Source organism: Ictalurus furcatus, unplaced genomic scaffold (genome assembly GCF_023375685.1).
Source record: "Ictalurus furcatus strain D&B unplaced genomic scaffold, Billie_1.0 scf1, whole genome shotgun sequence".
Taxonomy (NCBI): Eukaryota; Metazoa; Chordata; class Actinopteri; order Siluriformes; family Ictaluridae; genus Ictalurus; species Ictalurus furcatus.
The window spans coordinates 262,186-406,279 of NW_026521050.1; the positions used below are offsets into that span (position 1 = coordinate 262,186).

The 144,094-nt window shown below is 39.8% G+C and overlaps 10 protein-coding genes, 4 long non-coding RNA genes and 3 pseudogenes across 21 annotated transcripts; 7 read left to right on the plus strand and 10 right to left on the minus strand.

Annotated features, from left to right (window-relative positions):
• The first annotated feature begins 2,387 nt into the window (after positions 1-2,387).
• On the plus strand, positions 2,388-3,423 carry LOC128604689 (uncharacterized). Its single transcript, XR_008385258.1, has 2 exons — positions 2,388-2,513; positions 2,641-3,423. It is a non-coding gene; the product is annotated as an uncharacterized LOC128604689 (long non-coding RNA).
• Positions 3,424-8,606: 5,183 nt separating this feature from the next.
• Positions 8,607-12,564, plus strand: LOC128604691 (piwi-like protein 1). Of its 2 annotated transcripts, XM_053619802.1 has the most exons (5): positions 8,607-9,478; positions 9,670-9,772; positions 10,709-10,862; positions 10,946-11,071; positions 11,173-12,564. In XM_053619802.1, the coding sequence occupies exons 1-4, from the start codon at positions 9,404-9,406 to the stop codon at positions 11,061-11,063; spliced, it is 450 nt and encodes a 149-aa protein (XP_053475777.1). In that variant the 5' UTR covers positions 8,607-9,403; the 3' UTR covers positions 11,064-11,071; positions 11,173-12,564. The 2 variants fall into 2 exon arrangements, with proteins under 2 accessions (XP_053475777.1, XP_053475776.1); XM_053619801.1 differs by having other exon boundaries at positions 10,946-12,564.
• Positions 12,565-16,761: 4,197 nt separating this feature from the next.
• On the minus strand, positions 16,762-18,366 carry LOC128604690 (general transcription factor II-I repeat domain-containing protein 2A-like; annotated as a pseudogene).
• An 18,359-nt stretch (positions 18,367-36,725) lies between these two features.
• Positions 36,726-40,627, minus strand: LOC128604670 (histone H3). Its single transcript, XM_053619783.1, has one exon. The coding sequence runs from the start codon at positions 40,452-40,454 to the stop codon at positions 40,044-40,046; it is 411 nt and encodes a 136-aa protein (XP_053475758.1). The 5' UTR covers positions 40,455-40,627; the 3' UTR covers positions 36,726-40,043.
• Positions 40,628-40,968: 341 nt separating this feature from the next.
• Positions 40,969-41,565, minus strand: LOC128604671 (histone H2A-like). Its single transcript, XM_053619784.1, has one exon. The coding sequence runs from the start codon at positions 41,500-41,502 to the stop codon at positions 41,116-41,118; it is 387 nt and encodes a 128-aa protein (XP_053475759.1). The 5' UTR covers positions 41,503-41,565; the 3' UTR covers positions 40,969-41,115.
• A 226-nt stretch (positions 41,566-41,791) lies between these two features.
• On the minus strand, positions 41,792-44,980 carry LOC128604669 (histone H1-like; annotated as a pseudogene).
• A 94-nt stretch (positions 44,981-45,074) lies between these two features.
• On the minus strand, positions 45,075-46,115 carry LOC128604672 (histone H2B-like). Its single transcript, XM_053619785.1, has one exon. It carries the CDS (start codon positions 46,113-46,115, stop codon positions 45,741-45,743), a length of 375 nt encoding a protein of 124 aa, XP_053475760.1. The 3' UTR covers positions 45,075-45,740.
• Positions 46,116-46,681: 566 nt separating this feature from the next.
• On the minus strand, positions 46,682-48,308 carry LOC128604673 (histone H4). Its single transcript, XM_053619786.1, has one exon. It carries the CDS (start codon positions 47,001-47,003, stop codon positions 46,692-46,694), a length of 312 nt encoding a protein of 103 aa, XP_053475761.1. The 5' UTR covers positions 47,004-48,308; the 3' UTR covers positions 46,682-46,691.
• A 13,729-nt stretch (positions 48,309-62,037) lies between these two features.
• On the plus strand, positions 62,038-74,075 carry LOC128604677 (uncharacterized). 7 transcript variants are annotated; one of them, XM_053619789.1, is made up of 4 exons: positions 62,038-62,201; positions 62,369-62,488; positions 62,645-62,731; positions 62,961-65,921. In XM_053619789.1, exons 1-4 carry the CDS (start codon positions 62,178-62,180, stop codon positions 63,228-63,230), a joined length of 501 nt encoding a protein of 166 aa, XP_053475764.1. In that variant the 5' UTR covers positions 62,038-62,177; the 3' UTR covers positions 63,231-65,921. The 7 variants fall into 7 exon arrangements, 1 of the variants encoding a protein (XP_053475764.1); XR_008385249.1 differs by adding exons at positions 68,091-68,178; positions 73,857-74,075 and having other exon boundaries at positions 62,091-62,201; positions 62,369-64,263; XR_008385251.1 differs by having other exon boundaries at positions 62,091-62,201; positions 62,369-63,717; positions 63,820-63,938; positions 64,137-65,921.
• LOC128604678 (uncharacterized) lies at positions 65,935-68,185 on the minus strand. The gene is made up of 3 exons (XR_008385252.1): positions 68,079-68,185; positions 67,623-67,702; positions 65,935-67,398 (listed from the first exon to the last, which is right to left on the minus strand). It is a non-coding gene; the product is annotated as an uncharacterized LOC128604678 (long non-coding RNA).
• LOC128604676 (histone H4) lies at positions 69,715-70,304 on the plus strand. The gene has a single exon (XM_053619788.1). The coding sequence runs from the start codon at positions 69,904-69,906 to the stop codon at positions 70,213-70,215; it is 312 nt and encodes a 103-aa protein (XP_053475763.1). The 5' UTR covers positions 69,715-69,903; the 3' UTR covers positions 70,216-70,304.
• On the plus strand, positions 70,681-71,321 carry LOC128604674 (histone H2B). The gene has a single exon (XM_053619787.1). It carries the CDS (start codon positions 70,850-70,852, stop codon positions 71,222-71,224), a length of 375 nt encoding a protein of 124 aa, XP_053475762.1. The 5' UTR covers positions 70,681-70,849; the 3' UTR covers positions 71,225-71,321.
• Positions 74,076-74,849: 774 nt separating the features above from the next.
• Positions 74,850-81,951, minus strand: LOC128604679 (uncharacterized). Its single transcript, XR_008385253.1, has 3 exons — positions 79,835-81,951; positions 79,198-79,326; positions 74,850-75,451 (listed from the first exon to the last, which is right to left on the minus strand). It is a non-coding gene; the product is annotated as an uncharacterized LOC128604679 (long non-coding RNA).
• A 39,108-nt stretch (positions 81,952-121,059) lies between these two features.
• On the minus strand, positions 121,060-126,327 carry LOC128604665 (succinate receptor 1-like; annotated as a pseudogene).
• Positions 125,895-128,148, plus strand: LOC128604682 (kelch-like protein 10). The gene has a single exon (XM_053619791.1). It carries the CDS (start codon positions 126,326-126,328, stop codon positions 128,114-128,116), a length of 1,791 nt encoding a protein of 596 aa, XP_053475766.1. The 5' UTR covers positions 125,895-126,325; the 3' UTR covers positions 128,117-128,148.
• Positions 128,149-133,584: 5,436 nt separating this feature from the next.
• Positions 133,585-136,172, minus strand: LOC128604683 (kinetochore-associated protein 1-like). Its single transcript, XM_053619792.1, has 2 exons — positions 135,609-136,172; positions 133,585-135,141 (listed from the first exon to the last, which is right to left on the minus strand). Exons 1-2 carry the CDS (start codon positions 135,666-135,668, stop codon positions 134,872-134,874), a joined length of 330 nt encoding a protein of 109 aa, XP_053475767.1. The 5' UTR covers positions 135,669-136,172; the 3' UTR covers positions 133,585-134,871.
• A 10-nt stretch (positions 136,173-136,182) lies between these two features.
• Positions 136,183-140,842, plus strand: LOC128604684 (uncharacterized). Its single transcript, XR_008385256.1, has 2 exons — positions 136,183-137,021; positions 140,721-140,842. It is a non-coding gene; the product is annotated as an uncharacterized LOC128604684 (long non-coding RNA).
• The last annotated feature ends 3,252 nt before the right edge of the window (positions 140,843-144,094 follow it).

Consider the following 144,094-nt stretch of genomic DNA (forward strand, 5'->3'; position numbering starts at 1 on the left):
ATTATTATAAAGTATTTATTCAAACAAAAACCCTTCTGTTTTCATTTCAATAATAATAATAATATAATAATAATAATAATAAATAATATGCTGATGTGGTGTCCTGTCCTCTGATTTGTGTGTGTGAGAGGAAACACACTCACATTTCTGTTACATGGTAAGAGTAAGTGTATTATGGCTGTGTGTGTGTTGAGGTCAGTGTTCTGATATTTCATCATTTCTCTTCCAGGCTGTGTGTGTGTGATCTGACAGAGGAAAGCTGTAGAGTTCTGTCCTCAGTTCTCAGATCAAACTCCTCCAGACTGAGAGAACTGAACCTGAGTGACAATAACCTGCAGGATTCAGGAGTGAAGCTGCTCTCTGCTGGACTGGAGAATCCACACTGTACACTGGAGAAACTGAGTACACACACACACACACACACACACACACACACACACACACACACACACACACTGTACACTGGAGATACTGAGGTACACACACACACACACACACACACACACACACTCACACACACACTGTACACTGGAGACACTGAGGTACACACACACACACACACACACACACACACACACACACACACACACTGTACACTGGAGATACTGAGGTACACACACACACACACACACACACACACTGTACACTGGAGATACTGAGGTACACACACACACACACACACACACACACACACACACACACACACACTGTACACTGGAGATACTGAGGTACACCACACACACACACACACACACACACACTCACACACACTGTACACTGGAGATACTGAGGTACACACACACACACACACACACACACTGTACACTGGAGATACTGAGGTACACACACACACACACACACACACTGTACACTGGAGATACTGAGGTACACACACACACACACACACACACACACACACACACTGTACACTGGAGATACTGAGGTACACACACACACACACACACACACTCACACACACACACACACACTGTACACTGGAGATACTGAGGTACACACACACACACACACACACACACACCACACACACACACACACTGTACACTGGAGATACTGAGGTACACACACACACACACACACTGTACACTGGAGATACTGTGGTACACACACACACACACACACACACACCACACTGTACACTGGAGATACTGAGGTACACACACACACACACACACACACACACACACACACACTGTACACTGGAGATACTGAGGTACACACACACACACACACACACACTGTACACTGGAGATACTGAGGTACACACACACACACACACACACACACACACACACACACTGTACACTGGAGATACTGAGGTACACACACACACACACACTCACACACACACACACACACACACTGTACACTGGAGATACTGAGGTACACACACACACACACACACACACACACACGCACACACACGCACACACACTGTACACTGGAGATACTGTGGTACACACACACGCACACACACACTCTCACACACACACACACACACACACACACACACACTGTACACTGGAGATACTGAGGTACACACACACACACACACACACACACACACACTGTACACTGGAGATACTGTGGTACACACACACGCACACACACACTCTCACACACACACACACACACACACACACACACACTGTACACTGGAGATACTGAGGTACACACACACACACACACACACACTCACACTCACACTGTACACTGGAGATACTGAGGTACACACACACACACACACACTGTACACTGGAGATACTGAGGTACACACACACACACACACACACACACTGTACACTGGAGATACTGAGGTACACACACACACACACACACACACACTGTACACTGGAGATACTGAGGTACACACACACACACACACACACACACTGTACACTGGAGATACTGAGGTACACACACACACACACACCACACACACACACTGTACACTGGAGATACTGAGGCACACACACACACACACACACACACACACACTGTACACTGGAGATACTGAGGTACACACACACACACACACACACACACACACTGTACACTGGAGATACTGAGGTACACACACACACACACACACACACACACACACACACTGTACACTGGAGATACTGAGGTACACACACACACACACACACACACACACAGTTTCCCTCTGTGGTGATTGTAATTGTAGTGATGTGATATTGTCATTGTTGTGTGTGTGAGATGAGAGTAAATGTTGTGTATATAAAGATTTTGTGTAGTTGATGTTTTCAGAGCTAAAACTGAGTGTGTTAAGTGTGAGAAGGTTTTCTTTCTTGCAGGATGTGGAACTGCAGGATTACAGATGAAGGTTGTGCTGCTCTGGCTTCTGCTCTGAGGTCAAACTCCTCATCACACCTGAGAGAACTGGATCTGAAGGGTAATAAACCAGGAGAATCAGGAGTGAAGCTGCTCTCTGATCTACTGAAGGATCCACACTGTAACCTGGAGACACTACAGTGAGTTACTGACTTACTGTCTCTTTACTCTACTGTATCATGCTGAATAATGTGTGTGTGTGTGTGTGTGTGTGTGTGTTTATGCTGATGTTGTGTGTTTACACTGATGTTCTTCTCTGTCTTACAGCATTAACTATAATAAACTCACCAGGACTGGCGTATGACGGGAGTCTCACCTCAAACCTCTTCTCCAGGATAAAGCAGTCTTGGTGAAGAGTTAGAACCCGTCCCACATTTCCAGCAGTTTGGGAGCTGAATCATTAAACTTAAAGGGGCAGAGCAGAAACAAAGTCAAGAACAGGCAGAAGGTCGTACACAGGAGAAATCAACACACGTAACCAAATATCTGCTGTACAAAGCAACGGCACCGATCTGCCCCGGGGATGGAGACTGACGAGGCTTAAGTACACGTCCGGAAATGTACAGCCAACTCATCCCAAAGCACGAGGCGGGAGCAGGCGTGTACGAGATGTGATCGTCCAATGGCAAGCCGGAACATGACGCACTGCAGTGGGCTGGGCTTAAAAGAGGAGGAGACAAGACACCCATCCCTCCCCGACATAGACACACGAATGGAACACAGTACAAACAGAAATACAACTGAGGACGTAACAATGGCCAAGTATCAAATAAAATGTAAACTTGCATTGATGAAGTTAATGTTGTTAGTAAATGTTTATAAATTACCATGGTAACACAGAGCTCCAAGGTATAAAAATATGGAGTTTGTCATCAATCAAACAGTAACCAGTTTTAAAACCTAAAAAAGTTTACGTAGCAAAATTTAGCAAAGCGCTTTACAGTAAATTAAAATGTAAAATTAAACTAATGAAATGTTGTGCAGCACATGCTTATGTTAATGTTTGTTACATTATATGATCATATAAATAAATAAATACTCCCAAAGTCACCAGAATTGAAAGCTTTTTGCTGTTAAACATTTAGAGATTGAGGTTGTGGTGACTCAGTATTTCACTCAGTATATCTGGGTAAGACACAGTGAACGACTCACTGCTGGCATTCATGAAGAAGTCATAAACTCCACTGGAATAATAAATAGGATCTAATAAAACCATGAGTGGAAATTATTGGTGTAAGTTTGTTAGGATAGACTTCCTCCAACCTGGAACTATATCCTCCAGTCCACGCGGTGGCGGTAAACGCGCCTAACAGCTGCGTCTCCGACCAGTAGAAATCACAGAAGAAGAAAAAGCTGCAGCGGGTATCTCCTGAGCAGTTGAGTTATTACACCGAACTAATCATCTCCAGATTAAATTATTTCTGACAGTTTTACAGTTAGGTTTGAACCAGTTTAAACATAAAAGCTGGTTATTTTGTCTGTGTTTGAGGAATTAAAACTCCGTTCTGTTTTTAAATCCGAGGTAAGTTAAACGGAAGCTGTGTGGCCGAATCCCAAATTGATGTCATTTCCGGTTTAAGTGCACTATATTAGGGATGAAATAATGACGGTCTACACCCTATGTAGTGCACTATTTAACTCATGAGGAGAGATTTGTAATTCTGTTTTAGCGGCACTATTTAAGTATAGCCTTACTTTATCCTAAAATCCATTGTTTGCTCCCTGCTTATAGCAACTAAAATAAACAACAGTGAGTGTAAAAGTGGCTAAGTCATTTAGCAGCTAAAATAACTTTATATTTCTGTAATGTTTTTAATGTATAAACTGCTAAACTGAGGTAAAGTTGGGTTTATATTGGACATTCACTGCACATTCGAGCTTCTCTCTTCTATTTCTCAAGAAATAAACACAAAAAGGACAAAATGTGTGTGTGTGTGTAGCTGGCGAAGTCACTTTGTAAAGAAATACTACGCGCATGCGCACGTAAGCATTCACGTCAACATGTCCGCCATATTGATGAGGGAAAGACCGCGGAAAGTAAACGGAAGAGCTGTGGTTTTTCTGGATAATAATTTACATGATTTACCGGAGATGATAACGGCATCGTTTTCAAAAACTTGCCCTTTGAAACCCGTTTTTCCAAAGTTTCCAGGCCCCGAAACGCCGTCGTCATGGAAACGAATCCAAACCGCATCAAAAGTTTTCGGTTTTTATTTGAAAACGTTGTGGTGTAAACGGCCCCTTAACAACTACAGCAAAATGCTGCTTTTATTGCTGAAGTCTTTCTGTAAACAAATAGAAATGAAATAGAATTTTTATGATTCACACTATATAACACTCCATTCTTCTTCTCAAACACAACTCTATTTTGAAAATATTCAAGATTTTTTTGTTAAAAAAATCTATTTCATGATGCAGCTTATTATTAGAGCTGCAACTAACGATTATTTTCACAATCGATTAATTGGTCGATTATTTTTTCGATTAATCTGATGGGGGCGGGGCAAACTTTCAGTGCCTTTTTTTGTTTATTTAAAATAAAATCCACAAACTGAGTGTTACAAATATAAATTCAGAATAAAACTTTACACAATTGTTTGTCCAAAACAGAAAGGAACCCAATACACACACACATACACACACACACACACACACACACACACACACACACACATATATATATATATATATATATATATATATATATATATATATATATATATAATTTTAGGACTGTAGTTTAATTCAGTGCTTTTTGTGAATCCATAAAAAAATGCATAAATACTTATATATAATATAAATGTAAACTAACTAAATAAGATAAATATACATAAACATTTATAAATAGAGTTAGATAGATAGCATTATTTTTTGTGGATGCACAAAAAGCACAGAATTAAACTCCAGTCCTAAATGAATAATAAAAACTCACTTTCACTGCACCTTGTGGTTTCTGTTCCTCGGTGTCTTTAGACATTATTTTACTTTTGATCATAATGTTTGAATTAGACATTACAGATCTTACTCGCGCTACACTCTGTATCAGCGCGTCTACACCGCGCGTGACCAGCAACGCGGCCTCGTTACTAACACTTTGGGCACAGGCCACGCTAATGAAACATCATCCATTTCAAGTCAAGTTGCTATTGTTAAACTTTTCACTAAAACCTGTATGGAAACGTTGCTGTTCAGTTGTTCTATAAGCGCAATTTCAACCAAATACAGTGGAGTGTAAAAGTTTGTACCCCCTTTTGGTTTCTTTTGGACAGAAGGGTGTTAAATGTCCTAAACACTACAAAATTTGACTGTAAGTAGAAGTTAATTTTATTATCAGACTCGGATATCCATGATAATATTTTTAATACTGCTCATTAGTGTTAAATGACTTGATGATTTTGTGGTCAGTAAACCGTTTTTGTGTTGATTTTGATGTATGTTTTGGATCACTGTCCTGCTGGAAGATCCAACCACGGCCCATTTTAATCTTTCTGGCAGAGGCAGTCAGGTTTTTATTTAATATCTGTTGATATTTGGTAGAGTCCATGATGCCATGTATCCTAGCAAAATGTCCCGGTCCTCTGGCAGAAAAACAGCCCCAAAACATTAAAGATCCACCACCATATTTAACTGTGGGCATGAGGTACTTTTCCATACGGCTACCTCTCTGTGTGCTTCAAAACCTCCTCTGGTGTTTATTACCAAAAAGCTCTATTTTGGTTTCATCTGACCATAGAACCCGATCCCATTTGAAGTTCCAGTAGTGTCTGACAAACTGAAGACACCTGAGTGCGTTTTTGGATGAGAGTAGAGGCTTTTTTCTTGAAACCCTTCCAAACAACTTGTGGTGATGTAGGTGACTTCAGATTGTAGTTTTGGAGACTTTCTGACCCCAAGACACAACTAACTCCTGCAGTTCTCCAGCTGTGATCCTTGGAGATGTTTTGTCCACTCGAACCGTCCTCTTCAGTGTGTTGAGATGATATGGACACATGTCCAATTCCAGGTTGATTCATAACATTTCCAGTTGACTGGAACTTCTTAATTATTGCCCTGATGATGAAAATGAGCATTTTCAATGCTTGTGCTATTTTCTTATAGACACCTCCCATTTTGTGAAGCTCAATAACCTTTTGCTGCACATCACAGCTACAGTGGTGCTTGAAAGTTTGTGAACCCTTTAGAGTTTTGTATATTTCTACATAAATATACACAAGATTTTCAGATCAAGTCCTAAAACTACACAAAGAGAACCCATTTAAACAAATGTGACACAAATTATACTTGGTCATTTATTTATTGCAGAAAATAATCCAATATTACATATCTGGGAGTGGCAAAAGTATGTGAATCTTTTGCCTTCAGTATCTGGTCTGACCCCCTTGTGCAGCAATAACTGCAACTAAACATTTCCAGTAACTGTTGATTAGTCCTGCACATGGGCTTGGACATCAGTTTTGGCCATTCCAAACCAATAACTTTATTGTTCTTTAACCATTCTTTGTTTTGGGCCATTGTCTTATTGCATGCCCCACTTTCTCTTGATTCAGTTCAGTTCCTGGGTTCATTCTTGCCCTGCGGTTGGGGAAGTCACCACTACACTAATTATAATCTTTCAGATAGCTTGGAGATTTAGTACGTGTAGAGAAGAGCCGCACGCCGCGGATGTGGAATCACTACGTGAGTCCCCCATCACACAAAGCCTCCCTGTATGCAGAGTTCATCATTTCCTTACATATTAGGGATGTCACAATACCAAAAATCTAGTCGTTGGTACCGATACCACCAAAAGTACACGATGCTCAATACCACGATGTGCTTTTTATTTAAAAAAAAAAAGAGATTTAAAAAAAATTATAAAATTAAAAACTCCTGGAGGACATCCTCCTCTGGCTGATACTGGCAGAGAGAGAGAGAGGGATATTTTAGTTCAAACACTCTGACCATGACTAATAAGTGCTAAGGTGCACTCCTAAACGCACACACACCCCTTATACTCTGAATGCAAGCATTAGTTTAAATTCACTGATATGGTGGCAGGATTAAAAGATTTATTGAAAGCATGAACATGTGAATAATTATTAGTGACATGAGGCTACATGTTGCTGACAGGACACGGGCTGAATGGCGATGCATGGTGGTCCATTAGGAGGTAGTTTATAACATTGCAATGCGTTAGCGTTTAACAAATAACTGGATATCGCTAACATTACATGGAGCATAGTGTCCGTAGTGTATGAATGGGTGTGTGAGTGTGTATGTGATTGTGCCCTGCGATGGACTGTCCAGGGTGTACCCCGCCTTGTGCCCGATGCTCCCTGGGATAGGCTCCAGGATGGATGGATATATATATATATATATATATATATATATATATATATATATATATATATATATATATATAAAATAGCTTAATTAAATATAAATTAAATGAGAAATTAAATAATGTTTAATTACTATGGGTTGCATTTAATATCAATTTGACATTAAGCATAGTTTGCTATTTCACTGAAAGCTATTAGCCTTTTTCCTAATAAGGATCACTTTTGTGTTAGTCTACTTTTAATTAGGACTCTTTATTGTTTTTAAGATATCTAAAAATAAATATTTTATGTTTGTTTATTTATCAATTAACCAACAGTATCATTGCTATTATTTTAATTCAGTTAACAGTGACCATGAGCAGAGAGCTTACATTTAACTGTTTATGACAAACTTCCTGATTAAAGTTTAAATAAAAAAGATTGGTATCTGGATCAGTATCATCTGTAAAAATCCTGACCGACGCATCCCTAATGAACACCATTAAACTAAAGCGCTCTGCATCTGACGGGTAAATGAACTCACCCAATCACATCCTATATGAGATTATTCAGATATCTACACAATACACACAGAGCGGTTCAAGAACTGACTCCAGCCCAGAACCATGACAGTGGAAATGTCTAATAGTGTAGCTTTAAATATATTTAAGAGGAGCAGACTTCAAACACTGAACATTGGGTTTATTGTATTTGTTTACAATGTAAACAGGTTAACGGTTGTTTTGTGCATACAGTCTGTAAAATGAACTGAAAATATTAGATTTAGTTTATCAGAAGGTAAATTAATGTGTCATGGCTCACACTATGTTCCTAAATTCTGTCATAATTGACCAGCTCAAGTTTTCTCATGCCTACTTGTGTGTTGTATTGTGGCATGAGAGAACTTAATAAATGTGAAAGTGCAATAAAATATGTTATCACTAAAATCAATGAATAATCGTGATAATCGAGATCTCAGTATTAATCAAAATAATCGGGATTATCATTTTGGCCATAATCGTGCATCCCTACATGGCACTGATCCAGGACCTGATAGCAGCAAAAAAACGGTGGATCAGCTATCAGAGATAACAGAAATCAAATCATATAACTGATGCATGTAAAAGAGACGTGACTGTTCTTTCACTAGGATTGAATTCATTATATTCGTACTTTATGTATGGGTTTCTGTATGAAAGTTTAATGGTAAACGAGTGCTTCAGTTAAAATAATGAGCGTTGTAGATCTTAAAGAAAACAATATCGGATGGGTATCGGCTGATACTCAAGCTTTCCATTAAGGAAAATAAAAGCTAGGATCATGACACTTCTAGTAAATAAGTCAAATGAAACTGTTTTTATTTATTTATTTAATTTTTAAATTGAATGTTTAAGGATATTGCTGTTTGATTTTCTTTGTTAAAGTCGTTTCACCTTTTGTGATGTGACACACGCAGTGCAACTGCTTCTATGTGATTTTTGTCACAGTATATCCTTTTATGGGTCTAAGCATACGGCATAAGATAATTTCAGATTAACAGCCTCAGTCTACAGATTACCATTACTTCTTGTTCTGAAGCACTCACTTTAAATCATGTGTGTAAGGTGGTTGTGATCCTCTCAACCAACCGTAAGGATAAATATGATTGCGTGAAGAAGTACCTGTGTGTGGACTGTCCCACTCCAAGCCAGTGTGTGGTGGCTCACACCCTCAGCAGACCTCAGACCCTCATGACCATAGCCCCAAAGATCTCCTTGCAGATGAACTGCAAGATGGAAGGAGAGCCGTGGAGCGTCGAGATCCCGGTACGGTTCTGTTCTTCAAGCACTGGGAGTTTTTCAAGTAACTCAAATATATCCGGCATTGGGATTTCAACTACAACCAAAATCATCACTTAAAAGCATATCTGATCTTGTAACTGATCAACAGTGGCACCTCCTAACCCTGATGTTATTCTATTGAAACATTATTTTAGTGACTTCTCCTGCTCTTTCAGTTGAAGCACCTGATGATGTTGGTATCAACTGCTACCACGACAGTGCCGCAGGAAAGAGATCCATCGGTGCACTGGTGGCCAGCCTCAACCCGGGCATGTCCAGGTACTTAAAGCATGACTTGTGTGGACTCTGTACACAGCTTTAAGAAGGGTTGTGTTTAATGAACTAGATTTTAGATTTGAACTTTTCCCCCAGTCTTCAGAAGAGAGGGCATTACCCTTTGTGGTTTATCGTAACTTTAGGAGAGAGGAAAAGTACAATATCGTTCCTTTAATGAATAAAATGTTTAATTGTCAAATTGCTGAGGTATAAGGAATAAAAAGCATCAGGAAGACCTGTTTAGCTTAGTGGTGCGTCACATTACACCATCCTGTCGTTGTCTATCTTTCTGCATATAACAGCATGCTCATGGTTTCTTTATTTGTTGATATTTTTTAATCCCTCGTATATCTGCATATTGTTACTACTACAAACGATCAGTAAAGATTATGAATCCAACAAGAGTTTTTCAGCTCAGTGGTGGGAAATTTCAGAGACTTTTAACACTACTTCCTGCATCTCAGGATTCTTTACTCAGGCCTGAGCTGGTTCTCTTAATCTCACACACTGTTCTCTGTATTTCTAATTTCCTTCCAGTTGAAGGACAGAATCACAATTTTTTAGTCTTGAATCCTCTGAACGTTGTTTTCCTCGCTGCTACCCCCACCTTCATCTTCCTCATAAAGGGTCTGGGCCATGCTCTGTATGCTATGTGCTCTGTATGCTATGTGCCACTGCTCTGTAACCATGAGAGCACCGTCCTTCTCTCAGGTGGTTTTCAAAGTGTGCAGGGTATGAAATGCACTCTGGGAGGAACATCATGCTCATAAATGACCTCGTTACACTGCAGTCTCTTTGATTCCGACTTTACACTCAGGATGAAATACTCACACTGCAGTCTGACGGAACGTGGGAGAAAAAGCAAGCAATTTTAGAATTGTCGCTTCAGTTAAGAAGTGCATTAAGACATGGCTTTTTGTTTTGATTTCTTTTCCTCAGCTGTGCTGAAGGTCTACTTCAAATACAACGAATGTTTGCCGTCACGCATGGTGGTGTATCGAGATGGCGTGGGCGACGGCGTGCTGCTGAGCGTAGTCGACTACGAAGTGCCTCAGTTCACGCAGTCCACCAAGGCCATGGGTGAAGATTCCGCGTGAGACTCGACACATCTCGATAAAACAGATTTGACGCACGCTTTTTGGGTTTTCTCTCAGCCATCAGTGTTTCTGTGTACAGGCCCAAACTGACCGTGTTGGTGGTGAAGAAACGCATCTCTTCCAGATTCTTCGCTCTCCTCGACGCCAGACTGAGCAACCCTCCTCCCGGAACGGTCATCGACGCCGAAGTCACGTGACCCGAGTGGTGTGTTCAGGCATAGTTCATTGATCTTTTTCTCTTTCTCTAGCGGTCTTTTTGATCGCAGCTTCAGGTCGCGTTCGAACGCTGATGGCTTGATTTTTCAGGTACGACTTCTTCATCGTGAGTCACAAAGTGCGCTTCGGCAGTGTGGCCCCCACTCACTACAACGTGGTGCACGACAGCAGTGTCCTCAAACCAGACCACATGCAGAGACTCACCTACAAACTCTGCCACATGTATTACAACTGGCAGGTAAAAGCCACACACACACACACACGTTCATACGGGAGGAGGGTTGCTAAGTCAACGATTTTCATTATCAATTATTATCAACTATTATGGATTAGTTGTTGCAGCTCTATTTGCAACACATTATACTAAGAATTGTGTGGTATTTGAAGATGTTTGTTCAAGGTAATGCAGTTAATACCCATTGCAGTTCTTTATACTTCGTGGTTATTACTCAGATTATAAATGTATTTGAGTGAGGACATTTATCACCTGTGTGCTTTTTCTGCATTGTTATTAGCATATGTACTGTATGATTTAGTAAAATAATCATTAGCCATTACGTTGTTATTCTGATTACTCTGGGTGTGTGTGTGAGTGAGTTCATGCTCTTGGGTGTGTGTGCTGTGTGCTGCACTTCCTCTTTTTGGTCAGGCCCTACGCCTTGCTGTAGTTAACTTTTAAGAGACACTGTCTATAAGGAAGAGAGCGTGACTCTGCTCTTTCCCTTATTCTCAATAAAGTCTCATTCTCCATATTTTATTGCCCTTGTGTTTTATTTCTATCAAAAATCTTCTCCAACACTGATAACGATCGGTCTGATGAGACCTGAGCCAGGAGAAGACCGTTCCCTTAATGCCAACAACATTTTCTAATCTATCTAGCGCAGAGGTGCCCAAACTTTTTCCTGTGAAGGGCCAAGTTTGTCCCGCAGGCCCTAGTTTGGGGACCTCTGATCTAGCGTGTAGCGGAGCGTTGATTCGGTCGCCTGATTGAGTACTATCGGATCAGACGGTGATCCAAATCTAACTGATGTCTGTGCGAGGTTATTGATGAAGCTCGGAGCAGTAGCTGATGTGAAAGTACGTTTTATGCGGTGGCGAGGTGGAAATATGATCCATACGTATTATGAACGAGATAAGAATGATCGGAGACAACTTCAGACTGTGGAAGTGTTACAATATTTTCTATATTTAATCCGTACGTATGAGGTCAAGAGTGTGACCACCATTATGAGTAGGTCCGATTACGTTCTGATTGACCTCTACTGAATCTAAGATGGACACAACCGCTGTTCTCAGAGGGTCTTCTGGGTTATCAAAATGAATATTAAAATCACAGACGATTAATGCTTTATCTACAGACACAACCAGGTTTGAGATAAAGTTTGCAAATTCACTAAGAAATTCAGTATATGGCCCTGGGGGTCTGTAAATAATAATTAGAGGAATTGACTTATTTTTTGTGGCTACATAAGTTATGCTGGTATAAAGAATTTCAAAAGAATTAAATTTATGACTAGGTTTTTGTGTGACACCTAGATTTTGACTATGGATGAGACCAACACCTCCTCCTCTACCAGTTGAACGAGGCTGATGTACATAACTGTATCCAGGACTGGCTTCATTTAATGCTATGTACTCGTTTGGTTTAATCCAAGTTTCCGTTAAACACATTAAATTACATTCCTGATCAGTAATGATTTCATTAACAATAAGAGCCTTAGACGCAAGAGATCTAATGTTTAATAGTCCTAGCTTCAGATTAAAGGTGCTGGATGTGCATTCAGTATGATCTAATTTAAGGTTAATTAGGTTACTAAAACAAACATTCTGAAATTGTCTATGTATTTGTATAGCTCGGGGAACAGACACAGTCTCTATAGAATGTACTACAGGTGTTGGACTATTAATTGAACATTGCTTATGATGAACGTTGTTATTGTAGAAGATGTGCTTACGGTAGACAGTCACTTGGTGTGTAGCGCCTTGGAGATGTTGTCAGACAGCAGTTCCGCTCCGAGGCTGCTGGGGTGCAGGCCATCAGGACGAAACAACCTAGGACGCTCCCAGAACAGATTCCAGTTATTAACAAACAGCAGATTCTGTTCATTACACTGTGAGGGAAATTATTCATTTTTACTTTGAAATAGTTTTATTCTTGTTCTGTTTCATTCTCATGTGAGGATAACGACTCAGAAGGCCATGTGATGTTACTGAGATCAGAATGTTTATCTGCTTACAGAGACACAAACATGTTCTTCTGTTCAAGGTTCGTCTAAACATCATCTAAGATCCTAAAACAAAACCTGTTTGAACTGCCTCAAACTGCTTCTTATCGGTACACAGAATGATGTCATGCTCTGAGTTTCATATATATAGTAGTGGTTTAGTACAAGGACTTCAGAGCGCTCTCATTATTCTATCCTGCTTTATTCTATCCTGTATTAACCATCTGAGAGAGGGGTTGTCGCTGCGGGGGTCCCGGCTCAGGAGTATGGGGTCGCTCGCAGGTCTTTAGTTTATTTATCGAAAACATTGGATTTGGTGGCACAAGGATTGCCAGCACGTTTGCGTGCCATGGCTCGAGCTGCTCTCTTAGTGCAGATCACTGGGAAAATTGCTCTCACACATTGATCTTTCACTCATCACACCAGGTCACTTCTATTTTGAATTAGATCCACATGCAACACGACAGCTCATCAAAGAACAGGATATGAAGTTATTCTATGTGTCACCCAAAATTTAAATATTAAACCTATTAGTGTGTCTAATACACCAGCTGTAGTGTTGTATTGCGTAATTAATTCTGTGGAGCCAGTCACTGAGAACACTCACGATTGCCTAGCTGAAATTCATATTTCCTCGAGCCAAAGTTTGAACTTTTTAGACGTTCCATCTGGAAGATTTTGTGAGCACCCTGCTCTGCCCAATTGGCCGAATTAAAAGCTATCACTACAGAGTGCGAACTGGTTACGGGTAGAATTGCTAATATATATACTGACTCTGATTATGCCCATGGATTGTGTCATCTGTTTGGAGCTGTTTGAATGCAATGAGGTTTTAGTAAAAGTGCTGGAACGCCACTTTAACATACCGAGCAAATAGTTTAATTGAATTCTGATTGTACCTACTGCACTTCTCACTGTATGAATTTCAGATGCACATGGTTTTAACCAGTGCGCGAGGGGGAAGTTATGGGAAAAGATAAAACAGCAAGAGGACTGGTCTCTGGACTTACAGGCAATTATGGATAATTATTATTATTTTTTTAAACTTGCAGGCAATGGTGAATAATAATCTGAGTGTGAAATTTATGCTCAAAACAGTGTCAGAAAGGGAAAATCAGTATCGATAGGGCTCATATCAATGCCAGCCGTTTAAGCACTTGGTGATAGACAGGTTTAGCAGATGGAGGGAGGCAATGCCATCAGCAGACTAAACTGCTGGAACAATGATTCAATTTTTAACCAGAGAGGTAATTCCTAGAGACGGCATACCATCTCAGATTAGCTCTGACAACGGCTCAGCGTTCGTTTAAAAAACAGTGTTACAGTAACTGTGATTAAATTAAAATTTTGATGTGTTTATCACCCTCAGTCACAGGGAATAGTGGAAAAGGTAAGTGGTACCTTTAAGGCTAAGCTTAACGCAATTTGTGCTGACTCTCAACTCTTTTCGGTAGATGCTCTACCTCCTGCACTAATGACCTATCGCATGCAGACTAACAGAAATATGCATCTAACACCGCATGAAATGCCTACGGGCCGACCCATGTCTGTGTCATACCTGAGAGGTCCTTATGAAGAACTGCCGCTGAAGTAATTACAGATGGAACTAAGAGCATATATGCGATAACTAACTGCTATGTATGAAGCTATCTATTCACAGGACCAGAGCTGGGGACTGAGAGAGGAGACAGAAGTTCCTTGTCCTGTGACTCCTGGAGAACAGGTGTACCTAGGGGTGTTCCAGCCCAGAAGGGAAGGGCCATACAAAGTGAGCACCTAGATTAAGACCTAGGAGAAAGGAGGATCAGCTGATCGAAGGGGACGATCCAGTGGTTGACATTGCAGAAGAAAGAACAAGACAAGACATGAGAGAGGGTCTAAATGAAGATAAGGGAGAATGGCAGTCTCAGGCGATGGCAAAGAAGAAGGTCTGTCAGGGGTCGTACCAACAGAGCAGGAGGAAAGAAGGGCTCCTGCTGCTGAGAGCGGTTCTGACGAGCCTGATACACCTGCTGAAGGAGAAAGAGGCCCAAGCAGACGTTCCTTACAAGACAACTTTTCCATAATTGACTTTTCAGCCCTTGACTGGTCTCCAAAACAGTACTGAACTAGAACTGAATGAGACAATCAGTGAGCCAGATTGGATCTCTGATCGGCTGCAACAGGAGGGAACAGATTCCAGTTCCTCAAGTGAGGACGAAGAAGCAGCTTGATGAGCCATGCCATGGGTGTAAGTACTAGCTTGACCTCTCCCCATGGGTCGTATCCGCGATACGCAAAGTATCTGGGTCGAAGACAAACATTGTTAACACATCCCCTGAGAAAGGATGTGATGGAGTTTTTATTTTTTGCTTTTTCCATTTTTCTATTTTTAAATTTTTACATTTTCTATTACAATATAATCAAGTGTGATTAAGAGACAGGGTGATCACTGTCATGATTAATCAAACTGAGAAAATTGTTTTGTATTCATGTTTATTAGTCTATACTTGTATCAGCTATATGTGCTTAATCAACTGTGTACTCTACATCACGATGACAACCACAGGCAAGTGCTGAACCAAACGCATCCTCACGCTTACAAACAATGTCTTGATTTTTGTTGTTAGGGAAAGAGACAGAATCTTTTACTCCTTTCTAGCCAATGGGAGAGGAGATGTTTGTTTCTGGTCTCCAGAGAGAGTGGTTTCAGGATTTGGTCATTGGTAGAAGGCTGACGTGGTCATACATTGATCACTAGTTAGTGTAAATGAAGGGACTGGATTGTGAGATTACTCTCTCTAGCTAGATGGGGCTTAGTAAGCCCCAGAGGGGGAGAATATATGGAAAATATCTGAAGTGCAAACAATATGTGTAACTGACATCTGGATATGTTAATGAAGTGAATTCAATATGTAACCAACATTTAGAATTATTACTTGAGCATTATCGTATAATCAATATTGGTTAAAAAACATAATCTATATGTATAATCAACAGTTAGAAGCATAATCTAAATCCATAGAACAATGTTTGATCAGGTTATATTCTGAGTGGATTTGAGTTGAATGAACTCTGTGTTTCAGTGTACAACAATTGTTCTTCTGTATTAGCTGTCTCCTGTCTCCACAGCAATAAAAATTGGCAGTAGCTATTCGCATACGTGAGTAAATAACTTTGAGGCAGATACAAATTAGGGAGTTAGGAGAGGGCCTCGGGAAAGGAGGCAGATATCAGCGGGGACAACCGATAGAGACAGACAGATGCTCATTGAGGCCTAAGAAGGGAGTCAAGGTCAAGACACACAAGCCTGTGTGAAACCTTTTTTGTAAAAGAAACCTTGTCCTCATGAAACCTTTCCAAGAAAAACAACTAACTGCATGTTCCACAAATTTAAGATAATACATAGACATGAATATTTAATTGTGGCAAAAGAAGATTGGTCTATTTCAACGAGGAAAAGCAAAACCCCACCTACAGAGACTATGCTGTGGAGATAGGTATATAAAGACGTTTGTGTATGCATAATTCAGACACTCTGCAGACTGTCACACTTTATTGATTTTCAATAAAGTTTATTTACTTTTTGACATCTACTAAACTCTCTGTCTCTGAAGTTTTTGACCTAGGCTAAAAGGTTGATTTTATTCACGACACTCGCAGGCCACGATGGGTTCTAAAATTTGACAGAGGGGCCGGGCCAGGAACAGACGGCTGGAGTGTTTGGGTGAACTAATATAAATGACATGTAAAAGCCATTACATGAAAGGATTTGGCCTTTAACAGGTAGCAAAGCATGAATATGCAAGGCTCATTGTACCAATTGTTTTCCAAATGCATTAATTTGATAACACAGTAGAGAAACTCACGTCCAGTTTCAGTGGGAACAGTGTTGTTGATCTCCCTTTTTTGCCAGTGCATCAAACTCTGGAGTTAGTTTTGTTGTGGCAATTCTCAGGATAGATCCGAGGTGTTGGTCAGTTAACCTGGATCTGTGAGGGGCTTTGTCGATGTTCATGACGCTGAATGTCTGCTCACATACGTAGGTCGAGCCAAACCATGTCAGCATCTTCTGTGCCGTCCTCCGGAGGTTTGGAAACGTCTCTTCATTAAGTGAAGCATAAAAGTCATTCAGTTTAAGAGAGTTGAACTTCTCCTTTAAGACGGAGTCAGACTGAAGATCGATCAGTTCCAATTGCAGCTCCTGTGGTGCTGTTTCAGGGTCTTGTGATGGCGGACAGGACACCAGCTGAACCGACAGCAGAATTCTCTGTGCAGGTCGCCCAGTGATTTGCTGTATTTCTTCACGTTTCGGGACGCCTCTTTCTGCATGGCTAGTGTGGGGGAATGAGAGAGAGATTTGTTTGAAATTTGACTGGAGAATAAAGTCAGCTTGGATTTGAAGGCTCTAACATTTGTGTACATGTCGTGCACAAACTGATCTTTCCCCTGTAGCTTGACGTTCAGCTCGTTCATGTGTGAAAATATGTCCACAGCAAACGCAAAGTCACAAAGCCAGTTGTTGTCGCTTAGCTCAGAAAATTCGTCGGATTTCCCCATTAACTCCAAAAATGCGATAATTTCCTCTTTGAGCTCCCACATTCGTTGAAACACTTTGCCCAAACTTAACCAGCGGACCCGAGAGTGGTAGAGGAGTCCTGGTGATCCGCATCAGTTTCCTCCAGGAACGTAAGAAACTGACGATGCTGAAGTCCCCTTGCTCGTATAAGTTAACAAGTTTTACGACTGGATTCACGACATGATTAAGCTGCAATATAGACTTACACAGAGATTCCTGATGAATGATGCAGTGAAGGAAAATAATATCCTGCTCAGGGTTTTCCTCCTTCACTTTGTGCTGGATTCTTTTCAACAGCCCAATGTTTTTTCCAGTTAAATTTGGCGATCCATCCGTGGTGACATTGGCAAGTTTACTCCAAGCTATCTTCATTCTCTCGATGACAGCAGACACCTGGTTATACAAGTCCTCTCCCCGCCTTTTTCCTTTCAGGGACTCCATGGTCAAAAACTCCTCCGTTATCTCAAAACTGTCGTTAATCCCTCGGATAAAATTAGGAGCTGAGCAGTGTCTTTTATGCTGTTACTTTCATCCAGTGCTAGTGAATATAACTTAAAGGAATCCGCCTTTTTGTTTAATTCGCTGGCGATATCTTCGTCAATTAGTTCCACACGGCGAGTCACAGTCCTGTGTGATGAACTGATTTTTTCAAAATTGCCTTTGCTCTCCAGACACAGGAGACCTGCTGTCTCTACCGTGCATTCTTTCAAAAACTCGCCTTCGGAGAAAGGCTTGCTAGCCTTTGCTAATTTGAACGCCAGCAAAACACTTGCCTTGGTACTTGACTCTTGAATCGCAGTTTGTCTGTGAAAATTTTTTGCTGAGTCTGTGAATTAGCCGTCAACCTCTGAGCCGTAGCCGCCCGTTCTTGCGTTGACTGCTTGCTAGCGTAGTTGGCATGCTTCGTGGCAAAGTGACGGCTGATGTTGTATTCTTTGAAAACCGCAACAGTTTCTTGGCATATCAGGCATACAACCGTTGATAGGACTTCAGTGGAAAAATATTTTGTTGTCCACTCCTTATTAAACACTCGGCACTCACTGTCCAGTTTTCTTTTCTTTGGTCCACTCATTTTTACAGGAGGGCTCAAAGGGCAAAGCGAAAAAGTGAAGTAGAGAGTAATACACCACACTGAGGTTTAATAATATAATTTGGACAAGTTCGGATTAAAGCCGGATTAAAAAGCCCAACGGGCCGTATATGACCCTCAGGCCGTAGTTTGCCCATGCCTGTCTAAACATACATGCATCGACAGCCCTGTGTCAATAACACGATTTCCTACCACAAAAACGTGAGCGACTGCAAGCAAATAAGCAACCTACTTATACTGCAAGCAAATATGACTCATTTGATCTACAGCTACTGTGCAGCGAGAAAGTTTAACGTTTACAGTTTTCTGTATTTCTCCATACATTTGACCTGAAACCTGGTCAGATCTTCATCCAAGTCCCTAAACTAGGTAAAAGAGAACCCGGTTAACAACAGATGAAAAAAAAAAACAGTAGTTTTTACAGTTATTTATTAAGCAAAAATGATCCAGCGTTAAATATCTTTGTAGGAAAAGGTATGTGAAGTCTAGGAGTACGAGTTCATTTAAATTGGGCTGATTGAAGTCAGGCGTTTCAATCAAGGGAATGGCAATTAGGCCCGCCCATGTTTCAAGAACATTAACCTGGGTCTTCACCATCAAAGTCTGGTCTTCACCACACAGGTTTATGGAAGTGTGCCCTGCCTCGATCAAAGGACATTCCTGAGGACCTCAGCAAAAGAGAGTTGTCAATGCTCACCGGCTTGGAAAGGGTTACAGAGCCATTTCTAAAGAGTTTGGCTTCCACCAATCCACTGTGAGGAAATTCAGCACCACTGTTACTCTCCCAAGGACTGGGCGTCCAGCAAAAAAGATCACTCCAAGGGTGTGGTGAATAATATCACAGTAAGTCATAAAGAACCCCAGGGTAACATCTGAGAACCTACAGGCCACTACTTTCCATAAAAGAACACTGCTGCCTGTCTGAAGTTTGCCCAGATCCATGTGGAAATGCCAGGAGCCTATTGGAAGAATGTTCTGTGGACAGATGAGTCCAGAATAGAACTTCTTGCTTTAATTGAAAATCATTGTTTGATGCTGAAAATAGCATCCCAACATAAGAACTTCATCCCAACATAAGAACTTCATCCCAACCGTGAAGCATGGGGGTGGCAGCATTATGGTTTGGGGCTGCTTTGGGTCCGAACCAGCTTGCCATTATTGACGGACCTATGAATCCTAGATTGTACCAGGAGAATGTCAGGGTATCTGTCTGTGAACTCAAGCTTAACTGTAAGTGAGCCTTGCAGCAGAGACAACGACCTTAAGCACACAAGTACGTCTACAGAGAAATGGTTAAAGCAGAAGAAATTGAACATTTTGGAATGGCCAAGTCAGACCTTAACCCAATAGAAATGTTGTGGAAGGACCTAAAAAGAGCAGTTCATGCAAAGAAGCCTGCCAGCATCATTGAGTTGAAGCAGGAGGAGTGAGCCAAAATTCCTCAGACCCATTGTGCAGGATTGATTGAGTCATCGGAAATGTTTGCTTCAAGTTATTGCTGCTCGAAGGTCTCACACCGGTTACTGAAATCAAAAGTTTACATACTTTTTTCAGCAAAGGTGTTTAATGTTGGATAATTGTGCTCAGTGAATAAATGTGAAAACTATAATGCATTTGTTTAATTGGGTTCTCTTTATCTAGTTTTAGGGCTTGGATGGAAGTTCTGTTCACATTTCAGGTCAAATGAATTTAATTTTATACTTGTTTGTATTCTTTTTTGATTTTTGGCTATAAAATCGTTATATTTTTATCTTTCATATATTTTCTGGATTGTTCTGGTAAAGTCTTTAAATTGCTGCTCCTGAAATCAAAACTGGTGTTTCGAGATGTTTTTGTATCTGTTATGGCCTCCAATACCATAGTTAAAAAATAATAATTTAAAAAGTCACTTCTGGGGAAAAATGATACAATTTTAATGCTTCAACATGCACTAGACTTGGGTTCGTCCAATTAAATGCTCTCTAGAATGTGTAGGAATGTGTGGGTCTTGAGGCGGGTCTTGCTCAACAGTAGCAGCTCATTAGCATCAATGTTCTTCAGAGCTGGGCGTATCCCAAACACTGTTAGCTGTTGTGTAACACTTCAACATGTCACCACTCTTATTTCCTGTTTCAAAAAGAAATACGTCGTCATACAGAATCAAATCACAGCTCTCAAAGTTGTTTTGTGGGGACTGTAAAGTAAAAAAATGAGCGCATTGTTCATCTTCCTTTAAAAGGTGCAATAGTTTTATTTATTTATTTATTTTTCACTTGTACAAATAACCTGGGAGATATGTAGAACATGATAAAAATAATGGATTAAGTTGTGGCCTTAGCAAAAGTGCATCAAGTCACTTAGAAAACCTGTTTAAAAAAACGGACTTCTGGTCTGGAAAGCTTGTTTGTGTTTGGATGTGCCTCCTGTCAATCATTTTAGAGACACTCTATGGGCAACCATAGATCCTGGGCTGGAGCTTTGTGAACATGAGCGGGAAACATTCAAATGTCAAAGTTACTGTTCCATCAGCTCTGCATGACGTGACATCAATTAAATGTGCTAGAGCTCTGCTTCTCTGCACTTCTCCTTACAGTTTGGTCATTATGATGTAGTTCAACGCTACAAAAGGTTTGAGCAAACAGTAATGCCCTTCCTCAAACTGGGTTGCCTTGCAGAATGTTGTCAAGTTGCCTGGTAACTTGTAGATTAAATATCCGTGCAGTTAAAAGGACGTTAAACGGTTTTGTCCCTGTGAGCCTTTACTCTTTCAATTTTGACTCCAGCATGAGCCAGTCTAGTGTTTCTGACAACAGCTGAGTACCAGTAACAAGTAACAATAGTCTTCACAACACTGACACTGCAAATCTGCAGTTTGACCAAGCATGTGGCCTGAACGGCTGCGAGTTCAAATCCTGTTTGTTTCCCGAAGATCCATAATCACTAATATCCCTCCAGCTATGTGCTAGATGTTCATCACCTGTCAGTTACTTTGAAACAAAAAGGTTCTGCTGAATATATGGTTTGTACAGTATGTAAGATGTACCTTGATTCTTTTTTTTATTTTAAAGTGCACCTATTATGTTGAAAAGTTTCAAAAATCAAAGCGAACGACAAACGGAGTTATTAACCCACAAAAGAAGGAACCAATTCTCAAGAGCTGAAACGAGTCGTTAGTAATTCCAGACTTACTTCCTGTACTAACCTTCATAGGTTTGTAATAAAAATCCCTGGATCTGGTCTTCATCGGCTGTTCGGGAACAGACTGAGCTGAAACTCATTATGGTAGTGGGCGTTTCCTTTTCGACACGCTGACAGCAGTAGACCAATCACAACAGACTGGGACACCTGACCAATCAGAGCAGCGTATGCTCTCTGAAAGGAGGAGTTTAGAGTGAATCTTTTAGAATGGATCATTTAATGAGTCGTTTTTGATGCTGGGTTGAAAAAAGGTAATGTTGCAATTTAAATTATGAGCACATTAAACCCTCACCCTATTTTATTTTTATTTTTTTTACCTTGAATGCATATAAATCTATTGTACGAGACCTTTAAAACAAAATTAGGCACGTTTCAAAGCCATAATGGGTGCGCTTTAATTTTCTATAAGATCAACTCATACAGTAATGATGACTTGAAGGGAATTGCAGGTTTATATTCACAGGCTCATAAAAAGTATGATGTATTGTTCTTTAATTATTGTACGGCTGCAACTAACGATTATTTTGATAATTGATTAATCGGACGATTATTTTTTTCTGATTAATCTGACTTTTTTTAAAAAAAACTAAACTTTTTTTTCAATTAGATTTTGTTCATTATAATAAAATAAACCCCCAATACCCTCAGGGTATTTGTGCGTGGATTTTTTTTAAAAAATGCAAAAGGCACATACAGTTTTACTAATATAATCTTTAATTTTTACATTTAAACCTTTCAAACGTTGGTCATTTGTCTACAGTTTGTCCAGTTTTAAGCAGCAAAACTTTAAATAATACCCAAAATATAAATAATCAAAAACAAAGGTAAAAATTTAGTTTTAGTGCATGGGGGATTTCTCCTCCGAACAAATTCACTCATGGAGAGCTGTTTCTTTCTGAAATAAATAAATAAATAAAAAACAGCAATTGAGTATGCAAGAAGCAATTTATATGTAAATTAATATTTTCATTGTTTATAATGTTAATTGCTGATGACAACCATGATTAATATAAGAAATCTAAATAATATATAATTAATACAATTTTTGTTAAATTTCTTTTACACAGACATGCTGTACTTCAGATGTGACAATATAAACCAAAAATATCTCAAATATATAATTCATTCTGTTAATGTATATATTATAGTAGAGCCGCAGTAGATGACATTTGAAAAACAGATCAAAGGTAACTGTAGCAGACACACAGAGAAACGCAGCAAGCTAACAGGCTTGTTTAAAAGGACAGGAACAATTATACACTAACGCATAAGCATTCGATGAAAACCACTACAGTGACTAAAAAATCTTTTACTGCTGCTGTTATGACCTGCCTTTAGATTTACTGCTTGACTTTGTTCACACCGTGTTTAATTTAACCTGTTTCTGTGGTAGCGCTATTTTAATCCATCAATATGCTGCCCAACCTGATGCTCGAGACAAAATACATCTAGTGTGACTGTCCTGAAGTTAGTAAACAAAGCTTTTTACACAATAGCATGGAATTAAACTAGACTATACCATTTCACATATTCATATAATGTGGATATACTCAGGTTTTTGCTTACCGTGCTGATGTTCCACCTTTGTCCATGACACCAACGTGTTTTCATTTCATGTGCTCGTGCGTCACTGTGGTACTCCCGTGTCACACAAACTCCACTTTGAAGAACATGCACGTTACCATCTTCTTTGCTGCATTTAATGTAAAATGCTCCCATGCCTTAGATGACTTGGGACGCACACTTTTTTTTACCGCTGGGTTATCTCTTTTGCACCTGAGTTTTCATGAAAGCGACGTCATACGTAAACGCCACCCGTGACGTCAGCAGACCAACTAATCGATAATGGCATTCATAGTTGTTGCAGCCGTAAATTATTGTAATCGTAATCACTCAGTACATCGTCTATTTGCACGTATAGCATGACAAATAATTAACCTTGAAGCGTTCGTCCATCCATCCATCTTCTATACTGCTTATCCTCTTCAGGGTCACGGGGAACCTGGAGCCTATCCCAGGGAGCATGGGGCACAAGGCGGGGTACACCCTGGACAGGGTGCCAATCCATTACAGGGCACAATCACACACACACTCACACACTCATTCATACACTACGGATGCTTTAGACACGCAATCAGCCTACCATGCATGTGTTTGGACTGGGGGAGGAAACCGGAGTACCCGGAGGAAACCCCCGCAGCACGGGGAGAACATGCAAACTCTGCACACACAGGGCCACGGTGGGAATCGTACCCCTGACCCTGGAGGTGTCAGGCGAACGTGCTAACCACTAAGCCAAGGTGCAATCAAAAAATTTTTTTGAAGCGTTCGAAAATTTTTTTAAATAAAAACACCCAAAACTGTATACGGTACCATAATGAAGACGAACTGTATGTCGATACGTGAAATTCTGGAGGGACGTCGGACGGCATGGCGCGGGGAATGTAATGACGTGTGCTGTTAATCAAACTATGTTCTATAGCAGGGGTGCACAATACGTCGATCGTGATCTACCGGTCGATCGCAAAGGTAGTGTGGGTAGATCGCATGACGTTAAAAAAAATCACTTCAGCCTATCATCCGTCCTCGCTATAAAATTTGTCACTTGATTGACATACAGGGCAGCCAGTCATCGCCGCACACGCACATACAACGGCGCTAAGTGCTGCAAAACTCTAGCAAGCTTGCGAGTTAGCCTCCAATTTATTTCTTTTGAACTTGAGAAAGGGTTTAAAAATGAGTAAAGAAGCTGGACCAAGTAAGAAGCCTAAAACTTACCATTTCCATATGGAGTGGGAGGAGGACTTTTTTTCACTGTGTCATTTTGGAAGTGCGTTTGCCTCATCTGCCAGTCTACCATCGCTATACCTAAGAAAGGGAATGTGGAGCGCCATTTTCGGACCCTTCATAAAAACTACCACACCGACTCTCCTCCAAAAAGCGAGCTGAGAAGGAGAAAGGTGAAAGAACTAAAATCCCAGTGGTCCGGACAGCAGTCATTTTCCTCACAGCTAACTACAAAAGCGAAGGCAGCCACCGAAGCGTCATCCCGGGTGAGTCACCTCATCGTTAAGAACAAGAAGTCCTTCCGAGATGGAGAGATGGTGAAAGAGGCGTTTGTTGAAGCAGCTGACTCGCTGTTCCGAGACTTTAAAAACAAATCAGAAATACTGTTTCCGATCAAAGCTCTCCAGCTATCAAGAACCACAATGACGCGGCGCAGTGAAGTCATGGCCGAGGATTTGACCCAGCAACTTTGGAAGGACATCGCAGATTGCGAGTGTTTCTCACTGCAGTTGGACGAGTCTACAGACGTGAGTGACACAGCCCAGATGTGCATTTTATTCGGATGGTGTTTACCGATATGACTGCGAAAGAGGAGCTGTTAACTGTACTGCCCATGAGAGAACATACACGAGGAGAAGACATATTTCAGTCTTGCAAAAACTTTATCGAGAAAACCCAGCTCCCATTGTGCAAATTGGTGTCCATCACCACAGACGGAGCTCCCGCCATGGTTGGTCGCTTGAATGGATTTATTGCCAAGTGCAGGGAGGACGATGATTTTCCGGACTTCCTCAGTTACCACTGCATAATACACCAACAAGCGTTATGCTCAGAAATGCTAAACATGAAGAGATAATGGATGTGGCAACGAAGATCGCCTGTTCTATTCGCGCCAGATCTCTTCAAAGACGGCTATTCCGCGCGCATCTGGAGAAGGCTGACTGCGACCACTCTGACTTGTTATTACACACTGACGTGAGGTGGCTTAGTCGAGGTAAATTCCTGCAACGATTTCGAGAGCTCTGTCCGGAGATAAAGGAGTTTTTCCGTGTAGCTAAACATGCAGAGTACAACCAACTAAATGACGATCAGTGGCTGCTAGATTTGGCATTTTTAACCGATCTGACCAACATGTTGAATGACCTTAATCTAGAGCTGCAAGGAAAAGAAAATACCGTGATCAATATGATCAGCTCAATTAATGCATCCAAACGAAAAATGCAACATCTCTCCTCAAAGCTGCAGGGCCATAATTTGGCAAACTTGCAGAACCTCGTGTCAGAGCTGGAGATGCAAGGGAAGTCATGTGTGCAGCTTGACAGTGCATGCTACATAGAGCAGATTGACATTTGTCTGTCAGAGTTTCACAAACGCTTTCAAGACTTTGCTTTAATCGAGCCAATCGCTACATTCATGTGCGATCCATTTCGGGAAGATGCTGAAGTTGTTTCACTCGCATCAAAAATTGCAGCACTGTTTCACCTGAACTCTTCTGGAGTGGAGGATGAGATTTTGACACCACAAGCCGACATTGAGCTGAAGTCCAGATCTCATGGACAGTTCTGGAACTTACTCACAGAGGAAAAGTACCCCAACATGAAGAAATGTGCCACCTCCTTGACTGCATTATTCGGCTCCACTTATTTATGTGAGTCATCTTTTCCACACGTGAAGATCATTAAGTCCGAATACCGTTCCACCATGACTGATGATCATTTGGAAGTTTGCTTGAGGCTGGCTATCAGCAACTACTGTCTGGACCATGCATCCCTGACTGATTCCATTCAGTGCAAGTCGTCAGAGTAAGGTAGGCTAATGACAAAAATGTACACAGTTGTATTGTGCAATACGGGGTTCATGCAGTTATTCAAGGTACACCAGCATACATTGTACACATAAAGAATTGTCAGTGTATTTATAAATAAATATATGTCTTGCATTTTTATAGTAGGTAGATCAAATTGACTTAGTCATTAGATAAGTAGCTCGCCTGCTGAAAAAGTGTGTGCACCCCTGTTCTAGTGTGTGGATTTTAGAAAGGTAATATCATCTCAAATGGAACACTAGCGCTTTTTACTAACCGGAAAGTATAAGCCGCTTCTTAGTCGACGGCGCATGATGTCATACGGACATAACGCGACGCCGCTAGCTTTAGCCTAATACCCAGAGTCACCGACACTGACTTTCTTCAGCTTACTGTTTATCAACGTTACCTTTTATTCCCAACATGACCTCAGTCTCCATCAGACAGAGCCGAAATCGTCACGAGACTGAGGAAGAAAGTCCTCTAAGGCAGAGGGGCATTTTATATTAAACACCGCGGAGATCAAACAGTGCTGCACGAGCACAAACTTATGTTTATATCCAGAATACTCCACTGTGTGTAAGGGGCAGGGGAAACTGGTGCGAGCTGCTTAAAAGGTTTAGATTAAATTAAGTTTATTGTCATTATATGTTGTATCAGCGCGCTTACAGTGTAACTTCTGTCATTTATTATAATGGAAGTGACGTGTTAGTAACGAGGCCGCGTTGCTCCATACAGTAAGATCTGTAATGTTTAATTAAAACATTATGAATAAAAGTAAACACAAGTAAAATAATGTCTAAAGGCAGTGAGGAACAGAAACCACAAGGTGCAGTGAAAGTGAGCTTTTATTATTCATTTAGGACTGTGGTTTAATTCAGTGCTTTTTGTGCATCCATAAAAAATAATTCATAAATACTTATATTATTTGTTTATTATGTTTTATTTATTTTATTAAATATTTAAATGTATGTATGTGTAATTATATATATATATATATATATATATATATATATATATATATATATATATATATATATATGTATAATTTAATTTCTTTATTATTTTGTTTATATTATATATATTTTATTTATTTTATTAAATATTTAAATTCCTTATAAATATATATATATATATATATATATATATATATATATATATATATATATATATATATATATAATATAATATAATATTATTTTATTTACTTACTTTAGTTTATATTATATATGTTATTTATTTTATTAAATATTTAAGTTTATTATATATATTATTTATTTATTTATTTATTGTAGTTTATATTATGTATGTTTTATTTATAATACATATTTATAATGAAATTCTTTTCAGTCTTATATAATTGGACTAACAGTTTAGTTTTAGTCTGAAGTTTATATTTGTAACACTCAGTTTGTGGATATTATTTTAAATAAACTACAAAAGGGGTACTGAAAGTTTGGCTCCGCATCCGATTAATCCGAAAAAATAACTACTAATTGATTATGAAAATAATCGTTAGTTGCAGCTCTACTTTATATGTTTATACAATTCAGATACTAGCCATACAAAGATGACCTTGCTCTGGGTGCCAATGTTTATCTGTTAGTAAGTCCTGTCATAGAAATAAACTTATCACTGGGACCGTTCCCAACAACACTGCGGGTCCGGGGGTAGACCTTTAAGCTGGAAAGATTATTGTGTGGAAGACCTAATGATGAATTACGCCAATCACATCGTTGCAGCAGAAAGAGTGCATGACGCACACACTTTCACCCAAATTTGGTATTTAGCTGATTGTGGTGACGGGACTAAGTGCCTAAGGCGACGTGATTTCTTTAGATCCCACATGAGCCCATGAAGTTCTCTAGTAGACTATTGCTGCAGATTGGACGACAATTAGTAGTTAAAAGCCCGTATGCCAGGATATTGGCCGCCTCTGTAAACCGTTCTGTATCGCCTTTCATCAGAAGAATCATTACCAACAGTGCTACCCACACAACGTCACACGTCCCCTTGTCACGCAGACACATAATGATTATTCTATCATTGAACACATGCGGTCTGCGATATGCAACCCTCCATATTCTAGCGAGACGGGGTTTGATTGGCTGACCTCAGACAGACAGTTAATATCCATGAGCCCATCCCCCGAGTACTATCAATAGGTGCAATGATTCTTCTTGTCTTGCTCATTTTGCTTTGTATTGTTTCTCTCATTCGGAGCGGTCTCTCACGCTCGTTGAAATCACTAATGACTAGGGATGCTCCGAATGTTTGACAACCGAAATCATTCGGCCGAAAATAGCAAAAAAAAAAATTTTTGGTGTTCGGCCGAATAAGTGAAAATGCCGAATAAATTTGACCAAATAATGACATGTTTGATGACGCGACCAAATAGCCTAGCAACCAGAGTGAGACGCTCGAATGTCACGACCTCGATAAGGGGGCGCGTACATGCACGAACTACGTGCTCTTCGGATGTTTACTTTTTTGTTTCTTTTCCATAGTATTCTGTCACGTCGCGAGACAGAAGGGAGTAGAGTACGGAAGCAGGTAAAGACGTATTTATTTAAGGGCAGGCAGACAAATCCAAATCGTAATCCAAAAAACGTAGTCAAGACAGGCAAAGGGAATCAAAGTCACGGTCACAGAAACAGGGTCACAACAAGAAACATGAACTAGTACTATGGACTGGGAGTGGAAAAACCAGCAGGGACTAATTGAACTAATCTATAGTTTAAACTAACTAAATCTATCAAGGAACATAACATTAACAACATATCCAACTATACTATATCTACTGTAATACTCGGCGAGGTGTACAGGGACGCGAGCGGTATATATCCCCAATATCATCAACCCTAGAGAACCCAATAGAACTTTTTTGTTGTAGGCTACAGAGTGTTCCATTCTTTCAGCAGTCAGTTATAGGACTAACATAGGCTATTTTTATTTTACTCATTTATTTATTTAAAGTTATATTGTGCCTTGTTGGTAGCCTATGCCTGCTGGAATGAAAAAAATGTTTAGTGTTAAATAAATATTTTGAAATTGTAGTTTTTGTAATTGATTTTTTTTCTTTGAAAAGCAAGACAAAATAGTAAGAAGCAACTTTTGACTATTTAATTTATGCAATGGTGAAAAAAATGGCAAAATAAATGGAAAAAACGTGTTCGGTTTGGCCTTCGGCCAAGTTTTTCATCATATTCGGTTTTGGCTTCGGCCAAGAATTTTCATTTCGGTGCATCCCTACTAATGACCAAACGCTGATGTTGACAAAGACTGATTACGATCCCTATGATGAACAACCTGACTTGTATCTTAAACCTGACTGGGAATCAGATTCTGCCAGTGACACTAACTATGATGACCCATTGACCTCCATTTCACACCTATTGTAAATTTTCCTTTGACCAGGACGATTCTCATTTCACCCTGAAATGAGCTTGCTTGACGACAGGATACTTTATATCAGCAAAAACAGCCTTAGCGCCTTCATTATGTCTGTTTCATGATGAATTCAGTTGAACCGTGAAAGGATTCTGAAGTTCTGATGTATTTACAGCATTGTAATTTCTCTGTTAATTTTAGTTCATAGTATATTTAGTATCATATTTTATAATGATAAAAGGGGGAATGTGAGGGAAATTATTCATTTCTACTTTGTAATAAGTTTGTTCTTGTTCTGTTTCATTCTCATGTGAGGATAACGACTCAGAAGGCCATGTGATGTCACTGAGATCAGTACAGAATGTTTCTGCTTACAGAGACACAAACATGTTCTTCTGTTCTAGGCTCGTCTAAACATCTTCTAAGATCCTGAAACAAAGCCTGTTTGAACTGCCTCAAACCGCTTCTTATCGGTACACAGAATGATGTCATGCTCTGAGTTTCATATATATAGTAGTGGTTTAGTACAAGCGCTTCAGAGCGCTCTCATTAAGAGCGCTCTATTTTATTCTGCTTTATTCTATCCTGTATTAACCATCTTTCTGTAATAAACCTTTTTACCTTCAGAGGACGAGTCTGCGAATGTTGTCTAATTTCCACGACAGGTCAGAGGTCACATCAAGTACTCGGTGCAAACCTGTTAAATCTGTTAAGCGTTTATTTTAGAAACAAGCTTTTATACACATAATCAGAAGCTGTGTAACTATGAAACAGTGTGACTTCCTGTTACACAACCATCACAGATGTGTGTGTGTGTGTGTGTGTGTGTGTGTGTGTGTGTGTGTATAAATCTCAGTGTGTCTCATCGGTGAGGAGGTCGGACCTCTTTCTCCTGGCTCCTCCCTCTGATCCGTCCTCCTCTGGGCTTCTGGGTCTGGGACTCGAACACACACACATTCCGAGTTTTAAATGAAAGTTTTTAAGTTTAAATGAAATCACAACGCATTCGTATTGTCTGCATTTTACACTCACTCAGGAACGTCAGCACAATTCCACATCATTTCACAAAATACACTGACAAATCTAAAGAAATTACTTTTATTTTATTTATTTTTTTAAATACACTCCGACTTCTTCCCCCTTACATCTTGTCCAAAGTCGAATGCCTCTCAGTTGACATTTTATGCAATATATGCACTTGTCACAGGTGTAATCAGTGTTTTTACTATAAATAATTCAGTGCAACAATGCTGTGATCAGTTTTTGGGTCAAAAAAACCCAAAAAGCACCGAATTAAACTATAGTCCTAAATTAATAATATATATTCTGGTGTGTGTGTGTGTGTGTGTTGGGTTCTTTTCTGTTTTGTACAAACAGTTGTGTAATGTTTTACTGTGAAGTTTAGATTTGTTACACTCAGTCTGTGGACTTTATTTTAAATAAACAAAAACAAATGGTACTGAAAGTTCGCTCCACCCCATCCGATTAATCAAAAAATTATTGGCCAACTAATCGATTATGAAAATAATCGTTAGTTGCATCCCTAATAATAATAATAATAATAATAATAATAATAATACTGTTAAACAGTTCAGAAGCTCCGTGTATTGTCCTTGATACGTGAAAACTAGACAATGCACAGTAATAACACTGATGAGCTTATTATTATTATTATTATTATTATTCTACGAGAAATAAGCTCATAGCAACACTGATGAAATACACATACAGTACAAAAAACCACACACACAAATAGAGAATGTGTTTAGCATTTTTTACATCTGCACATAATTTAGTCTGCACATAGTTTAGCAGCTGTTTTAGAATTAAAAATGTCATGTATAAGTCTTTATTGGTCACATATTCAATAGAGCACAGTGAAATTGTTTTCTTCACATACCCCAACATGTCAGGAAGCTGGGGTCAGAGCACAGGGTCATGATATGGTAACCTGACCTTCTGATCAGTAAACCAGAGCCTTAACAACTAAGCCACCTCTGCCCCAGTGGTAAGAGAAACATGAATTTTCATAGCATCTAATACTTCTTACCCCACTATTTGCTAAGTACTACAAAGATAGACTTCTAAACACCGCCCTTAAAAGCTTAATAACAGAATACTGCAATTTTTGGGAAATTGCCGTTCCCGAGTTTGGCCACACGAGGGCAGTCATGTTCCATCCAGCACAACACACGACGCCGCCTAAAACAGAAGGTAGGTTGTAGGTATTTTACTATTACTACTACTACTTCTAATAATGACCTAAATCGAAGTAATTAAATACGTAATGAAAATTGTTGTCTATATAGCTGACCTCATTTTCCTACACAGTGAGTTAAAGGCGCACAACTATCAGAATCCCAGTTCATAATTGTGTTTGATTGGCCAAGTAGAATAAAGTGTGCGATGAATCCAACTCTTTTTGAGCTTATTGGACATTACACAATGCTGTAACTATTTCATTGGCACTACTTAATTGCTCATAGTTTATTTGACGAATGCAACTGCTGCGACATATTTTGCCAATCTTAAACTCAGCTGTCATTCTGGAGGTGCAGTTTTGGTTGATGCATGACATTTAGGTTCAAACACAGTGCGTACTTTGACTGTAACACAGATAGTGAAAATGGAAATGGGAAAAGAGAAGGCCAGTGATTAGACAGTGCGTATGGGAAAAGAGAAGGCCAGTGATTAGACAGTGCGAAGGCTGACTTTGTTTTCCTACTTGTGTGTGATGTGTGTTATGTTAGTTTCTCTTGCACAACTGTCGAAGTGCATATGCTTTCCTTGTGAATGACACTTTTTAAGAATGAGATGAGGGTTTGAGACAATGTAGCTAATTTCGACCTTCGAGAGTCCATTATATCGTGCATTTGCGAGAGCTGATAAAGCAAGGCCTGAGCGCTGCTCTCCCACGGATGTTCAGGCTTTTGGGTAATTCTAGCAGTCTGCTAAATGCAGAGATGAGTAAATCTCAACAGGGTTGTAGCGCGGTTTCTCTGGGTTGTATAATCTGAGCAATGCAAAATGGGGCTTTAGCAGCACAAAGTTATTCGTATTAAGATTGTAGCAACAGGAAGTAACTGAAAATGGTATTCTAGTAGCATGTAGAAATTCGAACTAAGGTTCTAGAAGCACATAAAAATTCTAAATACTGTTGTAGTAGCATGTAGTCATTCAAAACAGTGTTCCAGCAGCACAAAGTCATTCAAAAGAATGTTCTAGCAGCATGGAATACAACACACACACACACACACACACACACACACACAAGGCAATATCAGAGCTGGGATAAAGGGCATTAGGGTGACTGTGCTCGTTAGGGTCAGGGAGGAATCGGACCGAGCTAAAGAGGAGGATGGGCTGGCTGGTGCTAACTAGGCGCGCCTGTTTGGCCCGGGACTACAAGAGTGGAGCACCGCGTACGAGGAGCGCCAGCCCGAGTGGCGAAGCCCGGACGCTGGCAAAGACAGAGGGAGTCTTCTGACCTACACCTATAATCACATTTTCTTGTTGGACATGCTTTCTCCCCTACAACTAACAATGTCTTACTCTTGTCTTTGCTGCTCTGTTCAGCTCTTCCTACTTTCCTACTGACTGTTTCCCACCCACCTAGTCAACTTTTATTCAACATTTGTTCTTTTCATCTAGACTTTAAAGGTATTTACTCTTCACCATCTATTCATATGCTTTCAGTTTGAATGAAAGTGAGCACATGTGATTTCTAGCATGCTAGCCGTGTTAATGAATGATAGCTACCATGCAAAGTTTGCTCCTGTCGAAGAATAGCTTGTTTCTCTATGAATGTGACTGTTGTGTAAACTTCTCCTTTGAAACTGCTTTATCCTCTTTACTCTGAAGCTAAAATTTTGTCTATATGATTAATGTGTGGGATTTTAGTTTGTTCTTATGAAATGGGGGTTTGACTCCTGCACTTATGTTGCTTTTTTCTAAAGCCGACAAACATTTGCAGTATCTGCCACAAGCTCTCCCATTTTCTCCAAACTACTGAATTTGTGATGCAACAAACTTTTTTTGGACAAACAGTTTTGAGCCTTTGCTTTTATTTCTTTTAACTATATGCTTTGAGAACTAATAATTTTCCCCCAATATCTGATTTTAACTATTGTGCTGGTAGTTCATTAAGGCTTGAACCTTATGAAAACTTCATTAAGACTGATTTGCTAGCCTAAGCTCAATCGGTTTTGTCCGATCTAATCCACAAACTGAGCAGGAGTCACACCCGACTCCACCTGTTTAATCGGTCGATCTTGACTTTCAGTAGACTCGGGTGTGGTTTCTGCTTGGTCAGAATGAAAACCTGCACCTGAGTTCTGAGTCCTGAGTTCCTGAATACTAGATGTTCATACTAAATTACTATAGTGTTTCACTTATCCCAGTATTTTTAGATAGTTTATTAGGGGACAGTGCATTTTCCAAGATGTTTTTTCCCCAGCAAGTTCTTTAGTGTCATGTTTTGCATTCCAATTCACATCTCTAGCTCAGTTCTCTCCTCCTGATATCTTTTGCAGTCTAACAGAATGTGTTTTACCGTCTCTTGTGTATTGCAGTGTGTGCAGAGTCCAGTGGGGTGTTTTCCTATTCTGTGTAATGTTAGATTTAAGCCAGCATGAACTATTCTAAGACACATAATTATCATCTCCTCCTTTGGGTTCCTGCCTGTATATCAACTGTTTCATGCTTTATCGATCTTTTTGCCAGTACATCCGCAGTTTCATTTTCTTCCACCCCTACATGTGCAAGAACCCAAAAGAAGGAAACATTCAGCTCCCTACCATGGAGTATGAGAAGCAGATAAAATATTTGTTAACCAATGTCTTGTCTACATGATGTTTTCCCAGACTGTATATTTGATAGTGCAGATAGACTGTCAGAAGCTATAGCGACATCTTAGTTCTGATTATTTTTTTCCGACCGCTGCAGTGACAATAGGACTCCTGATAGATCTACGGTGTACACTGATAAATGATCGGTCGCTCTTTTTTTGACTGCTACTTCACGAGGAATGAACAAAGCCACACCGGTGTGGCCAGTCTTGAGCCATCTGTATATACAAGTCATTTATCCTGATAATGGTCCATATATTTTTGAAGTATTATCCACTGTGGTGCTATTTTAGATTCCTCTTTTAATATTTGTTGTAATCTTGTATCTACAGATGGTTGTATGAATTTCCAGGGTGGTACAGTTCACCTCAATGGGGCTTTCTTGTAGCTGGCTGAGGCCTGCATTTTGTGCCTTTACATTTCTTACCCATCCCAAACTCTTAAAGAAGTTAGTCCTATAAAACTCTGAGCATTCTTGGGGTACACCCTGCTATGCCCTCATAGATTTATCCAATATAAATCACAGCATCTCTCCTGTCTCGACCTGTAACGCAGTCACTGGTGATGATTTAAATGCTCTAGTACAGATCCAGAGTTCTTGCGCCTGTTCCACGTCAAGCTTTTTAAGATTTTTAAGATACATTAGGCGACCGTAATCAAAGACAACTCTTGTAAGAGCCTGACAGATATTTATGAGCGATGCCCTACTTGCTCCCCGGTCTCAGAACATTATTCATCTTTTTACATTTGTTCTTAATTTTATCAATATGCTGACACCAGGTAAACTTCTCATCAAAAAGCTCTCCTAAAAATCTCACAGCCTTGACCTGTTCAAGATCTTGCCTGTACAGTTTCAGTGGTGCTGTTTTATGACGTTTAGAAAAACATATACCTTGTGATTTTGAAATTGATAGTTTAAAACCCTATTCATTTGCCCACTGTTCTACTTTCCCTATTGCGTGTTGCATTTTCTTTCTTACATATTCTATATCCCGACCCCTAACCTCGTCAGCTGCATAAAGCGACTTACCTATATTTTCTCCGACCTGATCAAATGTCTTTAATCATAATATTAAACAGTATTGGGCTACATAAACTGCCTTGTGGGGTAAAATTTTCCGCTGCATATCTATTTGAGTACTCTGCACCTACTCTAACTTCTATTGGCCTTCTGTTCAGGAAGTCTAATACCCAATTATATATATCTTTCCGTTTATTCCTAATTCGTCAAGTTTAATAAGAAGTCCATCCTTCCCAAGGGTATCGTACATCTTTTCGACATTGAAAAATACAGAGATGACACTTTCTTTGTTAGTTTGAGCTTTCCTAACTTCTGGCTCTAGTCATAAAATGGATTCTACCATTCTCCCCCTCCCTTTACGAAATCCTGACTGATACGGTGAGAGAAGAACTTTACTTTCTATATAGTGATCTAATCTATCTGTTATCATCCTCTCTGTAGTTTTCCCTGTGACGTTAACACTGTGGGTCTGTAACTTGACGGATCTGACTGTATTTGCCGGGTTTGAGTATTGGAACCGTTTCTGTGTTAGTGGGATTTTTCCTGTATTCCATACCATATTGAACAGTCTTAATAATACATCAAGCGTGATGTCTCTCATGTGGCCTAACATGCTATAGCATGTACTGTATTTCCCTGATGTCGTTTGCCGTGCGTTTGATATAACTCTTTTGAACTCGAATAGAGTAAATGGCAAGTCCTTCTTTCTACTATTCCTGGATTTTGGGCAAGTGTCTGATCTCTACACTGCTTGGCTGTGGAGGATAGGTTTTCAGTACTGTGGAGCTTCACAAAAGTTTTTACCAAAAGTTCTGTTTTTTTCTGCATTGCTGATTGCATTTTTATTGTTGCTATTTAACACTGGTATTTACACACTGTTTCTTATTCCACTCATTTTCCTAATTGTTCTCCATATGTCTGATAGCTGGGTTTCTCTTCCAATTTTACTGCAGAATTGTCTCCAATATACACGTTTGGCTGATCTGATTGTTTTCTTACCTACTGCTTGCGCCATTTTATAGTTAATCAAAGTTTCCAGTGTACGGTGAGCTTCGAGTTTCCTAAAAGCTTTATTTCTCTTTTTAATTGCTACAGTACAGCTCTCATCCCACCGTGGCACGCTCTTTCTTCGTTTACTTCCTATCTTTTTTGGCATTGTTTCTTCATCTGGTCGTATAATGGCCGTGGTCACTTTTCCGTTCGTTTCTTCGACATCTGTTATATCCTTATTCGCTAATCCCACACGTTTCATTTCGCTCTACGTTTGGAACATCTGCTGGTCGGCTTTCTCTAACTTCCACCTTGGCGTTCTCGCTACCTACTGTCGAATGGTCTAAACCCTCCCGTGTATTCATTCCTGCAATTTCAGTTGACGTTATTGTCAGATCGATAGCGCTTTCTGCATTATGTGAACTACAATACCACGTGTCCTTCCCGTCATTAACACATACCAAATTTTTATCGTGTATAAATTCCTCGATCACTGATTCATTTATATCTGTATTCTTACTCCCCTGTATTGTGCTGTGTGTGTGTGTGTGTGTGTTAAAATCCCCACACCGTACTAATTTCCCTCACGTCAACACACATACTGCATTTGGTGTATCGGTGCTCTGTCTATTACGGGGATTGTAAAAGTTGAATATCGTTATACTGTCTTTTCCTGTCCGTATTTTGACTACCACAGATTCGTGTTCTTTCCCTTTATTGATTAGATTATATCTCACATCATTTCTTACAAAAGTTGCTACCCCTCCACCACCTTTACCCTTTTCCCAATCATTTCTGATTGTACACAGCAAATTTTAAAGTGTTATTTTTACACTCACAGTGTTAAAATTAACACTTATCAAGAGTTTATATAGGTCCACACTAAATAGAGTTCAATTTACACTTTCAGTATTGTTTTTTTTTCTACACTCTCATAGTGTTGAACAAGCACTGTAAGTGTTCACTGTTAGCACAATTGGTGTAGTTTTTTTTACTCCTCACAGGCTCCATTTACACTAAGAAAGTGTTGAATCTACAGTAAATGTGTCAATAGCTCAACCTGATGGAGTTATTTTCAACACTAGTGTAATTAAATGTGATCTACACCCTGTCTGCCTAAAAATGCAGACCTTTAAAATGTGTGTACTCGTCAATAAAAGAACAGCTAACACATCAGTTGCTGTATAAGGTTGAACTTTTATTTTCAACACAGTATCTTAGATGTAACAAACCAGCATGAATTGAGGTGCAATATATTCACCTCATAGTGAATATATTCATCTGACCCATTTGGACTCTGTAGATCAAAAGGCATGTAGAACTTCAAACTCCGGGCTTTTACAAGTTCACCCAAGTCACATACTGTCGGCTACAGCCACGCTGCGCACATAATAACTTAAACTTTAACGAAGGATAGAAACTGTGCGTGACTCTCGTGGCTTTGCATGCAGACTTTGACAACAGAAACACTAACATTTAACCTAGTTCAAAAGCTTCGCACAAAATTCCTTTACTCTGGGAGACTCACTGGTAAGACCAACATCAATGTTGTAGATCGTAGTCTGCAGGAAGGTAAAGATGTTGACAAGGGCTTCCTCATATGACAGGTTGAACACATAGTGGACTTTGAAGAGTTCATCTATAGCACTCAAGGAGCTGGTTCCTGTGCAAGGGATGAGGTGCTTATCCACTACCACGTAGAATTTGTCAATCCTGCCCTTGATCCTTCCTAATGCCAGTAGAGACGGCTGGAGGCCCTCCCTGGCACTGAGATGGCCTTCAATACTGGTGGATGACTAGAAAAAAAACCCAGCAACGATAAAAACTAGATTAAAAATACAAAATACACCAATTACGATGTGCAATGACGAAATCCCTGAAATGTGGTCCTTGACACATTGACATTGTGATGAAAAATGTGCTATAATCATAACTAGGAAACACAACAAACCTTAATTCAATATGTGCAAAATAACTCCAGTTCGTATCATTCTTTATGTATTACTGCAACAGGACAACTTGATCAAAGGAATATTTCAACCAAAAAAGAAAGTTCTTATGTGACTTTCTTTCTTCATCCGAACACAAAGAATTTTCAAAGGAAATTCGAGTTCTGTAAGTCAATAGAATGCACGTGAATGGATGCCATCTTTTTGAGAGTCCAAAATGTACATTTAGACAGTGTCACAGTAATAAAAGAACAGTTATTCAAAGAGCTCACAAGCTGTACACTCACTACTTTACACTGTAGCAAAGTGTCATTTCTTCAGTGTTGTCACATGAAAAGATATAATCAAATATTTCCAAAAATGCAAGGGGTGTACTCACTTTTGTGAGATACTGTATATATATATATAATGTGTGTGTATGAGAGAGAGAAATATAGAGGTATGTTTCTACTAAAACCGTCTTCTAACTCGTTTTAAACAAACACATTAAATAATATTTAATACAGTGCACATACATACATATATATATATATATAGACACAGAGAGAGAGAGAGAATATCCACAAATAGGGAAGAAGATTTCAAAGATAAGGTCATGTCTACAATTATTAAATTACAAAAACAATTATCATGGACGGGACAAAAGGGATGATGGATGAAATGTATGTATGATGTAATAGCTCTTGCCCAGAAATCCGCTTCTAGAAAGTTGCCGTTCCCGAGTTTGGACACACGGGGGCAGTCAAGCTCCATCCAGCACAACGCCGCCCGAAACAAAAGGTAGGTTTGGGCTATTTTACAGACACAGTTCATTACTGTGCATTGTATTGTTCGGACATAACCACAATTAACGGCTCATCTATAAAAACAAACATTATGTAATACTCATAGGACTATATTTATCATGAAAATGCAAAATAAATAACCAACCTTTTTCTAATGTTGATAGATATAGAAAGCCGTGTACTTCATTTACACACACACATACATAATTATTACTGTTCCTTCTCCCTCTGTACCACGTTCTAATACTTAAACTGCCCAAGAAAGAAAATTTGCTGTTTTCTGAGACGATGAAGTGGCTCTTAAAAGAGCCTTTGTGTCTATTAGACGGATTTGTAGTTTAAGCGCGTTCTCCGCGAATACGGCGAGCCAGCTGAATATCCTTGGGCATGATGGTCACTCTCTTGGCGTGGATAGCGCACAGGTTGGTGTCCTCGAACAGACCGACCAGGTATGCCTCGCTCGCCTCCTGCAGGGCCATAACAGCCGAACTCTGGAAACGCAAGTCGGTCTTGAAATCCTGAGCGATTTCTCTCACCAGGCGCTGGAAGGGAAGCTTGCGGATGAGCAGCTCAGTAGACTTCTGATAACGGCGGATCTCCCTCAGAGCCACGGTGCCAGGCCTGTAACGGTGAGGCTTCTTCACGCCGCCGGTAGCCGGCGCGCTCTTGCGGGCAGCCTTAGTGGCGAGCTGCTTCCTTGGCGCTTTGCCACCGGTGGACTTACGGGCGGTCTGCTTGGTTCTTGCCATAGAGTCGAGCTCTGTACTTCACGGATAGAAAAACAGAATAAACGGCGCGCTCGAACGCGGCCTTTTTAAGCCATAACGCCGCCCTGCGCTGATTGGGCGTCTCGAACGCGCTCGTCTGCTATTCGATAGAACGTTTTACGTCACCTGTTGACTATTGGACCGTCTTCTCTGCCACCGTTCGAAACACAAGACGCCCGCCACAATTCTATTCTATTGGCGCTCTCTCTAACACAAATGCCTTGTTCATTAGGAACACACACAACGCCGTCACAAACCATTTTCACTCCTGACTTCATTTAACCAGCACGCTAACTGCTATTGTTCTTATAGTCATTACTTAAATATGGTATCAAATCATGACTAGAAAATTATCAAGTCCTTTTTTATTTATAAATATGCTGTCTTAGAAGTGCACTTTCACCCCTTGGATTTCATTTAAGCAACAGGCTAACTACCACTATTATTATTATTATTACTACTATTACTTAACGTTAATCACATAATTATTAGCAATGTATAACGCTTGTGTTTTCATTTCAAACGTGCTGACTTTCTAGTGCACACTTTCAGTAGAAAAACGGGTGTAAAATTGCACTTTTGAAGCAGAGATGGTGGCTCTTAAAAGAGCCTTTGGGTGCTGACAAAGCAGCAGTGGACGAGTTTACTTGATCTTAACGGCCTTCTCGGTCTTTTTAGGCAGAAGCACAGCCTGAATGTTTGGCAGCACACCACCCTGAGCGATGGTCACTCCGCCGAGCAGTTTGTTCAGCTCCTCGTCGTTACGCACGGCGAGCTGCAAGTGGCGGGGAATGATACGGGTCTTCTTATTGTCACGGGCGGCGTTACCGGCCAACTCCAGGATCTCAGCGGTCAGATACTCCAACACTGCGGCCAGGTAGACCGGAGCGCCGGCACCGACGCGCTCGGCATAGTTGCCTTTACGCAGAAGCCTGTGCACACGTCCCACGGGGAACTGAAGTCCAGCCCTGGATGAACGAGTCTTGGCCTTAGCTCTAGCCTTTCCGCCGGTTTTTCCTCTGCCACTCATCTTGATACTCAGATCTGTTCTAACAACAACTCCGAAATAAACGTTACACCCCGAGCTCTCCGTGATATAGACAAAACGGCCACTCTCTTATTCGCTAAGAACGCAGTGGCACATTAGCCAATCCCAAACAGGCCGTCGAATTCCAGCGTCACCCCTCCCACCCCTGTTTGTGCGTGTGAGAGAGAGAGAGCGCGCGAATGAAAAGAGACAGAAGGGAATATTCATACAAAAGCACGAAGTAACAACTACATACTGAATTTATTTATTCTTATCATTAACTTTGATTTATTATGCATCAATATGTTATCCTACATATTCTGTGATGGTTTTGGAGATCAGGATTGACGTTTAGGAATCACGATCAGGATTCTATTCTACTGTACTAAAATCAGCATCAGCGTGTGGTTATGTATACATATGTAGCAGATATGTGTATCCATACTATTGTATGTTTCTAACGTGTACTGCTTTGATTCCATAAAGCTTGACTGAAAATGAATTGTCGCTCTTTAAAGGAAAATATGGGTGGCTCTTAAAAGAGCCGTTTAAGGAACAAAAGCATGAAAGAAACAAACGTCTTTACTTCTTTTTGGGCGCTGCCTTCTTCGCCTTTGTCGCTTTAGGTTTTGTGGTCTTGGGCTTGACAGCTTTCGCTTTCTTGGGGCTCTTGGCTGCCTTTTTAGGGGTCGCGGGCTTTTTCGCCTTCTTCGGGCTCTTGGTGGCTTTCTTTGCGGCGGCTGTGGGCTTCTTCGCCTTCTTAGGAGACTTCTTGGCCGCGGCTTTCTTGGCTGCTACCTTCTTGGGCTTCTTAGTAGCGGCGGGCTTTTTCGCTTTGGGCGCGGCTTTCTTCACGGGCTTCTTGGCTTCGGTCTGCTTCTTGTTCAGCTTGAAAGAGCCAGACGCGCCGGTCCCTTTGGTCTGCACCAGAGTGCCTTTAGTCACGAGACCCTTAACGGCGATCTTGACGCGGGAGTTGTTCTTCTCCACATCATATCCGCCGGCAGCCAGCGCTTTCTTCAGAGCGGGCGAGAGACACGCCGCTCCTCTCCTTAGACGAGGAAACGGCTTTGACGATCAGCTCGCCGATGCTAGGGCCGGCTTTTTTTGCTCTCGAAGCTGCTTTCTTCTTGGGCGCTTTGGCCGGCGCGGCGGCGGGAGCGGGTGCGACTTCTGCCATCTCTCTTGGAACTACGTAGAATACACGAGTCGTACGCTGTACGTTAGTGTGTAACAGGATCCTCCCTTCCCGCGGCCGGGGGGCTGGTCTTAAAAACAGATATGAGAGCGTTGTAGACTCAACTCGGGCGCCGCTGAATGAATGCACGGACGCGGCGCGCGCTCAGATGTGTTTTCTCATGGCATTTCTCGGTGAAAATCCCACTCGCAAGACGAGATTCAACACGTTGAAGCACACGCTGAGCGAGGACGGGCTTTCTCGTTTCTCCCGTGGCCCGGCCTGGCCGGCTAGAGAGCAACAGTCTCGCGCAGCGCACATGAAAAGGCGCGGCGCGCGTTGTACTCAAGCCGGCGGGCTGCGCATTTGGTGCGATGTGGTGTGTAAAAACGGGCGAAAAGCAGGCACGGCCGTCGTATGCGTTCTGGGCCGAGTTAAAGAGGAGCCTTGTGAACGAGCCTGATGTCTTTGCAGCTGTCGAGTGGTGTGTGTAGTATCGGAAGCAGAGCGCGTTGGGGGCCGTGTAAAGCACAGCGCACGTGACTATAGGCTCCGCTATAGCCTTGTGTGTGTGTGTGTTGTATTCCATGCTGCTAGAACATTCTTTTCAATATCTATGTGCTACTAGAACATTCTTTTGAATGTCTTTGTGCTAATTAATTGATGCTGATCTTCATTTCTAATTTAACATTTTTTTTATTTATTTTTGAGCTACAAAAAATGTAAATTGAAATTAAATGTAGAGAATAAGAATTAGAATTTTATTTAATGTACATGCATACTTCAAGGCCAGCATGCATTGCGACAGTCAACAAACAGGTAATAATGGAGAGATCCAGGCACTGGCACACAGACAAGAGGAAATTTAAAAAGATTTGGCAAGTTGACTTTTTATTTACTGAAATCAATTCAAAGGCAGTGTGTCTAGTTTGCAAGCAGTCAGTTGCTGTTTTGAAAGAGTACAAAATCCGTCATTATGAAACAAAACGTTCTTCAGCTTTCTCAAAGGACAGCGGCGAGGCATGAAAACAGAAGGCTAACGAGCTGCTTGCTAAACTTCGATCTGAGCAGAGCGCGCTGCTACGTCCTTCATCAGCTCAAGAAAGTGCCACACGGGCCAGCTATCAGATTTCCTGTATTTTACATCAAGAACAGCTATGTGCCCAATCCATCGGGCTTGTGGATGTGATGCGTGACGTCGTCAAAATTGTGAATGATATACGCTCCAAGGCGCTCTCTCACCTGCAGTTCAAGGTACTGTTGGATGAGATGGATGTGCAATATGGTGATGTGTTGTACCACCAGGAGGTTAGATGGCTGAGCAGAGGAAAAGTTCTCAGGAGATTTTTTGATCTGCGTGATGAGATCAGAGCTTTTCAGGAAAGCAAGATTGGTAGTATTCAAGTGCCCATGGATAAGAAATGGTTTTCTGACCTGGCTTTCCTGGTGGACGTCACAGAGCTGCTCAATGTTTTAAATGTTCAGCTCCAGGGAAAAGACCAGATTATCACCCAGCATTTTTATCACGTCAGAGCCTTCAAACAAAAACTACTGCTGCTCAGAAGACATCTCTCAGCAGCTAACATTCACAATTATAATATTCACCATAGTTTTATGTGCAGTTATTGTTATTATTAATACTTATATTTAGTTAACATTTATATCCAGTGGTGTCAGCTTTGGGTTTTTTTGTTAATCAAGCTGATAAATTTTGTGTCAAAGTTCTCTTAAATTATCATGATTTAATTTCCTTGTTTTGTCAGTTATTTATTCTATTTTCCTCCCTCTCTCTTCTTTCACTCCCCATCTCACACTGTTCCTCTCTCTCATCTCCACATCCAGGAAATGTAGCCCATTTTCCCTGTTTTAGAGAGGCAGGCATGATGAAAGAGAAGGTACCTGAGTATGATGCTGTTCTCAGCAACCTTTTCCAGGAGTTTGACAGTCGCTTTGAGGACTTCAGACACAATGCTTCTGACTTTGAGTGGTTTGTTCAACCCTTCACCATCAGTGTGGACACAGTCGGTGATGATCTACAGATGGAACCAATTGAGCTTCAGTGTGATTCAGAACTCAAACACAAGTTCAGGTCCCTTCCCTTGACAGATTTCTACAAACGTGTCCCCACAAACAGGTACAGATGTGCAAACAGGCACAAGTGATGCTGTCTCTGTTTGGCAGTACCTACCACTGTGAACAGACTTTCAGTCTGATGAACTTAAACAAGTGTAAACTGAGATGCAAACTAACTGACTCTCACCACCATAATATCCTGACTTTGACAGTAAGTCCACTGCATCCCAATTTGGAAAAACGTTTGAAAAATAAGGACCAGCTTCATGTGTCTCATTAGAGGTCACTGATATTGCAGGCATGTGGCTGTATTGCTAATACCTTGAATAGTTGTATTAGGTATTGAACATGTATTATAAATGGGATTGGTTCTATGTTTTAATTATACTATAAGTTTCATTGAACTATAGAACTCTGAAAATAAAACTGCATTAGTGAAGCAGATACAGACTAACATTTTCTATTAATTTATTTGTAAATATTATGAAATGATAAATGAGAACCATGGCAACTTTAATTTTAATATAATACAGTTTGGTATAATGCAACATTTACTTTTGGCCCACAGCCCTCAATCAAGTTTGATTTTTGGCCCTTCACAGGAAAAAGTTTGGGCACCCCTGATTTAGAATGATTATGTGCTACTAGAAAACCATTTTCAACTACTTCCTGTTGGTACAATCATACGAATAACTTTGTGCTGCTAAAGTCCCATTTTGCATTGCTCAGATTATACAACCCCCGAAACCGTGCTACAACCCTGTTTAGATTTACTCATCTCTGCATTTAACAGACTGCTAGAATTACCCAAAAGCCTGAACATCCGCGGGAGTGCAGCGCTTCAGAAGTCCCCCTCCCCCTCTCTCACACACACACACACACACACACACACAGCGAGAGAGAAAACGAAAGAGAGGAAATTACTCTTTGTATGAAAAGTGGGTGGCTCTTAAAAGAACCGTTGGGTTGATGAAGACGGCGGTAACGCGCTTTACTTGGAGCTGGTGTACTTGGTGACGGCTTTTGTACCCTCGGACACGGCGTGCTTGGCCAGCTCGCCGGGAAGCAACAGGCGCACGGCGGTCTGGATCTCCCTGGAGGTGATGGTGGAGCGCTTGTTGTAGTGAGCCAGACGAGAAGACTCACCTGCAATGCGCTCAAAAATATCATTCACGAAGGAGTTCATGATGCCCATGGCCTTGGATGAGATGCCGGTGTCAGGGTGCACCTGCTTCAGGACCTTGTACACGTAGATGGCGTAGCTCTCCTTCCGGGACTTTCTGCGCTTCTTGCCTCCTTTGCCGGCCGTCTTGGTCACGGCTTTCTTTGATCCCTTCTTGGGCGCGGTCTTGGCTGGATCGGGCATGCTTCTGCTTCTCGAATAAACGAACAGAAAATGACTAGCGCCCGCCTCGCGCCCGCTCTATTTACAGACCCACATGCTAATGACGCCCAGACAAGACACCTTTTTTTGATTGGCCAAAATTCGATACCTCCCCCTGCATGGCGCCTCCTACTGCACTCTGCTTCCTCCCTCCTCCTCGTCCTCCGCTACGCTTTGTTTCCCTTCCCGCCCTTGTACTTTCAGGACAACGTGCACTATGAAAAAACAATTGGCTTGAGAAAAAATCGTTTTATATTATATATGCATGTATGCGTGTGTATGAGAGAGAGAAAGAAATATAGAAGTTTCTACTAAAATCATCTTCCAAATCGTTTTAATCAAGCAGTTCATAATATTTAATACTGTGCATATATATAGTTTATTACAAAAAATACAAATAGACCTACCACTTATGCTACTACGGTACAGCGTTTGATGCCTTATGCTTCATGAAAGAAAAAGCCTTTTTTTTTTTTCCACACGAAACAGCTCTTTTTCTAGACATGTGGGTGGCTCTTAAAAGAGCCGTTGTGTTCGCGTCGTTCGGTGTTAGAGCGTTTAACCGCCGAAGCCGTACAGGGTGCGTCCCTGGCGTTTCAGGGCGTACACCACATCCATGGCGGTCACGGTCTTTCTCTTGGCATGCTCGGTGTAAGTGACGGCGTCGCGGATCACGTTCTCCAGAAACACCTTTAGCACACCGCGAGTCTCTTCATAAATCAGACCAGAAATACGCTTTACACCGCCACGGCGAGCCAGACGGCGAATAGCCGGCTTGGTAATTCCCTGAATGTTATCGCGAAGCACCTTGCGGTGACGCTTAGCGCCTCCTTTGCCGAGTCCTTTACCACCCTTGCCTCTGCCAGACATGATGCTGCTCTCGAAGTCAAGTCACTCAATGAAAGTTCTCGCGCAGCGCCCACCTATTTATCCACACTCGACAGGACCTAGTTGAGAACAGGCGAGGAGGCGGGCCTTACACCAACGGTCACACAATAGCTCTCTTTTTCGAAAACAATCACTAGGCACTGCTTTTCACCTGCTAACGTCTTCTTCTTCCCCATTCTCTCTCTCTCTCTCTCTAAAAACACACACAGATACAAAACATTATTAGTATTTTCAGTACTAATGTTTTGGTTCAAATTAGTAGTAGCAGTAGTAGTAGTAGTAGTAGTACAACACAATAGTCAGGAACTTTGGGTAAAACATGCATAGTAAAGCATACAGCCAAAACACTCATCAGCGTAAGGAGGTTAGAAAAAGCTGTCTGTGTTTGTACAACATTGACATTACTGTTTCAAACACAAGACGTTCCTTTTGAGCACGTCCTTGGACTCAAGGCCCGTATATACTACAGTCCTACGTCCACTGCAACTACAGGTCGCACATAGCAGCACAAGCCTTTATTAGTAGGCCCAGCATTCAGCGGATCAGCACCAATGTCTGTGTTCACTTTGAAGCCAGTCCACATTCTACCACACAAGTACTTCACTAACTTACAAGCACCACAGAAAGGAATGCAAACACAACTCTCAGGCCTTGCTTTATCAGCTCTCGCAAATGCACGATATAATGGACTCTCGAAGGTCGAAATTAGCTACATTGTCTCAAACCCTCATCTCATTCTTAACAAGTGTCACTCACAAGGAAAGCATATGCACTTCGACAGTTGTGCAAGAGAAACTAACATAACAAACATCACACACAAGTAGGAATACAAAGTCAGCCTTCACACTGTCTAATCACTGGCCTTCTCTTTTCCCATACGCACTGTGTTTGAACCTAAATGTCATGCATCAACCAAAACTGCACCTCCAGAATGACAGCTGAGTTTAAGATTGGCAAAATATGTCGCAGCAGTTGCATTCGTCAAATAAACTATGAGCAATTAAGTAGTGCCAATGAGATAGTTACAGCAATGTGTAATGTCCAATAAGCTCAAAAAGAGTCGGACACTTTATTCTACTTGGCCAATCAAACACAATTATGAACTGGGATTCTGATAGTTGTGCGCCTTTAACTCACTGTGAAGGAAAATGAGGTCAGCTATATAGACAACACCTTTCATTACGTATTTAATTACTTCGATTGAGGTCATTACTAGAATCAGTAGTAGTAGTACAATACCTACAACCTACCTTCTGTTTTAGGCGGCGTTGTGTGTTGTGCCGGATGGGACATGACTGCCCTCGAGTGGCCAAACTCGGGAACGGCAATTTCCCAAAAATTGCAGTATTCTGTTATTAAGCTTTTATTGGCGGTGTTCAGAAGTCTATATTTGTAGTAGTTAGAAAACAGTGGGGTAAGAAGTAGTAGATGCTATGAAAACACACACACACACACTCTCACTCACTCACTCTCACTCTCTCTCTCTCTCTCTATCACATCTCTCACCCCATACCCCTCTCACTCCCATACACTGGGGCAGTGGTGGCTTAGCGGTTAATGCTCTTGCTTACTGATCAGTAGGTTGGGGGTTCAATCCCCAGCACTGTCAAGCTGCCCATTGAGCAAGGTCCTTATCCCTCTCTGCTCCTGGGGTGCCATATCATGACCCTGCACTCTGACCCCAGCCTCCTGACATGTGGGAGTATGTGAAGAAAACAATCTCACTGTACTCTACTGTATATGTGACCAATAAAGACTCATTATATAGACTTATACATGACTTTTTTTATTCTAAAAAAGCTGCTAAACTAATAATTGTGTGCAGATGTAAAAAAAAAATAAAAAATGCTAAACACATTCTCTATTTGTGTGTGTGGTTTTTTTTGTACTGTATGTGTATTTCATCAGTGTTGCTATGAGCTTATTTCTCGTAGTAGCAATCTTCTTATAGCCTAGGCCATCTTTATGTAGAGCAACAATTCTTTTTTCAGATCCTCAGAGAGTTCTTTGCCATGAGGTGCCATGTTGAACTTCCAGTGACCAGTATGAGGGAGTGTGAGAGCGATGACACCAAATTTAACACACCTGCTCCCCATTCACACCTGAGACCTTGTAACACTAACAAGTCACATGACACCAGGGAGGGAAAATGGCTAATTGGGCCCAATTTGGACATTTTCACTTAGGGGTGTAATCACTTTTGTTGCCAGTGGTTTAGACATTAATGGCTGTGTGTCGAGTTATTTTGAGGGGACAGCAAATTTACACTGTTACACAAGCTGTACACTCACTACTTTACATTGTAGCAAAGTGTCATTTCTTTAGTGTTGTCACATGAAAAGATATAATCAAATATTTACAAAAATGTGAGGGGTGTACTCACTTTTGTGAGATACTGTCGAAGCGGAAAATAAGAGAAAGAAAGTGAAAAAAACCTCAGTCTTCCACGCACGCTCTCACCAACACGCTTCACTCGCTCCACTGTACTCACGCATGCACGCACACACACACACACACACACACACACACACAGAGAGAGAGAGAGAGAGAGAGAGAGAGAGAGAGAGAGAGAGAGAGAAATGATGGGAACTGTATTTAGTTTTACATATTAAGTTAAATCCAAAGTTAATAATGTTTAATAAATCTGTCACCACCCTGAAGTTGATTATTTTCATACCAGAGTGTGCAGAAGAATTTCTTATTTTATTAAAGAATGACACATCATACTTTTTCTCAGTTTATAGTCATGTTTAATGTTACAGAACACCTGTGAGACAAGTTAGTTCCTGTTATCCCTTACATTATAGCAGCTATAGACAGTCATTCATGCACCACCCTCTATTTTTTCTCTCCCCCAAAGTTAATAAGAAAAATGCAGCCCTCCATTCTAAAGAATTTCCCATGAAAGGAAAATAAAATGAAATAAAAACCTTCCTAATTAAACCCTTCTGTGCTTCATACTGTGTCACTATTCATCCATCCATCAATCTTCAACCGCTTACTCCTTTTCAGGGTCACGGGGAACCTGGAGCCTATCCCAGGGAGCATCGGGCACAAGGTGGGGTACACCCTGGACAGGGTGCCAGGCCATCGCAGGGCACTGTATCACTATTCCTTCTAAGAAATAGACGGATTCCCCATTGTCTGGAGGGAAGATGAGAAAATTTATTATGTAGTTAAGTTACTATGTAGTTACTGTATAGCACACACACACACACACACACACACAGAGAGAGAGACAGACATACTGCAGTATTCTAATATCCATCCATGTCCTTGTATAAGTTTTAATTATAGGACTAACGTGTTACAGTGAGAGCATTCATTTAAACCTGCAATTTGGCATGTAGCCAGAACTACTTTCAGTAAGTAGTCATTTATTCCTTGTCAATTTATGTCAGAATTACACAATTTATACAATTAAAAATGTCCTTGCCAATCAGATAAAGATCTGCAGTAATATATTTTACGTAGATTTTCTGTAATAAGTTTGTTTAAATGTTGCTGAGTTATACTTCAGTAAAATAAAGTGTACAATACTAAATGAGCAATACTACAGTAAACTTATGAGTGACTATTTAAGCATTAATTAATGTCATTTAAAATATTTCACAATATATTTATTAAGTCTTAACGTGCTTTATAATTATGTATATTACATAAAGAACAGTTTTACTGGAATGTTGTAATGCCTTATTAGAGTTGTAAATATATACAATTATTTGTTACCAAATTGCAAAGCCTTGTATTCAGCAAGCTTTTTAAAATGTTAATAAAATTCTATAAATAAACTCTTACTCATTTAGGCTGATATTTTTATATACATTATTTTTTTTATATTTCACCTGGGGTTGTTGTTGACCAAGGAGCTGCTAATGTGAATCTCAGCACCATTTATCTGTTCTGAACAGCAGTCGCCTCTGTTAGTGACGATTACACTGCTAATATCATACACCGCCAACAATCCACCCTCCACCATGGGTTATACTGAGGATTTGTAGCAGTACATGAGTTGAAATTCATGTTAGATGCTTTGTTGTCATCAATAGCAAAGTAAGCAGGATAATTGTTAGTGTAAAGAAGATTGTATTGCTATTCCTCCTAAGGCCACATCGACTGGAGGGGAGAAGAGAACATATTTATTCATTCATTTATCTTACACAAAATTTTATTTTCATTAATAGTTTGTTTACATACACACAGACACACACACACATGCACACGCACGCACACACACACACACACACACACACACACACACACACACACACACACAGTCGGGGCCAAAAGTCTGAGAGCATTAGTGGAAAATGTTTCTATTTTACTTTTTTTTTTTTTTTTTAAATTTTAGAATTTTCATTCGAAATTGTATTATTTATTTTTTTTTTAATTTTTTTATTTGTATAGCGCTTTTTACAATAGACATTGTCTCAAAGCAGCTTTACAGAAATATCAACATGGTATACAGATATTAAAGGTGCGAATTTATCCCAACTGAGCAAGCCACTGAGTGGCGACGGTGGCAAGGAAAAACTCCCTAAGATGTTTTAAGAGGAAGAAACCTTGAGAGGAACCCGACTCAGAAGGGAACCCATCCTCATCTGGGTAACAACAGATAGTGTGAAAAAGTTCATTATGGATTTATATGAAGTCTGTATGGCCTTAGGAGCAGCCGTAGTCCCAGCAGTCTGGAATTAGAGAAGATTTGAGCTCCATCCAGAGGCAGAAAGGATCTGGATCTCTAGTATCTCCATAAATTCATGTGGGGCTCGGCGAAAGGAGAGAGGGAGAAAAAAGATTATTATGACTGCGAAGTAGTAGAACAGAATCTAGTCAGGGTAGGCTTGAGTAAACAAATACGTTTTAAGCCTAGACTTAAACACTGAGACTGTGTCTGAGTCCCGAACACTAATAGGAAGACTGTTCCATAACTGTGGGGCTCTATAAGAGAAAGCTCTTCCCCCTGCTGTAGCCTTCACTATTCGAGGTACCGTCAAATAGCCTGCATCTTTTGATCTAAATCATCTTTTGATTTTGTATTATTGACTACAACTTCAGTAAAAAAAAAAAAGTAGAATCTTTAAAATATTTACAAGAGATTCAGAGTTTCTTAATGTTTACAGTTGCAGAATTTTAAAAATTAAATATCCAAAATATTAAACATTTACTTTCTTTGTTTTAAATATTAAAAAATTCTAAAACCTATTTATTTCAAAATGTAAAAGAGAAAAAAAATCCAGATTTTCAGTGTGGTCTCAGACATTTGTGTGTGTGTGTGTGTGTGTGTGTGTGTGTGTGTGTGTGTATTTCTGTATTCTACTATACTGTATTCTTACCTTGCTGATGGGTCAGAATCGACTGCAATGAGAAAATGCATATCCCTGCGCAAAAAATATATACATTATAGGAACATTTGATAGGTTGTGTTTTTAATCTATAAAAGGTATTGTCTTTTTAAATTATGACAATTTACAAGTGATATTAAATCAATCATAGTGTACTGTAAAACGAGATTTTTTAAAATACTTGAAATCAGAGTTTCAAGTAACAGAAAAAGCATGGGCCTCTGTGAATTCTCCATTTTCTGCTTAACTAGAAAGATACCAACTTTAGACAATTTACAAGAGCACTCAAGGATTAAAAAGAAAATAGCCAATTGAGGAAGCAATGTACCATTCACCACTTAATAATCAGACTTTAACTGTGCACATCAAATTATATGAAGTGCATCATATAACAAATATATCATTCATTGTGCCAAAATAAAGGCACAGTTTAGAGAGATTTCTTACCTTCTTCGACATAGATCAGAAAGCCATCTCTTTGACCCTTTAAACTCTGAGCTGTCCACTTGGTGTATCACTAAATGATTATTTATTTTATTTAAAAGGCAAATGTTCTTCAAATGCAAATAAGTTTGACTCAAACTACAGTCCTCAGCAAAGTTTAAAAAAACATGAAGCAAAAACCTTCCATTTACATTTTATACATACATAAATATATACATATATAATATAGGTATAGGTTTTATCCAGCGAGATAATTGATTTATGAATCAATCAATGTCTGATTCATAAAAACTGTTGTACAAATGTGTGACGCAAAAGCAAAAATGTCAGGCTAAAACTGATGTGATGGATCATCCAGCATTCCCTTTAGTCATCTGATGATGCATTTATTATAGATTCTCCTTCAAACATTGTTTAATTGACTTTCAGAGTTAAGAGGTTTTCATTTTTGGCAGTGAGACACAGAATCATTAATGTGATCAAACATTAATAACTTCTCCATTTGAACTGTTAAAATGTGCAGATTCATTGTATTTTAATATGAAACTGTTCTCAAAAAATAATATTAGACACCAGGATAATATTAATTAATAATAGCACCTAATATTCATTAGCATTGAATTTATTAAAACACTGTGCTATTCTATCACACACCTTTGAATCATGTTAATTTAAATACTATAGTTATAGTAGCTGTCAGTGCCAACATCCCCACAAGATTTCATAATGTAATGGGTTTACATTAATACTACATGAATTGATCATGCTCACTTTATATAATTCAATCTTGTAATTAGAAACTTGTGTAAATTAAGTTTAGCATAAGCAGTGAAATCATGTTTTGATGAGAAATTTAATATTTCTTTGTAAACTATAAATCATATTTTTTCTCAAATCTAGTCTACCGCATGTTCCATGTTTTGTTGAAACATTGTAATTGTAAAGCGACATTGGTTATGAGTAAGGAGCTATATAAATTACACATATTATTATTATTATTAATAATAATAATAATAATAATAATAATAATAATAATAATAATAATAATAATAATGTATTTATTTATTTATTATATATTTTAACTGTTGAAGCATATGTAATTAAATGGTGATTTCAATGGTGGTAACACTGTATACAGTGCCTTGAATCCAGTTTCAGGTGTTTTGGAGATCTTAATGATCTGTTTTAGGAAGAATAGTATTTTGAATACATTTTGCATTAGGCTACTCAAAGCAGCTGGAGTGCTGATCTTATTTGCTTCTGCAGGATGTGTTTGAAAAAGAACTTAACTAATTCATGTGGCAGCTGCGCAATGCATAAAATCATGCAGATACAGGTAAGTATTTCAGTAAGCTTCAGTTAATATTCACACCAAACATCAGAATCTCAGTGATCTCAGTGATGATGGTATGAATGTTGGTGCCAGACGAGCTGGTTTGAGAATTTTAGAGGCTGATCTGGGATTTTCACAGACAGCAATCTCTTGAGTTTACACAGAATGGTGGAGAAAAACAAACACCTTGTTGATGAGAGAGGACAGAGGAGAATGGACAGACTGGTTCGAGCTGACAGAAAGGCTATGGTAATGATAATTCTTTACAAGTGTGGGGAGCAGAAAACCCTCTTGCAACATACAATACGTCTAACCAAATGAGGTGGATAAGCTACAACCATATTAGGTTCCACTCCTGTCTGTGAGCCAAGAACAGGAACCTGAGGCTAGAGTGGGCGTGGACTCACTGGAACTGGACAGGTGAAGCATGGAAAAACATTGCCTGATTTGATGAATCTTGATTTCTGTTGTGACATGTAGATGATAGGGTCAGACATTGGCATCAGCAGCATGAACCTGCCTTGTGTCAACAGTCCAGACTGCTGCTGGTGGTATAACGGTGTGTAGAATGTTTTCTTTCTATTATGTGATCCTATGTGAACCTTTGCTTTCAGCATATGGTGTGAACCCCTTGGTCAGAAATAACCGAAACTAAACATTGTCCCTGTTTTTACTGTTGATCAGTCCTGCACATCGGCTTGTACGAATTTTAGCTCGTTTCTCAGTACAGAACAGCTTCAACTCTGGAATGCTGGTGATTTTCCTGACATGAACTGCTTGTTTGCGGTCCTTCCACAACATTTCTATTGGATTAAGGTCAGGACATTGACTTGGCAAATTCTGAAACATGAATTTTATTCTCTTTTAACCATACTTTGGTGGACCCTTATGTGCTTTTTGTGCTTAGGGTTGTTGGCCTGCTGCATGACCCACTTTCTCTTGAGATTCAGTTCACAGACAGATGTCCTGAAACTTTCCTTTAGAATTCACTGTTATAATTCAGAATTCATTGTTCCATCAATTATTGAAAGGTTCTTATAAGTAAGGTTCTTATGCTGGAATGTAGTGTTTGCTTTCTCCAAACATAACACTTCTTATTTAAACCAAAAGGTTATATTTTTTCACACAAAACATTTTTCCAAAAGACTTTTCCACATAATCATTAGCAAACTGCAGATGGGCTGTAATGTTCTTTTTGGAGAGCAGTGGCTTTCTCCTTGTAACACTGTAATTCACTCCATTGTTGTTCAGTGTTCTCCTGATGGTGAACTCTTGAACATTAACATTAGCCAATGTGAGAGAGGCCTTTGTTTGCTTAGAAGTTACCCTGGGTTCCTCAGGGACTTTTACATGTCTCACTTTTGAAATGATTTTGGTTGGTCAAATGTTTACCCCACCCCCACTCCCATCCATTTAATAGTTATAGTTGAAATGAAGCTATCTGGCAGCCCGACATTCAGGTCTCGCCCTCGGCACTTACTACTTACTTACTTACTGTAGAACAGCGGTGCTATAGAGGCGCAGACCACATGCCAATTCTCTCTCTCTCTCTCTCTCTCTCTCTCTCTCTCTCTCTCAACGTTCCCTAGTTTATAACTTATAACCTTGGTACCCAAAGGTTCCCCCTTTTTAATGTAATTTAGTTCCTTTTAATTTTGTGCCAGATCAACAAAAAATCCTCCAGTATGTTTATCCCTGAAAAGAAAATGAAACAGAACACACACACGATGCTTGTATAATAGAAAACAGTTGACCTGTATTAAATGACTCAATGTTTTTAAGTCTGTTTTTACATCTGTTACGCTTCCGCCGGTGGATGGCGCTGCGGCGTCGAAGCGCAAAGACTGCTGCAGAGCGCGCGTGCACGAGACTCTGACATATGGACACGCGCGGCTCGTTTGTTTTGATTTACTTCCTGTCCAGGTATTGGCTTAGGTTCGAGAGTGTGTCTTTATTTCTCCAGGTGTCTATGCTTTAGTTTAATTATGTTGGTTATTTAAACCCCTCGTGTGGCTGCGCACTTCGCGCAGTATTATAGTTTGTAACGTTAGTAGTGGTTAAGGAGTATAGCGTTAGCGCTGTGTTAGAATGCGTGTAGCATGCTAGCGGTCTCAGTTCCATGTTCTGTTTTCGAGTAATGCCTAGACTGTAGTTCCATGGTTGATCCAGCTAGTCCTGTTCAGCATAGACCGCGTTTCTTGTGTTCTGTTAGTTTGTTTATCAATAAAGACGGCGCTCCTGCGCTTACTTCCTGCTAACTGTCCTGTGTCGTTACATCATCACATTCCTGTCCAGTGAAGTGATTATTTGACAATAATAATAATCATCATCATCATCATTACTATTATTATTATTGCAACATAGTACATGCGGTCATACACATTAGGGTTAGTGTGCTACATGGGATACACAGTGTTCATTACAAAAGCCATTAAGGTACTTTTTGAGTTCTAAATGAAAAGTTCAATTCATATCTTGCAGGAACTTTATTTATCTAATTCTAAAGCATCATTGTTATATTTTTTTCTGTCACAGTGTGATGGCAATATTTTGATGGGTGTGGAAGGCCTCACGGACATTTTGTATTAGTAGTGTAAAACATATGCATTGGCTTACATATTGGTAGACATGCAAATTTAAAAAATATACATGTAGGAAACACTTAAGAGACATCTATATGTAACAAGAAAATGAAGGAATGGGATAGGCTGACTTAAACATCTAGTTATCTAGTTGGTGGCTGTGGCTCAGGTGGTAGAGCAGGTTGTCTAATTGTAGGGTTGGTGGTTCGATTCTTGGCCCACATGACTCGAAGTGTCCTTGGGCAAGACACTGAACCCCAAGTTGCTCCTGATGTCAGGTTAGCACCTTGCATGGTAGCTCTGCTACCATTGGTGTGAGAATGGGTGAATAGTTACATCAATATTTGTGTAGGAAAGTTCCTCATATTCAGAGTTGGGCTAGGCAGGTGCTCAAGTTGCTATGATTTAATAAAGCAGCATGTCAGTTACATTTATGTTTTTAAATAAGAAGTCATTCACAGTGCATATACACTATAAAGAAAACACAGTCACCCACTATTTATTTAATAGCGCATTGTGCTATTCTGTGTGTCGCATTTTTATTAAATTAAAGAGACCAGAGTGGGGCGCACGGTGGCTTAGTGCTAAGCACGTTCGCCTCCCACCTCCAGGGTTGGGGGTTTGATTCCCACCACAACCCTGTGTGTGTGTAGTTTGCGTGTTCTCCCTGTGCTGCTCCCTCTGTCCAAGGACATGCATGGTAGGCTGATTGGTATGTCCAAAGTGTCTGTAGTGTGTGAATGGGTGTGTGAATGTGTATGTGAGTGTGCTTTGCGATGGACTGGTACCCTGTCCAGGGTGTACCCTGTCCTGTGTCCTATGATCTCTGGGATAGGCTCAAGGTTCTCTGTGACCCTGTATGATAGGAGATATAGAAAATGGAAGGGTGGGTGGATGGAAACCAGAGCGAAATTTCATTATCCTGAGTATCCAGTTACACAAATGGATATGTTGGAATGGTGAGTTTAGATTTGGCTAAATAAATCATACAATCTAGAAACAAACAAGTGGGATATAATCAGTGGTTGATTTTAGACACAATCATTCCTGATATTATTAATAATACTGCTGTTGGTTTGAGTTGAGCACTGACAATCAAAATAAAAGAAGAAGAATCCAGTATTTAGTGGTTTGTTGTTTTTTTAAAAGTGGAGTGATAAGAAGAAATCCTCAGAGACTGCTACAGTGTCCTCTCAGGAATCCATGGCTAATCATAGGCTGAAGTGTTTCAGAGACATTCTGGACACTCTGTGTAATCAGAATTTCTTTATTGAGTCTTAGTTACAGATTATTGAATATGTTGCATGTTAAATAAGATTCTGATACTAACAATGGGAAATGTTGATTTAAGAGAATGGAATGCTCTGAACCTTGATGAGCCATAATAATAATAAAAAAAGTTCACATATTAAACAAATTAGAAAATCCCATAATTGTCACAAATAAATAAATAAATTTAAAGCCCATTAATATTTGGTAATGTGCTGTACTGAGAATCATCATTCAAATTCTCAAGCAGGTAAGTGTTTAAGGGAAGGAACAAAGTTTAAAGTGAACACATTTATGCCAGTGAGTAAAACCTCATTCTTACATGATCTCAGCACTTTCTGTGTTTTAAACATGCTTCCAACCATACAAAAATTCATCATGACTGATGACTGATTGGCTTGGAGGTGACAAGGATTCTGAGTATTGTTCAATAAAGCTGATGATATATCTGCAGTGAAAACTGTAAAGGTGTACAGATGAATGAGCAGTTGTTACAACCAGGATAATCTGAGTGTTTTGTTTTCTACTATATTAACCTAAATTCTCACTATCCCAGAAAAGCTACTGAATATACTTTATCTACTCAATAATATTTGTGAGAGAAACTTAACTAGCATTATTCTACCAGTAAATCTAGCTATTGTTTTAAACTCAAACCGAGGTATAACTATGCTAAACCCAGAAATCAAGAGGCATGTTTAATACATCAATCACATAGTACATATAACAGGGTCTGTACAGATGCTTCATAATGAAATTCCAGGACTTTCAAGCACTTTTCAAATACTGTGTATGCTTTTGTTTTCATGGACTATACAAGAGATGTCATTCAAACATATTCTTTATTTCTTCTTTTTAAATTCCAAAAAATATTATTATTAATAATAATAATAATAAAAACTGCCAATTTTAATATAGCTCCTTTTCCCAGCCGTGATGGACTAAATTTGTATTTCCCAGGCACTGATTCATCTTCACTATAATGTTAAAATACTCCAATTGAGTGACAGGAGCACTGTGTCCACACGTTTCTAGATGATGTCATGCGCTAATTAGCATATTCATTACATCATTACATCGTACTTTCATTCTGCCTAAAGTCAGCCCTTTACAGCCAAATTCCCAATAAAGCTGTTTTCATTTACGTATTTTTTCTGTTTCTGTTGTCAGACAACAGGATGAATATGAAATAGTGACTGAACCACGGCCCAATAAGAGACTACATGTTCACCAGCAGTCACTTTCAAACCTTTTCCAAGCTGCTGATCTACACTGCTAAAATTCTGATTTTATAACCATGACGTCATCTGACTAAACCACCACACACATAAGTTAAAGACAACGGGTGCACTGTGATTTCGTGCTATATTTCCATGTAAAATAATCTCTCAGAGAGAAAGTTAGAAGTGAATGAATGTGCTGCTCCTCTCTGCCCCTCACTGAACAGAGTAGCTGCAGAGAGAGGCGTGTCTCCGGGGGGAAAGCAGGACCTCACACTCACCGGGCAGTACTGGCCATTCTCTTCTACGGAAAGTAGCTAAGGTTTGTCTAAAAAGTCGCTAGATATGACGCTAGGTGCTTTTTTGAAAACGTTGGAGGAGGGTCTGCAGCGGGGAGTCCTATTTTGAGTGAAAGGATTGTATTCATGTTCTATAGAAAATAAACCCTTTAAAGTTATTTAGTGATTTCGTATTTATTGACTTTTTATCATTCAAGCACGTTTTAAGCCTTCATCTCTGTAATCTTCTTCCCTATTTGTGGATATTGTTGTATATAAAATATACATGAAATAAACACGAGGGAGACCTAGTATGAGTAATATGTAATCTTATTGAGAATTCACCGGTCTGGTGCACTGTATGAACGGATGTTTACCCAAGACACAACACACAGCAAACCATACATGTATTTGATTAGTGCGGCAGGCCTCAGAGCGTAGGTGGACGGCCAACTAAGAGACACACACACACACACACAGGCCTATGCCACCACGCACACACACACAGAAGGAAAACAGAACATTATAAGAATAATAAAAGGAGTATTAAGATATTATAAGGATAATATAATGATATTATGACATAGGGAGTACAGTAAACCACTTGCAAGCAGTATAACCATATATATATATATATATATATATATATATATATATATATATATATATATATATATATATATAACAGAAATGTAGAGCAAATATGAAAAGAAATTATAAACCAGAAATACAGAAGAATGTGAAAGAAACTTACTCATAATATACTTGGAGGTGGGGAAGAGTCTTGTCTCACGAGAAAAAGTCAGGAGTAATACAGACGAAGGCCTTAATTTTTAAGAGAGAACCAAGAGGGGCCATTTATAAGGGTAGTTGAGTCACGTTGCACACGCGAGATAACTGTGAGACCAAGGTCTCTCCGAAATGTTGTGTCTCGTACCTCTTTCAAACCTAATGGTGTTTGGAAAAGGCTCTTTTCAAAACATACTGGTAATTTTGATGAGCCCTTTCTAAAACAGAATGGTAATTTTGATAAGCTCTTTCTAAAACACATTCGTGTCTGGGTCATCCTGACCCTAAGAAAACTGTATAAATAGAAGAGCTTCAGCTCTGGTTTTTTAGATAACTTCTGAGAATTCTCATCGGTGTGGATCTCGTGTGGTGGAACGGAACCAATAAATCTGGAACCTTGCTTCTTCTCCCTCACGGCTGTTGTCTTATTTTTCTATCTCCAACTGGGTTTGCAGATGTGAGTATTTGCTTCTGTGGTGAATTTTTAAGTGTCTTCAGGTAATAGGCTAAATTTGAGCCAGCAATATTCTCGAGTGAAATAGATGAGGCCACCTAGGGAACACATGAAGTTACGTAGGAGCAGTGATGAGAATGAAATGACTAATGAGATTAGAAAGACATTAATAATGTTACTATTAGCAGTAAATTTGTGTACTTTATTATGATAACTATACTGCTATGTACATGATATAATGTTAATGTGTTAATATGTTTTAAATGTGTTTGTGTGCTGTCCTTATACCGTGTCCAGGTCAGTCTCCCCGGCGCGCGCACAGACATATATAGTCAAATCGGAGCAGCGAGCCATAAGATCTGTTATGACGTCACGTTCAGAGTTCTATAAGTTTCCTGATGGTATGCTTGACGGTTGTTCCCTTTATGACGCCGCGAATGTCGAGGTTTTTAAACGTTGTGGTATCAGAGCTGGCCTCTGTATTCATTTGAGCAGGGTAGTATTTAATCATTGGTCTATCTAACCTTTTCATGTGGTTAGTTTCTTTGTTTGTTCATCTGTCGTGTTTAAGAATGGACACTGAAATAATATATCCAGATATCTGTACAGCTGCTGTGTGACAATGTAAACTTAAAAAAACCCAACATTTCCATGTCTAGAGAAGAGGGTGCGTTCTTTAAAAATTAAATCATAATGATGATGCTGTTAAACAGTTCAGAAGCTCCGTGTATTGTCCTTGATACGTGAAAACTAGACAATGCACAGTAATAACGCTGATGAGCTGCGTCAGTGTAAAATAGCCCAAACCTGCCTTCTGTTTCAGGCGGCGTTGTGTTGGATGGAGCTTGACTGCCCTCGTGTGTCCAAACTCGGGAACGGCAGTTTCCCAGAAGGGGTATTCTGTTCCAAGTTTGTGGTAGTTAGCCAAGAAATATTACATGATTACTATTACTCTCTCTCCCCTTTTTTAAACCCGTTCACGATAATTATTGTATACATTACCTTTATTTTTGTAATCTTCTTCCCTATTTGTGGATATTCTCGAGTGAAATAGATGAGGCCACGTAGGGAACACATGAAGTTACCTAGGAGCAGAGTCTAAAATATCTTTTTGAGGGACCTCAAACTATTATCATTTGCTATACTATTGATCATTACGTTAAGTACATCTTATTCGTAAAAAGTACTTAATGAAGATAATATACTTTATATTTTTTATGTAACCATTCAAGTATTTGTTGAAATGCTTTTGTTACTGATAAATACATGTACATTTAAATTGATTTTGTTCTGTCTGTGATTTTGTACATCTGGATGTTCAACTGGTCTCAGATCAAGCATCCTCCTCTGTACTGACTCCACTATCCCCAGCTTCATCCCATTCATCAGATTCCACAATTGTCCTGGAGTCCACAAGAAAGAGGAGGAACCCAACAGGGTTAATGGACCAGAATGAAGCAAGACAGGTAAGCTTTGAATAAATGCATTTAAAATCCTCAATTACGTAATTGTTTATTATTGATACTTATCTGTAGAAGCGTTTTGTAAATGTATTCTCGGCATAAAGGAAAGGCATTAAAAATCCTCTTAAATTTCCATGAGCATGTCATAACAATGTAAGATGTTTTGGCAGAAAGTTGATTGTGTTCTGAGGGCCAATCCAAAGGGTGAGGAAATCTTCAAGGAGTATGAAAAGACCAAAACACTAACAGATGGTGAACGTCCTGGTTGCAGACATGTTAGAGCTACATGGGTAAGAATTGGAGGTCACTTCCCTCCCTTTGTCATCACAACAGATTCATGTGGCGCAGCTAAAGAATGCTATTCTGTGTTGCTATAAAAGGGGAATTTATCCTTTAACTTCTTGCAAAACATACACGCTTGCAAAGTAAATTGATTTATTTGAAAGGATGATTCCATCGTCAAGACGAATTATGCACTGGGAATTGTGACACTTTTTCCATACCTCCAAGATCCTTTCTCCAAACATGGATATGTAAGTTCTGTCTGAAAACCCAAACCAGTGTGTTTTTATATTTTCTTCCCTTTTATAGTTTTAAAGTTAAAATGATCTTGTTTTAGATGAGTGTTTATAGGTTGCTCAGCTTTGTATTTTCCACTTGTTTTTGTAGTGTTATATAGTCATTGTGTGAACTTACTGTGTTGAGTAATTCATTCTTGAAGCCAAGCACGAGATGCCTCTCTTTGGGTCTTTTCTTAAACAGGAACACTACTATGATCCTGAGGGTAATAGTGGCTTCATTGCATGGAGGATCAAGACAGTTCAACGTAACACCTGTGCTGGCTCCCGGTGTCATTCCAAGACTGTTCTTCAGGATGGTCCAAAAACCAGACGAGAATCTCTGTTATTCTGTCAACAGCAATTTGGTGAGGAGTGCAGGGAGGCGATATCTACGATACGATATTCCACTGATGAATCTGTGGTCAAAGAGAAGATGAGCGACTTTCCAGTATCGGCAGAAGGTGGTCGGTGAGGATGCACCATCTTCAGTCCTGGATTTGTTCCCTCGTTTCCTTGATGTACCTGGATTGGTAAGAAAATCTTTAGCTTTGGAAATAGTTTTGAAAAGGAAATTTTCTCTGTAGTTATTAAATGAGTTCACTGGTACAGTAGAGAAAGGAGTTGTTCAATGATCACCGTAACACCAACAGGCCGGTCCAAACTGAGAAATTCAACGTTCTAATCTTTTATATCCCAAATGTATGCATAAATAACACAGCAGATCTTAATTTTTAGTATTTGACCTTTTATCCATTTATGTCCGTTATGTTTAAACCTGTATAAACCTTGTTTATAGATCGACCAGGATTTCTCCATGATGTTTGGTGACGAAGTGTCTCAGAAGTTCCTGGCAAAGTGGTCAATATTCTTCAAGCCAAAAATCATTGCAGACTGCAAGACTCTTAAGAATATGGGCGAGCTGCTGTCAGGAACTGAACCTGAATCTGAGGACTACAATGGTCAGTATAAACTGTTTTGTATTTTAAAAATGTTCCAGTCTTTAAAAAAATAATTAAAGAGAGATCATTTAATTATTTTGTGATGTCTTTACGATGGGACAGCGATATGTCCTCAATCCTTTTGCAGCTGCATCTGCTCCCTCTAACCTCAAGAGGCCAGAAAAAAAATATCCAAGATCAGTTCAGCTCAAGCAACCAGCCATCTTGTGAGATATCTTAAGGTATGCAAAAGTTAATATTTAAACATCAGATCTTAATTTTAGGAACTCTTGAGGTGTAGATTATTTTGGGATTCTGAGACCTGCATCTCATTTTGCTTACTCCACCTGCAAACAAGATGTGACGGTGCTAGTGATAATGTAAAAAAAACATGCAGTTTTATTTTCATATTTATTTTATGTCCCTTTGCTGACCTTCAGGAAGGAGCCAGTGTGACTACCTTCATTGAGAGTGCTGACACAAGACAACCATTCCTCCTCTGCATCAGTGAGCGAAAGAAGGATATCCCAAAGTTCTACGTTATTATCGACCAAAAGGCGATCCCATGTAAGGCACACACATCAGTGGCAGCTTTTGATGAACTGTTCAAAGTTCACTATGTCTTCAGTTTCTCATATGATGAAGCTCTTTGTAATTTCTACACATTTATCCAAACCACTATCTATAACATCGATGTCGGAAGAGCAAAGGAGAGCCCGCGTGTTAAAGATCTTCGAGCATGATTGCTGCAGTGAGATTAACAGCCTTGAAGATGTTCACATGTTTTGTATGTAAAGCACACCTCAGAACTTGTTTGGTTCTTCGTCAACATTTAAAATTTCAACATGGTTTATATCTTAGCAAAAAGTTACATTTAAAATGTGGAGAGCCAGGTCGCCCGTTATCATTTTGTACTTATAGTGGCTTCCGAAAACACCTCAGCAAGGTACATAGTCACACTATGGATCAAGAGATTGATACTAATCAGGATCTTTCCACTCAGGGACAATATGAGGCGGAATGTTCAAATGATCGCCCAAATTCTGTTGCCACTTTACATACTTCACAAAGTTCTGTTGTTACAAGTCAGCTATCTTCAGTGTGTGGATCAATTGTTGCTCATTTGCAAGCATCAGGTCTTTCTGAAAGTGCTGTCCAAACAATTGTTTGTTCAATGGAAGAAGTTGTTAATGATGTTAAAATCCAAGCATGAGATGCAGTTCTTAAAACTGATACTCCTGAAAGTACAAGTTCAGACACTTGTAGAAGAACTGAACACTGTTTTGATCAATTAAGTAATCCTTTTTCAGCATTAAACACTGAGTCAAGGAGACATAAATATTATGATGAGAAATGGGAAATAGTTGAACCTAAAGAATGTGTTCTTGGGGTGAGAATGGATTTGCGCAGAGATAGAACTACAGGCAGGTTCCCGTAACGGACAAGTGCATGTATGTACCCATTCTGGGTACACTGAAATCCATATTCAAAAACGGTCAAGTTAGAGAGAGCTTTTTACAGGACAAACAGAGTGGAATTGGAGTTAACAAAGACATTAATGATGGGTCGTATTTCCAAAACCATGCACTGTTCTCGCAGCAAAAGCACGCTTTACAGATTCTACTCTATTACAACGATTTTGAAACTGCTAACCCTCTAGGTTCCAAGAGGGGGATCCACAAACTTGGTTGTATCTATTTTACTCTAAAAAAAAAAAAATCTTCCACCCAAGTGTAACTCTGTACTAATTAATATACATCTTGCAGCTCTATTCTACACGGAAGATCTTAAGACATATGGTTTTGATGTGATACCAAAGCCCCTTATTGATGACCTGAAAATCTTAGAAACCGAAGGCATACAGCTTCCTTGTTTTGAACAACCTTTGTTTGGCTCAGTAATTCAAGTAACAGGAGATAATTTGGCTTTAAATGGCTTACTGGCATTTGTGGAATATTTCAGTGCAACTAATTTCCATAGGTTCTGTTTAATTAGTAAGGAAGAAGTTCAATCTATATTTACTGAAGATCATTCTGGGTTAATTTTCCATTCCAAAGAGGTTCATACTGAACATTGTAAGGCACTAAATGAAAATCCTGAACTGCGGTCAATATATGGTGTCAAAAAGTCATGTGTGCATAATTCATTACAGTATTTCCATTGTACTGATAACTATGCTGTTGTCATCATTCATGATCTGCTAGAGGGTGTGGTACAGTATGAACTTAAACTGTTTTTGAGTACCTTGTTAAACAGGACTATGTCTCTTTGAACACATTGTCAAATAGGATACAGAGCTTTAATTATGGTTACACAGACTGTAAAAACAAACCAAGTGGGTTAAAAATGGATGATAAGGGCAAACACCTGGGTTTGAATGCCATACAGTTATGGTGTCTTCTGCACAACACTCCACTGATATTTGGTGGTCATTGAAAGGAATAACAATCACTGGAACTTTCTCCTGCTTTCGATACAGATTGTCAATATAGTGTTCTCCTACACCATAACTGATGGGATGATATGTTACTTAAAACATCTGATCTGTGATCACCATACTCTATTCAAAGAATTGTTTCCTGACAAGAGGTCGATTCCCAAGCACCACTTGATGATGCACTATCTGAGATGCATAAAAAAATTGGCCCTCTTATCCATATGTGGTGAATGCGATTTGAAGCTAAGCACCATATTTTCAAAAGATGTGGCAAAAATTTCAAGAATCTCATTAAATCATTAGTAAAGCAACATCGTCAATTGATATTTAACTGTGAAAATGATTGTTTTAGAAGGTTTTAATTGTTTTTAATTTGGCCCTACATCAAAAACCATCTGTAACTTGCAAGGTGGGGAAGAACTCAGTCAGACATTATATTTAGAAGCCTGTTTGAGTGTTACAAGTACAAAGTGGGTCAGACATTATGGTACTGAGTATCAGGTTGGTTTGTTCATATGCACTGGATGTACCTATGATCTCCCTGTGTTCAAAAAGGTCTGTGAGATAATAATATATGAAGAGTGTTTTTACATTACAGGAAATTATGAAAGCACTATGTTCTATGATGACCACTTCAATGCATACTCTATGGAAGATAACCAAATGGATGAGTTTTCTGTCATCTCTGTGAACGAACTGACACATTTTTGACCAGCCATTTGACCAGCAGTGCTCTAATGAGATTAATCAAAGAGAGTACATAGTGCCCAATTGTTATATTTAGAAAGACTTGACATGAGGGGTCAGTAATGTTAACGCCCTTGAAAAAATAAAACCATTATAAAGCAATCAACTTGTTTTTTTTTTCCCTTTATTTGCCTTTTAGATTTGTAATCATTTAAATGTAATTTTAATTGTGCAGTAGCATATTAACACTTTATAGTGTTAGAGGCAACTCATTTAATAGTATGCAATTACCACTATGAGATTTAATGAATTACTCCTATGAGAATTAATTTCTAACACTACCCACTGGTGTTGAGAAACTAACACTTGAGTAGTGTTCAGTTGCAACTATACAAAGAGTTGATGTGAACTCTATTAAAGTGTTAAAATCCCAATGTGGAGTGTGGACCCCTCCGGACACTTTAAAAGTGTTTACATTAAATCCAATAGAGTTGATTTCTTTCTGTGGATTTTGCTGTGTATGTAAATTAATGCGTTCCGTAGGTGGCCTCATCTATTTCACTCGAGAAGATCCAGAACTAGGGAAGAAGATTACAGTGTTAATATTATATTAGAAAAGAATGTGTGTACTTTATGATGTTGATGAATATACTGCTATGTACATGATAAAATGTGAATGTATTATTATTGTTTAAACTATGTTGGCGTGCGCACACACACAGACAGACAGACAAATATAGTGAAATCAGAGCAGCCAGCCAAAGATCCGTTATGACATCACGGTCAGAGTTCTAGAACTAACCTGATGGTATGTTTGACGGTTGTTCTCTTTATGACGCCGGGAATCTCGAGGTTTTTAAACGCTGTGGTGTCTGAGCAGGCCTATATTCATTTGAACGGAGTTATATTTAAATCTTTGGTCTATCTAACCTTTTCCTTTTGTTTGTTTATCTAACATGTTTAAGAATGGACATTGAACTAATGTCTCCAGATACATGTACAGCTGTTTTGTGACAATGTAAATTTGTACATGGAAAGGTTTTTTTTTTATGTCAAGTGATGAAGGTATGTTCTTTAAAAACGAGATGATGACGATGATGATGATAATAATATAATAATAATAATAATAATAATAATAATAATAAGCTACTGTTAAATAGTTCAGAAGCTCCGTGTATCGTCCTTGATATGTGAAAATGATACAATTTATAGTAATAACGCTAATGAGCTGTGTCTGTGTACACTAGCCCAAACCTACCTTCTGTTTCAGGCGGCGTTGTGTGTTGCGCTGGATGGAGCTTGACTGCCCTCGTGTGTCCAACCTCGGGAACGGCAATTTCCCAGAAGCGGTTTTCTGGGTAAGAACTTTGACACAATATTACTCTCTCTCTCGCTCTCGCTCTCTCTTCCTTTTAATCCGGTCCCGTTCATGATAATTGTTGTAATTTAACAATGGTATACATTACCTTTATCTTTGTACCGTTCTTGTACCGTGTGGATATTCCCGAGCGAAATAGATGAGGCCACGTAGGGAACACATGCAGTTGCACAGGCGCAGTGATGAGAATGAACATGAATGTTGGTGCTCATGAGCAAATCTGGCAGTTTCATGATGAACCCGCTACACTTGAATTTGAGATACTGACCGTAAACAAAAATAGACTTCTAAACACTGCCCTTAAAAGCTTAATAACAGAATACTGCAATTTTTGGGAAATTGCCGTTCCCAAGTTTGGCCACACGAGGGCAGTCATGTTCCATCCAGCACAACACACGACGCCGCCTAAAACAGAAGGTAGGTTGTACTACTACTTCTAATAATGACCTCAATCGAAGTAATTAAATAGACAACGAAAGGTGTTGTCTATATAGCTGACCTCATTTTTCTACACTGTGAGTTAAAGGCACACAACTATCAGAATCCCAGTTCATAATTGTGTTTGATTGGCCAAGGAGATTAAAGTGTGCGGGGAATCCGACTCTTTTTGAGCATATTGGACATTACACATTGCTGTAATTATCTCATTGGCATTAATTCATTGATCATAGTTTATTTGACGAATGCAACTGCTGCGACATATTTTGCCAATCTTAAACTCAGCTGTCATTCTGGAGGAGCAGTTTTGGTTGATGCATGACATTTAGGTTCAAACACAGTGCATACATTGACTGTAACACAGATAGCGAAAATGAAAATGGGAAAAGAGAAGGCCAGTGATTAGATAGTGCGAAGGCTGACTTTGTTTTCCTACTTGTGTGTGATGTGTGTTATGTTAGTTTCTCTTGCACAACTGTCAAAGTGCATATGCTTTCTTTGTGAATGACACTTTTTAAGAATGAGATGAGGGTTTGAGACAATGTAGCTAATTTCGACCTTCGAGAGTCCATTACATCATGCATTTGCGAGAGCTGATAAAGCAAGGCCTGAGAGTTGTGTTTGCATTCCTTTCTGTGGTGCTTGTAAGTTAGTGAAGTACTTGTGTGGTAGAATGTGGGCTGCTTCAAAGTGAACACAGACATTGGTGCTGATCCGCTGAATGCTGGGCCTACTAATAAAGGCTTGTGCTGCTATGTGCAACCTGTAGTTGCAGTGGACGTAGGACTGTAGTATATACGGGCCTTGAGTCCAAGGACGTGCTCAAAAGGAACGTCTTGTGTTTGAAACAGTAATGTCAATGTTGTACAAACACAGGCAGCTTTTTCTAACCTCCTTACTCTGATGAGTGTTTTGGCTGTATGCTTTACTATGTATGTTTTACCCAAAGTTCCTGACTATTGTGTTGTACTACTACTACTACTACTACTACTGCTACTAATGGAACCAAAACATTAGTACCGATAATACTAATAATGTTTTGTATCTGTGTGTGTTTTTAGAGAGAGAGAGAGAGAATGGGGAAGAAGACGTTATCAGGTGAAAAGCAGTGCCTAGTGTTTGTTTTCGAAAAAGAGAACTACTGTGTGACCGTTGGCGTTAGGCCCGCCTCCTCGCCTGTTCTCAACTAGGTCCTGTCGAGTGTGGATAAATAGGTGGGCGCTGCGCGAGAAATTCTATTGAGCAGCTTGACTACGAGAGCAGCATCATGTCTGGCAGAGGCAAGGGTGGTAAAGGACTCGGCAAAGGAGGCGCTAAGCGTCACCGCAAGGTGCTTCGCGATAACATCCAGGGGATCACCAAGCCGGCTATTCGCCGTCTGGCTCGCCGTGGTGGTGTAAAGCGTATTTCTGGTCTGATCTATGAAGAGACTCGCGGTGTGCTGAAGGTGTTTTTGGAGAACGTGATCCGCGACGCCGTTACCTACACCGAGCATGCCAAGAGAAAGACCGTGACCGCTATGGATGTGGTGTACGCCCTGAAACGCCAGGGACGCACCCTGTACGGGTTCGGCGGTTAAACGCTCTAACAACGAACGACGCGAACACAACGGCTCTTTTAAGAGCCACCCACATGTCTAGAAAAAGAGCTGTTCCGTGTGGAAAAAAATCAAAAGCCTTTTTCTTTTGGGAAAGATGAAAAAGGCATCAAACGCTGTACACAAGTAGCATAAGAACTTATATATGTATTAATTAGTAAGTAATTATTAATAATTATTATGCAATCTATTTGTATTTTTTGTAATAAACTATAAATATATATATGTATGTGCACAGTATTAAGTAGTATTATAACGTGTTTGTTTAAAGCGAGTTAGAAGATGGTTTTAGTAGAAACTTATATATTTCTCGCTCTCCTACACACACACACACACACATATATATATATATATATATATATAAAACAAAAAATTTCAAGCCAATTGTTTTTTTCATTGTGCATGTTGTCCTGAAAGTACAACGGCGGGAAGGGAAACAAAGCGTAGCGGAGGGGGAGGCGGAGAAGTAGGAGGTGCCATGCAGGAGGAGGTATCGAATTTTGGCCAATCAAAAAAAGGTGTCTTGTCTGGGCGTCATTAGCATGTGGGTCTGTAAATAGAGCGGGCGCGAGGCGGGCGCTAGTTATTCTCTGTTCTTTACTCGAGAAGCAGCATCATGCCTGATCCAGCCAAGGCAGCGCCCAAGAAGGGATCAAAGAAAGCCGTGACCAAGACGGCCGGCAAAGGAGGCAAGAAGCGCAGAAAGTCCAGGAAGGAGAGCTACGCCATTTACGTGTACAAGGTCCTGAAGCAGGTGCACCCTGACACCGGAATCTCATCCAAGGCCATGGGCATCATGAACTCCTTCGTGAATGATATTTTTGAGCGCATCGCCGGTGAGTCTTCTCGTCTGGCTCATTACAACAAGCGCTCCACCATCACCTCCAGGGAGATCCAGACCGCCGTGCGCCTGTTGCTTCCCGGCGAGCTGGCCAAGCACGCCGTGTCCGAGGGCACAAAGGCCGTCACCAAGTATACCAGCTCCAAGTAAAGCGCGTTACCGCCGTCTTCATCAACCCAACGGCTCTTTTAAGAGCCACCCACTTCTCATACAAAGAGCGATCTCCTCACTTTTGCTTTTCCTCTCACGCTGTGTGTGTGTGTGTGTGTGTGTGTGAGAGAGAGAGAGTGATAGAGGGGGCGAGGGGGACTTCTGAAGCGCTGCACTCCTGTGGATGTTCAGGATTTTGGGTAATTATAGCAGCCTGCTAAATGCAGAGATGAGTATATTTAAACGGTTGTAGCACGGTTTTGGGGGGGGGGTTGTATAATCTGAGCAATGCAAAATGGGGCTTTAGCAGCACAAGTTAAGTTAAGTATTAAGATTGTAGCAAGAGGAAATAACTGAAAATGGTTTTCTAGTAGCACATCATTATTAATTAGAGGTGCCCAAACTTTTTCCTAGGAAGGGCCAAAAATCAAACTTGATTGAGGGCTGTGGGCCGAAAGTTGCTGTGTGACAATGTAAACTTAAAAAAAAAAAACCCAACATTTCCATGTCTAGAGAAGAGGGTATGTTCTTTAAAAATTAAATCATAATGATGATGCTGTTAAACAGTTCAGAAGCTCCGTGTATTGTCCTTGATACGTGAAAACTAGACAATGCACAGTAATAACGCTGATGAGCTGTGTCAGTCAGTCACTGCGTTTACATGGACAACAATAATCCACTATTAACCCGATTAAGACAATATTCCAATTAAGAAACTACCATGTAGACAGCAATTTTTAATTACCTTAATCTGATTAAGGTCATACTAGAAGTAAGCACTAATCGAATTAAGACAGGTGGAGTACTCCTGTTTTAGTCGCATTATCAACGTGTATTACAGACATGTAATCACCTTAATCACACTATTAACGTGGTGAGTTTTCACCGCATTTTGCGACAGGACATGATCACACACGGCAGTTATACGTTTTATGGCGAACAAGAGAGTTTGGCTGCGTCCCAAACTGCATACTTTCCTACTATAGGCCTGTAGTGGGGATAAATACATGTATCTCGGCTACTATATAGAAGGTAAGTACGCAGTTTGGGACTGTTGTGGATAAAAAATGTCATAAAATAAACATAAGGGAGACCTAGCATCCAGCAAAGGGGAGAAGAAGAAAAGACGGGCACCTAGACACATAGAAGCGGGATTAGGCGGACATTGACAAATTGGAATTACACTTTAAAGATCTTTAAGAGCAGTAGTAGTCAAAAAAGTCAAAAAGAGGTATACGAGCTGAGCTGAGGAGTGCTAATACACACACACACACACACGCTCGTACAGTCAAGGGCGGGCAAGTAGACACAACATACACACACACTCTCTCTTTCTCATACACACACATGAATAACTTTAATAATATCTTATAGTAATAGAGAAACTCTATAAAAAACAGAATAGTAGGATATGCAGGACAGTAGAACTGTAATGATATTAAGAAGTTGGAAGTACAGTAAACCGCTTTTCAAGTAGTATAAATATATATAAAATAAGAAATATAGTGCAAATATGAAAATAAATTATGAACTAGAAATACAGGAAAATGTAAACTTACTCATGACTCAAATGGTGAAGGTTCTTGTCTCACAAGGAAGGCCTTAATTTTAAGAAAGAACCATGAGGAGCCATTTATAAGGGTGGCTGAGTCAACCTGCCCCCCCGCGAGATAACAATAAGACCAAGGTCACTCTAGATAGTTTAGTCTTGTCCACATTCTATTTTACGGGTTATTCAAATTCTCTGGTTTCGATTCTCTGGGTAATTCAAAACTCTGGTTTCTGATTCTCTGAGTAACTAAAAACTCTGGGTTTTTATTTTCTGGGTTATTAGAAATGCCTGGGTTCTGATTTTATGTGTAAATTAAAACCCCTGGTTTCAGTTCTATGTGTAAGTGAAATAGCCCTTTTCTGGAACATAAGAGTAAGGTAAATGAGCTCTTTTTTAACCCTATTGGTAGTGAGATCATAGTCTTCTTGAAACATATGGGTTATTTAGTGTGTAAATACAGTATAAATACTGGAGCTTAAGCTCAGGGTATTGGGATCACTTCTGAGAATTCTCATCGGTGTGGATCTCGTGTGGTGGAATGGAACAATAAAGCTGGACCCTTGCTTCTTCTCACTCACGGCTGGTGTATTTTTTTCTATCTCCAACTGGGCTCAGAGGTAGATGTGAGTATTGGCTTCTATGTTGAATTTTAAGTGTTTTTGGGTAATAGGCTAAATTTGAGCCAACAGGACGCAGCCCACAGCTTCAAGCAGTTGCCTATTAGCATGTATAGCATGGCAAATAATTAACCGCACTTAAAGCATTTGTAAAAAAAATAAATAAAATAAAAACACCCAAAACTGTATACGGTACCATAACGAAGACGAACTGTATGTTGATATGTGAAATTCTGGAGGGACGTCGGACGGCGTGGTATGGTGACGTAATGACACGGGCTGTTAATCTAATTATGTTCTAAAACATGTAAAATGGGAACATGACAGGAGTATTCTAAAAGCAACTCATGTAAACACCTTAATCACGTTATTATCTTACTCAGAGTAAGGTCAATAATTAGATTACTGCTGTCCATGTAAACGTAATCAGTGTAAAATAGCCCAAACCCACCTTCTGTTTCAGGCGGCATTGTGCTGGATGGAGCTTGACTGCCCTCGTGTGTCCAAACTCGGGAACGGCAGTTTCCCAGAAGGGGTATTCTGTTCCAAGTTCGTGGTAGTTAGCCAAGAAATATTACATGATTACTATTACTCTCTCCCCCCCCCCCCCCACTTTTTTTTTTTAAACCTGTTTGTGATAATTATTGTATACATTACCTTTATCTTTGTAATGTTCCTCCCTATTTGTCACCTATTCTCGAGTAAAATAGATGAGGCCACGTAGGGAACACATGAAGCAGTGATGAGAATGAAATTTCTACTATTAGAAATACATTAATATTTTCATATTACAAATCAATTTGTGTACTTTAACATTATATAATATACATAGCAGTATATTTATCAATTCAATTTTTATTTATTTGTATAGCACTTTTACAATAGACATTGTCTCAAAGCAGCTTTACAGAAATATCAAATTATTTATCATCATCATCATCATCATCATCATGTGTGAATATGCTTTAAATGTGTTGGTGTGCTGTCTGTATACCGTGTCTCTTTCCGTCTGTCTGGCCGGCACGCGCACATATATAGTGAAATCGGAGCAGCGTTCAGAGTTCTAGACCTGTCCTAGTGGTATGCGTGACCATTTTCCCCGTTTATGACGCCGCGAATGTCGAGTTATTAAACGTTGTGGTATCTGAGCAGGCCTCTGTATTCATTTGAACGGAGTTGTATTAAATCATTGCTGTATCTAACCTTTGCATTTTGGTAAATAAATAAATGACTTTTATCCAAAGCGCTTTACACTGTGTCTCATTCACCCATTCACACACACACCAATGGTAGCAGAGCTGCCATGCAAGGCTCTAACTTGCCATCGGGAGCAACTTGGGGTCCAGTGTCTTGCCCAAGGACACTTCGGCATGTGGAGTCATGTGGGCTGGGAATCGAACCGCCAACCCTATGATTAGTGGACAACCCACTCAACCACCAGAGCCACGGCCACCATTTTGTTTGTTCATGTAGCATGTTTTAATAATGGACATTGTCACAAAGCAGCTGGACAGATATATGGATATATTATTTCAATGTAAATTTACAAACAACATTTCCATGTCAAGAATCGAGGGTATGTTCTTTAAAAAGTTAATAATAATAATAATAATAATAATAATAATAATAATACTGCTGGTAAACAGTTCAGAAGCTCTGTGTATTGTTTTTGATATGTCAAAACTAGACAACGCAGGCCAAGAGAGTGACCATCAAGCCCAAGGATATTCAGCTGGCCCGGCGTATTCGCGGAGAGCGCGTGTAAACCACAACTCCGTCTAATATACACAAAGGCTCTTTTAAGAGCCACTTCATCGTCTCAGAAAACAGCAAATTTTCTTTCTTGGGCTGTTTGAATATTTAGAACGTGGTACAGAGAGAAGGGGACACGTGTCTAGGAGTGGCACCTTGAGGGTGTTTGTGCATGTATTTGCCAATGGGAAGGGTGAATTGGAAAAAACACAATGCATGGTAGCGGTGCTATTCCAGCAGGTGGAAGTGATGTCAGGCCAGTAGCAAACATCAGTACATTCTCGAGTGACACTTCAGTTTGGTGTTCTACAAGGACAAACAAAAATAATTATGGAATTTCAAACATAGCTAGAAAAAAATACCCCAAAATGTCTATCATTTACTTTGTTCGGCGGAACACAAATTGAGAAATTTAGAAGAATAACCTGCTTGCTCTTTTTCATACAACAGTAATGGATAATTGATCAATGGATCTACTAGCTTTCAAGCTTCAAAAAGGGCACAAAATATTGTAACTGTATTCCATTACAACCTGTACATTTACATGGACAGCAATAATCTCATTATTGACCTTATTCTGAATAAACAAACATAGATCGATTAACGGCACACGTTATAACGTCTCCACGCCACACCGTCCCCTCCAGAGTTTCCCATATCAACATACAGTTCGTCTTCGTTATGGGACCGTAAACGGATTTGGGTGTTTCATTTTTAATTTTACTAAAAGCTTCAAGTGCAGTTAATTATATCATGCTATACGTGCTAATAGACTGCTTGAAGCTGTGGGATGCGTCTGAAACAATACTATATTATAGTAGGTAATACATGGTTTAGGACGCAGCCGTGCTCTCATGTTTGCCGTCAAAAGGTTGACCACTGCCGTGTGTGTGTGTGTCCTGTCGCAACATGTGGCAAAAACTCCCACAGGACGTTAATACTGTGATTAAAGTGTGTACATGTCTATCAGTACGTTTACATGGTGTCATATATCAAGAAGGTACTCTGGACTTCAGTTCCCATCAGCCACTGCACTGTACTACATCAATGTCACATACCACCTGCACCTGAATCACGTTTCTGTTAACGAGCACGCTTATAATATAGCCACTGTTTGCACTGCTTCCTTGTCTTACGTTTGTCTTACATTACCGTTGTCCATGTTACGGTGATTAGGTTCTGTTAGTTTATGTTTAGTCATTGCCACAGTGTTTTGCATTAGTCATAGTATCTTTTGTGTTTTGTTGGTTTATTAAATAAAACGTTTAAAATCTGCGATTGCTTCCGTACCCATCTTTGAGACGTGACACATGGACAACGATAATCCGATATTAACCCGATTGAGACGATACTCTGATTAAGAATGTAGCATGTAAACAGAGATTACTGATGACCTTAATCTGATTAAAGTCATACTTGAAGTAAACACAAATAGAAATAAGACACGGAGTATTCCTGTTTTAGTCGCATTATCGACGTGCGTTACAGACAGTTACACACCTCACTCACACTATTAATGTCGTGTGGGAGTTTTCACCGGATTTTGCGACAGGACACGATCATACATGGCCATGCACAACCGTTTCACTGCAAACAAGAGAGCACAGCTGCGTCCCAAACCGCGTACTTACCTACTGTGAATACTTATGTACATGTGCTTTTTTTGTTTTTTATTTTTAATAAATTTGTAAAAGATTTCCAACAAACTTCTTTTACGTTGTCATTATGGGGTATTGTTTGTAGAATTTTGAGGAAAATAATGAATTTAATCCATTTTGGAATAAGGCTGTAACAAAATGTGGAAAAAGCGAAGCGCTGTGAATACTTTCCGGATGCACTGTACACCCACTATAAATTACTTTGGGACCAGCTGGTTAAAAGTAAGAAGAGGGAGGCGAGTTTTATGGTCTAGCATCGTCTGTGTCGACAATGAAGGCCATTATGTTTATCGGATCACCAAAAAACTAAATCTTTCTTCCCCTACAGTTTTTGGGAGGACTAAACCTCAAAACATACTTGTGAATGAAAATAGAAAACATGCAGGGTAAATCCATGAAAACTGCAGCCAAACTGTGACACGAGGGTAAAATTCCAGAAGAAGGATATGGGTCAAATGCATGTAACAAGGACACAAAAATGTCTTCTAAAAAATAGGACAACGTGACAAGTCAGTAAATGACAAGAAGTTTGAAAATAATCAACAATTTGGAACGATCTTGAGATCTGTTAATTTGAATATTTCAATGACTCTTTAGTCTATTTCTGATCCTATCAAAAAGAAGGATTCAGAAGTCGAGATTTTCTTGGAAACAGAATTGTAAGAAATTACAGACTGCCTCTCAGCAGATTCCACCCCGAAGTTTGTTAGGATAAGCTTGTTCCCCAAAAAGGCAGAATTACCAAAGGGACAATTTATCTGGGTCTCAGCAATATGTGTATAATATCTCCTAAAGTGACATTCACACAGTTATAGCATGGGAGCAGCAGTGGGACATCAAGAACCATCCCTGAACAAAAGGCTACATGACTGTAATTAGCATTCAGAAAGACATTTGTCTCGATAATCCCATCATCATTTGGGGTCACACCTGTAACAACATCCATACTGTGAGAACGGAAAGTGATCGAATCAAATGCTATCCTTAATTTACATTTAGAATGAAACTTCATTTACATTACATACAGAAAACCTGGTTTGAAACAGTATAAATGTCTGTGTTGATATTATTCGGGGTTCACTTTGACTCCGACGAACCCAACCCAGATAGCAAGATTTGTCTGGCCCACTTGTGGGCCACATACTTGCTTTAGTTCTGGCCCAGTATATGCCTGGGTCAAAAACTGGCCCACACACTCAATACTCTTAACAAAATAAGATTGATCATCATAATCCCATGTTGTTGTTTATTTAGTCCTGTCCTGAATAAGCTATTTCACATAACAGATGTTTACATATAGTCCACAAGATAATAGCTGAATTTATAACAATTACCCCATTCAAAAGTTTACATACGCTTGATTCTTAATGCTGTGTCGTTACCTGGATGATCCACGACTGTGTTTATGTTTTGTGATTGTTCTTCATGAGTTTCTTGTTGAGATGTTGAGATCCATCTTTTCACACTGAGGACAACTGAGAGACTCGTACACAACTATTACATAAGGTGCAAACATTCACTGATGCTCAAGAAGGGAACATTAGTGCCAGGGGGTGTAAACTTTTGAACAGGTGTAAATTGTTATTTGGTCTTCTGGGAGATATGTAAGTATCTTATTTAGCTTCTGAAGGGCAGTACAAAATAAAAAAAGGTCTTTAAACAAACTAATAATTTACACAGATCATCCTGTTCAAAAGTTTACACCCCCCTGGCTCTTAATGTATCGTGTTACCTTCTTGAGCATCAGTGAACGTTTGCACCTTTTGTAATAGCCGTGTATGAGTCCCTCAGTTCTCCTCAGTGTGAAAAGATGGATCTCAACATCATATAGCCGCTGTTGGAAAAGCCTCAAATATGCAGAATATGCTGCAAAAATAAATAATGTGCAGGACCTGGAGGATTTTTCTGAAGAACAGTGGGCAGTTTAACTGCTCAGGACAAACAAGAGACTCATGAACAACTATCACAAAATATAAAAACAGCCGTGGATCATCCAGGTAACGACACACAGTATTAAGAATCAAGGGTATGTAAACTTTTGAATGGGGTAATTTTTAAAAACTCCGCTATTGTCTTGTGGACTATATGTAAACATCTGTTATGTGAAATAGTTTATTCAGGACAGGACAAAATAAACAACATGGGATTTTTATGATCTTATTTTGTTAAGAGTATTAAGATTTTGTAAATTCTGCAAGGGGCATGTAAACTTTCTACCGCAACTGTATACCCACCCGGCTACCAACACACACACACACACAAATTCAACCACTTAAAAACAGCAAGGACTTTTATAAACAATTAAAAATAGACTATAATATGAACATTTTAACAAATTAACAAATAGCGCAAAAAAAACCCAAAAAAACACCACAGTTAAAGCACTCTACATACCTTCCTTTTGCAAAAGTCTTCTCTTGCGCCCACACTCTCGATCTGATGCCAGCTGGAGCCACCTCTTCATGGTCCCCTCGACCTCCATCTCTGCAGCTTTAGCCGTGAAGAGGTTTCTATGAACCGCAGCTTTGGAATAAAGCAATACGTATCGTAAGGTCATTATGAATCTTAAGCATTAATTACACTTATACCATGGTCAGTGTGAATACTGGATTCTGATTGGCTGGAAGGTGTGCATTATAACTGTTTATTGCACAGGTAGTTCCAGCCAGTTTGATCACTGTTATAATTTCTAAATATAAATCTTATCACACTACTGTATCTCTGTGTCCAATTTATTTCAGACAAAATTCCAGATCTAACGACCTAACTTATGGAAATTAACGGTTATTTTAAACTTCTAATCAAAGTTTGCGCTTCTAAACCAATGACAGCTTTACCGTTATTAATTGTGGAAAGACCATGGTATAGGCGGGGTAATCCATGGCTAGGTGTGCATTAAACGATTTGAACGAGTGGTTCTTTTCCTCCACATCATGCATTAAAATCGTTTAATGCACATCTAGCCGTGGATTACCCCTTACATATCATCTGAGAGAGACAGCTAATTCTGTATGTAAACAGATATACTTACCAATCACGACCTCTCCGAGTTGGAGAGCGGACAGTGAAGTCTTTCCATTGACTCCCCTCCAATTGAGGTTTTTTCCAGGGAGTTAGCAATCACCCTCTTCAATATGCGCCAGGTGTAGTCGAGCACATCCGCCCCGTCAATACACGCTAACCAGTTTACCTGAAACCGATTGAAAAAACAAAAATAATATACAATAATATAAAAATAAATAATTAATAAACGTGTATTGCCTCGTCAACTGTGTCAGTGCTTCTCACTACTTTTGCAGTTACCCTGCCCTGTGTGCTTTCCATGTTTTCCTCTTCTACCAAAGATTAGGTCATAACTGTTCCCTCATATCAAAGTGGTGTTGAACATTGTGCTTTGAGTACGAGTGTGTCCTTTTCAGAAAAAAAGAAATGCTCTCAGTCGCTGTGTAATTGTGCAAGCAATTCTTAACAAAAAAGAAAAAAAAATTCTCACCAGTTTTTGCTTGTAATCTGGGCTCTGTTGCATCCTTTGCTCCAGACTACGCAGTTGAGGAAGATCTTGCAGGGGCAGTAAATCTTCATTAATATCTAAAGGCTGCATCTGGACCTCCTGTAGTTGAAGCAATCTCAGTGGTTTGTTGGTCCAGCACCATCTCTAATTTAGTCAACACCTCCCTCAGCATGGCTATGATAAAGAAGTTAACAATATTTACAAATGATACACACTACAAAACTATACAACTCCATCCTTAGTCTTATTCCTAACCTACACAATTCCAGTAAGATGGCTGAGTGGAAATCACGGCTGGCCCTACCTGGTTCTGATGATTACCGGAGGCTCCTCGTAAAGTCTGACAGCCTGGCAGCACTACAAGAGAACACTGTGTTAAGGGAAGTGAGGAAACATGTTCTACAAAATTAATACCTACAAAAGAAAGTCAATCAGAAAGCAGAAGAATACACTCACATGGCATATCGTCCATCGGCTGCCAGTTCTGCAGCATCTCTGGGAACGAGCCGTGTGCTGCTGCTGGTGGTGGTGCTGCTGGTAAAGTGGTGGTGGGAACAGGGGGGAAAGTGGTGTTTGGGGTGACTGTAGGGAAATTAACAGTGGGGGCAGGTGGAAGAATTTGTTTGGGTCCACAGCATGCTGCAAACTGTGTGGGCTTTCTGACAGAACATATTAAATTAGCATTAGCGCCATGTTCCAGAAAGTTCTAACCAAACATTCAGGAAAAAAAGACAATCGGAACAAAAAGTTTAAAAAAAAAGTAGTAAAAGAGGAAAGGAAGGAATAAACGAGGAGTTTGTGTCTTGTAGAGCAATAAAAACTTCATAAAAAATATGTCGAGCTGTGAGAATCAGCATTTGTCACGATGATGCCAAACGTTCTGCATCTCCCGACTCTGCTGTTATCCCGAAGAAACACTGAGAGATCAAGGTTTTGTTTGTTTACATCAGATGTACTGGAGCTGTGAATAAATAGACTAACAGATATCTTAAAGTAGCTAGATAACGTGTAGTCATTGAACAGGGGTGAATAGCTATTGAATTGCAGTACATAATTCAATAAAGTTTGAGAATGGAAGAGCTGATCGTTAAATACATCCAAGCACGGCTCACAGGGAATGTATGACGGGATAGAGAATGTTGCTGATAAGACGTATGAGTGGGCTATCTCCCGGTTTGAAAATTATCCCAAAATGCCTAGAAATAAAAAAAGGAAAAGTTGCAAATGCGCTTCAAGCGGTTTTTGCCTCGTATAAAGTGACTAAGTGAAGGCTAGATGAAGTGGAGGCTTCATTCTAGACTCAGTCACAGCTTAATTTCTACTAAAATGTACCAGGCTAGTGAAAAGATCTGGAAAGAGGAAAAGATCAGAATGCAGAAGGAGATTGCACATCTTAAAACTAACAATAGCATGCTTAGATCATCCGTTGAAACACTGTCCCGTGAGTTGGATGAAGCACAGGCTGCTTGTCAATTTCTGATAAATAGTACAGTTGAGAAAAACACCAGTGAGAGATCTGTGGGTGCCATGCTTTGTAACAGAGTTTCAGGTTTTCAGGAAGTCGGTGATGGGGGTTGGGAGAGAGATTCTCTCTCCCATTTAGCAGTAGTCAACACTCTGACTGCACAGTTAGATTTCCCATGGCACCAGTTCACTCCACTACTACCATGCATAATAGTGAAGAAGGGGAGGGACCAATGACACACGATGGTCAGAGGATTTAATCCAAACAAACTAGAAGCTGTGATTAAGAATATTGGAAAATTTGACCCCATCAAACAGAATCCTTTAGAGTTTTGGAAAAACCTGGATCAATATTCAGACGTGTAGAAGTTTACAGATGGTGACGCATGCGTGGTGCTGACTCTGTGTCTGCCCGATACTCTGTCCGGAGCCTTACATGAGAAAGTGAAGGTCAGAACTGCAAATACATTGGAAAGGAAACAGGGATTGCTTGAAGTTTTAGGAATGATGTCAGTTGACTGGGATAAAATAGGTGAGATGACCATGAGGAAAGGGGAGCACCCAGTGGCTTTTTCAGAACGGTTATTGGAGGCGTTTAAAACGTTCAGTGGTAATCCTGATATTACTCAGGATGATGTCAGCTTCAAATCTGTCCTACTTAGCATGTGTGACCCACTCACTCATTCTGCTGTGGCAATGCATGTGACACATCTCTCCAAGTATAGTGACATTATTGCAAAAATGACACAGTTTTACAACATTAATGCTATTTCAAAGAAATCTCATCCCGTGTCAGCAAAAGGTATTATAAAGCCCTATCCGAATGGAGGTCGCAAGGTTTAACGGATAAACGAGGGCCATGCTACTGGAGACAAAAAGGAGAGCCCACCTCCTCCTAACCCTGATAACCCCCCAGTGTGCTATTCATGTGGCAACGAGGGACACATTTCTAGGGAATGGAAAGTTTTTTTCTAGGAGAACAGCTCCTAACATTGAACTTAACCAGTTACAGGCTGCGGTTAACAGACTGAGCACGGAGAATGAACTGTGTGCTCACATGGAGAAACAGAGCTTTAAAGCCATGTCTTCTTCAGCATAGGGATCACAGGCCTCCATTTCACATGTAGCACCCTGTCACGAGATAATCACGGTAGACCAATCGTAAATGTCGCTGTTGGAGGCCAATGCGATGATTGGTTAGTTGATTTCTCTTTCTCTTGCATCCCAATTTCTCTTGCATCCCAGACAGAAAATATGCCGTTCCAAACTGGCAAAGATGATTTCAAAGACAAAGCCTGGCGCAGTAGAAGTGGTGATGGTCGCGGTATATTAGGTTCAGACATTATGACTAAGCGTGGCTATATCATTGACTATGGCAACAATTGCATTTGGCGTAATCCTCAGAGTAAAGATTAGCTTGTGGAGATTTCTGCTGTACATGTGATCAAAAAGGCAGAGGATTATGACTTACATACCTTGTTATCGCTGGAAGATTCTGAATGATCAGAACAATTGGATCAGATCAGAGGTGTTTTTGTTCATTCAAAGCAGGATTGTGGCTGTGCTGATACTAGTGTGATGGAAGTGAAGGTTCACGGAGGTGACCCACCCTCTCTCAGACAGTACAATTATCCAGATGCTGCAAAGCCTTACGTACAGTGTACTGTGGATTCTCTGTTGGAACAGAGTATTAACAGGCCTTGCGTTTTCAAATAAAGCTTTGAGAGATTTCACAAATCACTACATAGACTTGTTAACATTTCTATGTCACAGTAGTTCGATATAGTTAAATCACACATATGTATTCACATTAATTTATGCCATATTTACATTTACATCAATTTACCACATATTTACACCTCACATCTCTTCAAAAACTCAATAAAGTCCATGGGTGTTTATTTTTTGTTCTTCTGTTGTTTTTCTTTCGTCTTTGTAATTCACTCACAATCCGTTTAAAGACCCTCTCAGCGGGGATATGACACTGATTAATAATCAATTTACACCTTGTTTTCCAGATTTTATAGCCAACGGTGCATATAACAAACCAGTAAAAGTATTTTACTTTTTTTTGGTTAAAAAAAAAAAACATTGTCCTTATAAAAACCTTTCTAAAAAGCAACTAACTGCGCATGCTCCACAAATCTAAGATATCATATAGACATGAATAATTAATTGTGCAAAGAAGACTGGTCTGTTTTTAATGAGAAAAGGTAAAATCCCACCTAAGATGAGTTCACTGTGAAGAAAGGTATAAAAGGGGCTTGTGTGTGTTTGTATATTTTAGAGTTTCTGCAGAGTGAATCACTTTATTGTTTCAATAAAGTTTGATAATTTTTTGGCATCTACAAACCCTCTGTCTCTGAAGTTTTATTTTAACTTAGGCTGGAAAGATTGTTTCCATGACATTTTGAGGGCTGAAAAGTGCTTCTTTTAGCCAGAGACCCCTGTAATTGTAAGGATATATAACACAACCCCCCTACAGGCCATGAGACAATAGTCATTCTAGTTAAAGGAGATGAAACAGACCAGCCTTATAGCATACACACATCACCTATTGATAATGTGAAAAGATCTCGGGAGAGGTTTCAGACAGCACTAGACTGCTCAGTGAGGCGATATAACAGCTGCACTGCTGCCACCTAGTGGATACTAATGTCCACCAACTCATTTAAAATGTCAATAAGCTATCATTTGTACGTTTATAATTACATAAACTGTTCACATACTACTGAACATAAGTATTAGTACTTAGTGTGTATGTAGTCTACTATAACTGCACCATACATTTCTGTCTAAAAAAACATTCAGAGTACACTCCACTTTGCCCACTTGTTAGTGGATTTTAGGATTATGTTCTTAAAACAGCTTTGCCTTTCATTAATAAAAATAATAATAATAATAATAATAATAATAATAATAATAATAAAATAAATAAATAAATAGGCTTGTTTTTAAGCATGACACTTCCAAATTCACTCTGGTTAAATAATTACTTTAAATAGAAAACGTATTTTCCCTGTACTTTAGAGACACTGTACTGTTCGTGAAGAACAAACACGATCTCATGATGGAAATCATCAACTTTTGCGTTGAGATTATACGGGGCTGGGGGGGGGGGGGGGGGTCCTATATAAGGATTTTTTTTTTAATCGCATGTATTTTATAAAAATAAAAAAAAAAACGTTTTGTGTGTGTAATTTAATTATATACAGCCAAAGCCTCTGAGAAAATACGTCCCAAACACGTATGTGGTGCCGACAGAGAAGTTATATGATTTAACATGGGAAATCCGACATGACTTGACAAACGGCATCATTCCTGCAAAAATAACCTACATGAAACATGACATAGGCAAATGACTTTAACGTCCATGTCACATGAATTTTTAAGATTTTTATTTAATAATGCAGGTAGGCTGCACGATTATGGCCAAAATGATAATCACGATTATTTTGATCAATATTGAGATCTCGATTATTGATCACGATTATTCATTGATTTTAGGGACAACATATTTTTATTGCACTTTCACATTTAAATAAACAGACCGCTGCTTTCACCTCCATGTTGTGCTACATTCCTGCTAACGTACAAATCTTTAACAGTGTTTACAGGAGGAGAGACGCAAGACAATTTCTTTTAGGAGCACTTGTTTCTTTTTATTTATTAATTTTTTTAGAGATGGTAACATTAATGTGCCACAATATAAGTAAATATAAGTAGGCATGAGAAAACTTGAGCTGGTCAATTATGACAGACTTTAGGAACATCGTGTGAGCCATGACACATTAATTTACCTTCTGATAAACTAAATCTAATATTTTCAGTTCATTTTACAGACTGTATGCACAAAACAACCGTTAACCTGTTTACCTTTTAAACAAATACAATAAACCTCAATGTTCAGTGTTTGAAGTCTGCTCCTCTTAAATATATTTAAAGTTGCACTATTAGACATTTCCACTGTCATGGTTCTGGTCTGGAGTCAGTTCTCGAACCGCTCTGTGTGTATTGTGTAGATATCTGAATAATCTCATATAGGATGTGATTGGGTGAGTTCATTTACCCGTCAGATGCAAAGCGCTTTAGGTTAATGGTGTTCATTACTGATGCTCCGATCAGGATTTTTACAGATGATACTGGTCCAGATACCAATCTTTTCTTGTTTAAGCTTTAAATCAGGAGGTCATAAACAGTTAAATGTTATCTCTCTGCTCATGGTCACTGTTAACTGAATTAAAATAATAGCAATGAGAAATACTGTTGGTTAATTGATAAATAAACAGCATAAAATATTTATTTTTAAATATCTTAAACAATAAAGAGTCCTAATTAAAAGTAGACTAACACAAGCATGATCCATATTAGGAAAAAGGCTAACAGCTTTCTAAGGAGATAGCGAACCAAGATTAATGTCAAACAGGATAGCTCAACACACACACACACTTTTATTTCACATTATTTAAAAGGAATTTAAGTGTTATTTACCATAATTATGAACACAAGTTGTTGAGTTGACAATCATTTTAAAATTCCGTTGCTCCATTTAGATTTTCTCCAGTAGAATACAGCCTTTTAAACCAGGAAAAATTACTAATTTTAAGTCGTATAACATTCGTAATAACTAAAAAACGGTGTAATTACCAGTCTTTCCTCCCCACAAGGGAGTTTTAGGAAACCATCAGCTTTTAAACGTCTGTAGGTTACTGTATTTGTCTGTGTTTGAGAGCCATCTGGAGGACAGATGCCATTTTGAATTGAAACTCATGCCATCTTCTAATTGTCAAAGAGGAAAATGTAGCGCCGATGTTCATCTCACTACCCAAATTGAACTAGTATTCTTCCACTGAAAATAGTACCATGTCTTATGTTGAAAATTTTTTTATTGAACTTTTATTTGACTTTTGTTTTTTAAATATCAGTCCATATAATATGAAATAATATAATTTACATTTTAAAATAAACGTGTGCGCGGGTTGATACAGCGCGAGGGAGGTTTTTTCAAACTGCGCTTTCCTCAGGAGTATACAGTCACAGTAAGGATGTTTAAGCAAAATTTGATATTTATTTTTATAGTTCTGTTTAGAATTGTGTTCTTGTTTTTAAACTAATGCTAGTTAAATAGTTTGTAATAAGTAACGAGCAAATGCCAGCTGGTTTTAGTCAGATAATTAGCCTTATCTAAATTATAATAATCGAATTGTTCAACAAGTTTTATACATGAAAAAAAGAATTAAAAGTGCTTTGAGTTTGGAAATATTTATTTATTTATTTAGCCCCCCACCATGCTTAGCATGACGGTTCCACATAACGTTTTTTTTTGTCTTAAGACACACAAAATTTGTATTCAATCTTCTTAATGTATTCCCAAGACGAGCTTAACTCTTCTTTATGCAAAAAAAAAAAACTATTTAATCGACACTTCTTCATTTAAAAACAATGTTTTTGTTAACAAGAAAAAGCGCTAACCGTCACTGCACGAGGCAGTCAGCGCTGTGTGGTGCGTGCTTATGTTTGACCTTCACAAATTGGGACAAGTTTGCATTCATTGTTGTTATTTTAGTGTATATATATTCATAGATAAACTTTTGTGTTCACTTATAGTTTTGTGGAAAAAAAAATTAACTGGACCATGTCCGGACGTCGGTCCAGATCCAGATCCCGTGCGCAAGGACCGCCTCCGCAAGAACCACCTGCGCAGGACCCGATCAAGCAACTCCTCAATAACGCCACTGTTTTGTTAGGGTAACGTCTGAACTTATTCACTCTTATTCTCTGTCTCTCTCGCATTCATTGCGCACCTGTTTGACTGACTGTGTTTAACGTGCAGCGCAGCACAAACAGTAAGACAACTAACTCAAGCACGCTTAGCTGCGCTGAATGCTCCAGCAGATCCAGCAGCTGGCCAAGATTAGAGTGGAGGGAGCCAAAGTGACTCTTGAGCAGAATGTACTACACTGAAATACTTCAAGCTGCTTTCACACCTTACCAGCCCCTGCCCCGGTCAGAGTAACTCTTCTGCACTGTAGCTTTGTAAACAGATGTTGTTTTAGTTTGAGATGGCGTCGTAACCCTCAGGTTCGAGTTTACAGCAGAAGAAGCGTTACAGGAACTTGTCATTAATCTCTCACTAGCTGCGTTTACATAGACAACAATAATCCACTCTTGATCCGATTAAGACCATACTCTAATTAAGAAACTACCATGTAAACAGCAATTTTTTACCTTAATCTAATTAAGGTCATAATCGAAGTAAGCAATAATCTAATTAAGACAGGTGGAGTACTCCTGTTTTAGTCGCATTATGGACGTGTAGTAGTGACATGTAAACACCTTAATCACACTATGAACGCCGTGTGAGAGTTTTCACCGCATTTTGCGACAGGACACGATCACACACGGCAGTTTTATGGCGAACAAGAGAGCTCGGCTGTGTCCCAAATCGCATACTTTCCTACTATAGGCCTGTAGTGGGGAAAAATACATGTATCTCGGCTACTATATAGACAGTAACTACGCGATTTGGGACGCAGCCCATGGCTTCAAGCAGTCGTCTATTAGCACGTATAGCATGACAAATAATTAACTGCACTTGAATCGTTCATAAAAAAATTTAATAAAAACATGCAAAACTGTATACGGTTCCATAACGAAGACGAACTGTATGTTGATACGTGAAATTCTGGAGGGACGTCGTGGCGCAGTGACGTAATGACGCGGGCTGTTAATCTAATTATGTTCTAAAACATGTAAAACAGGAACATGAAAGGAATATTCTAAAAGCGACGCATGTAAACACCTTAATCACATTATTATCTTACTCAGAGTAAGGTCAATAATTAAATTACTGCTGTCCATGTAAACGTAGTCACTGTGACCCGAAAGCTGCTTGTTGGATGTTTAATGTAAGATTAGAAAGTTCAGCTGGTTTATCTCCTCTCAGGTGTGTGTAAAAGAGAACCTGGCTGTGTCCTTGCAGTGTGTGATTTCTATTTCGTCTGTGTCTTTTCAGAACGAGGTGGAAGACGTCACCAAAAGCTTTGTGATGAGCTGAATTTTTTTTTTGTTAAATAAAAAGTTTCCTTAAACAACCAACACCTGCCTGACTGTACGAGTTATTTACATGAACCAGCCGCAGAAAATTATGCAAATTAATAAACAGTGTGTGATTTCTATTTCGTCTGTGTGTTTTCAGATGAAGGACGTGGAAGACGTCACCAAGTTGTGTGATGAGCTTGTGATGTTTGTTTGTGTTTCTTGATATTGCTGTACTGAATGAATTAAAAGACTTTTACTCTGTAACACTGACTTCTTGACTGACTGTGCCGACGATGCCAAACACGCCACGCTGAACTCCTGAGCCTGAACAAACACACACACACTCCCCTCAGTATATACACTTCTGGTACACACTATTTTGGATTAACTACGTGTTGTTGGAGATTAAGTGTTTAATGTTTACAGCCTAAATTGTTGCCATGGAGACAATACCTGAAAGGGCAGAGCTTGCCGGTCAGCAGGAAGTTCCAGAGAGTTACATGGCACTTTGGAAGTGTTTCCAAAGTCCACAAACACCACCTGTACACACACACACACACGTGTACATTCAATGTGCAGTTTTCCTGTAACCACTCCATGCTCCATCACGGAGGCGCTTTAGTAGGTGTACGTGTGTGTGTGTGTGTGTGTACAGATGTTACCTCCACATTACTCCCCATGACATGCAGTATTTTGGGTCTGTAGTAGTTCCCAGGTTTGGTGTGAGTTTCAGAGAAAGGGGCGAGACAGAAGATTTGGATAAAGTGAGACAGGAAGTGGGCGGAGCACCCGTGTATTAACGGCCACTGTCAGCCACCTCTGTTTCTCCAGACTTGCCTCGTGAGCCTGGAAACCCCAGAAATGCCCCACTTTGATGACCTACACACACACACACACACAAATCCTGGTAGTGCACACACACACACACACACACACACAGAGACAGACACACACACATTAAAATCCTGTTAGTGCGCACACACACACACACACAAACACACAGACACAGGAGCCACTGCTTTTTTTTTTTATTTGTGCACTGAAAGTGAAAGAGGCGGAACAGACACCTCGGTGATATTGACGATAAAGACAGGGTTAGACGGAAGATTCTCCAACTCAATGGAGCTGCTCAGAACCCCGACAGGGCTCACTGACTGATTCTGAATATCCACATTCACCCTGAGAGAGAGACACACACACAGTGAGTGAGAGAGACACAGAGAGAGAGACCTGTAACAGAACAGCACTATTGTACAGAACATCATCTAAACATCACACTGTCTAGGGGATGTGGTCACATGACTACTCTCACTTAAAATGTAACTATGACTCATCTGATGATGCTCGCTGCAGTGTGTGTGTGTGTGTGTGTGTGTGTGTGTGTGTACTGTGTATATCTGAGGTGTGAGATACACTACCCCCTGCCCAAGTCTTCACCTCTCCAGCGGGTTAAACGTTGAGATGGAGAGGAAGTCTCTGCTGCGCGAGGAGGAGAGACAGAGAGACCTCTGGGAGAACGCCAGAACCTCTCATTGACGAGCGGTAGAACTCTACATAGGCCCTGATACACACAGACCCACAATACATGTTTATAGAAAATCACAATTAAACACACACACACACACACACACACACACACACACCTGGAGCTGTCAAAGGAGATGGATTTGATTTAACCACAGTGTCTGAAGAGAGACTGGAGCCGTTTATAGTAGAGGAATGCAAATGGAGGGAGATTACACACCTGAGAGAGAGAGAGGGAGGGAGAGAGAGAAATATTATTATTAATAATATTTATATTATTATTATATTATATAATATATATATTATATATTATTATTATATTATTATTAATATATAATAATAATAATCCCCTAGTTAAATGGAAGCTGACTGAATACCACTACGGTGGTCCTGGGGTCGTCTCCATAGAGCTCCTTGGAGGCGAGCTCCTCGTCCACAGTTCCTTGGAGGAAGTAGCTCGGATAAAACGCGCCTGCAATCGCCACCTGAACAACGGAAACATCACTGATACTTAATAATAATTATTATTTATTTTCTGCAGGAGTAAGTTACAGTTCTTGGACTTTGTCGCCATGGTGACAATTTTAAACTCTGCATTTGCAATTTTACTTTGGATGCTTGTGATTCTAAGGCTGTGAATTATGACTAATATTTATATTTACTGTATATCAGGGGTGCCCACACTTTTTTGACTTGCGAGCTACTTTTAACATGACCAGTCAAAGAGATCTACCTACACTAAAAATGCTAAACATATTTATTTATATATACACTGCGTATACTTACACTGTGTCATCGACCTATTTCGGTCCCAGAGAGTCATTGCAAATGACCCTAAAAGAAAAAAGTATATATATATATATATATATATATATATATATATATATATATATATATATATGTGTACACACACACACACAATATATGTTCATGTACCTTGCATAACTGCATGTACCCTTATGGCGCGCTACAGTTCAGTACATTTTTGGTCATTACCTTACTCTGATGACGTGCACTGAATAGAATCAGCCAGGGTTGCATAGTCCGGACAGTGTCTGCTGGTAGCCAGCCTCAAGCAGGCCGCCAAATGATGATCAGTCATTGTGGAACGGTATTTGGACTTAATGATCTTCATGTGGGAAAAGGCTGACTCACATAAATAAGTAGAGCCAAATAATGCAGTCAAGGAGGTGGCACATTTCCTCAAGTTTGGGTACTTTTCCCCTGTGAGGAAGTTCCAAAACTGTCCATGAGCCCTGGACTTCAGCTGAATGTCAGTCTGTAGTTTCAAAATCTCATCCTCCACATCAAACGAGTTCAGGTGAAACAGCGTTGCAATTTTCGATGCGAGTGAATCATTGTCCCTAAACGGGTAGCACATGAATGTGGCGAATGGCTCCAGTAAAACAAAGTCTTGAAAGCGTCTGTCAAACTCTGCCCGACAGCTGTCAATCTGCTCCGTGTAGCGTGCAATGTTAAACTGTGCACAAGCCGCAATTCCGCTGTGTCTCTAGCTCTGACGCGAGGTTTTGGAAGTTCCCAAAAACATGGCGCTGCAGCTTTGAGAACAGAAGTTGCACTTTCCGTTTAAAGGCATTAACTGCCTTTAATTTTTGTCTTTTCCTTGCAGTTCCAAATTAAGTTGGTCAGATCGGTTAAAAATGCTCAGTTAAAAAAAGTCCAGCAGCCACTGATGATCATTGACTTGGGTGTATTCTGCATGTTTAACAGCAAAAGGAAACTCGCTTATCTCCGGACAGAGCTCTCGAAATCTCTGCAGGAATTTACCCCTACTAAGCCATCTCACGTCAGTGTGTAGCAGGAGCTGATTGGTCGCAGTCTGCCTTCTCCAGATGCACACGGAACAGCTGTCTTTGAAGTGATCTAGCACATATAGAACAGGCGACCTTTGTTGCCACATCCATGATCTCTTTCATGTTTAGCATTCTTGCACATAAGGCTTGTTGGTGTATTATGCAGTGGTAGTTAAGGAAGTCAGGGAAAGCATCGTCTTCCCTGCACTTGGCAATGAATCCATTTGCGCTGCTCAACCATTGACTGATATCAATTTGCACACTGGAGCTGGGTTTTGTCAATGAAGTCTTTAAAAGACTGAAAAATGTCCTCTCCCCGCGATTTCGCTCGCTAGCCTTTAGCACTGGCGCGCTTGATCGCACACGCGTGGTGAGAGAAAAGACGAGATCTCAGACTGGCTGCCCTGTACATCAACTAACATCTTTTTTTTTAATGGCGATCTACCCGCACTTCCTTTGCGATCGACCAGTCGATCGCGATCGACATATTGGGCACCCCTGCTGTATATATTTTGACCTGAAGAAAAAGCCTCTTTATACACATATGCTGTTAAACTACACCTGTTCTACTCGTGTGTGTGTGTGTGTGTGTGTGTGTGTGTTACCTGCACTATGAATTTGTGTGTGCACGAGCTGGTGTAGTCAGAGGGAGAGGAAGTTTCGCTGATGTGCATGTTGAATTGTGACACTCAATTCTTCAGATCCTCAAACAACTCAGCCACCTGTTCATCAACTTGCATACTAGATCCTGTACCTACATGTTTGTTTAAACAGATTTGTCCAGGAGTAATTGAACCACTTTTAAATATAATCAATTCTTCCCTAAGCACTGGCTATGTACCTAAATCACTTAAATTAGCAGTTATTAAACCCTTGATTAAAAAACCTGATCTTGACCCGTCTCAATTGTCCAGCTATAGACCAATATCAAATCTCCCCTTCATCTCTAAGATTTTAGAAAAGGTTGTAGCAAAGCAGTTATGCTCGTACTTAGATAGGAATAACATTCATGAAATGTATCAGTCAGGATTTAGACCTCATCAAAGCACACAGACAGCGTTAGTTAAAGTGGTAAATGACCTTCTACTGACCTCTGATCAGGGTTGTGTCTCTCTGCTTGTGTTACTCGACCTTAGTGCAGCTTTTGATACTATAGATCACACTATTACCTTGATAGATTAGAAAATGTTGTTGGCATTAAGGGAACAGTCCTCTCCTGGCTCAGGTCTTATCTGACCGATCGTTATCAGTTCGTAGATGTAAATGGTGATTTCTCCATGCAGTTACTTTTGGAGTTCCACAGGGTTCTGTTTGAGGCCCACTGCTCTTTACTTTATATATGCTACCCCTAGGTCAAATTATTCGTAAACATGGAATTAGCTTCCACTGTTATGCTGATGATACACAGTTGTATGTTTCAGCGAAGCCAGAGGACAGACAGAAGCTTAGTAAAGTTGAGGATTGTGTAAAGGACATTAGACGTTGGATGTTAACTAATTTCCTTCTACTTAATTCTGATAAAACAGAAATACTTTTATTAGGCCCACGTGTAGCTAGAAGTAATCTTTCTGATCACATGGTTACTCTGGATGGTCTTTCTGTTTCATCATGTACAGCAGTTAATTATTGACTCCAGCCTATCATTTGATGCTCATGTAGATAATATTACTAGGATATCTTTCTTTCATCTCAGAAATATTTCTAAGATAAGAAACATATTGTCACTACATGATGCGGAAATACTAGTTCATGCATTCGTCACCTCTAGACTAGATTACTGTAATGCCTTACTGTCTGGATGTTCCAGTAGGAATATCAATAAGCTCCAGTTAGTCCAGAATGCAGCTGCTAGAGTCCTAACTAGAACTAGAAGATACGACCATATCACACCGATATTATCAATACTGCATTGGCTCCCAGTAAAATCTCGCATTAACTATAAAATACTATTATTAACCTATAAAGCACTAAACGGTCTCGCACCACAATATCTAAGCGATCTTTTGGTTTTATATGATCCGCCACGCCTACTTAGATCAAAAGATGCAGGCTATTTGACGGTACCTCGAATAGTGAAGGCTACAGCAGGGGGAAGAGCTTTCTCTTATAGAGCCCCACAGTTATGGAACAGTCTTCCTATTAGTGTTCGGGACTCAGACACAGTCTCAGTGTTTAAGTCCAGGCTTAAAACGTATTTATTACTCAAGCCTACCCTGACTAGATTCTGTTCTACTACTTTGCAGTCATAATAATCTTTTTTCTCCCTCTCTCCTTTCGCCAAGCCCCACACGATTTTATGGAGATACTAGAGATCCAGATCCTTTCTGCCTCTGGATGGAGCTCAAATCTTCTCTAATTCCAGACTGCTGGGACTACGGCTGCTCCTAACGCCATACAGACTTCATATAAATCCATAATGAACTTTTTCACACTATCTGTTGTTACCCAGATGAGGATGGGTTCCCTTCTGAGTCGGGTTCCTCTCAAGGTTTCTTCCTCTTAAAACATCTTGGGGAGTTTTTCCTTGCCACCGTCGCCACTCAGTGGCTTGCTCAGTTGGGATAAATTCACACCTTTAATATCTGTATACCGTGTTGATATTTCTGTAAAGCTGCTTTGAGACAATGTCTATTGTAAAAAGCGCTATACAAATAAAATTGAATTGAATTGAATTGGGCTCCCAGTAAGCATTTCATGAGGAGTCAAGTGCGTCATACAATTGGTCTGTGAACGCATCTTCATCAATGCCAGTGGTAAGGCTTGGACCCAGTTTAGGCGAGAGCTCTCGCATATTTTTGCCAGTTTACTTAGTAGGGTACCGTTCACACGTTCCACCATGCCCTGGGATTGAAGATGATATACGCAACCTAGCTTATGATCTATGCCCAAGGCAGATGCAATATTATTGATGACATTATTCACAAAGTGGGTGCCGTTGTCAGAACTCAGAAAATCAGGGATACCGAATCAGGGAATGACCTTGCGACATAAAAATTTAGCCGCGGACCCCGTGTCCTCCTCGGAAGTCGCAGTCGCCTCCACCCACCTGCTGAAGCGGTCTACTATCACTAGAATGTAGCGCTTCCCATTTGTCCTGTTGTCTGCTCCCATGTGTACATAATCCATCATTATATGCCGGAAATGTCCCGTCGGCGGGGGAATAAAATGGGGGGATGGGGGAATATGTCCTAAGGGGGCGGTAAGGTTCTTTCGCACATTGTAGTTGATGCACACATCACATGTGTTCAACGCATGGTCCACCATACTGGCCAGGTAAGGGGACCACCATTCCTGACGGATTTTCTGGATAATTTCGGCCCTATTGGCGTGATCCAAGCCATGGGCTTCTTTGATCAAGAGTGGGAGGTAGCTGACTGGGGCTATACACAACCCTTCTACACTGCGCCACAACCCAGTACCCGCCTCTTTTTGCGCCCCTCGTTTTATCCATGCCAATATTTCGTCCACTCCTGCGGAGTTTGGCATCCTCACTATATGGGCCCCATTGTCTTCCTGTGGATGCCGCAGCTGGCTCTCCCTGGACTGAGTTGGGGCCATCATCCGCGTAGGCCCTGCAGCAGCTTTCGCAAAAAATTATATTATTATTGTCATTTTGGGACCTTTTAACTAACCAACACATTCATAATTTATGGAATATAAATGAAAGGTCCAAATGGACTGACTCACTCATTTCTCAACAATGGCCTGAAAATGCACACTTTTCCCCCACCTCCAGTCTTCCCTGGATCACACAATCTGGGAATATGTTTTTATATATTTACTAGAAATTCTTATTTACACAATAGGCAGTCTGGCAAAGGTCTAAAATGTTTTTGAATGCTCCCCAATTTTTAAAACATTCATACAGCCATTATTGATACCAAAGTAATTATAATACTCACAGTCACACCCGACTCACAGAAAGTCTGTACCAGATTCAAAACATTCAATGACAAAGCAGAAGAGCGCTGAAGAGCACACGCACACCGTATTCTCTTTTTCACACACACTCCCTGCGCAGATAAGGCCCAATAGGGAAACACATACCTTCCTTTTTATCTACAATGCCTGCAAGCTCACATACACAAATTATATTCACACACTATTACACATATTTATTTTATTACATACACACAATTGTGGTTTCAGAGTATAAAGCACCTTCACACCAGCTCTGTATGTATGAAGCTTACAGTCATATAAATTAAATGCAAATTTCTCCAAAACTAATTTTCAAAGCTTATCAAACACACATGTCTCCTTATCTATGGAGCTCATGTTCAGAGCACTAATGAATACATTTTTCCCTGTCTCCAAAACTAAGTTTCAGAGCTTATCGCACATGCATGCACGCTCTCACACCACACTCATATTATAAGCATATACATTTGTTATTACACATTCATACACCGGGCACGCTGGGTCCGTTCCCTAAGTTGCGTGACCCGGACCAGGGCCCAGGATTTATACTCCTCTCTATCCAGACCTGGAGTCAATCCAGCGGTATTAGGGGTCCCCCACCAATGCAGCCGCCACCTCTAGTGGCCGGTATCTGGGGTTTGAGGCCTCACATCCACCTGCTTCCTATCCAGCCCTGGAATCTTTCACCAGCGGTATTGCAGGACTTTTGCTCACACAACACAAATACCATTCCATTAAACAACCTTACATAGTTACAATCAGTTTACACTTCTCTTACCTTTTCTCACTCACTCAAGGTTCTTTTGGAGACCAACTTAGTCCTTCTTCCCACCCCGGGGCTTCCCACTTGTGGCAAAAGATCACTAAAACAGAACTTTGAAATAACAGGTGTCTGCAATACCTTTTTTCCCCTATACGGCCTATCTGTTGCTTAGAGAGTGAAGTCCCACGGGAGAGATTACAGACATATAGATCTTAACACGGTCCCTTGGTGGTCGCCAAATGCTGGCCCAAATTTAGCCTATCACCCAAAGACACTTAAAATTCAACATAGAAGCAAATACTCACATCTGTGAACCCAGTTGGAGATAGAAAAAAAGACACCAGCCGTGAGTGAGAAGAAGCAAGGGTCCAGATTTTATTTCCACCTCACGAGATCCACACCAATGAGAATTCTCAGAAGTGATCTGACACCTGGAGCTCAAGCTCCAGTATTTATACTGTATTTACACAGTAGATAACCAATATATTTTAGAAAGACTATGATATCAGTACCAATAGGGTTAAAAACGAGCTCATCTACATTACCATGATGTTTAAAAAGAGGCTTATCAAATTTACCATGATGTTTTGAAAGAGGACTTTCTTACTACCATTAGGATTGAAAGTGGGATAGAGAGAAAACAATTTAGAGAGACCTTGGTCTCATGTTGTTATCTCATAATGTTATATGTGTGCGTTGGGGCCTTTGGGTGTGTTATGTCTGCACGCCTGCCCTTGACAGTACGAGAGTGTGTGTGTTTCTCAGCCGGCACTCCTCAGCTCTTATATTTCTCTGTGACTAATAAACCATAGTGTGTTACTCTTAAAGATCTTAAAGTGTGAATCCAATTCGTCAATATCCGCCTAATACCGCTTCTGTGTGTCTAGGTGCCCGTCGTCATTTTTCCTTCTCTCCTTTACTGGAGGGGCTGGATTTGGATCTGAACACTCACTATCAGCTTGCGCATCTCACTGCTGACATCATGGTGCTACTTAACGTTCTTCGCAGCACCCCCTCTGGAAATGGAAATGCGGGGTCCCCCCCCCTCTCAGATACAGAATCCACCCCGCGAATGTGTGTATTGACACCTCTACACAAACAGACCCTCTGCCTGACCCTCCCTCCAGCTTTCAGTCTGAGGATGATATTGCCTTCTCTGATCTGGGCTCTGACCATTCTTCCCTCTTCTCACCTGTCAGTCCGTGGTACTCTCAGTATTCTCCTTATTTCACCCTTGCTGGCTATCCCATGTCCCCAGGACGCCACCCATTTTCTTCCCCCTACCGCTCTCCTCAGGATTACACACCCACCAGTCCTGTGAATTTTCAATAAAATTACATGTTACTCATACTAGGTCTCCCTCGTGTTTATTTCATGTCATTTTTAGCCACACAGTGCCAATACTTTTGAGTGCCGGAGGAGTAGGGCGGCAATACTTTCGAGAGCCGGACGCATAGGGCGCCAATACTTTCGAGAGCCGGACGCTAAGGGCGCCAATACTTTTGAGAGCCAGACTCTAAGTGCGCCAATACTTCCGAGCGCCGGACGCGTAGGGCACCAATACTATCGAGCGTCGGACCCGTAGGGCGCCAATACTTTCAAGTGCCGGACACGTAGGGCGCCAATTCTTCTGAGAGCCGGACGCTAAGGGCGCCAATACTCTTGAGAGCCGGACGCGTAGGGGGCCAATACTTTTGAGAGCCGGAGGTGTCGGGCACCAGAACTAATGGAACCGGCAGTGTAGTGCAGCTATACTTTTTAGAGCCGTCTGTGTGGGGCGAAAATACTTTTGAGAGCCGGACTTGTACAGAGGCAATTCTTTTAGAGCTTGCCGTGTAGGGCGCCAATTCTTTCGCAACTCAATGCAACTCAATGGGAAATTTTCCGAATTTGAGCCTCCGTACCAGGAATGCCGACATTCCGATCACTTCTGTAATACATAGCACACCTCACCTCAATAAGCCGATCGATTTGACACCTCAACTGTCGATCTCCGACAAACGGTGCGGGACTAGTTACGCGCCAAAAAAAGTGGAAGAAGAAGAATAATTATAATAATTATAATCATAATAAGTTTGCCGAATAACAATAGTAGTGCTTTTGTCACTAAATTGCTAAAATCACTAAAATGCTAAAGTCACTAAAATGTCTCTAAATTGCGAAGCTTTTGAATTTTCACTGCTCGGTGTGGGCTTGGCCATCTCACAAATTTTGATGTTTCATCAGGAAAAGGAAGTTGTGTTAACTCATACATAGAATGTCCAATTTGTTCCAAACAAGAACCGATACTTCCGTACCAGGTTGGTACCAACATTCTTAAAACGTGACGGTATTAGTTTTTCTGCACTAGCGTTGGAACAGAGTTTAATGGAGGTACTGAGGTTGCAATTCTTCTGGACCTGATGGGGCAACAAATACACGCAAATGTTTTAGTCGGCCCACAAGTGTTGAAGAAGAAGAACAACGCCTACAAGTACACAGGAAAAACTACAGAAGATTAGCTTAGCTTAACAAGTTTAGCTCCGCCCCGACTCGTTGAGAGGTAAAGAGAGGAAAGCTTGTTGAGAGGAAAGCTAGTATCGGAAAGCTATGCCTCGCCATTCAGCCCGTGTCCCGTCAGCTAACGTCACTAATAATTATTCAAATGTTAATGCTAATAAATCTTTTTGGCCTGCCACAACATCGGTGAATTTAAACTAATGCTTGCATTCAGAGTATAAGCAGTGTGTGTGTGTGTGTGTGTGTGTGTGTGTGTGTGTGTGCGCATTTAGGAGTGCACCTCCACTCATTTTCAGACAGTGTTTGATAATTAAAATACCCCCCCCCCCTCTCTCTCTCTCTCTCTCTCACTCTCTCTCACACACACACACTCTCTCTCTCTCTCTCTCTCTCTCTCTCTCTCTCCCTGCCAGAGGAGGATGTACTTTTGGTATACTTTTGTACTTCATGTACTTTTGGTGGTATCGGTACCGACTACTAGATTTTTGGTATTGTGACATCCCTACTGGTAACATGAACTGTCATAATTTACACTAACTCAAACATACAGTGTTAATCTGCACCAAATGTCACATGTTTTGTACAAAACTTGGCCTGAGGCTATAAACATGCCAATATTCAGTTATAGTCATAGAGCCACCTGCTGCCAACAGGAAATTATACATTGGACATCATGACACACTCCTTACAACATATAAATGCAAAAAAGTGCTAAAAACTGGAACTGAGTGCCCCTGGCAGAGCAGCCAGAACGTGCATCCGGGTGCGAGGGCCCTTTCATCGCTGCTTGCAGCTTTAATTATTATTATTATTATTATTATTATTATTATTATTATTATCTCCCTAAAGTGACCAATAACAAGATCTGAATGGTAAGTTTTTAAATTTGGCACATTGATACTACAGGCCACAGGTAACTGGCCCACATGAGCCCATAGGTGGCGCTACAGGCCACGCCCAAACTTACATGATTTTCATTCTGTCCCATAAGTCCAAATTGTCTGAAAATTTGTATACATGCTTTATTTCCCATCAGGAACAAAAATTCATTGGGACCCATAAAGTCCACCATGATAGATTTTCCTGTACACTTTGTCCAAAACTACAAAAATCTTCTCCTTATGAACTGTAGGTCCAATTGATTTGAACTGGTGTACTTGTGTGGGATACTTGTCTTTCTATAGGGTGATAAGCAATAAGGAATCAAATAAAAATTTGCCAAACTATTTTCATGTTGGTGAATTGACGTCTGCACATATCGTGTCCATAAATCAATGGAACATTAACCTTTTGTACTTGATCTGTGGCACACACAAAGAGGGCACTACAGTATCTTTGGTAGTTAAACATAATGTAACTATCTTTATCATCCCCTAGATGGCACTGTTTGACTTGGATCCAGCCAAAGCACACTTCATTTAGATTTGTTTGAGCAGCAGGAATAAACATAAGTAGTGTTGTATCAGCATGAAGTAATTCTCAAAACTTCTCACTCCTCATTGTTTTTGACAATGATAATTTGTGGAAAACTACAAAAATGAACTTAAAATCTGCCATTGATCCAAATGCTTTGAAATGTTACATATGTGGGATACATTTCTCCACCATGTCAATTTTGAAATAGTCTGCAATCTTGAAGAGGAATCCGACCATTGCAGCTTGCAGCTACACACACAATTAATTTTTTTTTTTTTAAATCCCAGTAGCAGTATGGTATTCCTACTGTGTAGAAGTACAATATATCAAGTCCTCTCTTTCTTTTCTTGTCTCTTTAGCCAACTGATGATGTGGAAGTCACAGTTAGGGAAGTTAAGGTGGGCATCCTGACTGTGAGTGATGATACCAGACATGATGGTTTCGTCCCAGCTGATGTCCTGAATGTTGCTGTGATACTGGAAGGGGAGATGTTCCTAATGCTCTTGCTATACTGCTTGGACTACTCTATGTTCTGAACATTAAGTATCCCATAGAACTATGATATACCTTTTGAGGTACTTCAGAGAATTTTCATGAAAATTGGCGAGCTGCACAGCAAGAGTTCACAATCTAAAAAATAAATTAATGCAGTGATGTAAAAATGGTGCAAGGCAACCTTATTGTTCAGGGTTTTTTTTTTCACATGGAGCTTGGGGGTTCGAGCTTGAGTACATAGAATTGGAACTTTTTCACATTTGATATGGTTAAATGGCTATTTCACCCAAAAATGAAAACTTGCTGATTTACTCATATTCAGGTCATCCATGAATACTCTGATGCAGCTTTTATCTGCTGTTTGGACTGAAAGTTCAGGCACCCATTCATTTGCGTTTTATGGACCTATGTATGGGTTCCGATGAAGACAAATGCATACAAATCATGGATGACCTGGGGTAAATTATCAGTAAATTTTCATTTTTGGGTGAACTAACACTTTAAATGGCTTCTGATCATAATTACACATTGGTTTGTGTGCTTCAGCAATATTTTATTGGTCAACTTGTGTACAAGGCTTATACTGCGTGTTTGTAGACAATACATGTGCTGAGCCTTTGAAGTGTGATAATGCTGTTTTTTTTTTTGTTAATTTTATACTTTTATTCTCATTTTGGATACAATTTTATTTATTTACTAATATTTATGGTATAAATATTAAATATATATTTATAGTACTTATATTGAGTACATCTAACTTAAATGCTAGTTGAGGCAACTTTGCAGTTGAATAAAGAAGTTGAGACGACTTAACTTTTCCTAACTACATTTTATAAGTTACAATTACTTTAAGTGAACTTTTGTATTGAAGTTCATAAAACTAAAAAAAAAAAAAAAAAAAACATGGAAAAAGGCCACTTTATGTTGTAAGTTGAGTCAACAATTTTTTTTGACATTTTATTTATTATTATTTTTTGGGGTGTAAACTGTCCTGTGGTATGTCATTAGTGTTTTATTTTTTTATTTTATTTTTATTTTTTGTATTACTCTGTGTCTTGTTTATATGCAGCACTGTATGTGTAAATGCACTGTAGGATCGCTATAAATCAGCAACAAATTCCTTGTATACTCAAGCATACTTGGCAAGTAAATCTTATTCTGATTCTGAAAGCTGTTCATCACCCTCAGTCCTAAACTCTCGTCTCATCTCCATCTTATGATCTCAAACCCAAATGTCTTTGGTGTACAGCACAAACAAATGAACTGGTCTCACCGCTCCAATAGTTTCAGAAGGGACTGTAGCTAGTTCTGACCATGTAGCTGTAACTCTACAAACCCAAAGTAGCAGTTTCATCTTTAATTTTCTCTGACACTGGGAAAACATGATGGTTTCAGACTAGGATATCATTTCAAACAGCTGAAAATTTCAAACAATAATCTGAGATTATTCTAACGAAGAAGTTTAAACATGAAGGCACTGAAATGGGCAGCATCAGCGTAATCTGCACCAACTCCAGTATGTTCTAGAGAAAAGATGATACTTTTCAATTTCATTTAAACGCTTACAACGCTTAACTTATCAAAACCAACCATAGAAGGATACCATACACAGCCACTCAGTACTACTGCAGGCCTACCTTGTAATCTAACCTGTAGGGGTCCTTTGTCAACATGGTCTCCCACAGGCCACTGTAGGTCTTGTCCTTGAAATTGTGGCTGATTTTCAGCCCCTGCCACTCATCCTGCATTGCAGCCATGTTGCACACCGATCTGCAGGATTGAACAGAGCAAGTGAGTTTACATAACATTGTCTCATATGGTATTGCAGTGTCAAATAAGTTCTTGCGTCTCTAGAGGCTCCTTGAAATCCCTCACCAGGTCTGCCACATCACCAAAAGAGAGAAGGCTGGCCTGGTCCTCTGGCCATGTGTCAGTGTTTAGCACTCTGAAAGACTCCACTGGGGTCTGGGCACCTTCATCCTTCAGCAAACCACCAAACCTGGCTTTGAGCTCTTCCATGCCAATGTTGATGGCTGCGTCTGTGTGCTGCTGTGGATTGGTGAGGCCTGTGAAGCCTTTCCGATTCCCCTTCAGTGTTAATCCCTTTAACAGAAACACACACACAAACCAACTGACAATGAAATGTCTGGCCATTTGTCAGCCAACAATAAGGTTGCATTTGTCTGGCCATTTTTTTATCGACTTCTCCACTGCATTTCCATCCTTATCCTTTAATTGGTTGTCTTGTATTGTGCAATTAATACATTCATTCTCACACTGAGTCTTAATCATTAATTTCTCTTCCATCCTAACAAACTCTCATCCTAATGTAACCAAGTGAGAAATGGTCCGATTATTGTTTAAGTTAGGAAAGCTGTTAATGGCCTAAGTTGTCCTGGAGGTGTCAGTAAGTAGCGATGTTGGGTACAAGCGAAGAGGCTAGGCATGCGCGCACACACACTACGCAATGTTCTGTGAGAAGTGCGGGAGAGAAGTTCGCTCTTGGGTTTGTTGGTAGATCTCACACCATCCAGTGTGTTCATTAAAAATGTTGGGGGTTTCAACTCCTGGAAATTGAAGATATTGTGCGGTGCAGGATCTCATAGATTTGTGAGTGTTATTTCATTTTTATTTGTTTCAACGATGTCAGTGGGCAAGATAAAGAGTATATTCATTTGTTTTCTTTTTCTTTTATAAAATTAGCCCACTGCTGTATTGTCTGATGTAAAACTTGTTAGCTACAGTGTAGTCAATTCACTTATCAGATCAATTACCGAATAAATGTAAATCTAAAGAACCCTTTTAAATGTGTTGCTGGTGGTAAACCCAAATCCACGGTCACACTAACACACCTGGAATGTCCTCTCATCACCCTGCTGCTGAGCAAGCATGGTCTGTATCTTCTCCAGCATGGCCCCCTGCCTTTGCCCTAAACTTTAGTGCTTCCAGTCTGGTCACTGTCTTCCTCAACTCTGATATGGCTTGGGGGAGGATCAGGTCATTCTTTTGCAGGGTGAGGCTAAGTGAGGATAGCTCCTCAAACATGTCTTGAGAGAAAATGGCAGAATACACAAGAGTGCATTCTCCATTTCACACTTTATCTGTTAAGTAGTGAGTAAATAAATACACAGTAAAAGTAAAATGGGCTTCATTTTAAACCATGTCTGCACTGTTGTACCTTTTTCCCCCAGTGTTTACCTGACTACCATTTGACACTCGTCTCCTCACTTAGAATCCAGCAGTTCCTGCACATTCCCACATTATTTCAGTGATTGGATCATTGCTTGCGAATCATCACTCTCATTTGCATAACGCTAAGACCATCATCGTGCTATGTTCACATCGCGCAGTCATGATCCTGACAACTTCCGTCCTCTTTCTTCCTCTCCATGGTAATTAGTGGTGTACTTCGCTTCATCGCGCTTTTGTTGCATTTATTGAGAACAGCCCGTCACTTGCACACTGCTCTTAAATTATTTTTCCAGTTCGCACGCAGCTATTATTAGGCATAAATGCGAGTGAAATACTCGCACTGTAGAGCCCTGACCGGCGCCACTTCATTCCTCGTGCATGGAGGGTATGAGGTTCCACTGGTTGGTGCTTGGCTGTTCAGCCGTGTTAAGCCGATCTACGCCATCGAAACCTCCCATCGCGTAGGTGTATCCATCCAGCATGGCTACGTTCACAAAGCAACGGCAAGACTTCAAAGTGGAATAGAGAAAAAAAGTGCTTTAGATCAAAACTTCTGCTGTATCCGGTCACAATGGCTCATATTGTGCGTTCTGATCTCGGCTCATGACCAAAGAAACTTTTTTACAATGTGCATAAACCCGGCTTAACCAAACTCAGACCTATCATAGAGTAATTAGAGGAACGGTCAGGAGCAGAGAGGGTTACAACAGTTACAGTTAATTACAACAGTATGTTGAACTGATTAAGTTATTTTGAAGGTCATTGTGAAAGTTGAATAATGGTAAAGCAAGTAGCAAAGAGCAGTCTGGTGCACGCTATGGTGCGCACAGGTTGTTCATATGTTGTCCTAATATCATGTTTATGCATGTAAATTATGGAGAGGGATGCTTGTATCGATATGATGTGGGAGTAAAAGAATGTGCACTCCCAGAAAAGGGGAGGTTTTGTCTTAGGCAGTTAGAACAGTTAAAACTCAATTTGGAAGCAAAAGAGAGAGAGATTCCTAAAAGTAAAAAAAAAAAAGAAGCACAGTTTTTAGCAGACTGGAAGGCATTTGGTGAATGTCAGCGTGAGGTATATAAAAGAGAGAAAAATGTCAGGCAGGGCCCTCATCTGTTTCTCAGTGTGCTAAGTTACAGAACGCTGATCCTGACCTGGACTCCGCCCCTCCACGGCAAACACAAGTAGCAGCAGAAGTGGGTCCCTCAGCACCATCATCAGATCCACATTTCTGTCCAGCCCTCACTGCGCTGGAAGCCCTACCTGATTCCTCTGAAAATGCAAAGCAGGACTTCTCACCACTTAGGACTCAAGTTCAGGGGGACAAAACAACTGTCTGAAGCACATGCCCACACCTCCCTAAAGGCACAGGGATCTGTACATGAGATAATAACATTCCCTATGGTGGACATGGCAGGGCCTGATGGGGCAGTGCTCGTTCACCGGCCCTGGGCAATGGCTGACTGAACCCAGGATGGCAATGCAGCCTACACAGGAGCGATTGCAGCTCTCCAACAACGACTAATTTAAGCCCTTCCTGTGCGAATGGACATGGAAATAAATAAATAAATAAATAATAAATAAATAAATAAATAAAAGCAATGTGCAAGTAGCAAGATTCAGAGGGGAAGATCCAGAAGAGGGGACATCAGACACCCAAACTGTGAGTTAGCTCATAAAGAGCAGGCATATACACATAGATGTACACTAGGGCTGCAACTAACGATTATTTTCATAATCGATTAGTTGGCCGATTACTTTTTTCGATTAATCGGATGAGGCGGGGCAAACTTCCAGTATTAACTAACTTAAGACTAAAATATTAACTTAAGACTAAAACTTTACACAATTATTTGTACAATTATACAACTCTGAAAAGAACCTAATACACAGACCAGAATATACATTATTCAATTTTAACTGTAGTTTAATTCCATGCTTTTTATTTTTTGTATGTATGTATGTATGTATGCATGCATGCATGCCCTGATTGGTAGAACCAGTCATTCCCCAGGAGCGAGAGATAGTTTACAGAATACATTTACAAAATACATTTTAATAAGATAGTTTACAAAATACATTTTAATAATAAAATGTATTTTTTTTTAAAAAATGAATATTGTTTATTTAGATCTGTCTTGATTCATTTTCATAAAGTTCCAATGAACAGTAAATCTACATTTTCTCCTCCTCTAACTTGTTCAGTACTAGTAATACAGATTAAATACGTGTGGCACAGATGCCGTAAACTATGGAACTGGTCCAATGTTATTTGGGAACAAAGATCAAGCTGAATTTTCTCAACATAAATGTTGTGTGTAGTTTGTTATCAGATTGTCTAGACGTACATCGCACATCTGATAAACGAGATTTCCTCTCCCGTGCTGTAATGATGGCTGGAAACTAGGACTTAATGGCATATACTGTAGAAAGGTCATATAGAACATAGAGAAATCTCATTGGGAAATAAGTCACCTTTCACGTTGCCTTTTATTATGATCACAACCAGACAGTTATATTGTCTCTGAGTTTAATAATAAGATTAATGTTTAGACTTTTTTTATGCTGAAGAAGCAAAAATCTAAGTAACCCTTAACCTTCAGACTGATGATTTGCAATGTCTGAACACGATGCTTGAAAAGAAAAATGTATAACGAACTTGAAAAGATGGAAAGGGTTCTATGAATTAGTAAATGGGTATCTCTCTCTCTTTATATCGCTATTACAACAGTGTTTAAACAGATACATAGCAGACAAATATACATATAGACAGTTTTATTTTGTACACGCATACCAACTTAATCTTCACCTATCATCGTTCCCTGTTAATGAAATCTGTCAATACCTAATAAAACAGTTTAAGTCACTAACCAAAGTAAGTATACAAACTGAAGCTATGATAAAAGAACAAAAACAATGAGCCTTTCTCAAAGAAATTCCTAAATCCTCTGACCTAGTATATGGCTGTACCATCTGTCTATTAAATAAATGCCAGTCCTTCATGCTGAAAAAGAAGGATCCAAATATAATACCAGTAGTTTGGCACTGTGACTCAAAAAGTTGTTTTATATCTGACATCTGAAACTGCTGTACAATACTGATAATGCTCTTACAGTTAAGAGGGCTGAATGGCAGACCTTGTTAAATAATATTTTATGTTTCTTCCTCATAATGTGTTATAATAAATTCTTATATATCTTATATTACTTTTTGCCTTTTCTTATACGTTGAAATGGGAGAAGAGGGGTCAATGCTGGTGCGAAGGTGATCCTGCACAAGGACATGTCTTTGTAACTGTAAGTGATGAGTCAACTTAATCCTTCACATGGTATTCATAAGGTGCCATAAGTTTCTGCTTCTCTATGGGTCATGCTGAGTTTGAACAAAATGGTTTGACTTAATACCCGCAGCAGTAGTGTACAAGTCATTTCTTCCTAATTTGTTTATTAACTTTTATTGTATGCCTAAATGCAATAAAAGTTATTTGCCAGATTCAGATGCTCCTAAACAAATTATTATAAAGTATGAGTTGGTAACTGATCAACAAAGACTGTACTATCATTTCTAATATGATGCATTAAATATGGACCACTATTTTCACTGAAATATTTCAGAGATTTTTTTTACACTAATTGTCTATTGGAACCTTTTAAAATAACTCGTCTGCTTCTATAACTTTGGCTTGTAGTGTATATGACTGCTCCCGGTCATAAACCCCTACATGGAAATAAACGTTAATCATTTCAGATCGGGAGTGGGTAAAGACAGACTGGTGATCTGATCTATACGTGTACCTTAGATAATGCCTCTCTGAACGCCATGGTGGGACGTTCCAGAGTTGAAGTACTGTACAAGTCCTAAGCATTAGATCACCCCAATTACTGTGGTATACTCTTTCCATACCATCGTGATCTTTGCCTGACGAAGCCATACACAAACATATTTGACATTTGGGGCCTAATTCTAAAATCACCAGATACCATATGCACAACCGTTTTGTCTTGCTGCCATCACAAAATAAAAATGTTTAAACCTTAAGTAACATAGTCATGGAGGGTGTATATATTTTTCCACACTACATGAAGTTTGGGGATCCATATAGACTGTGGAACAGAAGTGTACTCAGTGTGTCTCCACCGTTTTATTTCATATTGGAGTACAAACACTTTTCTTTTTTACCATTAAGGATGAAACACTTGTTTCTTTTAAAACACCATCTTTAAATGTTTTTCTACCTCCTAACTGAAACCTCGGACTTAAGACACGATCTTTGGAGTTGTTGACGCCCTGCTCAGGGTTAAACAACAACGTCTTTACATTACCTTCATTAATAATTTGTCAATCTAACCTCTTGGTTTTTTAATTTTTTTTTTTTTTGGAGCAAAAGTCAGGTCCTCTCTCATTTCAACAGGTCCTCTTGTTGGTGAATACACAGCAATCTTCTAAGGGTATTAGGATTTCTTGGAGCAGACATTGTAACAGATAGTTGCAGAGTTTCTTCTGTGTTTTAACTACAATGTCTTAACCATTATTTTAACACTGAGACACACGACTCCATTTAATTCATTAACAAACACATTTGTAAGAATTCTGGTCAGCAAAACCCCCAAAAGAACACCTGTGTGTCTCTCTCTCTCTCACACACACACCCATCCCCGCACACCCACGTGGTCATCAGAGGTCATAAATGTACTGCTGGGACATGGGATGTCAAAGCATAGACAAAAGCTTATGTATTTAGCGACAGTTCTGTGTAAGTATCCTCGTTGGCGAACCATTTTCTGAAATCTTGTTTATAGTTTAAACAAAATGCACGACTCTTTTAAAACACCATCTTTAAAAAAGTTTTTTTCACCTTTAAATTAACCTGGTTAGAAGGTAGGATATGTAATACATATTTTCATTTTCTTCAGACATATTATCACTTCAGTCCCCACAACGAATAACACCGATGGTTTTGACCTTTCTTTCAGTAAAAGAGAACAACGACATCATACAGCCTTGAAGGACTGTAGAAATGTTTTACACATCACAATGTTTTTCTCAACAACGTAGCCAATAAATAGTTAAATTATTTCACAAACCTCAGTCTGCTCATTTCTTGACAGAAGGATTACACATAGATCATACACATAGGGAGCTACACATGCATAACATGTCCAAAATTCTAATACATCTACCACATTCAGTCACCAGGTCTAGTATTTTCTGATAGATTAGTTACACAAACTGATAATTACCACAGAAGTAATTTCAGAAACAAAGATTCACTTAAACCACAAATGTACACATTGGTAGGGATCGTTAAACCCTGAAACACACGACTCGTCCCTTAATTCATTAACATAAACACACTGTAAGCATTCTGGTCAGCAAACCCCCAAGAAACACATGACTCTCTCTCTCTCCCTCTCTCTAACACACCCACACACACGCACGCACACCCACACACCCACATACACACACACTTCAGACACTGTCACCAGAGCTCATAAATGTAAAATTTACACTATCTACAGAACTGTCACCCCGGGAAAACACGTGTAGGACAGTGTGTATAGGCCTACAAGACATCGCCCGGAAAATGTGTCTTCTAGTTTAAACAAAACTCTCGATTCTTTTAAGCAGCACTTTAAACATTTTACATCCTAAAGGGTTAGGTTTAGAAGGCATGTAATACGCGCGTTTCTTAAAAACACCGTCTTTAAAACGTTTACCTCCTAAAGGGACCTATTTAGAAAGTATGTAAAAAATTATTATTATTATTATTTTTTTTCTTCGGGTATATCAATGTTCAAGAGTATTTATTTCAGTAAATTTTTATTCAAAGTCATGCCATTTTCTCAAAAGTGCAATCAATAAAGTTTAATTTATTTCACAAGCTTACATTCTGCTCATTTATGTTCACATTCAACCTTCGTGTATTTTCTAACAGCGGAGCGATACAAAACAAACCCCCACAAACTAAATTTAATGTGTGGTTGCAAGATAAAAATTCTAATTTATTGAATTAATTAAATATTTAAAGTTGTACACATTATTTTGATGAGTTGTGTTGACATAATAATGTTGATAATTACATCATCTTAATATTGTGTGTAATTTCTGCGTTAATTGATTTAAAACAAAATTTACGTTGTAGTACATTTACATTTATTCATTTAACAGAGTGTTAGAGGAACCGTAGACTGAACAAATACTAAGGACATTACAATGTGAGTATCATTTCACTTACAATTAAATTCTACTAAAGCAATGAATTTGGGGCATGTTCTCAATAGTGATATGACCAGCAGTGGACTCGTGTATAGGCTACACCTGCTAATACATTTGATGGACTATTTTGCACTACTACACGTAGCTAATGCTAGTCATATTTAGCAGTGTAATTTGAATATCTACTCTTTAGTTTACCGTAGCACTGGATAAGAAGGAAAAAGTTTCATTTGACAAATCTGCTCATCTAGAGAGGGCTTTTCATTTGTGCTATAGGAAAGATAAGCATGATTACATTTCTGCTTATTCATGTAAACCTCAACTACATTGTGTAATCTAATTTCATGTATTGATACATTTTTTATTTTATTTTTTAAAATCTTTTGTCATTCACAAACGTAGCCTTCTAGCTCCACAGCCTTTGGACTGTGGATAGTTATATGAGAGATAAAAGTAGTAGACACAGAGTGTTTATTTTTTGTCTATATTGCTCATTTCATTCAGTGCTTTAACGTCTATAAATCCTGCAGAGATGTTACGTATGAGATCTGTAATGTAAATCACTGGATTTTACTTACTATTGTTATAAAACTTAAAGGCAGTCATTTTTCCTGGTTTAAAAGACTGCATTCTACTGCAGACAATCTAAATGGAGAAACGTAATTTTAAAAATGATTGTCAACTTAACAACTTGTGTTCATAATTATGGTCATTTAGTACATAACACTTAAATTCCTTTTAAATAATGTGAAATAAAGTGTGTTTGTGTGTGTCATATTTTTGTTTGGATGTGTGATACACATGGCCATTCCATGTATGGTAACGTTTCTGTCACGAATGGATGGGATCCCGATTTAACATAACTAGTAATGTTTGTGTCAGGAATGGATGTGATCCAGATTTAACATAACTATATATATTTTATGACCTACCACAGAGTGTTAGAAAGAACATGTGTGCAACGTGTGTGGGGTGGAAAACACATGGCCGTACCATGTATGGTAACGTTTGTGTCACGAATGGATGTGATCCAGATTTAACATAACTATATATATTTTTATGATCATGACCTTTGATCTAGATATAGAGATAGAGAGTTAGAATGTGTATCTTTTTGACCTTTGACCTATACCTGTCAAAACTAAGGGTACATTATATACAAACTATCTCTCTCTCATAACTTATTTACCCAAGGTACCTCATAAATGTAATATGTAAATGTAGTGTACTATGTATAAATTATGTTGTGGTTATATCTCTATGCAGATTTATTTAAAGCTGCTTTTTGACTATGTCCAGTGTTAAAGGGATGTATAAATAAAATTTGATTGAATTTAATAGTTTTTCTATTTGTATATAAAAGCCTGTGCATGGCTCCTCCCCCTCTCGCAGGTCTCACTGTGCACTAAAGTGTGTTTGTTTGTGTATTTGTGTTTCTCTACAGTTCCTCCTGTCATTTCTGTACCTCATGATGAATACACACTCGGTGTTGGCGAGTCTGTCAGTGTGCCATGTTCAGCGATTGGACTGCCGGAGCCCGAGCTGTAATGGCACAAATTGGGTGGTTCTGTGAGGGGCGGAGTCAACCTCCTGACCTTCAAGAATGGAACACTGCACATTAAAAATGCACAACTTGAACATGCCCTGATTTTCACGTGCACAGCCCTGAACAGCGCAGGGAGAGCGAGCCATGACATCACAGTGATTCTGCATGGTCAGAACACACACACACACACACACACACACACACAATGTGTTTCACTGTAAAACTGCTGAGATATTTTGGTGGTAAATGTTGCTATGTTTTGACTTTTTAAGTCCCGCCCACAATTCCTGTTGGTCAATCTGAAGTGTCCGTCATCCAGGGCTTCCAGAGTCTGCTGCTTTGATCAGCTCAAGGAGTTGTAGAACCCAAAATTCACAGGGAGAAAAACGGAGACCAGAACCTGCAGGGAAAATTTACTGTCCTGAGTACAGGAGAGCTAATCATTGAGAGAACCCATTTCAGCACCCACACACACACACCCACACACACACACACACACACACACACACACACAATGTTTGACTCTTGAGTGAATTTGTGATACTAAGCTGTAACTCTTCAGGCTCCCCTTTATCAGCCCTCTGATGCAGGTGTGCTCACCTGTGTGGCCATGAATGCAGCAGGTTCTGCGCATCACAAAGTCCATCTGTCTGTTAACATGAGGCCGGAGTTTAAGGAGTCACTGAGCGACATGACACTGAGGGTGGGGCAAAATCTGACCCTCACCTGCCATGCCCACTCAACCCCTCCCCCTGTCATCACCTGGAATGTTAACAATCGTCCCTATACAGATAGGCCTCAGGGTTTAAAGGATGTACATACACATATGTCAGTGCACACACACACACACACAAACATCTGTCAGTGCACACACACACACACACACACACACACACACACACACACACACAAGCACTGATATGTGTGTGTGTGTGATTTTCCCTGCCCCTCTTGGTCAGGCTTCAGTGTGGATGAAGCGGGTTGGAGTTTGCTGATGATTGGGAATGTAACAGTGAGGGATTCGGGATTGTACATGTGTACAGCGGAGATCAGCGTCGGCTCTGTTCGAGCGTTAGCATTCCTCCATATCACAGGTGAGTTTTAAATACAGGTCTGTTTTACACTCTCTCTTTCACTCTATCTGTGTGTTTGTCTCTCTCTCTCTCTCTCTTTGTTTCATTGTATCACTCTCTGCCTCTGCCTCTGTCTCTCTCACTATAGAGCCTCCAGTTCTGAAAGTAGATGGCCATGTGTCTCAGTTTGTCTCTCATGGTGCTGTAATTGTGTTGGATTGTTCTGTTAGAGGAACTCCAGCTCCGGTGTTGTGCTGGTTTAAAGATGGCCACCTGCTGCAGGTCACTGAGCGTCTTCATCTAACAGCTCTCCAACAGCTCTCTCATTCTGTACAGCGCCATGGTAACCATCCCATATTTCCATGTTTCTGTTACTACACATACAACACAAACTGTTGTGTCTGAGTACAGCTGCACTGGACTGTGGAATGATATTTAGTGCGTGTGTGTGTGTGTGTGTGTTTGTCAGAGCAGGGATTCAGGAGAGTATCTGTGTGTTGCTGAAAATGAGATGGGAGGATGATATCTCTGAAAGTACAGGGTGAAATGTTTATCGTTATCACTGCTTTTTGATATTTGTGTTACAACTATTACATTCGTAATCAGTTTAATAAGCAGGTTAATCAGTAATCAGTTTAATCCACCACTGTTAATATTTGTGCTGCAGTTGCAGGCGGTTACTCTCACTGGGAGCAGTGGGAGCCATGCAGTGTCACATGTGGGCGTGGCCTCCAACAGTGAATCAGATTTTGCAACAACCCAAAACCAACCAAAGGGGGAGCAGCATGTGAGGGTTCAGATGTTGAGTCCAGGCAGTGCCAGACATCCTTATGTTCAGGTTATTTATTTGTTTGTTTCAAAAAAAAAACCTTAATAAATTAAACAAATAGAAAAAATTACAGTCGTATTCATACATACTCATTCTCTCTGTATCTTGCTCTTTGTCTGTCCTTGGTATCTGTCTGTCTGTAGGAGACTCTCTCCGTAGGGCTCGTGCCAGTGTGATCGGGATGGTGAATGATCGTGAGTTTGGTGTGTCTTTCCTTGTAGTGAACATCAGTGAGAACTCAGAGCAGATGCAGCATACTGGAGGTTCACATGGAGAACGTTCCTCCCAGTGTGGGTGAGTCTCTCTCTCACACACACTCACTCACACACACGCGCACACACATACACACACACACACACACACACATCTTAAATTCATCTAAAATATACAAAATAAAATGGCCTACATTTGCCGTGTACAAATAAATGTCCATGTCATCATTGTTCATCACCAGCTTATGGATAAACAAAACACCCTTTTCTCCAAATGTAAAGACTTCCAGTCACTGATGATATTATATATATATATATATATATATATATATATATATATATATATATATATATATATATATATATATATTATATTAGTGGTTAGCACTTTCGCATCACACCTCTAGGGTCTGGGGTTCGATTCCCACCGGGGCCATGTGTGTGCTGTGCGGAGTTTGCATGTTCTCCCTGTGCTTGGTACATGCATGGTAGGCTGATTGGCGTGTTGAGTATGAATGTGTGTGTGTGATTGTGCCCTGCGATGGACTGGCACCCTGTCCAGGGTGTACCCCGCCTTGTGCCCGATGCTTCCTGGGATAGGTTCCAGGTTCCCCGTGACCCTGATAAGGAGTAAGCGGTAGAAGATGGATGGATGGAAGTGTACAACATATTCACACTGAAGTACTGAAGTAATATCTTTACAGAAAATTCCTGTTATTTTCATAGTACATTTTGATTAATATACATTTACAGCAGGGTTTTTTTTTTCCAAATATGAACACTACAGTTGACAGGTGAACCCCTGCTATCAGTTAGTCAGGTAAAAATAACAACAAACCTCCAGCATAAACACTCCCTTACACTACTTGGGACACACCACAGCGGTTTGTAAAGTTGTCTGCAAGATAATGCTTTGTTTATACACTGTTTTAACAGCTGATAGCAGATGCGTGAGACACGCATGAGAGACGCGTGAGACACTGGCAGTTATAACAGGTTTGTGTGTGTGTGTGAGATGGTATAGAGAAACAGATTCTTTCAAGGTTTGCCTGCCTCTCTGACACCATGTGGTTTCACACACACGCTCACACACGCACACACACACTCACACACACACACACACACACACACACACACACACACACACAGAGGTATAAATGTACAGTATAAAGATTAGCGAAAATTGGCAGGTAAAAGTGGCGAGACTTGTTGAGATCAGATCAGTGAAGTCTAATCCTCTCCTGAGGTTGAGTCATACTCACACAGCCTCAGGAATCTGGTACCTGAGCCACTGATGTGTGAATCTGAGAAAACGACGCTATGAAAGATAATACAAAGAGAGTAGAAGAGCTCAGGAGGACGAAGGAGAATTAACAAGTAAGGGTTAATGAGTTCCTCTATGTGTGTGTGTGCGTGTGTGTGTTAATGTGCATGCAGGTCCTTTGCTGAAAGTTGTTGTATCTGCTTTGACTCCGGTGTACTGGACGGCTGTTCATGTATCAGCAGGAATGATGAACGGCTTCACCATCAGCCGCAGGAATTTCAGACAAGAATCCTAACTGGAGTTTCACACAGGTAACTTTTCCAGACAGGGTCAGAATGTATTTACATACACCAGAGACGTAAAAATAAATAAACTGTAATAGGACTAAAGCTGTCTCTCTGTGTGTATGTGTGTGTGTGTGTGTGTGTGTAGGAGAGATCTTAAGAATAACCCATGTGGTGAGAGGTGTGGATGCAGAGGGAGTTTTGCTAGTCGATGTGGTCATTAATGCATTTATTCCTGCAGTGTTTTTATCCCCAGTGCTACATCAGCAGGTCTTAATTTACGCTTCATTAGAACTTTACATTAATCATCGATACATTAATAACATTAATCAGATGTGTGGAATAAAGATCATCTTTGGTAAAAATCCTTGTTTCTAGGACTTTGATGAGACGTACGTGCAAGTTGGCTCTGGTCAGATTTACTCCTGGTCTACCCAGAATTCTTTTCAGCAGGGTGTCGGCTCGGTGCTGACTCTGCGCTGTAATCACTCGCTGGAGTTTGATGGATCAGTGAAATGTTTCGCTCCACTACTGAAGCAAATCTGTCAGACATCAGCAGCTCCTACAACATGCTCAACTTCAGGCTGTACTTTCACATCACAGCCACATTATCACTGCCAGGTCATCACAACCATACAACAATACTAATGACAATACTCACATCACAACCATACAACAATACTAATGACTATACTCACAAAGTCCATCAATTTCATCATGGTCATGTTCAGGGCTGAGCAGGAGGAACGACATACACCATGTCTGGAACGTCAGTAAAAGTCCAAAATAATTCTGTAAAAAAGCTTCAGTTTTGCCACATAATTATAAAATAGATCAGGGCATGTGTGTTTTATTTTGTGTAGATGATGAGGGAGAGAAATGCCCAGAAGGATTCTTGCTGGATGAAGCATTTTACTGTGCTGGTAAATACTTTTTAATGATTTCTGATCAAATAAATTAAATTATGTTGTCATGTCATGTATTTTAAACTACAATTAAAGTAGCTCATATTGTAGTGTAGGAGAGTTAGGGTTTAGGATTGGGATAACAGTTTAGTGTTTAGGAATGTGATTAAGGTTCAGGATTGGGATTAGGGTTTAGAATTGGGATTAAGGTTTAGGATTGGGATTAGGGTTTAGAATTGGGATTAATGTTCAGGGCTTGGGATTAGGGTTTAGAATTGTGATTAATGTTCAGGTTGTACAATTAAGGTTTAGGATTGGGATTAATGTTCAGGACGGACGATTAAGGTTTAAGATTGGGATTAGGGTTTGGAATTGGGATGGGCGTACGATTAAGGTTTAGTGTTGGGATTAGGGTTTGGAATTGGGATGGGAGTACGATTAAGGTTTAGGATTGGGATTAGGGTTTAGAATTGGGATTAATGTTCAGGGCATACGATTAGGTTTTAGGATTAAGGTTTAGAATTGGGATTAATGTTCAGGCTGGATGATTAAGGTTTAAGACTGGGATTAGGGTTTGGAATTGGGATTAATGTTCAGGGTGTACGATTAAGGTTTAGGATTGGGATTAGGGTTTAGAATTGGGATTAAGGTTTAGGATTGGGATTAGGGTTTAGAATTGGGATTATTGTTCAGGGTGTATGATTAAGGTTTAGGATTGGGATTAGGTAAGTAGGGTATGATAATTGTCTAGGATTTGCAGATCCTCCTTGTTTATAGTTACATGTGGAACAGCAGTGAAAGAAGTTAGTTCCTGTTCTCACTCACATTTTAGCAACTATATACAGTCATTCCCTCATACGTTGGTACTGCACCATGCAGGAGCATCTCAATTACTTCCAAGCTACGTGCAGATACGACTCTCAAAATAACTGTAGGATATGCACAGCAGATATCTGCCAAAAGCCTATGTACAGTTAAAATCGAGTATAATTAGGGTGTTAGTTTGTGTGTTGATGTGTTTTTATATGATGTTGTGTTTCAGACGAGGATGAGTGTGTGTGTCAGATTCTCCATGTTCTCAGTCCTGCATTAACATCATGGGGGGCTTAGCTGCAGCTGTCCATCAGGATTCACCATCAACACCGAGAGCAACAGCTGTCAAGGTCTCTCTCTCTCTCTCTCTCTCTCTCTCTCTCTCTCTCTCTCTCTCTCTCTCTCTCTCTCTCTCTCTCACACGCACACACACATTCACAAACCTTATAATTGTATGTGTGTGTGTGAACGCTGGTTCTGAGTCTCAGCCTGCTGCATTGCACATAGCACATTTGTGCACATGTGACATTATCCGGTGGCTGAATGAAGAATCAGGAACATGCAGTTATGTGGGAAACTCTGATCAAAATAAAAGCGTAAATAATTTTACTTGCCCAGTGGAGTACCTAATGAATTTATCATGTTTGTTCCACAACTGCAGTGTATGCATGATTTAAGTGTCTTGCTGATTCGCAGTTCATCACTCCCCTGGCATTTCCGGTTCCTGGAACGTTCAGGTACGTTCAGGCTTTGCTCACGCTGTAATGAGGTGAACATCTCAAGGCTAATTTGTTGATTTATAGTCTTAGAGCAGCGCTGGTGGTGCGTGCATTGTGGTGAGTTGGCGCCGGAGATCGCGTTCAGTGATCGTGACATTATCCGGTGGCTGAATGATATGTGTATGTAGATGTCTATGTATATGTATATAATAATAATAATACTTTGTTTTATAAAGCGCCTTTAAAAGCAGCTTCTCAAAGCGCTGTACACAAAATAAGCAGTACACAGAACAATAAATGTAGTGCCTTGTATGTCAACAACATGATCTTAAAATCGACACGGAACCTGACTGGGAGCCAGTGTAAGGACATCAAAACAGGAGTAATATGGTCACATTTCCTGGTTCCCGTCAGGATGCGGGCAGCAGAGTTTTGAACATATTGCAATTTATTGATTGTGGATTTAGACACTCCGGCTAAAACGGCATTACAGTAATCCAGCCAGGTGACAACAAATGAGTTAATCAGCTTTTCAGCTGCAGAGAAGTTTAGCATTGGGCACAGTCTAGCTATATTTCTGAGGTGAAAAAAGGATGTCTTCACAGTGCTCTGAACAAAAAAATCAAATGTGAGGCTGGTATCAAAAATTACTCCAAGGTTCCTCATTTTACTTTGGGTCTCTAGAACAGAGCTATCAACAAACAAAGACAGTGGAGCCGCTTTGCGAATTTGATGACGGGAAACTATAAGCACAACTTCAGTTTTCCTGCTGTTCAGGCACAGTAAGTTATTATTCATCCATGTTTTTATTACAGAAATACAATCAGAAAGATAACAAACATCAATGTTTTCACCAGATTTTGAGTGAATGTAGATTTGGGTATCATCAGCATAAAAGTGATAATTGTGATAAAAAGTGAGGCCGAGCGAATGCAGCAGATGCCTAAGTGGAGATAGATAAATATTGAAAAGTAGAGGGCCTAAAACTGAACCCTGAGGAACACCAGTGAGCACAGAGCTAGTGTCAGACCTGTAGCCATGCACAGAAATAAACTGGCAATGGTCAGTAAAATAGGATTTAAACCAGTTTAAAACTGTCCCAGACACACCAAAAACACTTTCAAGGCGGGTAAGTAAAAGACCATGATCCACAGTATCGAAGGCAGCTCTAAGATCAAGAAGAATACGAATGGAAGTAGCTCCGGAATCAGAGGCCATCAACAAGTCATTGGTGACTTTGACCAACGCCGTTTCAGTGCTGTGAAATTTACGAAAACCTGACTGAAGGGGTTCAAAGAGGTTATTAATTGTAAGATGATTACATAGTTGAGAGGCAACAACACGCTAAAGTATTTTTGCCAAAAACAGACGATTTGAGATGGGACGAAAATTGTTAAAATCATCCACGGAAACATTTTCTTTCTTTGGTACAGGTGTAACAGCAGCAGTCTTTAGTACTGCTGGAATGACCCCAGTCTCCAGTGATTCATTTATAATGCTGAGGATAGCAGGGCACCAAACATCGAAGCATGATTTAAATAGGTTCGTGGAAATTGGATCCAGCAAGCAAGTGGTTGATTTCATGCTGGATTGCTCCCTTGTGAGAGGCTCAGAATCAAGCAGTGAGAAATGAGTGAAAGAAACACCAGTGAACCTAGATGGACGAAGGAGTGAAGAGGCAGAGTCAGGTGTGACAGAAAGTTCTTTGCGAACATTAGCAATCTTAGAATTAAAAAACCAAGAGGCAGAGTCAGGTGTGACAGAAAGTTCTTTGCGAACATTAGCAATCTTAGAATTAAAAAACCAAAGAAAAGAATCACAAAGCTGCTGAGAAATAGGCAAAGTGGTAACAACATTAACTTGAAGCAATCTGATTATGGTTTGTAACAAGTGTCTGGGATTATTTTGATTATTTACAATATCCTGAGAGAAGTAAGAGGATCTTTCGGTCTCTATTAGTGCTCGATAATCCCCCAGAACATCCTTCCACGCTTGATAGTAGACATTCAGTCCAGTAAGGCGCCATTTACGCTCCATTTTCCGACAAGCAGCCTTTCTAGAGCGCAGATTGTCATTATACCAGGGAGCAGAGCGGGCGAATGTGACCTTACGTGACCTTAGAGGAGCAACAGTGTCAAGATTAGCAGCAAGAGCAGAATTTAATTGTAGAACTTTCTCCTCCAGCAATGAGGGATGTAGATCGCTTACGGTGGAAACAACAGAATTGGAGAAAGCTGTCTGATCGATATTCTTCCACTTCCACTTCCACTAAAAACAATATAACTTTAAAAAACTTGCAGTTATTTAAAAAAATATGACTTAAAATAACAAACAAAAACAAACCAAACGGTAACAGGAGCGGCAGCAAAACACGCCAGCGTACCCTGTCACCGGAACCGGATATGTATGTCGAGCTGCGGTACATGTGAGTAATCATACCATTTCCTGTCTGGTGTTTGTTCAGCCCAATGGTAAGTACACCTCTCCCTTTTGACATTGGGACTTGGTAGATTTAGTTTGACTCTGATCTTTGTGTTAAGGTGAGAGTGGTGAATTGAGCATCTAAATCTTCTCTGAGGCCAATCCCTAGCTGAAGACGCTTCATGTGATTCCGCTCCTGTTTTGCTTGATCGGTTTCTTGTTTTGTTTTACTTCATTGTGTTGCTTTACGGTCATTTCCTAAACTGTTTTGCTTTACCGTTATTTTCTTTGTTTTACTTATTGTTTTGCTCTAGTCTTTTCTTTTTCTATTTTTTCATTGTGCTGTTGTTTTTGTTGACTTTAGTTTTGGATGCATGTTTGGTTTATGTTCTGTAACCACATGTAGTGTGAGACACTATTTGGTAAATCAGTGTTTTCCAGCTTCAAACCTGTTCTTTCAGGTTTGTTTTCCCATATATCCACTTTACTATTGATGGGGTGTATGCTATGCTTTATTGTCTCCATGCTATAGTGGCTTTATTTTCCATTTTGTATTGTTTACCATAATTCTGGTTCTGCTTGGGTGCTGTTAAGTTCCTCCATTTCATGTGGTGGTGTCAGTGGGTCTGGGTGTTATAGCCACCACACCAGGGTGTCTAATACTCTTTGCTTTTCTTTCTTTGTTTATCGTTTAGTGTGTTTGTGCAATTTTGGGTTGACGCGTGTTTTCTTTCTCTCCAGGAGCCAATGAGTCTTGGTGGGACAGGGGAGGCCAGCTGCATTAATTGAATACTTATGTACATGTGCTTTTTTTGTTTTTTATTTTTAATAAATCTGCAAAGATTTCAAACAAACTTCTTTCATGTTCTAGTGCAAGGTGATGTGACGTTGATTCTCAAGATTGTGGTCACTGCACAGGTATGTAGCTTTTTCTCCAGAAGGCAGCTTTTAGACCTGATACATATTGTGTCAAACTATGGTGGAAGATATCCACACATTTGGGATAAACCACATACTGTTTTCTGGGGCACCAGAGTTTAAACCATTCCGACCCATTAAGATAGTTGATGTCCCTGTTTACTGTGTGCATGGCCAGTGAAAATGTAACAGATTATTACTGTGGTCTTGTTCTTGACAGACCCTCTGAGGACCTGAATGCACTGCTTTGGTACTCTGCCTGTTCAAGCACCATGAATGAAGCTTCTGCTTGCACACACCAAGAATTACAAATGGTGTCAGACTGGAATGAGTTGTTTTAATGCCAATTCCATCACGAATATCACAGGAACAGAGGGCAGCAAGGATGAAGTGGTTTAGAGGTCATTGAAAAACAAGCGCTTCCATTTTGTTCCTCGTGTATAGAGAAAAAATTGTAGTTAGAAATGCAAACACAACAACGACAGAACAAAATGGTAAAATATTTGAAATGCCATGTAGCTTTCACAAAGCTCAACAAGGTCAATTCCTTGCAGGGTTAATTGCAAATTTTACTATACATAAGCTTTATTTCATCCCATAAAATTTGTTTTAGAAATGTACTTCTTAATGCTTGTCCTTCCAGTTTTTTATTAATTAGTAGCCCTTATTTTATTATTTTTATCGCATTCTTGCACAGAATTCCACTGGAGGAAAAAATTATATAAATAACTATTGAAAACACTATCATATTGAAGAAACTCCATATTTTTATTCATAGTTTAGTAGTAACTACACATGTTCTAGTGGAATAATAATACTTTACTGCTGAGACAATAGCTCCACCTACAGGAAGATGTCTGCAAATAACTCTACAGTACATGTCTATTTTAATTTTGGCTATGTGTAACATTTAAATTGACAGAGTAATAGGAACTCCATCCATCTTCCACGGCTTACTCCTTTTCAGGGTCGCGGGGGAACCTGGAGCCTATCCCAGGGAGCATCGGGCACAAGGCAGGGTACACTCTGGACAGGGTGCCAGTCCATCGCAGGGCACATTCACACACCCATTTATACACTACGGACACTTTAGACACGCCAATCAGCCTACCATGCGTGTCTTTGAACTGGGGAAGGAAACGGGAGTACCCGGTTGCCAAAAACATTTTCAGTACACCTTGGTATAGATTTTACAAGTCTCTAGAACTGTACTGAAGCATTATTCTTATAGAAGAGATTTACTTCATTTGTTTTGATGATGGTAGCAAGCAGTGTCTAACACTGGCAGTTGCATTGCGATTTGATTACTGTGAAGATTATAGCATATGATTTACATTTTAATACTTAAAACACCAAGGTGTACTGAAAATGTTTTTGGCAATGTTCTACTAAGACACTTTATATCGGCTTTTGCTTTAATTTGCCAGCCAACTGTGAATAAATATTCACAACAGTCAGATTTCAAAGCAAGGCAATTGTTATCAATGCTGTCTTTGCTTGATAGGTCATACTTGCTTGTAGTGCAACCATTAGCATCCTTTTAAGCTGCCTCCACTTGTCTTGCAGTGCTTCCTTAAAGCTGTCCGTCATGAGGAAGTAAAACACTGGGAAGATGACACTGAGCCTATGCAATTAGCCGTGTCACTGCGAAAACCGAATTGATGTAGTCTACGATGCACGGTGACAAATTTAATTCAGGAAGCCGAGAGGCAATGCGCACAATCCTCATTATATGGATGGGTGTGTAGAGCACCAGAAACATGATTGCCACAGCCCCACGATTCTTACTGGCCTTTGGAAGGATGTCGCATGCATTTCCTCTCTTTTCATGAGTACAGAAACCATCCTTTGTGATGATAGAAACAAACCCACCAGGGGCATCACATATCCAGTTATTTTGAGCACTATGCTGTAAATCAGAATAACTCTGCCCACTCCAAGGCTTGCAAAATCACCACACACTGTCCAGCCATTGTCCTCCAAGTCCTGGATAATGAAGTCTATGAGGGGAGCAATTTGAGCATTTACCCAGATCCAGTTCAGTATGGTGATGCACAATGAGGCCTTGAGTGTCAACAGGATGTGTTCTCGCTGTGGGTGACATGCAACAAGAACCGGTCCACACTTACACGCATCATGAAAAGGATGCTAGAGTACAAGTTCACATGGAGGATGTAGCGATTGACCATGCATAGTGAAGTACTGAATTTCTTCTGGTTGTAAGCGTAGTTATAGGACAGCTCAGGTAAAGTACACAGGTAGATGAAAAGAGACACAGACAGGTTAAACAGGTACAAGTTTGTTGACTTCCAAGCAGGGAGCCAAAAGATATAGCTTAGGACCTGCACTAGGTTTCTGATGAAGCCAATAGTAAATTCCAGACCATACACTGGCGAGAGGTAATATCTTTCTAATAATGGAGCAATGACACTACAGCAGTTGTCCTGCAGCCATAAAAAAACTAGTGTATATATAATTACTGTACATAAAGGGTTCTATTTTCATGTTATTTAGTTTGCTGGTTAACACTAGAATGATGCTTTTTTTTTGGGCGGATTAAAAGAATTCACTCTTGAACTCTCTTGCTATTTTTGTGGACATAAATAAATGCTCTGTGCTAATGTGTGTGGAACAGTGCAGAAGGAGTTATGATGTACAGAATCTACACAATGTGATTTTCAAATCCATTTTGGTCCAAAAATGGACATGTATTACCCAAGGGATAAGATTTTTCCCTGTTAAAGTTCAGATTTATAAGTGGTTTATTCAGTTGCACACTAGGTTTAATTTTAACCAGCATTTAAATCCATGCCAGCTGAGACACACCATAAAAACACATGCCCATCCAGTCTACTATATATTCTATACACACAAGTGAAGCATAAACTTCAGTCAGTAGTGTCACATGTGCTTCCACATTTCTTGACCTCCCTTAGATGCCTTAGTTTTAATTTGATCTGCTCTGAAATTATGTTCTCAAAACAATAAAAAATAATTAGAGTTTGTATGAAGCAGATTATTTATTATTCTCAGGTGTGGGGCTTTAATTCTTTTTAAGCTTTCAACCCTATTTTGATTCATAAATTGTTTTAATTTATTAGCAAAACTGCGCAATTTAGAATGAATGTTGTATTTGACAGTGTTGAAAGAGTTGCTGTGAACTTAAGTTCAGAGGCATCAAGATTAAAAATGTTCACTTGTCCAAATGTTGTACATAAACATATACAGTGGGGTCAAAAAGTCTGACCTTTTTTTCTGAGGTTTTTTCATTTAAAATTTGAAATCAACAGAAGGTCATGAAAATTCACAATGAGTCACAACTAGTGATTGGGATGAATAGGTTGTACAGTATTGTCCCATTAGCTCAGGTATTCCAGGTATGTCAAGTATGTAATACTGTTCATTATTGTAGCAGGTGGGGAGTTGGTTTAGCGGAAGTCTGCAGAGGGTCTGTGCTTATTTTCGTTTTCTTATATGAACAAGCTGTTCTCTCTCTCTCGTGTGTGTGTGTGTGTGTGTGTGTGTGTGTGTGTGTGTGTGTGTGTGTGTGTGTGTGTGGTTTAGAGGTGAAGAGACAGGACACAATCCCATGAGATCAGCGTGTTTATTAGGGCATATACAAAAAACATAGTCATGAATCAAAGTATAGTCAGTTAAAAAGATTAAACTATTGAACTGGTAAAGAAGAACCCAAATTTCTATAAAACACTAGTTTAACCTCCTGGGAAACTGCTCTACCCTGGAAATAATCTAAATTTAATCCGTAGCAATAAATAATTTCAAGACATGTGGTCATGATTCTTACAGAACAATGAGAAATAGTTCCTTTCTACACCTCTCTTTAGATCAAATATTTATTCTTGTTACAAATATAACGTTAGAAATCTTCATCCTTAATTCTCTAGCAGGAAAAAAAGTGTTATTTAGAGTGTGTAGTGTAATGATATAAAATATCATATGACACTTTTTGTAATAAAGTAATATCTGTAATAAAACCTACGTAGGCCACACTAAGTAAAGAACATAATTAGCATTTCATTTAAAATGTCATGGCGTCAAAACTTATAGCAGTGTTCATCAGTTCAGAATTTATTTCTGGTGTAAAACAGCTAAAAGTTTTAAAAGGTTACTTAAAGTGGACAAGTTTAATTACTTTTCTCACCAAAAAGCTGGAAAGGTAATGTTTATCTGTATAAACATACATCTCTCTCTCTCTCTCTCTCTCTCTCTCTCTCTCTATCTATCTATCTATAAAGCTATTAAACAAACAAATAAATAAAAAAATACAGCCATTATTAACTATTTCATCATCAATATTTAATCATTTTAATGTAGGATTAATTCTACTTGGGAAATTCACCCTGGGAGGTGGGTTTTTTTTTTTTAACAGGAAAATAAATGGTTCTTTACACCAGACTTGTGCATTTTGGACATGCGCAGGATTTAAAGCTGTTTTTAAAGCATTTCACAGAGACTGATCCTGTACTGCAGGTTTCTGTCAGGTTCACTGCATCCTGTATGTATCCGTGGTTACAAAATTAGAATTGGAACCTTGGAATCATGAGCTGTTATTATTCTGAAATGTGGAATCAGAACATTCCGAGTTGAAAAGCTGATCTGCATCAACACAATCCACATTCAGATGAATGTTGTACATTCAGTAGCTCTGACCTGCACAGAACATGAGTAAACAGGAAGAAGAGAAGGGAATGGAGAGGAAGGTAGACGGGATGTCCTGCAACATCATCAATGAGCTGCGGTTAGAGAAGCAGCTCTGTGACGCAGTCATCGTGGTGGACGGCGCCGAATTCCATGTGCACAAGATCATCCTGTGCGGCTGCAGCCCGTACTTCATGGCTCTCTTCACCAACAGCGGGTACCCTCCTGATAAGCTCAGGTACAGCATCCCTAACGTTTCCGCCGAGATAATGGAGCTGATCGTGGAGTACGCGTATATAAGACGTGTTATCATCACGGAGAAAAACGTGTGTAAGCTGCTGATCGCTGCTGATTATCTGTTGGTGAACAGCCTGCTGAACGACTGCTGCACGTTCCTGAAGGCTCAGCTGTGTCCCGAGAACTGCGTTAACATCTGTCGTTTAGCTCACTCCTACTTCTGCGAGAAGTTGAAGCAGCAGGCCTTCCGGTTTATCTTGCACAACTTTGAGGAGATGGTGTGCCTCTCTGAGGAGTTCCTGGATCTGACGGTCGAGCAGCTGAGCGAGATCATCGAGAAGGACGAACTGAACGTGAAACAGGAGAGCGTGGTGTTTGAAGCCATCTTACAGTGGATCAAACATGCGCCATGGAAACGGAAAGCGCACATAGGAGTGTTACTGCCCAAGGTGCGTCTGGGGCTATTGACACACGATTACCTTATGAACAATGTGAGCAACAACGTTTTAGTGATGGACGACATGACATGTAAGCCGATCGTCACCAGAGTTCTGATGGGCATCGATGACCTCAACCCGAGCCTTCCCCTCAGCTCTGATCTCCAGAGACTCCGCCTGCCCAGTGCCGTTCTGCTGGCCATCGGTGGCTATGGCCACAAGAATCTCAATACCATAGAAGCGTATGATACGCGAGCAGCGCGCTGGGTCAACGTCACATGCAACGACGAGAGTCCACGAGCCTATCACGGGACGGTGTATCTGAACGGCTTCGTGTACTGCATCGGAGGATTCGACAGTGTGGATTTCCTCAACAGTGTGAGAAGGTTTGACCCCATCACCAGAACCTGGGCTCAGGTGAACCCCATGCACTCTTGCCGGTGTGACGTGAGCGTGTGTGTGCTGGACAGTCGTATCTATGCGATGGGAGGATTTGATGGCTTCGAACATCTGAATACAGTGGAGCGATATGAACCTGAGAATGATCGGTGGTGCATGATCGCGCCGATGCACGAACCAAGGGGTGATTCTAGCGCTACAGTACTGAATGGCAAAGTGTACATATGCGGAGGGTTTGACGGGAACGGGTGTTTGTTCACGGGGGAGTATTACAGTCCTCAGACGGGAGAGTGGACCCTCATCACCCCCATGATGATCAGAAGGCGTGGACTGGGCGTGGTTGCATACGGAGGATGGGTTTACGCTGTCGGGGGAAATGATGGTGTTAATCAAATAAGCAATGTAGAGGTGTATAATCCTCAGACCAACATGTGGACACAAGGTCCAGCCATGATCAACCAGCGCAGCAACTTCGGCATTGAGGTGCTGGACGATCTCCTGTTCGTTGCTGGTGGAGAGAACGGCACTACCACCATGGCTGAAGCGGAGTGTTATGATAAGCAGACTTCTGAATGGCATGCAATCGAAAACATGGGGATTTCTCGCCGTGGTCTGAGCTGCTGTGTGCTGTCTGGTTTACCCAACATGGCAGAGTACGCTGCTCCCCGAGACGATACCTACAGAGTCCCTCAGAGCTCACAGAGCACCAGAGGCTACCTCACACCTCCTGCCAATGTCTGAGACGTACAAATAAACCTCTCCCTTCATCAGAATCCTTTTGTTCTCAAGAATCAAATTAACCACTCTGAAGCAGTCAAACTACTGAATTTGCCTTTTGTTTCCCCTCTTATGCTGCAAGCCGTTGTATTGAAACTCGTAAAACCACAACGTCCCTCATGGAGACGTGCGATAGAACAGTCCTGAGAGCTCTCACACACACACGTACACATACCTGAGATCACAATGACATGGCGGCGCTCATGTGGTCAACTCTAAACAGAATTCCCTTCACGTTATTTTCTATGTGATGAAACCGGACTTTGTTGACTTGTAGCTTTTATGTCATAAGTTTAGGTTCGTGACGTAATTCCGCTGATTTTAGCCCAAATTCACTAATGTGATAAAATAACTGTAACGGATCATTTTTACAAGCAAAGATGAAGACAGGGGACGACGATTATGCATCATTTCTCTCTGTGCATCACAGGACTAATTCATGTAGGTCTTATTAATATGTTTATCAAACTCAAATATGACCTTGCTCAGAGTATCCACCATTATTTCTGAGCCGGAACGCCTTTAGATCGGAACGCCGGAAAACTGGTTCTGTACTTTCAGAGCTCGAGTACAACGGAGTGCAGCATTAATACCAGCAGATCCACAGCAAGAGACTCTCGGATAATACTATAAACACACCAGGTTCAATTACACTACAATCAAACAAGAAAAAAAAACATGGATTAGGAAAAAAGGACATAAAATAATGACAAAGAGTAAAGGAAAAGGAGAGACAGAGAATGTGTGTGTGTGAGAGAGAGGATGGGAGAGAGAGAATGATAGAGAGAGAATATGTGTGTGTGAGAGAGGATGAGAGAGAGAGAATGAAAGAGAGAGAATATGTGTGTCTGTGAGTGAGAGATAGAGAGAGATGATGAGAGAGAATGATACAGAGAGAGAGGATGAGAGAGAGAATGAGAGAGAATGAGAGAGATATGAATGAAAATTAAATAGAAAGAATGAAAAGCAGAAATCAAGAGGAAAAACAAAAAGTGAAAGACAAACACATTACATGAGCGACTGACAGAAAAAGTTCGAAACAAAAAAGTGAGAAGAAAAGAAATGTAAAAAATAACGGAGAGAAAGAAAGAGCAAAAAAGGAACAATAAAAATGATAAATATGAAAGAGAAAGAAATCATGGTAGGGGAATAAAAAGGTAGGACACAATTGCTAAAAAGCAGGAGAAACCGTGGAAAAGAAGAGGAAGAGAGACAGATAAAGAAAAAAGGAAAGAAAGGAAGGAGAAAAGAGTGAGAGAGGGATGAAAGAAATGAAGAGAGATTAACGTTTCACCTTGAAGAAGTCGGTTTTGTCAGCGATGTGCTTTAACATCCCCTGTGTGAGCGGCGGCCTGATCACCACGGCAACAGGACCCTGGCTCGGGCTCATCGGCTGGGCGGAGTCGGCCACGCCCACCCATTCTGCTGTCACCATGGCGATGGACTGCGTCAGACCCACCAGGTCCATAAGGAGGGGAGACGGTGACGGCGCGGATGCTGAAGTCCAGCTCAGAGAAACAGGTGTTCGTCAGAGACTTGAGCCACCGAGGAGGCGGAGTCACACCGCCGCTGTCTGACATCACCATCACCACACACACGTCATTAATAATCATATTAATATTAACTATTATTATTGTTGATGTTGATATTAATTTATAAGTAATCATACACCGTAATTAGTAATAATAAACAGCAAATAATAAATAAATCAGTAATATTACATAAAAAAGTAAATCCAGAATAATCATCAGAAAACTTTCAAATAAACAATAACATGCAAATGTGAGAGTATGTTCTGTTTAATATGCGCTGGTTAAATAAAATCATTTTGGCAGCCGTGAACGCAGACACACACTCCTTCTGTTCAAATACACCTAGCCACTCTGTTAACTCCGCCTCCCCCTGGTTAGCCCCGCCCCCCACTGGGTGATGTAGAGCTCCACCAGTCTGCACAGAAAGTGCTGGAAGTGCCCGAGGCAGTGCTGCATCACAGGAGCACCAGAGAACCAGGCTGGAGTTTAGGATTGGACTGGAGAGGGGCATGGTCATCAGACTCCGCCTCCTCGTACTGAACAAAATCTGTAAAGCTGCTCTCTGGAGAACGAACTGCGGAGAGACTTTCCCTGTCCTCAAACACGTCCTCGCTGACCGGGACATCAAGACATGACCGGGCTGGGGGGGGAGAGAGAGACGAGAGATAGAGAGAGAAAGAGAGGGAGGGTAAAAAATGATTTAAAAAGTATACAAGATCATAGTAAGAAATGAAAGAAAGTATTAGAAACTAGTGTAGAAAACAAACAATCTGATCAGTGTCACAGCTTATAATTCATACTGTTTACTGCTTTTCTTTCTTTCTTATTCTTGTCTTTTTGTGTGAGTTACAGCGAGAGTGAAGTGTCCAGCGTCTCATTAGTGTGTGATAACTGCGTGATGACTTCACTCAGACTGTGTGTGTGTGATGTGTGTGAGTGTGTGAGATACGTGTGTCGGTGATGTGTGTCTGTGTAAGTGTGGTGCACTGACCTGGAGTGTGTCCTGCTCTTGGGCGGGGCCACTGGACAGGAGGACGAGGGGGGAGACGAGCGGAGGTTGGACTTTGGAGCAGAGGTACAGACAGTGTTGCAGACCGAGCTGCAGCGTAACAGCCGACACTCCTCAACACTCCTCAACAACAACTGGGGCAAGTGTTCTGTCTGGATCTCTATATACACATCTCCTACACACACTTACAGAGAGAGAGAGAGAGAGAGAATGTAAGACAGCTGATCTGCTGAAAGTCATGCTGTAACTGAAGCTGAAACTGTTACACAGTCAGTGTGTAAAATGTAAAGTCTTGATGCTGTGTTTTTGGTGTACGATGTTTTTGGTGTACGATGGTGTTTTTGGTGTGCAATGGTGTTTTGGTGTACAGTGGTGTTTTTGGCTGACATGTAAAGAGTCCTCAGGGGTTTAATAAGATCACCACTAAGAACTGAATACTTACTTCAAGTTGGTTAATGACCTTAAAACATTTAAACAGAAATGGGGTGTAAATCAATGTATTTGTGATGTTGATTATAACGGAAATATGACATTTTTATTTTAGTTTTTTTGGTGATTATGTGATGTGCTGAAACATGATGCTTAACTGATTCGTCTATGGGGGGCGGGGGGGGGGCCTTTTAATCTTTGGTATTAAATGATATTTTAAAGTCAGGTCCATCCAAGGGTTTTCTCTCTCTCTCATTCTGTCGCACCTAGGATTCTCTCTCTCCCTCTGTCTCACCTAGGATTCTCTATCTCTCTCTCTCTCTCTCTCTCTGTCTCACCTAGGATTCTCTCTCTCTTTCTCACTCTCTCCTCACCTAGGATTCTCTCTCTCTCTCTCTCTCTCTCTCTCTCGCTCTGTCTCACCTAGGATTCTCTCTCTCTTTCTCACTCTCTCCCTCACCTAGGATTCTCTCTCTCTCTCTCTCTCTCTCTCTCTCTCTCTCTCTCTCTCTGTGTGTGTGTGTGTGTGTCTCTGTCTCACCTAGTATTCTCTCTCTCTCTCCAAGGGTTCTCTCACTCTCTCTCCTTCGCACGCCCCCTTGCACTCTTGCTCTCTCTGGATTTCTGTAAAGCTGCTTTCTAGCAATGTCTAATAATAAAACATTAATTCACATCAGTTTCATTTCTATAAATCACTTGTTAGAAGTGATTTATAGAAATATGAAATAGAATGTTATTGATATTCTACTGACTGTTGCAATCTCAGAGATGCACGATGCCAAATCTGAGACATTTATAAAGCAAGTTTTTTGTGAAATGAAAACATGTTGGTGCTCATAAAATATCCTGTTTCTTAAAAAGTAGTGTGATTAATTGCTTTTAAATGAGCTATCATTTAAGCAGTCTGGAACAAAGTCTAACTTAAAAACTGTGAGGTCAGCGTGAAAACTGTGATATTTAGGAACAACTTGCCTGATCTGATTGTTCAGGTAGTTAACCATCTCCTCCACCTAATCAGACCGATCTTTTAACACCAAATGCTTCATGAGGGGCCGAAGGTGCTCGCTCTGCATCAAGCTCTAGAACCTCGTACTTCAAACACAAATCTGCTACTAGACGCGCAGCATACACACATACAGTAGAGACAAATATTGATTATAAAATAACAAGGTGTCTACAAGGTGAATGAGGCAGAGCAGCGCACAGCTGCGGTGTTCAAATGTCAGTCTGAGACCGGATCTTCCCAACAGCTGAGAAAAGAACAACAACAACAAAAAAAGACAGACTAATGTGCTCATTCTAAACATTATCGTTTTTATTGTAATAACTTCTACAGGGACTTCTACAGGAAGTCTACTGATTATTCAGACTAGTCGCTGCAGCCCCAAACATAAGTTATATGAAGTGTAACTATATACAGATAACGTTATTTAGTATTAATGTAATAAATCATTGTGTACTTTGTTTTTCTTTAAAAAAAAAGTTAGTGTTAGGTTTTACACACCAGTATAATGTGTCAAGTCTGATACGTAACGCTTAGTTTTCCAGATATACTTTCCTCATATGGGACGAGGCGTATGAATGAATGCTGACGTTCATTCATCCAGTAAATGAAAGATTTGTTGCAAATGAACATGACGATAAACTGCTGTCCATCAGAAATTGTAGGAGGCAGGTATACATGTATATGGGCTTGGAGGGAAGGTAGGATGAAGGAGTTATAAATAATAATTACAGTGTTACTGTACATGTAAACTTTAGAGCTTTGATTTTACCCACTGGCCCTTTAAATTATACTAATACTGTATAAAATGGGAAGAAATCATATACATGCTGAAGCTACAGCTATATAATTTATCTTTGTCTCTGCACTCAGGATGGGACTGAGCAGACATACCTCATATCCATGGAGTGCATCTGCAGCAAATACACCACTCTGAAAAACAGAAGAAAAGAAATGTGCATAGAAAACACTTTTCTCTGATGGGAAAAAGAGCTGTGAAGTATAATGGAGGAGTTTTTAGTTCACCTCATGAGATCAGGATCCTCAGTAAGATCAGTCACAGAGTCCTGGTACTGGAGGTCCTGTAGTGACAAACACTGCTACTAATAATCGCTCAATAATCTGTGTCTTTTGGGGGGTTTTAAAGATTTAGTTGCTTTGTTTGATAAGATGCTTTGAGAATTATTCCTCAGTTTTCAGCCTACATTTAAAGTTCCTGCGTGTGTTTGAAAACCTCTTACCTTGCCATTTGTCTGCCCTGGTGTGCAAAGCCACTTCTCTAGAAGGATATTACTGATATTGAGAAGGTCAACACCGTTAATGGGTGCGGTCTCTTTAGCCACTGCGTGAATTTCTGGTCAGGCAAACAAAAGTGGCACAGAAAACATGTGATGAGTAAATGCTGTTGTTAAAAACTGTTTAAAGCAGCCTTTTGTTATACACCCTAGGGCTAGGGGTCGACCGATAGTGGATTTTACTGATACCAGTAACCAAGTCGGGCAGAAGTTTTAAAACTGATACTGAATGAAAACACTCGAAGTAAAATATTCCTGAACTTTATTACAAAAATAAAGTACTGTCTGAACCATGAAAAATGTACTGCACATTTTAAAATGAAATATAATATATTAACTATTAATAAACATTAATTTAATGTAGCACTCGGTTAGATTTCCAAGTATCTCAGGAATCTCATATTTATGTCTTCAGATCTCCATCAGCCCGATCAGCCTGTTCTACCATTACTTCTATTAACTTTTAGTTCTGTGCTGCTATGAGCTAGAAAGTGTGGTTTACCGCAGAGTTCAGGCCTGGAGAGTCCAAATGAACACACACACACACACACAAACACTGACACACACACACACACACACACACACACACACACACACACAAACACTGACACACGTGAATGTTCACAGAGACTTCTGGTTTATTTCATGCAAAACAAAAGTATTTATACACATTGATAAGAAGCAGTGCGTTTCTACTGGTCCAGGTGTCAGACAGATTTAAACAAAACACACAGCACATAGTCATAATACAAAATAAGTCCTGTGTCATGTTGACATGGAAATACATAATATAACCAAGGATAGCAGTTGATCAGCTTATTTAAAGAGGTTATTAAATGAATACAAGGTAATTAAACGAATACATCCATCATAGGTATTTGATAGCAGTTCATAATATAAGAGTACATGATAAGAGAATTTCCCTTCACACTCCAAATAACAAATAAAAATAGAGATGTCCAAAATGAATTAAAAAACACTTCAAATAACAAGAATGAGTTTTTATTTCTCCTCTAGAGGTCACTCTCATGCTGCATAATGACATCGGACAGTTCTCAGCCGCTCCTGCAAGGGACGCAGCCGAGCTCTACTAAGGGCTGCATGGTTCTCAATGAAATAGGAAACTTTTTTTTTGGCTTGAGCAATTATTCGATTCTTACATTACTTACGGAGGCTGCATTTGAACAGACAATAAGGAAATGTAAAGCTTCAGTGCTCCGAGTTTGACAGCAAAATATTCACATCTTTATCTACACCATGAAAAAAATTTCCATACTTTCTCCAGACTTTCCAGAACCGTGCCTCGCTTGCTGACATTTAGGCACATCGTGATTCTAAATGACCAGCAACATCAGTACATCAACCCTAACCTTTCATGAGTCCACACTTTCATGAGTATAACCATTAAAAAAAGAGGCTATTGTACATCTTAATAAATATTCAAGTTGCAATCAAAATGGTGCGTGATTGCTTGAGTATTGGTGCTTAGGGTCTGCATGGTCAGATTTACTCTCACCAGGGGAGGTCTGTCCAGCAGGACTCTTCACGTGCTCCACCACTGAGCTGTGCTCGAACAGAGACACGATGAGACGGCCGGGCAGTCCCGTGAGCTTCAGCAGCTTGGGGCAGTCCAGCTGAAAAGTCATGAACACGTTCTCTGTGGCTGACCGCTGATACTGCAGCTTCGAGGTGAAGCTCTCTCCCCTCGTCTGTAGCTCCTCCTACACACACACACACACATACACACACACACACACACACGAAACAAATCCATAAACAAGTGCATTCAATAGATCATAAAGTAGAGTCATTTATGCTGTATTAAATATATACACTGTATAGAAAATATAAAATGATGCCTAATATTTTTGTAATAGTTGTTAGTCAACAAAAGAGCCTCTCTGTAAATGCAACAGGACTGCAAAAGAAAAAACAAAGCAGCGACCAGTTATATTAAAGCGCAGAATAAAACTAAGACAAACCTGTATTCATGGAAATGACATGACTTTAAGGCTTAACCAAGATAAGTGGAAAAACAGTTTGGTCAATAGTGATGGGAAGGAAAGACATCATTGTAAAATTTGTTTATAAACAAAACACTAAAGATTCATCTATAAAAGAATTAAAATAAAAACTCATACATATATAGATTTATTTTATAAAGCATCTTATTCCTGTGGTAACAAACCTGTAGCGTATCAGACTTCAGCAATTTGTGTACGAGGTCCAAGCTGAATTTCAAACACATGGTTCTCTCTGCACCTGTAAACAAAGCAGCGGGGCAAATTTCTATATTTATAATAAATAAATCTATTCATGATAGATTAATATAATCAGTGATTAGACAAGGTTTAGAGAGGCCAATCGTAACAAAACTCAGTGGACCGGTTTGACTCTTGACCCCAGAGGTCTGTGCTCAATTTGAACCCAAACGGTCATTGGGAGGCACCATCACATTTTGTTTTGTGTGTGGATTTTATATCATGTGATGTTTCCCACAAACACAAATTCTTTATATCAAATTGTAGATCTCCTTATTTTGAACAACTGTGCCTCAAGAACCACTGCTGTCAATCAAATTGCTGTCAACTCATACATACAAACTTATGCACACACACATGAACTGGTGTGACTAACAGACCAGATCTTGTGCGATTTGTAAAAATAAATAAATAAAATTATTATATGAGCACAGTGACAGGGGCACCTTCATAAAGTTTTGCATTAGGTCCCCAGATGTTTAGGACAGTCGCTGGATTTAGTTTTACACATTAATTTATAAATATCTATTGAATAAAAATGAAGCCATGTTTTTCATAATTGTTGTACAGATAGGTGGCAAATTAAAGGAACACCCTTAAGAAAGGAGTTAGGGGTGAGGGCATTTTTCTGGCATGGTTTGGGTCCACTTATCCCCTTAAAGGAAATGGTCACTGCACATCAATATGAAGTGGTTTTGAATGATCACCTTTTTTCCTATGATGAAGCATTTCTATCCTGTTACAAACGGACAATGCACCATCCATAGGGCACAAGGGGTCAATGAACGGTTAATGATGTGAAGGATATGTCATGGCCTAACCTGATCTCAACCCAGTTGAACATCTATGGGAGATTTTAGACCAATGTGTTATGTCTATGTGATGTCTTCATCATTATCAAGACAGCAAATGATGATCTTTTGGAACAATAGTGTGCCATTCCAGCAGTACAATTCCAGAGACTTCTAGAATCAATGCCAAGGCACATTGAAGCTGTCCTGGGAACACATGGTGGCTTAACACTGTTTATTAAGGTACTGTTAATTTTCCCTTTAATTTCTCACCCATCTGTATAATGTCACTGTCACATGGAAACCTAGTATCTCCAGATTTGATCATTTTTCCTTCTTTAAGTTCTTTATAAAACAATGCTATTGGTCACCCTTTACATTTAACTGTGGGTTTCACAAATATTTAACCAATGAAAAGTATTAAAAAGTGTTTGTGACTAAATCTCAATCTCTAAAACTTTTGGTAAAGCCTCATAACTCCACCCCACCTACATGTTGAAGGATTGATGTGCCACACAGCAGAGCTGAACGTAAACAGTGATCTTGAAGGTACATAAAGAACTGGTTGCTTTGAATAAATACAGCGTTTTCTTTCATCAGTAAACACCAAGTCTGTAAAGGCTTTTTTAATCTAACATTAATGTCATTTAAACATTTTTTTTTATGTACAGCCACACTTCCAACTGTAACAGTTCACTGCACAACATACAGGTTTTTTTTTTTCCTGAAAAGTAACAGTTTGTCATGTGAGGTTTCCACCCGAGAGTGACAGCATGTACAGTGTCCTCCACTAATATTGGCACCCTTGGTAAATATGAGCAAAGAACAAAACCTTTTGCTCAAAAAATTCACAAAAATACTCTGCTCTCATGGATAAACAATTGCAAACAGGTTTATTAAAAAAATGTTACATGGGTGCACAACAATTTATTTATTTATTTATTTTTTTTGTATAGCGCTTTTTACAATAGACATTGTCTCAAAGCTGCTTTACAGAAATATCAACATGGTATACAGATGCAAAGGTGTAAATTTATCCCAACTGAGCAAGCCACTGAGTGGCGACGGTGGCAAGGAAAAACTCCCTAAGATGTTTTAAGAGGAAGAAACCTTGAGGGGAACCCGACTCAGAAGGGAACCCATCCTCATCTGGGTAACAACAGTTAGTGTGAAACAGTTCATTATGGATTTATATGAAGTCTGTATGGCGTTAGGAGCAGCCGTAGTCCCAGCAGTCTGGAATTAAAGAAGATTTGAGCTCCATCCAGAGGCAGAAAGGATCTGGATCTCTAGTATCTCCATAAATTCATGTGGGGCTCGGCGAAAGGAGAGAGGGAGAAAAAAGATTATTATGACTGCGAAGTAGTAGAACAGAATCTAGTCAGGGTAGGCTTGACTAAACAAATACGTTTTAAGCCTAGACTTAAACACTGAGACTGTGTCTGAGTCCCGAACACTAATAGGAAGACTGTTCCATAACTGTGGGGCTCTATAAGAGAAAGCTCTTCCCCTGCTGTAGCCTTCACTATTCGAGGTACCGTCAAATAGCCTGCACCTTTTGATCTAAGTAGTCGTGGCGGATCATATAAAACCAAAAGGTCGCTTAGATATTGTGGCGCGAGACCATTTAGTGCTGTATAGGTTAATAAAAGTATTTTATAGTTAATGCGAGATTTTACTGGGAGCCAATGCAGTATTGATAATATCGGTGTGATATGGTCGTATCTTCTAGTTCTAGTTAGGACTCTAGCAGCTGCATTCTGGACTAACTGGAGCTTATTTATATTCCTACTGGAACATCCAGACAGTAAGGCATTACAGTAATCTAATCTAGAGGTGATGAATGCATGACGAATGCATGAATTATTATTATATGAATTATATAAGTATTTCTGCATCATGTAGTGACAATATATTTCTTATCTTAGAAATATTTCTGAGATGAAAGAAAGCTATCCTAGTAATATTATCTACATGAGCATCAAATGATAGGCTGGAGTCAATAATCACTCCAAGGTCTTTAACTGCTGCACATGATGAAATAGAAAGACCATCCAGAGTAACCATGTGATCAGAAAGATTACTTCTAGCTACACGTGGGCCTAATACAAGTATTTCTGTTTTATCAGAATTAAGTAGAAGGAAGTTAGTTAACATCCAACGTCTAATGTCCTTTACACATTCCTCAACTTTACTAAGCTTCTGTCTGTCCTCTGGCTTCGCTGAAACATACAACTGTGTATCATCAGCATAACAGTGGAAGCTAATTTCATGTTTACGAATAATTCGACCTAGGGGTAGCATATATAAAGTAAAAAGCAGTGGGCCTAAAACAGAACCCTGCGGAACTCCAAAAGTAACCTCAGTACGCATGGAGAAATCACCATTTACATCTACGAACTGATAACGATCGGTCAGATAAGACCTGAGCCAGGAGAGGACTGTTCCCTTAATACCAACAACATTTTCTAATCTATCAAGGAGAATAGTGTGATCTATAGTATCAAAAGCTGCACTAAGGTCGAGTAACACAAGCAGAGAGACACAACCCTGATCAGAGGTCAGTAGAAGGTCGTTTACTACTTTAACTAATGCTGTCTCTGTGCTATGATGAGGTCTAAATCCTGACTGATACATTTCATGAATGTTATTCCTATCTAAGTACGAGCATAACTGCTTTGCTACAACCTTTTCTAAAATCTTAGAGGTAAAGGGGAGATTTGACATTGGTCTATAGCTGGACAATTGAGACAGGTCAAGATCAGGTTTTTTAATCAAGGGTTTAATAACTGCTAATTTAAGTGATTTAGGTACATAGCCAGTGCTTAGGGAAGAATTGATTATATTTAGAAGTGGTTCAATTACTCCTGGACAAATCTGTTTAAACAAACATGTAGGTACGGGATCTAGTATGCAAGTTGATGAATTGGCTGAAGAGATTAATGAAGCTAGTTCAGTCTCTCTAAGTGGAGCAAAGCACTCTAAACATTGATCTGATATTGCTACATTGTCATGTAATGGGTTTGTTACAGTACTGTCCGGTTTTAATTTAATGGCCTGTATTTCACGTCTAATATTTTCAACCTTATCGATGAAAAATTCCATGAAATCTTCACTGCTATGTAATGATTGAGTGTTTCTCTCTGTAGTGGTTTTATTCCTAGTTAATTTTGCTACTGTGTTGAAAAGGAATCTAGAATTGTTTTTGTTGTCTCCTATTAAGGTGGAGAAATAGATTTTTCTAGCATCGCCAAGAGATTTTCTATATTTCAGTAGGCTCTCCTTCCATGCTGTTTGAAATATCACCAGTTTGGTTTGACGCCGTTTACGTTCTAATTGTCGAGTTGTCTGTTTTAAGGTTCGCGTTTGATCGTTATACCAGGGTGCTAATTTTTTTTCTCTAATTATTTTCCTTTTGAGTGGAGCCACTCTATCTAGTGTGTAGCAGAGTGTTGACTCCAAGCTTTCAGTCGCCTGATCGAGTTCTATGTGATCTGACGGTGATCCAAATCTAATTGATGTTTCTGCGAGGTTATTTATGAAGCTCGGTGCAGTAGCTGATGTGTAGGTACGTTTTACGCGGTAGCGAGGCGAGGTGGAAATATTATGATCAATTCGTATTATGAACGAGATAAGATAATGGTCTGAGACAACTTCAGACTGCGGAAAAATGATAATTTTTTCTATTCTTAGTCCGTATGTTAGTATGAGGTCAAGAGTGACAATTATTAGCACCCCTATGAGTCCATGAGAAATACAGTATCTCACAAAAGTGAGTACACCCCTCACATTTTTGTAAATATTTGATTATATCTTTTCATGTGACAGCACTGAAGAAATGACACTTTGCTACAACATAAAGTAGTGAGTGTACAGCTTGTGTAACAGTGTAAATTTGCTGTCACCTCGAAATAACTCAACACACAGCCATTAATGTCTAAACTGCTGGCAACAAAAGTGAGTACACCACTAAGTGTAAATGTCCAAATTGGGCCCAAAGTGTCAATATTTTGTGTGGCCACCATTAAGTTCCACTGCAGTGGCTTAGTAGGTGGCTTTGTACTCAACCTATTTGCATTAAAGGAATTAGATATCATTTTATGTTAACAATATTTTCCCCTTCACATATTGAAGCCATTGATTTCTAATAATTTGACAATTATATGAGTGTACGATATTGACCTATAGAGTAGATACAAGTAAAAAGCAGATGCAATTTGTCAACTTTGCTCATTTATTTATCATCAGTAACCACTTCATCCTGCTCAGGATTGAGGAGGATCCAGAGTTTATCCAGGATTAATGGGCAAGAGGCAAGAATATATCTTACATCAGTCCATCACAGGAGACCACGGACACACACACAGACACAGAATCACAGACTCATTCACACCCTGGGGCAAGATAGCATAGGAGATCCACCAACCAGTAGGTCTGTGTGGTGGGAGAAAACCTGGAGGAATCCTGCACAGACGCAGGGAGAAACTGCAGTTCCACATAAACAGTATCCTGAGCTCAGGATCGAATCAGGGAACATGGAGCTGTGAGGTAAACTGGTCTACATGAACCATACTCATGCACAATATATGGTAAATCCACTTGGAGGAAGGAGTGGGGATGATTCATTATTAATAATTATTAGGGCTGCAACTAACCATTATTTTCATAATCGATTAGTTGGCCGATTATTTTTTCGAATAATCGGATGGGGCGGGGCAAACTTTCAGTACCATTTCTTCTTACTTGAAATAAAATCCACAAACTGAGTGTTACTTCAGACTAAAACTTTACACAAGTGTTTGTCCAAAACAGAAAAGAACCCAATTCAAACACACACCCACACACACACAGCAGAATATATATTATTAATTAGGACTGTAGTTTAATTCAGTGCTTTTTGTGCAGCCATGAAAATAATGCATAAATACTATAAAATAAATTATATAAAATTTTGTGTTTGAATTAGACATTACAGATCTTACTCACGCTACACTCTGTATCAGCGCGTCTACACCGCGCGTGATCGCAAACGCGGCCTCGTTACTAACACATCACTTCCGTTATAATAAACAACAGAATTTAAAACTGTAAGCGCGCAGATACAGCATATAATGACAATAAACTTACATTAAACTAAACCTTTTAAGCAGCCGTGCACCAGTTTCCCCTGCCCTTACACACAGTGGATATAAACATAACTTTGTGCTCCGCGGTGTTTAATATAAAATGCTCCCTGCATTTCTGATTTTCTTCCTCAGTCACATGATGATTTCTCCTCCATCTGATGGAGACTGACATCATGGGAATAATAGGTAACGCTGACAGAGAGTAAAACTGGAGAAAGTCAGTGTCGGTGACTCTGAGTGTCTGCTAATGCTAGCGTGCGTATGACGTCATGCGTCATCGTGACTTATACTACCGGTTAGTAAAAAATCGCTAGTGATACATTTGAGATGATTTACCTTTCTAAAATCCACACAGTAGAGTATACAGACAGTAGAGTATACAGTGCATAGTGTAATGTACAGTACTTCATTTGGGACAGAACTTTAGTATTTACTCCCCGAAGCGTGTTTTCTGAACAGAAGTAACGTAATGCCGACCATCTAATCCATAATGAGATTCATTACAATAATTTTCATCATCGATTATTATCCATTTTATCGATTAGTTGTTGCTCTAGTGCAAATATATAAATATAAATGATTTGACTTTTTTTGACCCAGTGTAAAATGTTAAAGAGCTATCTCTATATCTCTAGATATAACCATGCGGTATGTTAGATGGTGGTATGCTGTGTTCAATAGGACTATGTGAGCACAAACAAACACTGAAATCTAAGAATGTTTTTTTAAACAGATAATTAATAAAAATGTGTCCACACAGGTCTGTTAAATCTTTAACATATAACAGGTAGTGCGATAATGGAAAAATGGTATAAATGTAAACATAACATGCTTTGACTGAGTATTCAGCAAATTAGCTTATACCAAATATGATCATAGCAGTTATAGTGATAGCAGCCAGGTAAAGTGTATTTAAAGTGTATATAGTGACAGTAAATTAGATCCTATGTTTTTTAATAATACAGTACAGTATAATTCAGTTGTTCTATTAGTGCAATTTCAACCAAAATACAGTTGAGTGTAAAGTTTGTACCCCCTTTTGGTTTCTTTTGGACGGAAGAGTGTTAAATGTCCTAAACACTACAAAATTTGACTGTAAGTAGAAGTTAATTTTATTATCAGACTCAGATATCCATGTTAATATTTTTAATACTGCTCATTAGTGTTAAATGACTTGAAGAGTCAAACACATCGGATGGTCATGGCAGGATCTTGATTTTGTGTTCAGTAAACCAAATGTGTTGATTTTGATGTATGTTTTTGGATCACTGTCCTGCTGGAAGATCCCACCACCGGGAATGCCAATTTAATCTTTCTTGCAGAGCAGTCAGGATTTTATTTAATATCTGTTGATATTTGGTAGAGTCAATGATGCCATGTATCCCTAACAATATGTCCCGGTCCTCTGCAGAAAAACAGCCCCAAAACATTAAAGATCCTCCACCATATTTAACAGTGGGCATGAGGTACTTTTCCATATGACTAACCTCTCTGTGTGCTCTAAAACCACCTCTGGTGGTTTTATTACCGCCAAAAGCTCTATTTTGGTTTCATCTGACCATAGAACCCGATCCCATTTGAAGTTCCAGTAGTGTCTGGCCAAACTGAAGACACCTGAGTGTGTTTTTGGATGAGAGTAGAGCTTTTTTCTTGAAAACCCTTCCAACCACTTGTGGTGAGTAGGTGAATTTGGAGACTTTCTGACCCAAGACCAACTAATTTCTGCAATTCTCCAGCTGTGATCCTTGGAGATGTTTTGGCCACTCGAACCGCCCTCTTCCGTGTGTTGAGACGATATGGACACACGTCCTTGTCTAGGTTGATTCATAACATTTCCAGTAGACTGGAACTTCTTAATTATTGCCCTGATGATGAAAATGAGCATTTTCGATGCTTGTGCTATTTCTTATAGACACTTCCCATTTTGTGAAGCTCAACAACCTTTTGCTGCACATCACAGCTACAGTGGTGCTTGAAAGTTTGAACCCTTTAGAGTTTTCTATATTTCTACATAAAGATACACAAGTTTTCCAGACAAGTCCTAACACTACACAAAGATAACCCATTTAAACAAATGTGACAAATATTATACTTGGTCATTTATTTATTGGCAGAAAATAATCCAATATACATATCTGGGAGTGGCAAAAGTATGTGAACCTTTTGCCTTCAGTATCTGGTTTGACCCCTTGTGCAGCAATAACTGCAACTAAACATTTCCAGTAACTGTTGATTAGTCCTGCACATGGGCTTGGACATCAGTTTTGGCCATTCCAAACCAATAACTTTATTGTTCTTAACCATTCTTTGTTTTGGGCCATTGTCTTATTGCATGCCCCACTTTCTCTTGAGGCTTCAGTTCAGTTCCTGGGTTCATTCTTGCCTGCGTTTGGGGAACTCACCACTACACTAATTATAAATCTTTCAGATAGCTTGGAGATTTAGTACGATGTAGACCTTCTCAACTCAGGGTTTTTCCATCCCAAGGAAGTTTCT

Excerpts from the sequence above, each read along its gene's own strand:
- LOC128604691 (XM_053619801.1), top strand. The coding sequence starts at position 9,404 with ATGACCATAGCCCCAAAGATCTCCTTGCAGATGAACTGCAAGATGGAA. Across the intron at positions 9,479-9,669 it reads CGTGGAGCGTCGAGATCCCG|TTGAAGCACCTGATGATGTT; the intron begins GTACGGTTCTGT and ends CTGCTCTTTCAG. Across the intron at positions 10,863-10,945 it reads GCCATGGGTGAAGATTCCGC|GCCCAAACTGACCGTGTTGG; the intron begins GTGAGACTCGAC and ends TTCTGTGTACAG.
- LOC128604670 (XM_053619783.1), bottom strand. The coding sequence starts at position 40,454 with ATGGCAAGAACCAAGCAGACCGCCCGTAAGTCCACCGGTGGCAAAGCG.
- LOC128604671 (XM_053619784.1), bottom strand. The coding sequence starts at position 41,502 with ATGAGTGGCAGAGGAAAAACCGGCGGAAAGGCTAGAGCTAAGGCCAAG.
- LOC128604672 (XM_053619785.1), bottom strand. The coding sequence starts at position 46,115 with ATGCCCGATCCAGCCAAGACCGCGCCCAAGAAGGGATCAAAGAAAGCC.
- LOC128604673 (XM_053619786.1), bottom strand. The coding sequence starts at position 47,003 with ATGTCTGGCAGAGGCAAGGGTGGTAAAGGACTCGGCAAAGGAGGCGCT.
- LOC128604677 (XM_053619789.1), top strand. The coding sequence starts at position 62,178 with ATGGACCAGAATGAAGCAAGACAG. Across the intron at positions 62,202-62,368 it reads ACCAGAATGAAGCAAGACAG|AAAGTTGATTGTGTTCTGAG; the intron begins GTAAGCTTTGAA and ends ATGTTTTGGCAG. Across the intron at positions 62,732-62,960 it reads CTTTCTCCAAACATGGATAT|GAACACTACTATGATCCTGA; the intron begins GTAAGTTCTGTC and ends TTTCTTAAACAG.
- LOC128604676 (XM_053619788.1), top strand. The coding sequence starts at position 69,904 with ATGTCTGGCAGAGGCAAGGGTGGTAAAGGACTCGGCAAAGGAGGCGCT.
- LOC128604674 (XM_053619787.1), top strand. The coding sequence starts at position 70,850 with ATGCCTGATCCAGCCAAGGCAGCGCCCAAGAAGGGATCAAAGAAAGCC.
- LOC128604682 (XM_053619791.1), top strand. The coding sequence starts at position 126,326 with ATGAGTAAACAGGAAGAAGAGAAGGGAATGGAGAGGAAGGTAGACGGG.
- LOC128604683 (XM_053619792.1), bottom strand. The coding sequence starts at position 135,668 with ATGTGTTTGAAATTCAGCTTGGACCTCGTACACAAATTGCTGAAGTCT. Across the intron at positions 135,142-135,608 it reads TGAAGTCTGATACGCTACAG|GAGGAGCTACAGACGAGGGG; the intron begins GTTTGTTACCAC and ends GTGTGTGTGTAG.